The sequence below is a fragment of the Phyllobates terribilis genome, unplaced genomic scaffold (assembly GCF_046119375.1).
Source record: "Phyllobates terribilis strain yellow unplaced genomic scaffold, ASM4611937v1 Scaffold_644__1_contigs__length_891845, whole genome shotgun sequence".
NCBI classification, from domain to species: Eukaryota; Metazoa; Chordata; class Amphibia; order Anura; family Dendrobatidae; genus Phyllobates; species Phyllobates terribilis.
The window spans coordinates 392,409-536,587 of NW_027363404.1; the positions used below are offsets into that span (position 1 = coordinate 392,409).

Genomic DNA, 144,179 nt, shown 5'->3' on the forward strand with positions numbered 1-144,179 from the left:
TGGAAGGCTGAGGCTCGGTAAGTGCTCCGTTACACCCAGAGCACTCAAATGCAGCAACAGATAAAAGATATAGAGGTGTCTATGGATTTAGCTTTCCAAATCCTGCATGGTCATGAATGGGAATAGGAGGGAGGGGTATATTACTTAATCATTAGCGCTACAAAAATTTGCACTTCAAGCATCAGTAAAACAGAGGCCAAAAACGATTCCTTAGAGGCATCTGGTAACTATTAGTGATGATCGAGCGTGTTCCATCAACCCCTTCAGCGAGCACGCTCGGGTGCTCGCTGAGTATTTTGGCATGCTCGGCATTTCTTTTAAGGTCGCCGTGCCTGCAAGTGCCACGGCTGTTAGACAGCGTGCTCGCCGAAGGGGTTCATAGAACACGCTCGATCATCACTAGTCACTATACATTAGTATACCATAAAAAACAACAACATATTACATAGTGAATAACACAGACACTATTCAATGCAGCAGGGTTGAGAGGTATTTTGTGGGACAAAATTACAGCATTTTTAAAAGACACCATTCATTTTACTGTGCAAGATATAGAAAAAAAGGGCAATGAATTCTAAATAAAGTGAAATGGTGCAGAAGAAAAAAACAAAAACATTTTACTGCTTTTAAAAAATTCTAAACTTTGCAAACAAATTGGCTTGTGTTTCAACTTTCTAAGACCGTTTTTAATACTTACCATTTTGGGGAACAATTTTTTGATTGCTCCATCAAATGAATAGTCGTTACTTACCGGTAACGGGATTTTTCAGAGACCATGACGGCAACACGAGAGAGGGGATCCGCCCACCAAGGAGAGGAAACCTACAGGCTAAAAAGGGAGCCACCTCTCTCCCGCCTCAGTTTGGATTACAGAGCATTGAGAGTACCGCCAGGTTAATGAACACAGCAAACAATCACAAAATTGCCATACCACTCGACACCTATTGAGTGTGAGATAATTAATAAAAGGGGAGTGCTCCCACAAACGTGAAGGGAGGGAATGTGAGGGTGCTGTCATGGTCTCCGAAAAATACCATTACCGGTAAGTAACTTAAGATTTTATCGGTCGACCATGACAGCACCACGAGAGAATTACAGAGATGAAGTAATCTATTGAAGGACCACAGCCTGGAACACTCTTCTCCTAAAGGTGAGGTCAGCCGATATAACCATATCTAACCTATATAGTGTCTATGGAATGTAGAGGGACAGGACCAGGTAGCAGCCCTACATATGTCTTCTGTCGAGACACCTGCCTTCTCAGCCCAGGAGGTCGCCACAGCCCGGGTGGAATGAGCCTTCAGCCCTTCTGGCACTTCCTCGCCGCTAGATGTATATGCTAGAGAAATGGCCTCCCTATTCCATCTAGCTATGGTGGACTTCGTGACCTTAGACCGTTTCCTAGCCCCTTGGTAGGATATAAACAGCGAGTTATCTTTTCTAAAGCTTTTGGTAACTGAAAGGTACCTAACCACACATCTCCTCACTTCTAACGTATGTAACTCCACCTCTTTCTGGTTACTAGGATTTGGACAAAAGGAGGGTAGGAGGACTTCCTGAAGTCTGTGGAAAAGAGTGGCTACCTTAGGGAGAGAGAGTGATTTTTAGACCAGATCCTGCCTATCATCCAGAATTTGAGTAAACGGCGAGGCCATAGACAGGGCCTGGATGTCACTAATGCTCCTGGCCGAGGTTAAAGCTATTAACAAAGTGGTCTTAAGGGAGAGGGATTTAAGGGTTGCTGACTCTATTGGCTCAAACGGCGAGCTAGTCAAGGCCTTTAGAACCAAATTTAAATCCCAGGGAACCAAGCTGCTTTTAATAATAGGTCTAGATCTAAAAGCTGCCTTAATGAACCGAGAAACCCAGTAGTTACCCGCTAGATCACAGCTATATAGGGCACCCAAGGCAGAAACCTGAACTTTAAGGGTGCTGGTGGATAACCCTAGTTCATGACCTTTTTGTCAAAACTCCAAGATGTTTCCTATTGGCGCCCCCCATCAACCCCAGAACCAGAGAAAGACAAAACCTTTCTCCAAGTTCTGGCATAAATTTGGGTTGCAACAGGTTTTCTGCTGTGCATCAGGATGGTTTCTAGACCGTGGGAAAAACCTTTCCGATTTAGCAGTGTCCTTTCAAGTTCCACACCGTCAAGTGGAGGCCAGTTGCTTGAGGATGGAATATTGGACCCTGGAGAAAGAGATACGGAATCTCTGGAAGAACCCAAGGATCAGAGATGGACATGCTCCTCAGGCATGAGAACCAGGGCCTCCTGGGCCAAAAGGGTGCGATCAGCAGAACCCTGGCCTTGTCCTCCCTGATCTTTCTTATGACCATGAGAAGAAGAGCCAACCGGGGTGGGGGAGGCATACGCCAGGCTGAAATCTCAACGTATCAGGAGAGCGTCCACAGCTAGGGGATTTAGGGAACACAAGATCTTTGTCTTCCGATTTAGTTTTGTGGCAAACAGATCTACCTGACAGGAGGCTATTTGGGTAAAAATTCCTTGATTTAGTTCCCATTCCCCTTGCATCAGAGGATAGCAGCTTAGGAAATCTGCTCTGGTGTTTTCTTTTTCCCTTATATGGAGGGCCATCAGGGAAAGGAGGTGACTTTCTGTAATCTGGAAGAGATGATCTGTCCCTCTCATCAGTGATCTTGACCATGGACCCCCCTGGTAGTTCACATATGCTACCGCAACTAGATTATCCAAAAGGATCTTTACATTCTGGCCCTGAAGGAAAGGTAAGAAATTATTCACCGCCTTGTCTACCGCCAGAAGTTCTTTTGCATTGGAGGAGAGACCCTTTTCGATATCTGATCAGGTCCCCTGGGCTACCATATCTCCCAGATGGGCTCCCCACCCTCTGGGACTCGCATCTGCGGTAATTGTTCTAGTGACCCTAAGTACCCAGGGAACCCCTCGAGATAGGTTAGGCTCATCCTGCCACCACTATAAAGATTTTACTGACCGGGGTGATAAGGACATCTTCCCTTCCAAGTGCCCCTTAAGAGAAACTTCATTATGTAGCACATCCCACTGTAGAACCCTGGAATGGTAATGTGCTCACAGAACCCCTGGGAAGCACGATGTCAGGGTACCCAACAGGTACATTGCACCTCTAAGGGACATGATCGAATTTGCTATGGCTTTCTTCACCTGGCCCCTCATTTATTGTATTTTAGCTTCCGGTAGGTAGCAGTCTTGAGATTCATAATCCCCAAAAACTGCTAAACTGTCAAGTAATCTGGATTGTGTGCTCGCGATTCCGGACGAAATCCGTGACACAGTGATGGCAGGGTGAGATATTGCGTGATCTCCCCGGTGTCGTCTGAGGAATCCCTGAAGCTGCGCATTAAAAAGAATATTGCACAATGACAAGATCCTGCTGAGCAACTGAGAGTTGGAATGGACAAGCGACACATGCGCTGAGTAGCAAGGACTAGCCCAGCCCCTGAAACAGGCATCACTGATGACTCTTCATTCAGGGTGCGGAAAGAGGCAGCAGCAGTGACCGCAGCCTCTGCTCCCTGATCGCCCCCATCTTCATATCCCAGGATGCACTGGGGATTTTCAAACTAAATGTTATCAAACAGGAAGTTGGTAAAAAAAAAACAAATATATACACACACATACAAACACACCCCAGTTAGATAAATTCAGATTAACTTTTAATTAAAGTATATTAGAAAAGCAATTAGATTATTAAATTAAATAGAGATTTAGAATTAAATCAGTGTTGGTTTCAGACAACCCCTTTAAATTGTTAATTGAAATAAAAACAGTTCCCCGTTGTATTAATAAGGCAGTGATTCCAACTGTATTACCACTGGGAGACCCCCAACTCACACTCCTATTTCCCGAGTGCCTTCCATGCCAAGCTTAGTTATGGAGGCTTTGGATTACCATCCATACTGTTCAGCACAGATCATACTTCTTATGTCTTCACCGATCCCCCAGAACACAGCCCTGCATTACTGCGTCCTTCAGGCTTTGTCCAATTATTTTCTCCAAATTTGTTTGCCGATCAGTGACAAGAGGCTGTTGAGGTACTCAATCTCCTTGTTCCTTTGGAAAATTGGCACACTCTTGCATATAACAGTAGAGAGCGGCCAAATCTTACGAAGACACTGGTAGATCGCAACGAAATATGAAGAAAGCAGATGTTCATCAGTGAACTTGGAACATAACAGCTCTTTCTGCTGCTCGTAAAACTCGGCCCTTTAATCTGGGCCCATTAACTCCCTACACTATGTGTGCTGGAGCCTGCTTCTTCGGGTCCTACATCACCAAAGCTTGGTACTTTGGGGACACATACCTCCCGTCCACGACCTGTCCGGCAGCAATCTTACAGTGTGCAGCACTGAGTTAGACCAGAATTGAACCAGAAGATAACCGAGGGTAACTGCACAGCCAAAGTAAAAAATGTTTCTCTTGGTTTTCACCCCCCCCACTATAGTCCTACACGTTCTACTAACCCTTCTCATCCATACACCTAGTAATGAAGTGATCATCTCTCCCTCCATCTCACCTCCTCAGATTTGTTCCTCAACATACAATCCTCTGTCTCCAAACACAGACAGCCATCTCACACTCTCTCCTGCTCCCACTAATATCACTTTCTCTGCTCCTCCTCACTGCTGGCGATATCTCTCCAAATCATGGCCCTCCTCACCACATACCCACAGTCACTTCTACCTCTCATCCACAATCTATCAAATTTCCGCAACCTTTCTAACCCTATACCCATTGCCCATCCCCCACTTCCCCAATCCCACTAACAGGAGCTCTATGGAACGCTGGCTCCGTCTGCAACAAACTTTCCTACATCCATGACCTTTTCATTACTAACAAACTTTCCTTCCTTGGCATCAATGGTATCTGACTCACCCCCTCTGACATGGCCTCTCCAGCTGCACTTTCATATGTTGGATTCCACCTTTCCCACACCCCTCGCCCCATCGGCAAGCTTGGCAAAGGAGTTGGTTTTCTCCTGTCAGATAACTCTACTCTGCTGCCCGACTAATCCACCTGTCCCCCTGCTATTCCCTGGCCTCTACCCTCTGTCAATCCCTTCACTGGCTCCCCATTATCCAGAGACTCCAGTTGAAAACGCTAACCATGGCATACAAAGCCATCCACAACCTGTCTCCTCCATATAACTGTGACCTCGAGTCCCTGTACTTTCCTGCACGCAACCTCCGATCCTCACAAGATCTTCTCTACTTATGACGCGCCCCCTGGGCCTGTGCTGTGCAGGGGGATACCCGGAGCTGGATCGCTGGGGGTTGTAGTCCTCCGTGGCGGTGACCCGGTCCGTGCCCAGGGCGGTCAAACCAGTGGCAGTCTGAGTGTGATAACAATGTCTGACTACGCCACCCGTGGATTGCGGTCAGTGGGGACCGCCGCTGCGCTGCAGACCGCTGAGGCTGATGTAGTTTGCGCAGCCAAGTATGGAATAACTCCCCAAGGGAGAAGTATTGCCTCAGGGCAGCTAGTGTGGATGATGGGAGTGATGGTGTGAGCGTCCCAATACTGATGGTGCTGGTGCGGCGATGAAACACAGAGACATGTGGTGCAGTTCAGGGTCTTTACTGATGGTATAACGCAGACCCTCCCGGGAGTACTGGTTAGCAGTAGAGGCCTGGTCAGTCTGTGAGCAAGCAGGATCTCCCCCTGGCCAGGTGGAGTTGTAGGCCTCCCCGTCTATCTGTACTCTTTCTTGGCTACCTTGCTGTATGCGGATCAAAGTAGCCCACGTCCCTGAGTATACCATGTGGTGCTCACCCGTATGGCCGGTGACTTGAGGCCTTCTGTTAGCCTCCGCTTCACAATGGCGTTGCTGGTCCCTTGCTTGTGACCGTGCCTTCGGGTTTCTATGGCCAGAGGACATGAAATCCCCTGCCGGTTGGATTCTGCTGCTGGACCTGGATGTCCCCACTGCCTCGGACTCCGTGTCCGGTATTAGTGTCTTCAACCAGGGCGAACTCTGCTCAGCTCCAGCCCCTGGTATTCAGCTACTGTTCCTACAGAGCTCCTAGGTCTTCCTTTCCCTGTGTCTGCTGTCCTCCAGACCAGACTGCGTCTCTGTCTGGGAATTCACTCTCTACTCCCGCCCCAGACCCAGTCTATAAGGGCAGATTCCTCCCCTCCCAGGTCTGGGTGGGCCGTGTTGCATGCTTAGGGCTCCTGACCAGAGAAACCTCCCACTTACTCTCAGACATAATATTTCTATTACTGTGGCAACCAGACCCCTGGGGGTGCCACACTTACCTCTTATCTCCTCTTCCCACAATCGCACACAAGATTTCTCCAGTGCATCCCCCCTACTCTAGAACTCTCTACCCCAATATATCAGACTGTCACCTACCGTGGAAACCTTCAAAAGGAAGCTGAAGACCCACCTCTTCCGACAAGCGTACAACCTGCAGTAACCACCGCTCCACCATATTGCTGCACGACCAGCTCTACCCTCACCTACTGTATCCTCACCCATTCATTGTAGACTGTAAGCCCTCACGGGCAGGGTCCTCGCTCCTCCTGTACCAGTCGGTGATTTGATTTTGTTCAAGATTATTGTACTCGTTTTTTGCTATGTATATCCCTTTTCACATGTAAAGCTCCATGTAATAAATAGCACTATAATAAATAACTTAATAGGGGGAGGTTAATTTGCTGTTTAGACTTCAGGACTCCGAAGAAAGTCCAGCAAGTCCCTGTATCACCTCCTACATAGGATTCTGCTATGGAATTGGTTCAACACCAGTGCCGAGCTTGCTCAAGAATGGCAGCAGGCAGACGTCAGTGCTGTTAGGGGCATATGGAAGAATGAATGTCCGGAGAAGAAAAGCGGAGCGCTACTTTAAGTCCTGTGTTATGCCAACAGTAAAGCACCCCGAGAGAAGTCATGTGTGGAGTTATCCATCATCAAAAGGGAGTGGGCTCACTCACAATTTTGCCTAAGAACACAGCAGGAGCATTTTGGTGATTAACAATGCATTTACCAGCATGACGGAGAATATGTCACAAGGCAAAAGTGACAACTAAGTGTCTGGGTAGCATTGACATTTTGGGTTCATGGCCAGTAAACTCTCCAGATCTCAATTTGATTGTGGGCAATCCTCAAAAAGCGGGTGGACAAACAGAAATGTATGTAGTCAGTTCCAAGCACTGATTAGACAAAAATTGTCCGTCCTCAGTCAGGATTTGGCCCAGCAGCCGATATCCAGCTGCCAGGGCGAAGGGAACGAGTCTTGAAAAATAAGGGTCAACACTGTGAATATTGAATCTTTCCATAAACTTGATGTATTTGTCAATAAAAGTGTAAAACTTATAAAAATGCTGATAATTGTATTACAGTAACCACAGAAACATCTGACTAAAAGATCTAGAAACACTGAAGTGAACACCAAAATTTGTATCAGTCACAAGACTTTTGGCCACGACTATACATAAAGTGACACAAAACAAGATACAAGACATAGGTCAAAAAAAATTCTCCATCTTCTCCATTACGTCAATCCATGAAAAATGGGACTGCACTCAGATGTCATCTGAGTGCAGTCCGATCTTTTCCAAGAACTCATTAACTCGCATGGCCGAGCGCGATCCGTATATTAGATGAAACTCAAGCATAGTGATTTTTGTCCTTGGACAGACTGTCTATGGGGCCGTGCACATGTCCGATTTTTCTCCTTGGACAAACACTGGTCAGAGTGCGATTCAATGTTTTGTCAGATCGCACTCCGACCGAAAACACGGTTGTATGCGCCTGCCTTAACATAGCAACGCTAACAATAGTGATCTCAGCAAAGACTGCTGGGAGATTTCAGCTCAGAAGCCTGCAGATCTCTGAACGCAGCTCTAGACTATAACACTGGCTGTAACTCAGGATTAGTAATCGATACCTTTTTCGAAAGTTACACAATAAACTATAATAAATTACTCTCATGTGAACACAAATTCTAAAGGAGAACTCTAACACTAAGATATTAACTTAAGGACGAATTCACACATCCGTGGTGGGACGAGACCACCCGGCCCGGCCCTCCGGACCTGATCAATGCCTCATCTATTCCTAGGAGGTAATCACAGATCAGCACTGGTGACCCAGCGGTTGTCAGATCTGAGCTCGGTCCGTGGAGCACAGATGTGTGAATTCAGCCTTACATAAGTTTTCCCAGAGTAGAAAGCCAGAGCTGTTGGATTGTAGCGCCACCCCTGGGCACAGGCTGTGTGTGGCATTACAGCTCAGCACCTGTCACGTCACTAGACCGGAGCTGTAGTACCAGACACAACCTGTGGCCAGGACTGGCGCTCTGTGTTACTTTTCCTCCAGGACAAACACTGTGCAGAAAAATACAGAATCTGGAAACCCCCAAACATGGCAGAAATCGCTAAATTCTAACAGTGCATAATGGGCAGCGCTCCAGCCATACTGTCAGTGACTGGAAACCTGGTTTATAGTCCAACTGCTGACAGGTGAGAGGCTGCGGCTCCCTGTAATCACCGGCTCTGACTCGTCACCGACCATTGCTGCTATACAGCAGTCTATGTGCCGCTCTCTATAGTGCAGAGGACTAACCACATCCACAGGAAGCCAGGCTGCCCCCCCAGGAGCTCAGTGTGGGGTGCACAGCCATCCGCCATGTCTCCCCAGTAATCATCAGCAGCCTCACCACCCACCACGGTAAACGCTAGAATGTATAAACTCCTTCCAGGTCTGACCTCATTTCCGGGGGGCGTGTCCTGACTGCATTATGGGCGTGTTCTAGTTTAGCACCAGACTCCATAGTCTCAGGCAGAGAGACACAGCTGCCGGTGAAGCTGCAGGAGGAGGTCAGTGCTGCGGGCTCTGGAGGGATGCTGCGGGTTTGTGGGGGTTCTGTGGGGGCTAGTGGTGGCTCTGTGGGGACGTGCTGTGGGCTCTGGGTGCTCTGTGGGGATGCTGCGGGCATTCTGGGGGATGCTGCTGGTTTGTGGGGTTTCTGGTGGCATGCTGCGGGCTCTGTGGAGGCTCTGGGGGCATGCTGTGGACTCTGTGGAGGCTCTGGGGGCATGCTGCGGGCTCTGTGGAGGCTCTGGGGGCATGCTGCGGGCTCTTTGGGGCTGGTGGGGGGATGCAGCTGGCTCTGTGAGGGCATGATTCACGTGTGGGGGGGCATGCTGCTGGCTCTGGGTGCTCTGTCGAGGCCCTAGGGGCATGCTGCGTGCTCTGTAGAGGCTCTGGGGGATGCTGCAGGTTTATGGAGCATGCTGTGGGCTTGTGGCTCTGGGGGGACGCTGGGGGCATGCTGCGGGTTCTTGGGGGATGCTACAGGTTTGTCGGGGCTCTGGGGGGATGCTGCAGGTTTGTGGGGGCTCTGGGGGGATGCTGCGGGTTTGTGGGGGCATGCTGTGGGCTTGTGGCTCTGCTGGGGGCATGCTGCGGGTTTCGGCGGGCTCTGTGGAGACATTCTGTGGGGGGGGATGATGCACGCGTGGGGGGAGCAAGCTGCGGGCTCTGGGTGCTCTGTGGTGGCATGCTGCGGTGGTTGCATCTAGTTTGGAGTTGATTTTTTGTGATCCTCAAACAATCAACTCCATTCTAGCTGATTCACCATTGAGCCGTCTAGTTTGGAGTTGATTTTTTGAGGTCTCATTTTATCAACTCCACTCTAGACGGCTCACTACTGAAGTGACTGGATCGGAGTGGATATTTTGTGGTCCTCATTCGAGCATCTCCACTCTAGACGGTTCACTGGTGAGGTGACTAGATTGGAGTTGATCTTTTGATGATCTCTCTGCAGCTTCTCCATTCTAGACTGTTCAGTTTCTACAGTGACGTTCCTCAAAAACTCACCTCCAATGTCCAGAATGGAGTAGATTCCTGGTTCCTCATAGCCTGCAATGTAGTGGAATTGGAATGTACACACATTGTAGATATATATCAACTTTATAATTGTAATGATTTCATGTTTTTATTTTTTAAGTACTTGCTCAAACTGTTATATTTATTACGTATTTTCAAAGGGCAAAAATTTATTTTTTTCATGATTAATCAAACTTGCATTTTATTATCGTTTTTTGTAATATAAATAATTACAGCGCTCATTGTTCAGTTTTAACATAACATAACAGAGCGCAGCGACAGAGTCCTCATAATTTACAACATTGTATTGGAGTGGATTTTTTGAGGACCTCATTTTAGTAACTCCATTCTACCTGATTCACTAGAGAGCCGTCTAGATCGGAGTGGGCATTTTGAGGATCTCCCTGTAGCCTCCAATCTGTACAGTTTGGTGCTGAGGTGACTGGAATCGAGTTTTTCAAAGAGTGAGCTTCGCTTCGCAGGGAGAAACATAACAGAGCGCAGCAACAGAGACCTCATAATTTACAACATTGTATTGGAGTGGATTTTTGAGGACCTCATTTGAGCAACTCCATTCTACCTGATTCACTAGTGAGCCGTCTAGATCGGAGTGGATTTTTTGAGGACCTCATTTTAGTAACTCCATTCTACCTGATTCACTAGTGAGCCGTCTAGATTGGAGTGGATTTTTTGAGGACCTCATTTTAGTAACTCCATTCTACCTGATTCACTAGTGAGCCGTCTAGATCGGAGTCGGTATTTTGAGGATCTCCCTGTAGCCTCCAAACTGTACTGTTTGGTGCTGAGGTGACTGGAATCGAGTTTTTCAAAGAGCGGGTGGAGCCTCGCGGGAAGAAACGTAACAGAGTGCACCCGAGAGAGTCCTCATAATTTACAACATTGTATCGGAGTGGATTTTTTGAGAACCTCATTTGAGCAACTCCATTCTAGCTGATTCACTAGTGAGCCGTCTAGATCGGAGTGGATTTTTTGAGGATCTCATTTTAGTAACTCCATTCTACCTGATTCACTAGAGAGCCATCTAGATCGGAGTCGGTATTTTGAGGATCTCCCTGTAGCCTCCAATCTGTACAGTTTGGTGCTGAGGTGACTGGAATCAAGTTTTTCAAAGAGTGAGCTTCGCTTCGCAGGGAGAAACATAACAGAGCGCAGCAACAGAGTCCTCATAATTTACAACATTGTATTGGAGTGGATTTTTGAGGACTCATTTTAGCAACTCCATTTTAGCTGATTTACTAGTGATCTGTAAAAAGAACTGACCAGCACATCCTAATGTGAGCAGGTGCAAGCTGCAGAAACTGAATAAGATATATAAAAAGAAAGCGCAGCAGCACTCCATTATGGACAAAATACATAGACAATAAAAACGTTTGATTTAAACTGTGTTATTACTCAATGACCTTTACTTCTTTACTTACAAAATACGGAGGTTCCTAGAGCATAAATTGGCCAATTCATGTGTGCCCATCAACCGCTGCAAGGTGACCTCCCATCTAATGGGTACTACTCTGCCTACATGCCTCTCTTGGGCTACAAGCCTATAACTCTGGACAGAACATGTCACTTCTGGGCTGAAACACCTACAATTTAAATGGGCTGGTAGAGTAGAATATACATGGGGGAGGGGGGGGGGCAAGGAGGTAACTGCCTCCTGTTTGACCTTGCACTCCCCCCCATTTAACCAGCAGGTGATGTATATTCTACTCTACCAGTCCCTCTAGATCGGAGTGGATTTTTAGATGATCTCCCTGTAGCCTCTATTCTGTACAGTTCATTGCTGACCTGACTAGAATGGAGTTGCTGGAGCGATGTCCTCATAGGTTCAAATCCAATCTAGACGGCTCATGACTGAAACCTCCAGAATGGAGTGAATTCCAGGAGCTCATCATAGATTCCAATCTAGTGGCATAGGAATTATAAATGGATGGATGTATTGTCACATTTTATGACATACATAATTACACACAGCACTGATTGTTCAGTTTTGCCCGAATTTGACTTTTCCTGTATTTCCACCAGTCCCAGCCACAGCACCGACATTTCTGAACAGTGGGTGGAGCTAGACAACATTTATGTGATAATTTTTGCCACTTTTGTGATGTAAATTATGATAATGTCCACCCGCTCTTCAAAATGCTGGTGCTGACCAGGACTGGTGGACAGACAAGAAAAGTAAAATTTTGTCAAACATGAACAATCAGAGCTTTGTGTAGGTTTTTAAACTATGAAAAGTGATAATATAAAAAAAACCTAATTTTTTACAAAAAAAAAGTGGCCCAGCTTTCTACCTCTCACCTTTTATTACTACTGGCATGCAAAAAGCATGCAAAAAAGCAGATCACAGACATGGCACAAAACTAAAGTCATTTGAAATAGCAGCTTGAGGGCTTTAAGAAACACTAAAAGAAATCAAGAAAAAAAAATGTGGTACTCAGTAAGGGTAATCTTTTTCAGACCAAGCAGAGGGAAAAAATTATGGAATCACTCAATTCTGAGGAAAAAAATATGGAATCACCCTGTAAATTTTCATTTCCAAAACTAACACCTACATCAAATTAGATCTGCTCGTTAGTCTGCATCTAAAAAGGAGTGATCACACCTTGGAGAGCTGTTGCACCAAGTGGACTGACATGAATCATGACTCCAACACGAGAGATCTCAATTGAAACAAAGGAGACGATTCTAAAACTCTTAAAAGAAGGTAAATCGTTACGCAATGTTGCAAAAGATGTTGGTTGTTCACAGTCAGCTGTGTCTAAAAACTGGACCAAATACAAACAACATGGGAAGGTTGTTAAAGGCAAACATACTGGTAGACCAAGGAAGACATCAAAGCGTCAAGACCGGAAACTTAAAGCAATATGTCTCCAAAACAGGAAATGCACAACAAAACAAATGAGGAACGAATGGGAGGAAACTGGAGTCAATGTCTGTGACCGAACTGTAATAAACCGCCTAAAGGAAATGGGATTTACATACAGAAAAGCTAAACATAAGCCATCATTAACACCTAAGCAGAAAAAAACAAGGTTACAATGGGCTAAGGAAAAGAAATTGTGGACTGTGGATGACTGGATGAAAGTCACATTCAGTGATGAATCGCGAATCTGCATTGAGCAAGGTGATGATGCTGGAACTCTGTTTGGTGCCATTCCAATGAGATTTATAAAGACTGCATGAAGAGAACATGCAAATTTCCACAGTCATTGATGATATGGGGCTGCATGTCAGGTAAAGGCACTGGGGAGAAGGCTGTTATTGCATCTTCAATACATGCCCAAGTTTACATTGATATTTTGGACAGTTTTCTTATCCCATCAATTGAAAGGATGTTTGGGGATGATGACATCATTTTTCAAGATGATAATGCATCCTGCCATAGAGCAAGAACTGTGAAAACATTCCTTGAAAGAAGACACATAAGGTCAATGTCATGGCCTGCAAATATTCTGGATCTGAATCCAATTAAAAATCTTTGGTGGAAGTTGAAGAAAATGGTCCATGACAAGGCTCCAACCTGCAAAGCTGATCTGGCAACAGCAATCAGAGAAAGTTGGACCCAGATTGATGAAGAGTACTGTTTGTCACTCATTAAGTCCATGCCTCAGAGACTGCAAGCTGTTATTAAAGCCAGAGGTGGTGCAAGAAAATACTAGTGATGTATTGGAGTGTTCTTTTGTGTGTTTGTTTTTCATGATTCCATAATTTTTTCCTCAAAATTGAGTGATTTCATAATTTTTTCTCTCTGCTTGGTCTGAAAAAAATTACCCTTACTGAGTACCACATTTTTAATCTTGATTTCTTTTAGTGTTTCCTAAAGCCCTAGAGTTGCCATTTGAAATGACTTTAGTTTTGTACCATGTCTGTGATCTGCTTTTTTTCAACATTAAACAACTGAATGAACATCCTCCGAGTCCGGTGATTCCATAATTTTTGCCAGGGGTTGTATACACCTTTTGATCACTTGTTTTATAATATTTTTTGCAGATTTATTTATTTTCTGTTATGGGGTATAATAATTCTATAGCTTGGGTCATTACAGATGACCGATAACAAGTGTGCACTTTGTTGGCTTTATTTTAGTTTATTTATAAAAAAACATTTTTATTGGCACTAAAAAATTGAAGCCAAAATTTAAATTTTTGGGGGTTTTCTTTTACATTTTAGCCCTTTTTTGTAATACCATCTTACTATTAGCACCATATAGTAATTTTGGCCAATATCTTGTAGTAATGTCCCCATCATGGTCCCTATCTTGTGCTTATGTCCCCCATCATGGTCCTCATCTTTTGTTTTATTGTCCCCCATCATGGCCATCTTGTAGAAATATCCTCCAACCTGGTCCCCTTCTTGTAGCAATCTCACTATTCGGCTCCCTATCTCATAGTAATATGTCCCTTCCTGGTCCCCTTTTTGTAGTAATTTTTGTCTCTTTGCAGTAATGTCAAGATCCTGATCCTCATCATCTAGTACTGTTCCCATCCTGGTCCCCTGCAGACTTTAGCTGCTGGCCTGTGATTGACCCACAGTTGGCATTGGTAGAGCTGAGCAAAGAGCTTGTCTGTGTACGGCGCCTGCAATATGTTCCACTGAAAAAGTGCTGACGTGCCACAATCCTCAAGGTGTATGGTGCCTGCGGGCTGCATGAAGCAGCCTCTGTGGCCAAATGTTTGAGACCCCCACTCAAGTCTATAAAGCTACAGCTGCCAATCAAAATACAGGGTGCCATGATATACTGAGGGGCTGCGATTGGTTTGATTAGTTATTCTGTGATGACAGAGTCTCTTTAAGGCCCTGTCACACATAACGAGATCGCTAGCGAGATCGTTGATACGTCACGGGTTTTGTGACGCAACAGGTAGCAACGATCAGGCCTCTGCTGTGAGATCGCTGATCGTTACAAAGCTTCCTGGACCATTCCTGGGTCGTTGCACTCCCGCTGGGCAGTGTGCATCGCTGTATTTGACACCTAGCCAACGACCTCGTCAGCGATTCAGAACTGAGACACGTAGGCGGGCATAAATTGGATTTTTCCGCGCCCCTCGTCCCCGATTGGTGGTCGCTACAGCGTTCTCATTTCCGGCCGCGCATAAAGAAGGCAACAGAATAGCGATTCCGTCCTTTGTTTCTGACCTCGTGCTTGATTGCAGATCCTAGCAGAGTTCTCCGGGCTGTTAATATCCATTCATTGGACTAGTGCTGATCTTTGCGGATCATTGTAGCGTTCTCCTGCTGTGACTCCGCTTTGAACAAATCAGGCATCTTTAGTGAGGTAGGTATTGTTTGAGGTCTCAAATGCTTTTCCATTTTTATTCTTTTATCGCACATCTACCAATTATCTGTTATCTTTGCTTTTCAGGGAGGGAGGGCTTGGCTTCTATCTGTATATATATATATATATATATATATATATATATATATGCTTTTGCATGGACAGATATTTTAGGGGTCTCGTGCACACGCACCCACACAGCACGTTTTCTGTCATGCTCACTTACAGAATGGAACATGGTTTTCCATGATATTTTTTATATACAGTTTCAATACTTGTGTTAATTGTTTTGTTGAAAGTGTTCTCATCTTTTCATGTTATGTTTGCAGTTTGCACATCATGGACGACGGGCAGTGTGTTATAGTGGTTGCTGCATTGCTGGTTGAGGAAGCTCGGCGTCAAGATGAGGCACGAGAGCTACAAAGGCGTTCCAAACGAAAGCGTCGCATGTGGACCAGAGAGTGGCTGCAGAAGAGGTCTGAATTGTCCCACATGCAACTTGTAAGAGAGCTTCAGGAGAAGAATCCTCATGATTTCCGCAACTATCTGAGGATGTCAGAGGAATCTTTTAAAGAGTTACTGGAACGAGTTACGCCACGTATTCAACGGAAGGATACAGCGATGCGTGCTGCCATTCCGGCAGATGAAAGATTGGCAGTCACACTGAGATTCCTGGCCACCGGACGCTCACTCCAAGACTTGCATTTTTCTGCAGCCATTTCAAGGCCCATGCTCAGTGTTCTAATCCCGGAGACATGTAATGCAATTTACCACAGTCTACGTAGTTACATACAGTTTCCCAACACGGAGGAGGAATGGAAAAAGATTGCCTCTGATTTTGAGCAGCTGTGGCAGTTCCCTAACTGTGGTGGGGCTTTGGACGGGAAAGATGTCCGAATCACTCAGCCACCAAATAGCGAATCCTATTTTTATAATTATAAGGGCTATTTCAGCATCATCATGATGGCCCTTGTTAACGCCAATTACGAATTTATAAATGTAGATGTTGGCATGAATGGCAGGGTTTCTGATGGTGGTGTTTTAGAGCACACACTTTTTGGAGAGCGATTGGACAACTGTGACCTACACTTGCCTCCCAACTCAGAGACTACAGGTAACCTTAATTTTGTTTTTGTCGGCGATGAAGCCTTCCCACTTCATCCCAATCTTATTAAACCGTTCCCCCAAAAAAGTCTTACCCAGGAAAGAAGAATTTTCAATTATCGTTTGTCAAGGGCACGTCGTGTTGTCGAAAATGCCTTCGGTATCATGGCCAACCGCTTCAGAGTTTTTCACACGCCAATTAACATGAAGCTTACATCAATAGACTCTGTTGTTTTGGCCTGTTGCACGCTTCACAACTTTCTTCGTCGACGTGATGCAATTACGTACTGTCCGCCTGGCTTCGTGGACTCTGTGGACCTAGCCAATGGGGAAGTGGAGCTCGGAGAATGGCGTGCAAACGATCCTGCAATTGTAGGCCTTCAACCAGTGGGATATGGCAGAAACACCCATGATGCGAAGACCAGCCGCGACAACTACTGCCAGTATTTTAACGGTCCTGGTGCTGTTACTTGGCAGCATCAGAACTTATAGTGGGCAACTACTGACAATTATACACTACTTTCAGTTTTGTATTGATTTGTGTAATAAACTGTGTTTAACTTTGCAAACGCTTTGTTTCTCATTGTTTCAGTAGTAAGGGCCCGTATATACATACGTGTACTACTCCAGGGGCGTACATAGGAATCATGGGAGCCCATAGCAGAAGTTATAATTGGGAACCCCCCCACAAAAAAAAAAAAAAAGTAAATAATTGTTGGGGACACAGAAGAGCAGATCTCACAACCTTCCAGCCTTTGCATAGCAGCTTTCTTCCTTTCTGAACTCCTAGATTCCTCTTTCATAGCCCCATAAAAATGTGATGCCAACAAAAGTGTCCCCCTTAACACAGTATGATACCCCGATGGTGAATTCCTCCTTTTTAGCCTCCACATGCACAGTGTAATGACCCTAATGTATCACATGAGCCATGTATGAGGGAGTTGGAGTCGTGGAGTCGGAGTCATGGAAATTGAGGAGTCGGTTTGACTTACCGACTCCACAGCCCTGTATACCAGGATGGGAGAGCATATACATATGCATACATATACATAATGCACTCGCTGTGGTCCTCCACACAGTATAATGCAGCCCCCCATAGGGTAAAAGGCAGCCCCAGTCCTCCAGTATTATCAGTACTGACTGATTTACAAAAATATATAAATACATACTTACCACTCCTTATTCCCCGCTGCTTCAGTCTCTGCAGCCTGTCTCTCTCATCACGACAGCAGCTGGCAGCTCCAATGTCTGACACAGCGTGGTGCATCGTAGCAGCGTTGCCGCTGTTTGATTAACCGCCACCCACCGGCACTGTACTCAGTAATGGCTGCGTGTAGTGTGCTGTGCGGCTGTGTCTTGTAGTAATGCCGCAGCAGGGCCGACTCAAGCACAATTAAAGGCGCGGCCATGTCTGAACACAGTGGCAGTGGGCGGCGGCGGCAATCAAACAGCGGAGCGTGGGGTACAGAATGGGGGAGACTGCTATGGGGTCTGCCGGCTCACGGGCCCCTTACGGCCACGGGCCCCATAGCAGTTATGTGGCCTGCCACCAATGGCGGTACGCCACTGTTGTACTCATATGTATACATATACATCCATATACACATACATATTCAGATACATAAAAATCTACACCCATATCCACACTTATATACAAATAACTAGATATACACACACATACTCACAAACACAAAAGTATGCATACCTATATAAAAATATAGATACATATTTCTACTTAAAACCACCTAGACACCAGTGTTCCTGTGTGACCGTCAGACTGGAGACACTGCTGCGTTCTACAGATGACGCATTATCAATACAGCGTCTCCAGTCTGACAGAGATGCTAATAATTCAGGTCGCAGTAGCGTTCTCTAATGAACCGGCGCTTTATGGGCGACGTTGATGCGTCATGGGCGTGGTTACCGACGTTGATGCGTCGTGGGCGGGTCTTACGACGTAGTTGCGGCCTAGCTCATTAACAGCAATATGGCATCCAGGGTGAGAGCATCTCCTTGGGGTGATGCTGAGGTGCGTTATCTTGTGGAGCAGCTGGATGCACTGGATTATGAGTGCCTTGTGCACTCTGAACATCCAGTGCTCCATAAACAGGCGGTGCTGCAGAGGATCGGTCGGGGCCTGGTCCGGAGATTTGGGGTGCAGCGCTCTGCTTCCCAAATCAGAAAAAAGCTGGCGGACCTGAAGTATAGGTCTGCCGACCGTATCGTCAGCATCCGGTCACAGACTTTGCCCCATCGTGGTGAGTGGTTTTAAAATATGTTAGCACAATATATGGCAGCACATTAGTTACAGCTTCATCTTACGGTAATGCTTTCACATAGAATACGGTCCATACAACTTGGAAAGTATAGGGCTGTCATGTACTATGAAGTGTAGTGTCTTTCCCTAGCCGGTGATGCCAGGGGATCCGGGTGGTCACTCAGCTCGTCATCATCCGAGCAAACCGAAAACCGTAAGTGTTAAATACCAAACATGTACCTGATAGGCTGTGTGCCCACGATGCGTTTTTTAAGGCGTTTCTGCAGCGTTTTTGCAGCTGTGGAAATGCATTAAAAGCGCATGGTAGAAGGTCTGCCATGTTCATCAATGATAATCCGTATGTGCTGTGCACATGCTGCAGAAATTTCAGCTGCAGATTATCATTGCGAAAAAAAACGCAGCACTACCAATTATTTTGCAGAAGGGTTTTTTTGCGCCGCCATTGACCTGCATTATAATGCGCCAATTCCGCAATACTGCATCTGTACTTGCGTAATTAGCGCGTTCTAATGTGCGAATAGTACCCGGGTGTGGTGCATCGTGGGCACATAGCCTTAATTTGATGAATGTACAGAATTATTGGACTTAAGTTTAACAATTACCTCCGTAGAAATCCCAACATTACAAGATCTCCTGGCATCACAATGGAGACTGAGTGAAGAGATCCACCAGCTCGGAGTGATGCTGGCAAAATTTGTGGCAGCCCATGAGAGTCGCGGCAGCCAATAAATTTTTTTTTGTTATGTTGTTGATATTTTTTGGTTTGTTGTTATATTTTTTCTATTTTTATAAAAAAAAGTTAAAGTTTATATCCACTGTTGTCTACACTTTGTTACAAACAAACAAGATGTTTCATCACTCACACCCATTATATGTATGCATCTGTATAGATCAGAGGTCTCAAACACGCGTCCCGCGGGCCGCATGCGGACCCTCCAGCTGCTTCATGCGGCCCGCAGGCACAGACCCCGTAAGTATCGTGGCTCTCTTCAGCAGCCGCCGACATCAGCGCTGTAGTGCAGAGTATTGCTGTGCGGAGACCGGCTCTCTGCACAGCAACACCAGTGCCAGCCGCCGGCCTTTCAGAGGCCAGCAGCTGACATCTGCGCATGGCAGTGACGTCATACGCTGCTGCGCTGGGACGCAGATGTCAGCTGCTGGCCTCTGATAGGCCGGCGGCTGACACTGGTATTGCTGTGCAGAGAGCCGGTCTCCGCACAGCAATACTCTGCACTACAGCGCTGATGTCGGCGGCTGCTGGAGAGAACCGCGATACTTACGGGGTCTGTGCCTGCGGGCTAATTTAGGTTATCAGCTGATTTTGTGCGGCGGCAGGAAAGCCAACTCCGAATACTGTCTGCTGAGTTGTGTATCTAATCCTATTCTTTGTGATACTGCCTGAAGAGTTGTGTATCTAATCCTATCCTGTGTGATACTGCCTGACGAGTTGTGTATCTAATCCTATCCTGTGTGATACTGTCTGCTGAGTTGTGTATCTAATCCTATCCTGTGTGATACTGCCTGAAGAGTTGTGTATCTAATCCTATCCTGTGTGATACTGCCTGACGAGTTGTGTATCTAATCCTATCCTGTGTGATACTGTCTGCAGAGCTGTGTATCTAATCCTATCCTGTGTGATACTGCCTGACGAGTTGTGTATCTAATCCTATTCTTTGTGATACTGCCTGAAGAGCTGTGTATCTAATCCTATTCTTTGTGATACTGCCTGAAGAGTTGTGTATCTAATCCTATTCTTTGTGATACTGCCTGAAGAGTTGTGCATCTAATCCTATCCTGTGTGATACTGCCTGACGAGTTGTTTATCTAATCCTATCCTGTGTGATACTGCCTGACGAGCAGTGCAGGGGCAGGAAAGCCGACTCCAAAGTCGGCTTTCACACCCTCCTGCTTATTGATGTTATCAGCTGAAGTTGTGTGGGGGCAGGAAAGCCGCCTGAAGTCGGCTTTAATAGCCGCCTGCTAATTGATGTTATCAGCTGAAGTTGTGTGGGGGCAGGAAAGCCGCCTGAAGTCGGCTTTAATAGCCGCCTGCTAATTGATGTTATCAGCTGAAGTTGTGTGGGGGCAGGAAAGCCGTCTGAAGTCGGCTTTAATAGCCGCCTGCTAATTGATGTTATCAGCTGAAGTTGTGTGGGGGCAGGAAAGCCGTCTGAAGTCGGCTTTCATAGCCGCCTGCTAATTGAGGTTATCAGCTGATGTTGTGTGGGGGCAGGAAAGCCGTCTGAAGTCGGCTTTCACAGATGCCAGCTAATTCAAGAAGAGAGAAGAGGAAAGAATAGGAAAGAATAGGAACATAGTATGAAAAGTTGAAGGAAGACCTAACATGTTGATCCAGAGGAAGGCAAAAAAAAAACATGCTCCGTTTCGGGTAAAAAAAATTCCTTCCTGACTCCACATACGGCAATCAGACTAGTTCCCTGGATCAACGCCCTATCAAGAATCTAGTATATACAACCTATAATCAGAGTCAGACTCAGGGTGCATGGTATGGCAGATCATTGCCATACAGTGCACCATGACTATGACCCCAAAGACTAAAACAAGGGAAGTAGGAAGAGGAGGGGAAGAAGACCAGCTGTGGAGAAGACCAGAGGACACAGGGAGAAGACAGAAGACAGGTGATAAAGCCTGGAGCCGGAAGAGGAGAAGGGGAGGAGGTGATGGGAATGGGAATAGAGGGTAGGGAATGGAGGGGAGGGAACGGAGATTGGGAAGGGATCGGAGGGCAGGGGTGAGGGGTCCCACCCTCGGGAGGAGGTAAAGCAGAAAATAAGACAACAAAAACACATTTTTATTTCAATCAGGGTGAGATCAGAGGGCAGGGGTAAAGTTAAAAAAGAGGACAATAAAACATTTTTTTTATAAACAAACAAAAATGTGAAGAATTTAAATAAGTATTAAATTAACAATATTTACAAAATGATAACAAAAATTGAAATGAAACATCACTACAGTTCTTCATATCGATTGCCTGTATTTGTGTATCCATGCCTGGGGGAAACAAAAGAATCAGAACACATGGGATACTGTGGGGGGGGGGGGGAGGGGGCAAGGCTTTGTGGATGCCGGATCCTCTGCACTGGTGTGCTGCGAAGTGGGTCCGGCATATGGGTCCAAGAATGTTGTTGAAAATGGCCAGGGTCGATCAGAGTATGTACAGTAGAAGTTTCATTAAGTTCACCGGCTGCCGCTTTATTTAAAGTCTCAAACATGACCCTTTCTGCGTGCGCCCTCTGTCGGTCATCCAGCCTCTGTAGTCTCTCGCCAGCAAATGTTGCAAAGTTGTCCCGCTTGGCCTGGGTCTGCAGCAGTAGAATCTTGTTCGCCAGAGATATTAGATCTGGCGATGGCGGCAAGCTGGCCTTTCTTTTCCTTGATTTTCTTTGTCGCCGAGGCACAAGGTCTTCTCTTGTAGAAGCCATAGGGTCTTCATTCGCCGATGCCATAGGTTCCTCATTCCTTGACAGCACACTCGCCTCCTCCATACCACGTTCCGTAGCCGGGATGTCGTCATCTTGCCGATGGTGCTGTGGGAACACAAAATTAAAGTTAAGATTTGGTTACAACATCCAGCAGGTATGTTATGACCAGCATGGGTACACGTGCACTTAAAAACAAATATGAGGGGCGGCTAAACTATGGCATGTACATTGAAAGTATAAATGCTATTTACAGGGAAGCAAAGAAGGTACTTACATCTTCAACAGGGGAGTCAGTCCGGATGTCGGGGTCTTCTTCCGGGGTCGGCCGCATCGTACACGCCATTCGCCGAGGTAGCTCCTGGTCACGGGTGAAGGCAAGCAAGTCATAATACCATAATGTCAGCACATAAACCTCATCTGTGCCGGTACCCTACTTCTTTGACTTCTCCACCCGGTTGAGTTCTTTCTTATATACGGTGCGTAGACCCTGGATCTTTCTCTTCACCAGCTCTTCATCCACCTTCTCGTTGGGGCCATGCCTTTTAAAGAGGGCAATCAATTGCTGGTATGCCTCCCTCTTTTTCTCTCTATTGCAGTAGTCTGTTGATTTTATTTGCCAGAGGCACGGCAGGGAGCGGTAGAGGTCAATCATTTCCCTCACAAACTCTTCACTTTTGAAAGCCATCTGAAAAAGGATAGCATACAATGAGCATACATGAAACATTTTAAAACATATTAAAAAATACTGCACACCATTTGTTGACTCCCTTAAAAATGGCCTCCAATGCATAAGCAAATGTATACTTGTTGGGTGTGGCAAAAATCCACTAAAATAACTTACCGTGTAAACAAAGCAATATAGCTGCCTGAAGAACCCAAAAATCGATGTTGAGTCACAGCTGAAGAAAATCCACATATGAATGGAATCACAGCTGTAGAACGCTACTAGGATCCAAAAATCAGGATGCTGACAAGGCTTCAACAAATCCCAGATGGACGAATCTTGCCCGGAGAACACTGCTACGATCCGAAAGCAGAGCGCAGATAGGAACAAAGGAACGGAATTGCTGCAACGTCGCCTTATTTTAAACCTGCCGCCAATCAGAACGCAGTAGCGTCCACCAATCGGAGATGTGTGGGCGCGGAAAGGTAATTTTATGCACGCCTTTGTGACACAGTACAGTCCCTATCAAAGTGTGGATCGTTGAAATAGCTGCTGTGTGAAAGCGCCCCAGCGACCAACGAGATCGTTAGTTAGATCGTTGAGGCGGCCGAAATCGTTGGCAAGTTCTACATGTTTGACGGCTCCCCAACGATCTCTCCAGCGATCTCAAAACCGTGACGTAGTAACGATCTCGCTAGCGATCTCGTTGTGTGTGACAGGGCCTTTAGATTGCATTCAGAAGTCAGTTTTTCACGTATGTGTTCCACCTGCGATTTTCACGGATAGAAAACGTACCTATCATGGTTTAAGGGACTGTTCATATGTCAGCCTTCTTTTGCAAAAAAATAAAATAAAAACTGAGAAATATCTTTTTTTTTTTTTTAATTAGCCTCACTGATGAAAATCACCCATATAAGTCTATGGAGCCATGAAAATCACAGACAGCTCATGGATGGCATCAGTGTGAAATCCATGCGCTGTCCATGATTAACACTGCAGTGTAAAGGAGAGGCTTTGTAATTTATTTTTCCTCATGTAAAAATCACTGATGGTCAAAAAATGTTTTTTGCATACATGAAAAATCATGGATGTCTGAATGAGGCTTGACATGGAGTATCTATGGTAAAGTCAGAAATTTCAGTTTTAAGAACTGAGTCGAATAGAAAGTAGAAGTCAAAGCAAGGACTCTCACCTACTAAGTTAGCAATTCTCACATGGCATTAATACTGGGTCAATACATGTTTCGTACAGAATATATTTAGGGACAGGGTGCTTCAATGCGTTCTATACACACACTAGCACAGTATATCCAAAGCACCATGTTCACAGTGCTGGCAATTATCCTTTATCTGGCACGAGAAAAGAATGGTTAGACAAAAGCAAAGGATTCTTACCTGGGCACCTCTGACAAGTGGTCTCATAACTATCTGTGTGGATTGCTTGCCTGGTGTCTGTTGCCCACTTTTGTACTAAAGGGGGAGGAATAACAGTGCCACCAATACATGATGGTACCTGCCAGAAGAACATGCAAGTCATTACTACAGTAGAATTAGCCTAACATTTATTAGGATGTACATAAGGAGGGCTAGATTTTTCACTCAGTCATTACCAGGCAACTTTACATTTTTTACTCTGTCAAGGAACAATTTTTTTTTAATTTTTCCATTTACATAGCCATTTGATGACTTGTTTTAGACTGGTGGTGTTCAAAATTGAAACTCGTCCTAACACTACCATTTCATGTACTGAAAAACGGGGTGAGCGTGATTAAGTAAAGGGAGTTTTGTTTTGAGGCATTCATTTTGGGGTAGACATAACCTGTCAAGATGAATCTGCAGGGTTATGGTGTACCATTGTTCCTTCTACAGTACAGACCAAAAGTTTGGACACACCTTCTCATTTAAAGATTTTTCTGTATTTTCATGACTATGAAAATTGTACATTCACATTGAAGGCATCAAAAATTCTGCACAACACAACTGATGGTCCCAACCCCATTTATAAGGCAAGAAATCCCACTTATTAAACCTGACAGGACACACCTGTGAAGTGAAAACCATTTTCGGTGACTACCTCTTGAAGCTCATCAAGAGAATGCCAAGAGTGTGCAAAGCAGTCATCAAAGCAAGAGGTGGCTACTTTGAAGAACCTAGAATATGACATATTTTCAGTTGTTTCACACTTTTTTGTTAAGTATATAATTCCACATGTGTTGATTCATAGTTTTGATGCCTTCAGTGTGAATGTACAATTTCCATAGTCAAGAAAATACAGAAAAATCTTTAAATGAGAAGGTGTGTCCAAACTTTTGGTCTGTACTGTATATGAGGACTTGTTTTAAAAAATTCCATTTTTGGGTGCATACAACATTTTTAATCACTTATTGCCGTTCTTGGGGAAGTATGTGTAGAAAAATGGCAACCAACAAAAGAGCAATTCCATTTTTTTTTCTTTTTCAGTGTTACAGGCTATATAATTTTATATTATGATCTGACTTTCACAGACACTACAAACCATACAGATACACACCCATGTGTATTATATATTATATTTTTTAAAATAATTTCTTACATTTTTATTTTTTTTTAGGATTTCATTTTGCGATTGCATGATTGCTTATGGCATATACAGCAATACTAATGTATGGAATTATATAGTGTCAGCAACATTCTCCTATGACTGGGCTTCATAGGCCTCTGCCATTTGGTATTTCTATCGGGAGGCCCCAGGCTGCCATGGTAAACCATCTGCCCCCTGCAATCACGATGTAGGTGGGATTGGAAAAAGTATGAGCACATTGGCCACCAGCATATTTAAATGTCGCTGACCATAATCAATAGCTGCCTTTTAATTCAGAGAAAAAAAAACAGCAGCAATCATAGCTAATTCTCTGCTGCTATATGCAGATGTCGACTGTATAACACAGCCGGCATCTGCATGATATGGAGCGGACTGCGTTTCTGAGCCTGTTCCATACCACGATCTACCATAAAAATATGCATCACAGGTTATGGGGTTAATTCTGAATGGGATCAATTACAGATCTGACCCAATGTGGAATTTAGCTGCCCTCATCTAAGGCTGAAAATTAAATTAACCTTTCGTGGTGCAGTTTCTTTCTGGATCTGACTCTGGCGGAGCTTTTTAAGTAGCACCAGTTTAGCTTCTTCTAACCGCAATTCTTCATTAAGTTGCTTGATCAGTCGTTCTCTTTCTTCAGGGCTGCTCCTCTGTATTAACTGTGGAGAAACAAGGTAAGACGTTCTGAAGAAGAAACCGCAATGGAGAGTTTTAAAATGGGAACCCGACAGGTGACACATGCTGCCCTATACAAGGGCAGCATGTATTAGCCACTGGCTGTATGATCTCAGCCAGGTATGTTTAGCTCTGAAAGGCGTTTCAGAGAAAAAAAAACTACATTAAAAGCCACCAGGAACAATGCCGCGCTGGAGAATAGTCGGACAGGCTGGTGCCTGGTGGCTTCTCCACAACCGCTTCACTGGATTGATAGGTCTCTGCCTATACAAGCTCGCGGAGACACCTGTCAATCCAGGGCAGCGGGCGAGGTGCAACTGGCAGCTCAGTCCCCAGCAGACTTTAAAGTTTCAGAGTTAAACATACAGTTGTGCTCAAAAGTTGACATACCCCGGGAGAATTTTTGCTTTCTTGGCCTTGTTTCAGTGAATATGAATGATAAAAAAAAATTTTCTCCACTCATGGTTATTGGTTGGGTGAAGCCATTTATTGTCAAACTACTGTGTTTTCTCTCTTTTTAAATCTTAATGACAACCAAAAACATCCAAATGACCTTGATCAAAAGTTCACATACTCCAGTTCTTAATACCATGTATTGCCCCCTCTAACATCAATGACAGCTTGAAGTCTTTTGTGGTAGTTGTGGATGAGGTTCTTTATTTTCTCAGAAGGTAAAGCTGCCCATTCTTCTTGGCAAAAAGCCTCCAGTTCCTGTAATTTCCTGGGCTGTCTAGCATGAACTGCGCGCTTGAGATCTCCCCAGAGTGGCTCAATGATATTGAGGTCAGGAGACTGAGATGGCCACTCCAGAACCTTCACTTTGTTCTACTGTAGTCAATGACAGGTCGACTTGGCTTTATGTTTTGGATCATTGTCATGTTGGAACGTCCAAGTACGTCCCATGCGTAGATTCCGGGCTGATGAGTGCAATTTGCCTCCAGTATTTGCTGATTACATGCCACATTCACCTTTCCTTCAACTTTTACCAAGTTTCCTGTGACTTTGTAGCTCACACATCCCCAAAACATCAGCAATCCACCTCTGTGCTTTACAGTAGGAATGGTGTTCCTTTCATCATAGGCCTTGTTGACCTCTCTCCAAATGCAACTGACGCGCCCCTGGGCCTGTGTCGCGCTGCGTTGCGCACGCGGGAGCTTACCCGGAGCCGGATCTTTTGAGGGTTGTAGTCTCGTGGCGGTGATCCGGTCCGTGCCCAGGGAGTCAGACTAAGTGGCGCTGTATTAGCGATAGATGTTGGACGACTACGCCACCCGTTGAGTACAGCTAAGGAGCTGCTGCTGCAGGGCAGACCGCTGAGGCCGGTGGTAGGATTATGCAACGTGATAGTATAACCCCCAACGGGAGGGGTATGGCCTCAGGGCAGCCGACGTGGATGATGGGGGTAGCAGGAACCACTCGGAGACGGTACGGTGTAGTTCAGGGTCTTTACTGGTGACAAAGATAGACCCTCCCGGAGTACTGGCTAGCGATTGGGGCCTGGTCAGTCCTTGAGCAGATGGGATCTCCCCTGGCCAGGCGGAGTTGTAGGCCTCCCAAACTAACGATACTCTTCTGGCTACCTTGCTAGAGGCGGGTATAAGTAGCCCACGTCCCTGAGTGTACCGTGTGGTGCTCACTCGTATGGCCGGTGACTCGGGGCCTTCTAGTAGCTTCCGCTCCACGACGGCGGTGCTGGTCCCACGCGTGTGACCGTGCCTTCGGGTTTCTGGGCCAGAGGACCTGCAATCCCCTGCCGGTCGGTTTCTGCTGTTGGATAGGAGTTAGTCCCCACAGCCTCGGACTCCGGGTCCGGTGATAACTTCTCAGTCAGGGCGAGCTCTGCAGCTGCCAGCCACTGACTCCTTGTAGCACTGCTCCCACAGAGCTCCTGATGTTCTTTTCCTATATCTGCTTCTCTGTCTCTACTTCTTCTCTATTCACTAACCCTGCCTCAGCCCCAGGTTTATATAGGGGAAGTTCTTCCCCTCCCAGGACTGGGCAGGAGGTGTGGCATGCATAGGATTCCTGACCAAGAGACCTCCCACCTGCTCTCAGACATAACATTGCTGTTACTGTGGAAACCAGACCCCTGGGGTGCCACATTCCCCCCTAGTGAAATTTAGTACTCCGGGACTAAACATATTTTTAAACATAACAAGGTATAAACAATAACAGTACAATAAGAAAAACATATAAAGATGGTCACGGCGTGTCCGCAACCGGGTGCAGTTTTTGAAGAAAAGCAAGGTGTCCATTTCACCAAAACAGGGAGACGTAACCAGGTAGGGGTCTGTCCTGCCCCGAGTCCTTAACAGTCTTTAGTCCATTCCTAGGTTACGCTCCAACCATGTACAAGGATTCCCGGTAAATCCACCAAGGACTCCTATAAATAACTAGAAACACATAATTATACACAAGCAACAAGAAAAACAGGTAACCACAAATAAAACAATTTATACACTTCAAATCCTCCAACGTGCGGGTAACTGGCCTCTAGTGGCCCTAGTGGACCTACGGAGCTGACTGTCTAGCCCTGAACTACAGGGTGTAGGAGCTGTCAAGGGTAAACTGGGCAGCTGTCTACCGGCTCTTTGGCTCACTAGGGGTACGGCAGGCTCACTATAAGCAGAGGGTTGATCCTCCTGTTCTGCTTGTGTGGAGTCTTCTGCCTCCTGGACCGGCTGCTCTTCCAGCTCTACCTGTTGCTCCGTAGGCACTTGGGATGCTGGTTGGAGGAACGTGAGGACGGGTACCACAACTGCACCATTGACTTGAGTCCAGGACCGATGGAAGTCTCCGAGCACAGTACTAACCATATCTTCCCTTTCCTCTACGGGTCGATGGTCTTCTTGTTCCTCTTCAGGGTTCCGTAGCTGTTCAGGACACTTCTTCAGGTGATCCCGGGATACAATGGCTATGGTCTCCCCTCCGTCTTTACTGATGGTACAGACTTTCGGGTTCTCGTGGCTTGAGGGCAGTACGGTGTACGGGTCCTTCTCCCACTGGTCGTCCAACTTGTGGAGCCGTCTTTTCCTCTTCAAGACCTGCTCTCCGGGTACCAGGGGAACAGCGGGAGCATACTGGTTGTAAGTTTTCTCTTGTCTTTCCCTAGCCTGACAGAGACTTCGCTCCACGCTCTCCTGTACTTTCCGGTACTGCTGCTGCCTCTCTGTGTCCCAGTCTGCTTCTGGTGAAGTGTCCTCGGGTGTCAGGACTCCCATTTCCAGGTCAACAGGTAACTTACCAGGTCTCGCCCTCATTAGGTAAGCCGGGGTACAGTTGGTGGAACCTACCGGGATGTGGTTGTATAGGTCCACCAGATCGGGCAGCTTCTCAGGCCACAGACTGCGTTCTTCCAGGGGCAACGTTTTCAGGAGATCCATTACCACCTGGTTCATTTTCTCACAAAGTCCATTAGTTTGCGGATGATAGGGTGTCGTCCTTATCTTCCGGCAGCCATACAGATTGCAGAATTCCTGGAAGACCTCCGCTTCAAAGGCAGGTCCCTGGTCCGTCAGCACTTGGTCCGGGTACCCGTGTGGACGGCAGAAGTGCTGCTGGAAGGCTCTAGCTGCTGTTTGAGCCGTTAAGTCCTTAACGGGGACGACAACCAAGAACCGGGAGTAATGATCCACAATGGTTATCGCGTAGACGTAGCCACTTCTGCTTGGGGTCAGTTTTACATGATCCAAGGCTACCAGTTCCAACGGCTGCCGGGTGACGATGGACTGCAGGGGAGTCTTCTGGCTGGCACGGTCCTTCCTTCTTAGGTTGCACGGGCCACAGTCTCTGCACCACCTCTCGATGGTTCCCCTCATGCCTACCCAGTGGAACCGCCCACGCAGCAGGAACTCCAGCTTCTTCCATCCGAAGTGTCCAGTCCCGTCGTGGTATGCTTCCATCACCATGGCTGCGTCTCTCCGTGGCACCACTACTTGCCAGATTAGTTCATGCGTCCGGGAGTTAACCATTCTGCGGCACAACTTCCCCTTGTAAAGGAACAGTCGACTCTTCTCAGCCCACAGTTGCTTGGCTTCCTCCGGAGCGTCTGGGTCAAGGCGAGCCTCTGGCCGAGTCAGCATCTCCTTCACCAGCCGGACGGCAGGGTCACTGTCTTGCGTTTCCTCCCAGTTGTAGTGAGGCAAGGGGTTAAACGTAGCGGCTTGCTTACTCCTTAAAGGATGGGAATACTGGATAGTCCCATGACGGTGGAACGCGGGGAGTTCGACTTCTTCCAGTCCCTCTGGATCTTCTCCTACGTCCGGTAGGTTTGGCATCCTGGACAGGGCGTCCGCGTTGGTATTGGAGCGTCCTGCCCGGTATTTGATTGTGAACTCGTAGTTGGACAGACGGGCCATCCATCTCTGCTCTAGGGCACCGAGTCTTGCCGTGTCCAGGTGTGTCAACGGGTTGTTATCCGTGTACACGGTGAACCGGGAAGAAGCGAGGTAGTGCTTAAAGCGTTCGGTGACTGCCCACACCACTGCCAGGAACTCTAGCTTAAATGAGCTGTAATTCTCAGGGTTTCTTTCGGTGGGTCGCAGTTTTCGGCTGGCGTAAGCGATTACTCGTTCTTTCCCCTGCTGGATCTGGGACAGTACGGCTCCTAGCCCGATGTTACTTGCGTCGGTGTAGAGGATAAAGGGCTGGCTGTAATCAGGGTACGCCAGGATTTCATCCCCCGTGAGGGCCATCTTCAGCTGGCGGAAGGACTCTTCTTTTAACTTCTCCCATCTGAAGGGTGGCTTCTGGTTCTTGGCCTTCCGGGACTGACCTATCAGGAGGTCCTGCATAGGAGCTGCCTTTTTGGTGAAACCGGGGATGAATCTGCGGTAATAGCCTACCAACCCGAGGAACTGCCGCACTTCCTTTACACTGGAGGGACTTGGCCATTCCTTAATTGCGGTGATCTTATCAGGGTCGGGAGCCACTCCATCAGCGCTCACCACGTGTCCCAGGTACTGCACCTTTGGTTTCAGGAGGTGACACTTGGAGGGTTTCACCTTTAGGCCGTAGCTTGCCAGAGCTTCGAACACTTCCGCCAGGTGTTTCAGGTGGTCCTCATACGTCTTGGAATATACGATGACATCGTCCAGGTACAACAGGACCGTCTCGAAGTTTCTGTGGCCCAGACAGCACTCCATTAATCGTTGGAAGGTTCCTGGTGCATTGCAGAGTCCGAACGGCATGCAGGTAAACTCGCTAAGTCCCATCGGGGTGGTGAATGCGGTCTTCTCCCGGTCCGCCTCTGCTACAGGAACCTGCCAGTACCCACTAGTGAGATCCAAGGTAGAGAAGAAGTTAGCAGATCTTAAAGCAGCCAAAGACTCCTCTATCCTTGGTAAGGGGTACGCATCCTTGTGTGTGATACGGTTGATTTTCCGGTAATCTACACACATCCTCATGGTGTTGTCTTTCTTTTTGACTAAGACTAGTGGAGCTGCCCAGGGGCTACAGCTATCCCTGATTACCCCAGCCTCCTTCATGTCTCTAAGCATCCCCTTGGCGTGTTGGTAGTATGCAGGGGGTACGGGTCGATACCTCTCTTTTATGGGAGGATGGTCTCCCGTGGGGATGCGGTGTTCTACCCCCTTGACTCGCCCGAAGTCTAACGGGTGTTTACTAAACACTCTCTCGTACTCTTGAACCACCCGATAGACTCCCTGTTTCTGGTGTGAGGGAGTGGAGTCAGTACCCAAATGTAGTTGCTGACACCAGTCCTCCATTGTTTTCTGAGAGCCGTTACCTTCCTCCGGGGAAGATGGAGGCAAGGGTTCTACGGACTGTATGGAATCTTGATTGATGGTATACAATTTGGCTAGCGTGGCATACCGGGGCAGGTACACTTCCCTCTTCCCGATATTTATTATGCGAACGGGCACCCTCCCATGGCGTACATTGACCACCCCCCCGTGCTGTCAAAATGGTGGGCCTACTGTCTGAGTAAACTGGTTCTACCATTGCCTGGTAATCTCTACCTCTCAGACCAATAGCTGCCCGGCACCAAATCATCATTTCACTTTTCGGGGGCATGGCAATAGGGAAAGGGTCACACATTCGCACGCTACCAATCTCACCACCGGAGAGTTCTAGCTGTTGCCGTCGCATCAGTGCCCGGATCTCTTTCTGGAGCACTCGCTGCTGGCCGGAGCTGGCGTTCTTGGCAACCTGCTGTAAAAGGAAAATCACCTCTGCAAGACAATTTTCAATTACATTAGTTCCTAGAGTTATCTTTGGGTGACTCTCGTGTTTGTCAATGTCTACAATGATCAGTCCCTGTGCTGCCAGTTCGACTCTACCGATTTTAATGGTCACCTCTTTAAATCCAATCTGTGGCACGGGCTGACCATTGCTGGCGATGATACTCAAGTCGTCGTCAGGGTAGCGGGTGATATCCGAGTCATTCCAGTACTGCTTGAAGAGCACGTACGGGATGGTGGTGACCTGTGACCCGGTGTCCAGTAGGGCACTCATAGGAATGCCATCCAGTACCACGGGTAAGACTGGACGTCCTCCCACATATTTGTCGCGCCAGTTCGATGGGCCTGGTGATCTTTTTCCTGGGGGTTGGCCCTCTACCCCAGGTTGTGCCAGTTTAAAGGACAGTACCTTGCCATATGTCCGGGTTGATTGCAGCGGCGGCAGATGGGTCGTCCGTCCTCGTTGTATCGGTCGCTGGGTCTTCCTCTGGCCGGTGGGGTCCTCCTTGGTCGACGCCACGGGATGTCCTCCGGTCCGGATGCCAGCTGGATCTTCCCTGGAGTGGAAACCTGTAAAGACTGCACAGTTCGGGTTAGCGCAGCAACGCTTTTAGCTAGCTCTTGGACCTGATGGTGCAGGTCTGGAGCCGGGTCATTGTTCAAAGCCTGCGCATCAGCTCCCACAGGCCCTGCCGACAAGGGCGCCGCCTCCTGGTGGTAAGTGGTAGTGGGGCGTCTGGGGGTCACAACGCCACCTGGTGCCGGTTCTCGAAGCACCCGGATGGCTCTGTCCTTGAACTGTGCAAATCCCAGATGAGGGTCCTGTAAGGCCATTGCCCGCAACTGGGTTCGGTGGGCATTGCAATATAAACCCTCCATAAATTGTTCAGTCAACAGCCTGTCCTCGTCTCCCACGCCGTCAGGGTCGGTCTGCTTAATGGCTCTCAGGGCCTCTTGTAGGTTCAGGGCATAGTCCCTTATACTCTCATGTGCCCGCTGTTTGCACCCGTAGAATCTAAGCTTGATCTCGGCTGAGGTGCGGGTATCAAAGGTGTCCCTCAGCCGGGTTAGTATCCCTGCGACAGTCCTCCCCCCAGGTGGCCAGGACTTTACCTCCCTTTGGGCTGCCCCGGTTAATTGGGCCACCAGGATGCTCACTTTTTGCTCCTCTGTGAGGGGGTACACCTGGAAGAGGCTATCCAGCTTTTCTCTAAAGTCATGCAGGGTATGTGACTCCCCTGAGTACTGGGGTAGCCAGGCTGCCCCCGGGATATAGGGCATGGTGAAAGGCATGACCGCAACAGCGGTGGCGCTGGCGGGGGTTGAAGCGGTGAAGCTCTCCTCCGTATCCGGCATCCTTCTCCCCCCTAGTGGACCGTGGCCTACCTTGCGATGATCCTCTTCCGTAGGCCGCGGCTCCGCAGTGGATCGTCAGGGTTGAGGACCTTCCGTCGCGCTCCTGTGACGTCGGCATCTGCTGGGCTCCTTCCAGGACCTTACGCAACGTCCGGACGTGAGGCGGGGCTTCAGTTCTCGCGCGCTTTCGGAGTCCACGCCCCTCTTCTTCCCGCGCGGCGTCCTCAAGATGGCATCCAATGGCGGGAAAACTCCACGTATGGCGGGAAGAAGGCTGAAGATGGCGCCGGATGGCGGGAAAACTCCACCGATGGCGGGAAGGAAGCGGAAGATGGCGCCGGATGGCAGGAATCTTCACCACAGGTAAGTTTGAACAGTCTTTTTCAGGCACGCAGTACCCGGTGGTTGCGGGCATGAAATCCTGCCGACTACGCCAAAAGTTGACGCGCCCCTGGGCCTGTGTCGCACTGCGTTGCGCACGCGGGAGCTTACCCGGAGCCGGATCTTTTGAGGGTTGTAGTCTCGTGGCGGTGATCCGGTCCGTGCCCAGGGAGTCAGACTAAGTGGCGCTGTATTAGCGGTAGATGTTGGACGACTACGCCACCCGTTGAGTACAGCTAAGGAGCTGCTGCTGCAGGGCAGACCGCTGAGGCCGGTGGTAGGATTATGCAGCGTGATAGTATAACCCCCAACGGGAGGGGTATGGCCTCAGGGCAGCCGACGTGGATGATGGGGGTAGCAGGAACCACTCGGAGACGGTACGGTGTAGTTCAGGGTCTTTACTGGTGACAAAGATAGACCCTCCCGGAGTACTGGCTAGCGATTGGGGCCTGGTCAGTCCTTGAGCAGATGGGTTCTCCCCTGGCCAGGCGGAGTTGTAGGCCTCCCAAACTAACGATACTCTTCTGGCTACCTTGCTAGAGGCGGGTATAAGTAGCCCACGTCCCTGAGTGTACCGTGTGGTGCTCACCCGTATGGCCGGTGACTCGGGGCCTTCTAGTAGCTTCCGCTCCACGACGGCGGTGCTGGTCCCACGCGTGTGACCGTGCCTTCGGGTTTCTGGGCCAGAGGACCTGCAATCCCCTGCCGGTCGGTTTCTGCTGTTGGATAGGAGTTAGTCCCCACAGCCTCGGACTCCGGGTCCGGTGATAACTTCTCAGTCAGGGCGAGCTCTGCAGCTGCCAGCCCCTGACTCCTTGTAGCACTGCTCCCACAGAGCTCCTGATGTTCTTTTCCTATATCTGCTTCTCTGTCTCTACTTCTTCTCTACTCACTAACCCTGCCTCAGCCCAGGTTTATATAGGGGAAGTTCTTCCCCTCCCAGGACTGGGCAGGAGGTGTGGCATACATAGGATTCCTGACCAAGAGACCTCCCACCTGCTCTCAGACATAACATTGCTGTTACTGTGGAAACCAGACCCCTGGGGTGCCACACAACGTTTATGGTTGTGGCCAAAAAGTTCAGTTTTGGTCTCATCACTCCAAATTACCTTGTTCCAGAAGTTTTGAGGCTTGTCTCTGTGCTGTTTGGCGTATTGTAGGTGAGATACTTTGTGGCATTTGCGCAGTAATGGCTTTCTTTTGGTAATGCAGCCCATTCTTCTTCAAGTGCCTCCTTATTGTGCATCTTGAAACCACCACACCGTGAGTTTTCAGAGATTCCTGAATTTCAGCTGATGTTATTTGTGGGTTTTTCTTTGCATCCCGAAAAATTTTCCAGGCAGTTGTGGCCGAAATTTTTGTTGGTCTACCTGTCCGTGGTTTGGTTTTTACAGAGCCCCTTATTTTCCATTTGTTAATCACAGTTTGAACGCTGCTGACTGGCATTATCAATTCCTTGGATATTTTTTTGTACCATTTCCTGTGTTATACAGTTCAACTACCTTTTCCCATAGATCCGTTGACAATTCTTTTGCTTTTCCCCATGACTCAAAATCCAGAAACGTCAGTGGCTGGATTAAGGATGCAAGAGTCTGTCTGGATCCCAGAAACTCACTCAGCTTTTATGCACACACACTGATTACAAGCAAACAGGTCACAGGTGAGGATGTTACCTTTAGTAGCCATTCAAACCCATGTGTGTCAAATTCTGTGCATGTTATCAGGCCAAAATCACCAGGGTATGTGAACTTTTGATCAGGGTCATTAGGATGTTTTTGGTTGTCATTAAGAGAAAACGCAGTAGTTTGACAATAAATGGCTTCACCCAACCAATAACCATGAGTGGAGAAAAGTTTTTTTTTGTTATCATTCATATTCTCTGAAACAAGGCCAAGAAAGCAAAAATTCTGCCGGTGTATGTAAACTTTTGAGCACAACTGTATATGGCTGAAATAATACAGTCGGCCTCTGATACAGGCTGCTCGATACATGAACAGAATGCATCAGCTGTCACGTTCCCTTTAAAGAAACAGGAGCCAGAATCATGTGGTGTATAATTATTTATTAATATATGTTAGGAGAGTAGACAGGTCCCTCCACAAAAAACAAAAAAAAAAAGTAGCATAAATTGCATGAAATCACCACCAACAAACAAGGCCCAAACCATTTACAAGCATCTCAAGTACTTTTACTTAAAGAGAATCTGTCAGCAGGTTTTTGCTATGTAATCAGAGCTGCATGATGTAGAGACAAAGACCCTGATTCCAGGTGTGTCATTTACTGGATTGCTTGGTGCAGTTTTGATAGAATCCCTTTTTTCTCTGCTTTACATGTAGCAGTGCTCAGAATGCTGAGCTAAACAACACCTGCAAACCCCGATTGGCAGTTTCCTGTATACACTATACATTGTCAACAAACGGCCAATCAGTGGTGAGGGTGTGTTTACACAGATTAGCTGGACTGGTTTATGTCCGGCAGTGATAATCTCCTGCTGATAAAACACTGATTGTATTGAAACTTATTAGCGCACAGCCTAATAAGCAACACATCCAAGAATCAGGGTATCTGCTCCCATCATGCTGCTCTCAGATTAAAAAGCAAGAACCTGCAAACTGATTCCCTTTAAAAGGTACTCTTTTACCATAAAATGAATGTTTAAACCAAGTAAAAGGCACTCTGTGCTCCACGGTAGGGACAATAATTTAAATACACTTTCCCACCTGCTTGGATTTTCTCTCTTTCTGTCCTTCTCTGGTTCTATGAAGCCAGAGCTGTCAAAGAAGAGGAAGGGTGGAGATAGATGAAAAACAAGCAGGTGGGAAGGTGCATTTAAAGGATTGGCCTTCGTCATGATGCCCCTAGTGGCGGGACTTTGTCAGCACAGGATGACTGTTCAAACGAAGTCCATTTAAGGGTATGTGCGCACGATCAGGATTTGAAGCAGAAATTTCTTGAGCATTTCTGCATCTCCTTGGCAGGAAAAACGCTGGGTGTTTTTGGTGCGTTTTTGAATGCGTTTTTTAAAGCGTTTTTTGTACATCAATGAATGCTTTTTGGAGCTAAATAAAGTTATATGGTGGGACATTGCTTAAACCTTAGATTACCATCAGAACTGTGGTGAGAATATTGGTTCATTTGAATGATTAAAGAATGTGTCTGTTGTAATTCAGATAAAGTGTTTACTCTGTGTCTGCTTGTGTATTTAAACTCTTTAATTAGGTTTGGTCATGAAAAGGTCTGATTGACACCTTGTCATAACCAAACAAAAGAGCAAGGTGTCAACTAGTCCCATTCACCCAATCTACATTAGCATTTCTAATCATGTAATTTATGCGGCTGCTGTGAGCTGGTATTTTTAGCCTGGGAAGGTACCATTTGCAAACATTTTCCCTGGCCATAATTAACATCTCACAGCTGGTTCGTTAGTCACTACTTCCCCATGAAGAGCAACAAATAGCACTTTGGACACAGCTTATTTTTGTTGTTGGTAAATGTGAATCCACCGCATATGACACTTCAATCAGTCAAAATCTGCAGCGGAGACTAGCGTGTCGGCTACAGAAATTGATGTGCTGTGGGCGAGTTTGGGTACGTGGCAACGGTCAGGAGCCACTGCAGGTTTGACGCTGCGTGGTTATACGGCGTCAAACCCGCAGTGTCCAGATGTTACAGTATAGTGGATGGAATCTCTAGAAATCCCATGTCCACTATGAATGCATCTGAGGCTGTGGATTACCCGTGGACACTGACATGCAGCACGTCTTTCTGGACCGCAGCATGTCAAATTCTCTTGTGGAGTCGCTAGTCTCCGAAACAGAAATTTGACAACTAGAAAGTATAGAATGCGGTAAATCCGCATTGTTCAGTGAACACATGTGGATTTACCTGCGTTCAATAGAATGCAAAGTTTTGGATGCAGCAAAAAAATATGAGTCCAAAGCGCTGCTACATCTGGATCGTGGGCACAGAGCCAAAATAAAAAAATAAAAAAAAAAAAAGGCGTGTGCTCTCACGTCAATTTTATAACCAGCAGAGGGTAAGCCGACTGCTGGGGACTGATATTAGTAGCCAGGGAAGGGGCCATTAGCCAACAATGTTTACTGGCTATTAATATCAGCCCGCAGCTGTTTGTTTAGCCTTTACTGACTAAATTACAGGGGGACCCCAGAAAAAAATTGACGTGGGGTCCCCCTATAAAATCTAACCAGCAAAGGCTAAACTAGACAGCTGCGGGCTGATATTAATAGCCAGAGAAGGGGCCATGGATACTAGCCCCCTTCGTGGCTATTAATATCACCCCTCAGTAGTCCCAGAATTGGTGTCGCTGTACAGGGGAGTATAGAGGTTTATTTATTTTTTCTTTGATTTTTTACAGTGGGCACGTGGGCTGGGGAAGCAGACCACTGTTCCTCCCATCCACTCCGCTCTCGTTATCAGCGAGAGCGGCGATCGGATGAGAGGAGTTGTAGTCCTCCTCTCCCGACCCGGGTACCACCCGTAGCGCATTTCCAGCGCGAATTTGCGCCCATTGACTTACATTGAAACGCAGCATATTCGCATGTATAGATATTATACCTGCGGGTTTGCTGCAATTCAATGCAAGTCAATGGGCGCGAATTCGCGACGGAAACACCCAAACAACGATCATGCTGAGGTTTTTACTGCAATGTGAATCCGTAGAGGAAATTTCCGCATCATGTGCACAGCACATCCAGATTCACATTGCTATATCTGGCAGACCTATTAAGCATCAAAAATGCATGGTGTGAACTTAACCTAAAAGGGAACCTGTCAGCAAGAAACACATTGTTTACCTGCCATATAGGGAAAACAGATGGTAAATACGGTGTTAAAAAGGAATCTATCAACAGGTTATTGCTATATAATCTGATAGCAGAATGGTATAGGAACATAGACCCAGATTCCAGCAATGTGTCACTTACAGGGCTGCTGGTTTTATAAAAATCAGTTTTCTCTGCTGCAGATTTAGCATTGCTCAAAATGCTAAGCTCTGTAAAACCCTGTCCACACCACTGATTGGCAGCAAACTGTCAGTCAGTAGTGGGGGCAGGGTTACACAGAGCAATTGACTAGGAGGCATGAGGCAGCAGTCCTATAGTGATACTTTCCTGATTTTATTAACACACCACACAAGTGACATTGTGGAATCCGGGTCTTAGCCCCTACGTCATGTTGCTCTCAAATTACATAAGAAAACCTGCTGACAGATTCCCTTTAAATATATACCTTTTTAACTGGAAGTGCAACTTCAGAGAGAAAATTAAGTTATGTTCTCTCTGCAGCCGCTTGCTTCCAGCCTTCGAGGCGGCGCTGGAATGTGAACAGTTAGTGAGCGCACTGTAGTCACTGCTCCTGCTCACACGCTACAGAACAGTAGATCAGTCAAGGGGTATGGGGGAGTGATTACAGTGTGATCACTGTGTACTGAGCACTGACTTTACAGCCCTTATGATAGGAAGTGAGCTGTTTCAAGGAGAATAGATATTTCATTTTCTCCCTGCAACAGCACTTGCAATTACACTGCTACAGGTATTAAAAAAAACAAAACCAATACCTGTAGATTATCACTATGGCTGTAGGTAAATACATTTTGTTATATTAGTTAAACAAGCTCCCTTTAAATCCACTTGTATTTTTATCTATAATGTTGAAGATTTCCTGTCATTAGGTGAAAAGTAAACAGTTTTTGCTCTAATTTTATTCCCACTGCTCCCCTGAAGTATTCAGGGTTTTGTTTTTAATCCGTAGTACGGTTGCAAAGAAATAGGCTTTTATTTTATTTACGGTCTTTACAAGGAGTGTTTCCCACACGATTTTCAGGGACTTGCTTTAGCTTGCTTTGCATAATTCACTCAGCAGCGCCCCCCTTGTAAAGATGATAAAATCAGTACTAAATAATAAGCAGCATCTCTCTGGAACCACATAGCGCTTTTTAAAATAAAAATGCAATGAACCCGGAATCAAATCAGAGCAAAAATTGGAAACTTTGGTGACAGGTCCTCTTTAAGCTACAGTGAATTAAAAACTATGATCCCATATCAAAATAATTACATAAAAGCAAGAGTAGTGGAAACTGGAGAATATAAAATGTTCTTACCAAAAAAGTTTCAGAATTGAGCTCCTGTGCCTTTGTTAAGCCATTCATCCGTGGACTTGAGGGTTCATTATCAGACAAAACTATAGCATCTGGAGAGGGAACACTCTTTTATCTCTTCACTTCACTAAGATTAAGAAAATAACTAAACATTAGCATTTCCACCCAAAAACATTTAAAGTGATGATTCAGCATTGGCATCATAAGCTGCACTTTTAGGCAGTGAAACTTATTCCCTTTGCAATACATACAGTGTGAGCACAAGGGTCTGGAGTCTCAAACTGCTGAATTACCGGTTAAAGCAATAACAGATTCTATCAAATATCACGTAGGCAACGTTCACTTATACAGTGCTCTATGATGAGCACTACATCAAGGTCTTCATCTAAAGTACGGTCTACAACGCTTCTGTGTCCACCTAAATAAAGACGGACCCCGCCACCACTGGAGAGGAGGCCAAAGAGTAAAATGTGACTTCATCTGCTCAATTATCCTGAAGGTTTCTGCTAGGGTTTCATGTTATTGTAACCAATATAATCAGCTCTATTCTATTTATTTTTATACCGTTATACACATACATTTGTAGATGATCCTAAAGCTTTTCAGAGCTAAAGGTGTACAACCTGTATAGAGTCCAATAAAATTCCTGACCCCCATGAGTGCTAATCTCATTGAAAGAGAATGCAGAGTCAAATTCTCCCCAGCCTGGAGTGGCTGGAAAAAGATAATAGTTTATATTAAAAACAACAAAAAAAAAAATGGTGTCACCATTTATTGAGGTCCATAACTTAAATTTTCCTGTCAATGGAGTAGTGTGTTCGCACCTGTGCACATTTTTTATTGATATATGACATTTTGATCATTTTTAGTGTGGTGTGGAGGGGGGAGTGCAACGATCTGAAAAATGCAAATTCTGGGGCTTTGTTTTTTCATTTAGTTGTTTATTTGGGTATGGGATAGATATTTGGTAATGCCGCATGGTTACTCGTCCACACAATAAATATATATAAGTTTTGCTTTGTGCACTTCTACCAGTTACACTTGGGGAAGAGAGGTTAGGGGGGCAGGTGATTTCAAAACTAACATACACTGCTCAAAAAAATAAAGGGAACACTAAAATACCACATCATAGATATCACTGAATGAAATATTCCAGTTGCAAATCTTTATTCATTACATAGTGGAATGCGTTGTGAATAATAAAAATAAAAATGCTCAATGTAGATCAAAATTAATATCCCATAGAGGTCTGGATTTGGAATGATACTCAAAATCAAAGTGCAAAATCAAATTACAGGCTGATCCCACTTCAGTGGAAATGTCTCAAGACAAGGAAATGCTGCTCAGTATTGTGTGTGGCCTCCACGTGCCTGTATGACCTCCCTACAATGCCTGGGCATGCTCCTGATGAGACGGCAGATGTTCTCCTGAGCTATCTCCTCCCAGACCTGGATTAAAGCATCAGTCAACTCCTGTGGTGCAACATGGCGTTGGTGGATGGAACGAGACATGATGTCCCCAGATGATCTCGATTGGATTCAGGTCTGGGGAACAGCCAGGCCAGTCCAAAGCATAAATGCCTTCATCATGCAGGAACCGCTGACACTCCAGTCACATGAGGTCTGGCATTGTTCTGCATCAGAAGGAACTCAGGGCCCACTACACCTGCATATTGTCTCACAATGGGTCTGAGGATCTCATCCCAGTACCTAATCGCAGTCAGACTACCTCTGGCTAGCACATGTAGGGCTGTGCGGCCCTCCAAAGAAATGCCACCCCACACCATTACTCACCCACCGCCAAACCAGTCATGCTGAAGGATGTTGCAGGCAGAGGAATGTTCTCCACGGCATCTCCAGACTGTCTCACGTGCTCAGTGTGAACCTGCTCTCATCCGTTAAGAGCACAGGGCGCCAATGCTGAATCTGCCAATCTTGGTGTTTTCTGGCAAATGCCAATCACCCTGCACAGTATTGGGCTGTAAGCACCCATTTGTGGATGTCGGGCCCTCATACAACCCTCATGGAGTCTGTTCCTGACAGTTTGAGCAGACTCATGGATGTTAGTGGCCTTCTCTAGGTCATTTTGCAGGGCTCTGGCACAGCTACTTCTTGCACAAAGTTTCTGCTGCTGGGTTGTTGCCCTCCTACGGCCCCCTCCACATCTCCTGGGGTCTGCTCCGTGCTCTGGACACGGTGCTGACAGACACAGAAACGGTCTGTGGTCACCACCTGCAGAACCACTCCTTTAAAGGGATTGTCCTGCTAATTGCCTATCATTTCTACTTGTTGTCTGTTCCATTTGTACAACAGCAGGAGAAATTGATTAACAATCAGTGTTGCTTCATAACTGGACAGGTAGATTTCACAGAAGTATGATTGACTTGGAGTTACATTGTGTTGTTTAAGTTTTCCTTTATTTTTTGAGCAGTGCATATACATATATTTAAAAGTGTTTTCTTATTGCATGTTTTACTAGTCCAGGATCTTGAAATCGGCAATCTCTTGATCACTTAGGATTTTCACAATAGAAAAAAAAATAAAATACACTGATGTGTGAAACCGGCCTTTACTCAGGTGCCCGCTATGTAATGTAGCATGTGAGCCCACTTCATATAGTGATAGCACCTTCGCTAAGGGGTTAAATCACATCTAATACTCTACAGATAATAAATCAATAGGTCCAAAATCAATATGGTCATAAATAATCTATAAATCAAAAGAATGACACCCCTCTCCTAATCATAAGGGGGGCAATCAAACCAAGACCACAACCATTATCATTAAAATAAATATTTATTAATACAGAAAATTCATTTGTAAACAACGTTTAAAAAATATATATATGCAGTACCTCAAAAGTGAGGGATAGCGGATAGCACTGCCCAATAGCCACTGTATACTCAGAAAATCAAATTATGTCTAATTTGGAGAAGTTCAATATTGTAAAAAATGGTCTCAACCAGAAATCCATAATACAATAATCCAATAATTAGTACATAAAAAAGAAAACAAAATCACATATAAGGTAAAGAAATAATTATCAAACTCATAACAGGATCTGTGTCTTGGATAAAGTAAAGTGCCATGTGTGTGTGCTGCTAGTATAAAATGGAAAGCAATTCTAAGAATTAAAAAGGCTCTAATAATATGCAGCACACCAGGATAAAGTAACCTATCAAGATCTACCAGTATCCATGAATAATAAAGTGCAGTGTATGAGTGCTGCTAATATAAATTATGGAGCAATTCTCAAAATTAATAAGGCTCTAATAATATACAGCACTCCAAGATTAAGTAATCAAGATCTACCAGTATCCATAATAAGTAAATTGCAGTGTATGCGTGCTGCTATTAATTACCTGAAGTTGTGAAGGAGCTCTGTGTAGGGCATGCACGCGTCCCTCAACCCCAACGCGCGTTTCGTCAACACTTCCTCAGGGGGCATGGAGTAGAAGGAGACTTTCATTACTGTTGCCCCTTACTTCCTCCGTGCTGATAGGAAATGCCATGCTGTTTGCTTGTGTCCTGTGATTACAGCAGCCTGCAACAGTTTTCAAGCGTGCACTCCCCGGCTCAGGCATCAAGCAGTAAATGATAAAATTAAAACGCTACTATCCCTTTGTTAGTCACTTTTTTTATCTCCTTCCCCCTTCTACAAATGCTATAGTCCGTTATTCTAGAACTGCTCTGAAAATGGTTCTCTCTGAAGTGTTGGGATTTGGGTTTAGGGTGGGTTATGGGAATTGAAGTTCAGATACTTTGTTCATGTTTTATACTATGGAATTACTATGCCATGTATGTTATTTGAAAGATGGAAAATTTGTATTTGGAGTTTTTCAATAAAAATTATTTGATTAAAAAAAATTATGAAATTAAAATTCCTCTGTTCTTGAGAAAGAATAGGATTTTTACTAAGAGGTAAATTGCAAGTTCCTTGTGTTACAGGCACTTTACATTTTTGCTAGTTTTGTACGATTATACAACCCCTTTTAAAGGCCAGTGCCAGTTGTACATCTCTCCCTAAACTCTTGTTCAGCACTATATTTTATGCCAGTTTTATTATATGGTTTCTAGATGTTGTCTACCTTTGATAAATAATTAGTATTTATACTTTTGCTTTCAGATAGACTTGAAGAATGCAGATCCGGAGAGGGTGGAGAAACAAATTGAGAAGATGTTTGACATTCCCGCTAGTGACTGTGACGCGCCCCCTGGGCCGCGGTGTACCCGGATCCGGGCCTGTAGACGCTGGGGGTTGTAGTCACCGTGGCGGCGACCCGGTCCATGACCCAGGGCGGTCAAATCAAAGGTAGTCTATGTGTAAAGGTGTTTAATGTCCGACTACGCCACTTGTGGAATGCGGTCAATAGGAACCGCCGCTGCGGAACAGTCCTCTGAAGCTGGTGGTATAGCAGCTAAGGTAGTGTAACTCCCCACAGGAAGAGTGTATCTCCAGGGCAGCGAGTGTAGATGATGGTGGTTATGGTGCAGGTAGTCAGTAATGACACGGAGTCAGATAGTGCAGTCCCAGGGTCTTTACTCGTGGCAATTATACAGGCCCCAACGGGAGTACTGGCTAGTAATAAGGGTCCGGTCGGTCTGGGAGCAAGCATAGAGTCCCCCTGGGCAGGTGGAGTTGTAGGCCTGCCGTTCTCACTATACTCTTTTGGCTATTCTGCTTGAAGCTGTGTTGTAGCCCACGTCCCTGAGTGTAACGTGCTGTGCTCACCCATATGGCTAGCAACTCGGGCCTTGTGGATGTGTGGCACCCCAGGGGTCTGGTTGCCACAGTAATAGAAATATTATGTCTGAGAGCAAGTGGGAGGTTTCTCTGGTCAGGAGCCCTAAGCATGCAACACTGCCCGCCCAGACCTGGGAGGGGAGGAATCTGCCCTTATAAACTGGGTCTGGGGCGGGATTAGGTCAGACAGAGTCTGAGAGTCAGAGTCTGGAAAGGGAGAGTTACAACAGGAGCTCTGTAGGAGCAGGAGCGAGTGCCAGAGGCTGGAAGCTAGATAGCTCGCCTTGGCTGAAGACACTAAACCCGGACACGGAGTCCGAGGCTGTGGGGACATCCAGGTCCAGCAGCAGAATCCAACCGGCAGGGGATTCCATGTCCTCTGGCCATAGAAGCCCGGAGGCACGGTCACAAGCAAGGGACCAGCACTGCCATCGTGAAGCGGAGGCTAACGGAAGGCCCCAAGTCACCGGCCATACGGGTGAGCACCACACGGTATACTCAGGGACGTGGGCTACTTCTACCCGCACACAGCAAGGTAGCCAGGAAAGAGTGCAGAGAGACGGGGAGGACTACAACTCCACCTGGCCAGGGGGAGATCCTGCTAGCTCTCAGACTGACCAGGCCCCTACTGCTAACCAGTACTCCCGGGAGGGTCTGCCTTATACCTTCAGTAAAGACCCTGAACTGCACCACACGTCTCTGTGTTTCATCGCCGCACCAGCACCATCAGCACTGGGACGCTCACACCATCACTCCCATCATCCACACTAGCTGCCCTGAGGCAATACTTCTCCCGTGGGGAGTTATCCCATACTTGGCTGCGCATACAACATCAGCCTCAGCGGTCTGCAGCGCAGCGGCGGTCCCCACTGACCGCAATCCACGGGTGGCGTAGTCGGACATTTGTCACATTACTCAGACTGCCACTGGTTTGACCGCCCTGGGCACGGACCGGGTCACCGCCACGGAGGACTACAACTCCCAGCGATCTGGCTCCGGGTATCCCCTGAACAGCACTGGCCCAGGGGGCGCGTCAGATGCCTCGCTCCTCCGTGGCGGTGCTGGTCCCTCGGTGCTGCTGAGCCTCCGGGCGTCTGATGGGGCCAGGAGACCTGCAATCTCCTGCCCTGCGGTATCTGCTGCTGGGCCTGAAGGGTCCCACAGCCTCGGACTCCGGTGTCTGGTTCCTTGTGTAGTCCAGCTAGGACGAGCTATCTCCAGCTCCAGTCCCTAGCTCCTCTCTCTTCAGTGTCCTAAACTCGACTCCTCACACTGAACTCTACTAACCCCGCCTCCAGATCCAGTTGCCAAGGGGAGGAGCTCCCCTTGCTGGCCTGGAGCCAGGAAAGTGTTGCATGTATAGTGTTCCTGACCAGGAAACCCCCACTTGCCTCCAGACATGGTATTACCTCTTTTAAGGGAAGCAACACCACTGTGGTAACCAGACCCTCTGGGGTGCCACACTCCCCCCTAGTTAATCTCAGTACTCCGGGACTGAGCATATTTTACAAGGAATACAACAGGTAACAATAAAAATAACAAGGTACATTAGAATATTTACAAGGATTACAGTCTTTTACAGGTCACAGTATAGTCTGCAACCAGGTGTCCATTCCACTGAAACAAGGTGTACTTCTTGAGGGACCCGTCTCAAACCCTCCACGGAGGCCCTGGGGTGGCTGCAGGGCATTGATGATCCGGATGTTGGACCACGTCTTCAGCCACCTCCACAGGTTTTTGTTCTGTGGTCTGGCACAAAGGGGCACTTTTATAGGTGCAACTATTCACAGGCAAAGTTTTTGGTTATTCACTGTCCATAACCTAAAAGTCTTTTGGGCCCTTTTTTGGGTAACCGGAAAAAAAACAGGTTAAATGCACCCATATAAAACATATCAAATTTTCTATACTTTAAATTTCTGCAATTTTAAATTCTCCAACGGGCAGGGGGCTGACCTTTTGTATCTCTGGTAGATCTACGGAGTACACTATCTGTCAGTGTTCTATCCTGGTCCCTTGTGTCTACCCCTGGTGTGGTGGGTTCAGTGTGAACTGCATTTTGAGGTGACACTGGTAGGTTGGGCAACTTCCTACGGATTCTCTGGGTTACCGTGGGTAAGACAGGTTCGCTACTAGCAGAGGGTTGATTCTCCTGGTCTGCTGTTGATGAAACTTCTGCCTCCCGGGCCAATTGTTCTTACAACTCTTCTGGGACTTCTGCAGCTTCCTGAGGGGCTGGTTGGAGAAAGGTGAGGACTGGCACAACAATTGCATTGTTCACTTGGGTCCACGACCGGGGAAATTCTCCGAGTACCATTTTGACCATTTCTTCCACTTCCTCTGTGGGTTGAGGGCTATCTTGGTCTTCTTTAGGGTGTTGTAATTGCTCGGGACATTTCTTCAAGTGATCTCTTGCAACTGTTGCTAATGTTTCTCCTCCATCCTTACTAATGAGACACACTTTGGTGTTATCATGACTCGAGGGTAGGATGGTGTACGGCTCTATCTCCCACTGGTCATCCAATTTGTGGAGTTGTCTCTTTCTCTTAAGGACTAGCTCTCCAGGTGACAATGGAACAGCAGGTGCGTGTTGATTGTAAGTCTTCTCTTGCCTTTGTCTTGCTTGGGACAGACTTCTTTCAACACTCTCCTGCACTTTGCGGAACTGTAGCTGCCGCTCAGTGTCCCAGTCTGCATCTGGTGAGGCCGTCTCTGTTGTTAGGACTCCCATGTCCAGGTCGATGGGCAGCTTACCAGGTCTTGCTCTCATCAGGTAAGCAGGCGTGCAGTTGGTAGAGTTCACTGGGATATGGTTGTATAGGTCCACCAGATCCGGTAGCTTTTCTGGCCACAGGCTGCGTTCTTCCAGGGGCAACGTCTTCAACAGGTCTATCACCACCTGGTTCATCTTCTCACACAACCCGTTGGTCTGGGGGTGATAAGGCGTTGTCCTGATTTTCTTGCAGCCGTACAGGTTGCAGAATTCCTGGAACACCTCCGCTTCGAAGGCTGGACCTTGGTCAGTTAGCACACGTTCTGGGTAACCATGCAGGCGGCAGAAGTGCTGCTGGAAAGCTCTGGCTGCTGTCTGAGCCGTCTGGTCCTTTACTGGCACTACTATCAGGAACCGGGAGTAGTGGTCTACGATGGTGAGAGCGTAGACATAGCCTGACCTGCTTGGGGCTAGCTTCACGTGGTCCAAGGCTACCAGTTCAAGTGGCTGTTTGGTGATGATGGGCTGCAGAGGAGCCCTCTGGCTGTCACGGTCTATTCTTCTCAGGTTGCATGGTCCGCATTCTCGACACCACCTCTCGATTGCTTTCCTCATGCCAGCCCAATAGAACCGTTCACGTAGCAGGACTTCCAGCTTCTTCCATCCGAAGTGTCCTGCTCTATCGTGGTACGCTTCGAAGACCATTGACGCATCCCACCTCGGGACTACCACCTGCCAGACCAATTCATGTGTCCGGGAGTTGATGGCTCTTCGACACAGCTTCCCTTCATAGATGAAGAGCTTGCCCTTCTCCTTCCACAGCTGTTTGGTCTCCTCTGGAGCATCTGGATCAGGGTACGAGTCAGCTCGTGTCAGCAACTCCTTGACTAGGCGGACAGCTGGGTCACTATCTTGTGTTTCTGCCCATCCATGGTGGGGCAATGCATTAAATGTGGCCTCCCTGTTGGCAGAGCACCTGTTCTTCACACAATGTGAGCGCTGAGTTATCCCATGGCGGTGGAAAGCGGGGATCTCTATCTCTTCCAGCTCCTCCGGGTCTTCTCCCCCATCTGGCAAGTTAGGCATCCTGGACAGCGCATCAGCATTTGCATTCTTGCGCCCAGCCCGGTACTTGATGGTGAACTCATAATTAGACAGTCGGGCCATCCATCTTTGTTCCAGCGCACCAAGTTTTGCAGTGTCCAGGTGCGTCAGCGGGTTATTATCCGTGAAGACGGTGAATTTGGAGGAGGCGAGATAATGCTTGAAGCGCTCTGTCACAGCCCAAACTACGGCGAGGAACTCCAACTTGAAGGAGCTGTAGTTTTCGGGGTTCCTTTCTGTGGGGCGGAGCTTCCTGCTAGCATAGGCAATCACTCTTTCTCTGCCTTGCTGTATCTGGGACAGCACCGCTCCTAGCCCCACATTACTTGCGTCTTTATGGAGTATGAAGGGTTGGCCATAGTCAGGGTAGGCCAGTATCTCGTCTCCCGTGAGAGACATTTTCAGCCTGCTGAAGGATTCGTCTTCCAGCTTATCCCATTTGAATGGAGGCTTCGGGTTTTTGGCCTTCCTGGACTGGCCTACTAGGAGGTCCTGCATGGGTGCCGCCATCTTGGTGAAGCCTTGGATAAATCTTCGGTAGTAGCCCACCAACCCGAGGAACTGCTGCACTTCCTTGATAGTGGAGGGTCTTGGCCAGTCCTTGATTACTGTGACCTTGTCAGGGTCTGGTGCTACACCTTCAGCGCTTACCACATGACCTAGGTACTGCACCTTGGGCTTCAACAGGTGGCACTTTGACGGCTTCACCTTTAGGCCAAAACCAGCTAGGGCTTCAAACACCTCTGCCAGGTGCTTCAGGTGATCTTCATAGGACTTGGAGTATACGATGACGTCATCCAGGTAAAGCAGGACTATCTCGAAGTTCTTATGTCCTAGACAGCACTCCATCAACCGCTGGAAGGTTCCTGGGGCGTTGCAGAGCCCGAATGGTATGCAGTTGAACTCGCTGAGGCCCATCGGGGTTGTGAATGCGGTCTTTTCTTTATCCGCTTCTGCCACAGGAACCTGCCAATACCCACTAGTGAGATCCAAAGTAGAGAAATAATTAGCAGATCTTAATGCAGCTAGTGACTCCTCAATCCTGGGTAATGGGTATTCATCTTTGTGTGTGATGCGGTTAATTTGCCTGTAGTCTACACACATTCTCATTGTGCCATACTTTTTCTTTACAAGAACTAATGGAGCTGCCCAGGGGCTACAACTGTCTCTTGTCACCCCAGCCTCTTTCATCTCTCGTAACATCCCTTTGGTATTTTGGTAGTGTGCAGGGGGTACAGGCCGGTACCCCTCTTTAATGGGTGGGTGGTTTTCCGTGGGGATATGGTGTTGAACCCCTTTCACCTGCCCGAAGTCGAGCGGGTGTTTGCTGAAGACCCTTTCATACTCCTGCACCACCCGGTATACTCCATGTTTTTGGTGTTGAGGGGTTGAGTCAGTGCCCACATGCAGCTTCTGACACCAGTTCTCCATCTGTCCCTTGGAGCCATTATCCTCCGCCTGTTTGGATGGAGGCAAGGGTTCCACTGTCTTTATAGAATTGTGGCTGACAGTGAATAGTTTGGCCAGGGTAGCATACCGGGGCAAATGGACTTCTTTTTCCCCAATATTCAGGATGTGGACGGGCACCCTCCCATGGCGAACATCAACCACCCCCCTGGCTGTCAAAATGGTGGGCCTACTGTTGGAGTAGATGGGCTCTACCAGGGCCTGGTAATCTCTACACCGGAGACCGATTGCTGCCCGGCACCATATCAGCATTTCACTTCTTGGGGGCATGGCAATAGGGAATGGGTCACTCATCCTGACACTGCCAATTTCACCACCAGACAGTTCTACCTGTTGTCGTCTCATCAGGGCTCTGATCTCTCTCTGCAGAACCCGCTGCTGACTGGAACTGGAGGTTTCCGCAACCTTCTGTAACAAGACAATAATTTCTGAAAGACAATTTTCAATGACATTAGTGCCTAAGGTTATCATGGGATGACTTTCTCGGCGATCAATGTCAACAATTATCATTCCTTGCGCCGGCAATTCCACTTTGCCAACCTTTATGGTCACTTCTTTAAACCCCACTTGAGGTACGGGCTGACCATTGCTGGCATAGATGCTTAACCGTTCATCTGGATGGCGGGTAATGTCCGAATCAGTCCAGTATCATTTGTAAAGAATGTAGGTGATAGTGGTCACCTGGGATCCAGTGTCCAGCAACGCGCTCATTGGAATGCCATCGAGCACGACAGGTAGGACCGGTCGTCCCCCCACATACTTGTCTCGCCAGCTGTGTGGGCCTGGTGGTCTTACGCCTGGGGGTTGGCCCTCTGCCCCAGGTTTTGCTCGTTTAAATGACAGTACCTTGCATAATGTCCTGGCTGGTGACAGCGGCGGCAGATGGGTTGTCCGTCCTGGTCATAGCGGTCACTGTTCCTCCCTCTGGTTGGTGGAATCCTCCTCTGTTCCCGCCACGGGACGTCCTCCAGACTGGAAGCCAGCTGGATCTTCTCTTTGGGGGACACCTGCAAGGACTGCACAGTTTTTGTTAGCGCAGCTACACTTTTAGTCAGTTCTTGGACCTGAAGGTGCAGGTCTGTAGACGGGGCATTGTCCAGAGTCTGTGCATCAGCTCCTACAGGCTCTGGGGAAAAGGGTACCACCTCCTGGTGGTAGGTGATTGCTGGGTGCCGGTGAGATGTAGCGCCACCTGGTGTTGACTCTCGCAGCACCCGGATGGCTCTGTCTTTAAATTGTGCAAAGTCCAGATCAGGATTTTGCAGAGCCATTATGCGTAGCTGGGTTCGGTGGGCACTGAACAGTAGACCCTCAATAAACTGCTCAGTTAACAGTCTGTTCTCATCTCGCACACTGCCGGGGTCTACCTGTTTGATGGCCCTCAGCGCCTCCTGTAGGTTTAAAGCATAGTCCCGTACACTGTCCTGCGCCCGTTGTTTGCACCCATAAAACTTCATTTTTATCTCTTCTGTAGTACGGGTGTCAAAAGTGTCCTTTAGGCGGGCCAGTATCTCTTTCACAGTCCCTTTGTCTCTGGCTGACCAGGACTTCACTTCTCTCTGGGCTGCGCCAATTAACTGACCTATGAGGATGCTCACTTTCTGCTCCTCGGACAGGGGATACACTTTAAATAAGCTGCTCAGTCTATCTTTAAAGTCACTCAAGGTGTGTGACTCTCCTGAGCACTGGGGCAACCACGCCGCCACCGGCATAGAGATTGGCATTACCGCGGCAGCGGCCGCGCCTGCGGCTGAAGTTCCCTCCATATTGGGCGTCTTCCTCCTCCCTAGTGAACCATGGCCTACCTTCTTTCACTTTGCTTCCGTAGGCCGCAGTTCCGCAGGCGATGGTCTCCTTTGAGGACCTGGCGTCGCTTGATTCTGACGTCAGTGCTCGCTGGGGCTCCTTCCAGGACCTGGCGCTGCGTCAGTGCGTGAGGCGTGGCTTGGGCTTCGCGCGCTTCCAGCGGTTATGCCCCTCTTCTTCCCGCGTGGCGATCCGGAAATGGCGGCCAATGGCGGGAAACAGCGGTAATTGGCGGGAAAACTTCACCACGGTATGCAACACAGTACGTGAAGGGGCACAGTACCCGATGGTAACGGGCACGTAATCCTGCCGACTGCGCCAAAGTTGACTCGCCCCCTGGGCCATGGGGTACCCGGATCCGGGTCTGTAGACGCTGAGGGTTGTAGTCACCGTGGCGACGACCCGGTCCGTGACCCAGGGCGGTCAAACCAAGGGTAGTCTATGTGTAAAGGTGTTTAATGTTCGACTACGCCACCTGTGGAATGCGGTCAATAGGAACTGCCGCTGCGGAACACTCCTCTGAAGCTGGTGGTATAGCAGCTAAGGTAGTGTAACTCCCCACAGGAAGAGTGTAGCTCCAGGGCAGCGAGTGTAGATGAAGGTAGCTATGGTGCAGGTAGTCAGTAATGACACGGAGTCAGATAGTGCAGTCCCAGGGTCTTTACTCGTGGCAATTATACAGGCCCCAACGGGAGTACTGGCTAGTAATAAGGGTCCGGTCGGTCTGGGAGCAAGCATAGAGTCCCCTTGGCCAGGTGGAGTTGTAGGCCTGCCGTTCTCACTATACTCTTTTGGCTATTCTGCTTGAAGCTGTGTTGTAGCCCACGTCCCTGAGTGTAACGTGCTGTGCTCACCCGTATGGCTGGCAGCTCAGGCCTTGTGGATGCCTCGCTCCTCCGTGGCGGTGCTGGTCCCTCGGTGCTGCTGAGCCTCTGGGCGTCTGATGGGGCCAGGAGACCTGCAATCTCCTGCCCCGCGGTATCTGCTGCTGGGCCTGAAGGGTCCCACAGCCGCGGACTCTGGTGTCTGGTTCCTTGTGTAGTCCAGCTAGGACGAGCTATCTCCAGCTCCAGTCCCTAGCTCCTCTCTCTTCAGTGTCCTAAACTCGACTCCTCACACTGAACTCTACTAACCCCGCCTCCAGATCCAGTTGCCAAGGGGAGGAGCTCCCCTTGCTGGCCTGGAGCCAGGAAAGTGTTGCATGTATAGTGTTCCTGACCAGGAAACCCCCACTTGCCTCCAGACATGGTATTACCTCTTTTAAGGGAAGCAACACCACTGTGGCAACCAGACCCTCTGGGGTGCCACAACTGTATCTGGGTACGATGCGCTCCAGATCAATATCATTCCTGTAGGCAAATTTAACTCCGCTGTCTGTACCTTGTCTTTTATTTTTTTTCTACAAAATTTGGCTGGAAAAGGGGCAATGTAGCAAGGAACTTACATCAATTTTTGGTGTTAAAAAAACAAAAACAAAACTATTTTGTGACGCATCATTTTTGCGCAAAAAAATGTGCAGCTTCCTATTTTACACCACTCTTGCAACTTTTAGAAATTGGGCTTGGTAAGCTACATAGGTCTAAGAACGACGGGTGACGTTAAAAGTGGATAAAGATACACGGTGGCTCAGTGGTTAGCATTGTTGCTAACTGGGTTCAAATCCCACCAAGAACAACATCTGCAAGGAGTTTGTATGTTCTCCCCGTGTTTGTGTGGGTTTCCTCTGGGTTCTCCGTTTTTCTCCCACACTCTAAAGACATACTGATAGGGAATGTAGATTGTGAGCCCCGATGGGGACAGTGATGATAATTCCTCAGTGCTTTACAGACATTAATGGCGCTATATAAGTGAGTAAAATAAATAAATAAAGATAGATAGAAGTGCTACATAAACATTTATCAAACAACACTTTGATACATTTGGCACAAATAATGGTAACACAACCACAAGCAAAACTGACCTGAGAAAGTCCCTTTATGATACAATTTTCGGAAAGAATTTGAAAGATTTAAAGCATTAGAAATGAACAAGATTATCCAATATCACAGAAAAAGGAAAAGTCTCCAGATGTCTTTATGCCGGATGCCGGTCTGTGTCCACACCTAAAGAAGAGCTGTCAAAAGAATGGGAAAGGAATCCTTTAGTAACCATAAATATCCATAGGGGTTTTGAGTGTTAAAAAAAAATGATCATATGATCAGAGAGGAGTAGAGAAGGAGATCTTGTGAGGATTGGAGGTTGCGTGCGGGTATGTAGCGAGAGACTAGGTCAGAGATATATGGAGGAGACAGGTTGTGAATGGCTTTGTATGTCATGGCTAGGGTTTTGAACTGGAGTCTCTGGGCAATGGGGAGCCAGTGAAGAGACTGACAGAGAGGAGAGACGGGGAATAGCGGGGGGACAGGTGGATTAGTCGGGCAGCAGAGTTTAGGATGGATTGGAGGGGTGCGAGAGTGTTGGAAGGGAGGCCACAGAGCAGGAGGTTGCAGTAGTCGAGGCGGGAGATGATGAGGGCGTGCACTAGTGTTTTTGCAGATTCATGGTTGAGGAATGTGCGGATCCGGGAGATATTTTTGAGTTGGAGTCGGCAGGAAGTGGAAAGGGCTTGTATATGTGGTTTGAAGGAGAGTTCAGAGTCCATGGTTACGCCAAGGCAGCGAGCCTGAGGGACTGGGGAGAGTGGGCAGCCATTGACGTTGATAGATAGGTCAGTTGGGGGGGGGTTGAATGAGATGGCGGAAAGATGATGAATTCTGTTTTGTTCATGTTAAGTTTTAGAAATCTAGCAGAGAAGAAGGATGAAATAGCCGACAGACATTGTGGGATTTTGGTTAGTAAGGAGGTGATATCAGGTCCAGAGAGGTAGATCTGTGTGTCATCAGCATAGAGGTGATAATGAAAGCCATGAGACTCTGAGCTGTCCCAGGCCTAAGGTGTAGATGGAGAAGAGCAGGGGTCCTAGAACTGAACCTTGGGGGACACCGACAGATAGGGGGCAAGATGAGGAGGTGGTGTGTGAGTGGGAGACACTGAATCTTCTGTCTGTTAGGTATGAGGAGATCCAGGATAGGGCCAAGTCTGTGATACCGAGAGATGAGAGAGTTTGTAGTAAGAGGGATTAGTCCACTGTGTCGAAGGTAGATGACAGGTCAAGGAGGAGGAGGACAGAGTAGTGTCACTTAGATTTGGCGGTTAGTAGGTCGTTGGTGACTTTAGTCAGTGCAGTTTCAGTAGAATGGTGCGGTCAGAGACCAGATTGTAGGCGGTCGAAGAGGGAGCAGGAGGAGAGGTGGGAGGACAGCTCAGAATGGACGTGTTGATCCAGTAGTTTTGAGGCATAGGGGAGAAGTGATATGGGGTGATAGCTAGACAGAGAGGATGGGTCAAGGGAGGGCTTTTTGAGGATGAGTGTGTTTGAGGCATGTTTGAAGCATGAGAGGAAGACACCAGTTGTTAGTGACAGGTTGAAGAGGTGGGCTAGGGGTGGGATGAAGATAATGGTAAGGTTTGGGATGAGGTGGGACGGGATTGGGTCAAGTTTACAGGTGGTGAGGTGTGATTTGGAGAGTAAAGAGGAAAGTTGATCTTCCGTAATGGTGGAGAAGGTAGTTTTGGAGGAGGAGGGTTGAGTAGGTGTGGGGAGGGGCAGTGGGGGCTTTAGGCAAAAGCTTTGTCTGATGGTGTCAATCTTCTGCTTGAAGAACGAGGCAAAGTCTTCTGCTGAAATAAGAGGAGAGGGAGAAGGCACTGGGGGACGGAGGAGAGAATTGAAGGTGTTGAATAGTTGTTTGGGGTTGTGAGACAGGGAGGATATGAGAGATGAGAAGTATGTTTGTATTGCTGCCGTGAGTGTGGACTTGAAGGTAGTGAGGGACTGTTTGAATGCGATGAAGTGCTCATTGGAGTGGGACCTTTTCCATCTACGCTCAGCAACCCTGGAGGCCCGTCGCAGTTCTTTAGTTAGGCCGGTGTGCCAGGGTTGCCTGTTGATTGTGCGAGCTTTGGTATGTGTGAGGGGGGCGACTGAATCGAGAGCTGCAGCTGTTGTGGTGTTGTATAAAGTGGCAGCAACATCTGCATCATGTAAGGAACTAATGTCTGTAAGAGGGAGAAAGGATTCAGAGAGTGAGTGTAGGTCAAGGTGTTTGAGATTTCTGCAAGGGTATGCAAGTTTGTGGAGTGGGGATTGTTGCCCTGGAGAGGAGAGGGTAGAGAATGTAAGTAGGTTGTGGTCAGAGAGAGGGAGAGGTGAGTTAGAGAGGTTAGATAGGGAACAGAGGCGGGTGAAGATGAGGTCCACTGTGTGGCCGTCTTTGTCGGTGGGTGTGGAAGACCACTGAGTAAGACCGAAGGAGGAAGTGAGGGATAGAAGCTTAGAGGCAGCTGAGAGGGAAGTGTCAATGGGGATGTTGAAGTCGCCCATGAGGATAGTGGGGATGTCAACGGAGAGGAAATGAAATAGCCAAGTGGTGAAGAGGTCAAAGAAAGTGGTGGTTGATCCTGGGGGGCGGTAGAGGACAGACAGTTGGAGGATGGAGGGGGAGTAGATGCGCACGCAGTGCACTTCAAAAGAGGGGAGAGTAATTGAGGGTGGCAGTGGGATATGCGTGAAGGAGCAGCTATCTGAGAGGAGGAAACCTATTCCTCCACCGTGTTTGCCGGTGGGGCGGGGGGTGTGGGAGAGGTGGAATCCGCCGTATGAAACTGCAGCAGGAGAGGCCGTGTCGGAGGGGGTGAGCCAGGTTTCAATGATGCTCTATCCATCTTCTCTTTATTAAAGTGAACCTGTCACCTTGGAAAATGTTATGTACCTGCAGGTATAGGGTTAATCTGCAGATAAATATTGTTACAATGTTGCCCGGCCGCCTTATTGATAGTGCAGGTACTGGGAGAAAATTAACCTCACTATATCACTATATATGGGGCGACGGCTGTAAACCCGGCCCGGATTTTGATTGACAGCTTGCTCTGCACAGATGCGCTGCAGAGCCACTTAGAATCTGAGTGAAGGAGAGTAGTATGTTCACAGATAGAGAATAGGGCTCATCCACGTGCAGATCCTCTCCACGTCCGATTATATATTTGTGGGAGAAACCCTAGTGACAGCCTCATATTTCTGACATGGATCCTCTAGCACTATTTGTGAAACTGCGGCTCCCAGCATAACTTGATGAGAGACCGTCAGCCTGCTGGGACCTGTAGTTTCTCTACAGCAGGAGTGTCACAAGCTGCAGACCTCTACTCACTCCAGCATTGGTCGGCATTTTCAGCACGTGAATGTATGCTATGCTTTCCGGAGACACAAGGGTGTAGATAATTTTATCAAACTCTTGACTGTAAGTTTGCTGAACCCTAAGTGGATTCTATTGTTCCCACAGTTTCAGTTTTGGACCATTTAAGGGGAATTTAAAGGGTTCTGGCCACTGATTTTCCTTAAAGGGGATCAGTATCCCTGTATGTCTTTGTATATACTTGATAAAGACCTATAACAGGTCGAAACGTTATGTCATGGCGGAATAAACTTTGTCTTTTTGAATTCATCACCCTGGACTGAACGTGGTTTACTTACCTTTATACCCCTTAACAGGATGTCTTATTTTTGTGTTTTAGTGCCAAGATTGAAAAGGGCAGCCCTCTTAAAGCCCTGCTGTTTGACTCAACGTTTGATCAGTACAGAGGCGTCGTAGCCAGCATCGCCCTGTGTGGAGGCGACGTGTGTAAAGGCAATTCAATCGTGTCTGCCCACTCTGGCAAGTGCTATGAAGTCAATGAGGTTGGCATATTGACCCAAGGCGAAAAACTAAGTTTTTTTTTTATAATTTTATTAGCCTTTCCCTCTGTCTTCACCAATCAGCCCTCTGTATTGATGATAAGATCAAAGATCTAGACAGGGATTGTCTCACGCTGCATCTCCTTCCTGATTGTATCACTGAGAAGACAGAAGCTGCCCCATCCCATTCTCCAAGAAATGCAGAACCCAATGCATCTGCTGTCCGTGATCTGCTTATTGTCAGAGGACATCATTAGGGACTGCATTTTCTCATTGCTTAAGAAATTGTTGGGGGATCCTGCTAATCGCTGAATAATAAAACTGCAGCAACGCTCCATTTAAAGCAGTGTTTCCCAAACTCCAGTCCTCATGGCCCCCAACAGGTCAGGTTTTCCCCCCAACAGGTCATGTTTTCAGGATTTCCTCAGTATTACACATGTGATGAAAGTATCATCAAGAAATCAGGAATTCTCTCACCTGTGCAATACTATGGAAATCCTGAAAACATGACCTGTGGGGGGCCGTGAGGACTGGAGTTTGGGAAACACTGATTTTAAAGGGACTGTCAGCACAGACTGGCTGTTGAAACCAAGCACAAGCGCTCCGTGGATCACGGCGTTGGCCAATCATTTATATACACCTTCCCACCTGCTTGTTTTACCTCTGTCTCCTTCCTTCTCTGGTTCTATGAAGCCAGAGCTGTCAATCAAAGAAGAGGAGGGTGTGGATAGAGGGAAAACAAGCAGGTGGGAAGGTGTATATAAATGATTGGCGCCGCCATGAAGCAACTAGAGTTGGGACTTAGTTTGAACAGTCATTCTGTGCTGACAGTCCCTTTAGGTGGACGAGATCCAGATGCAGCTCATTTCACCGCGTAAGGCTGTGTGCCCACTGTGCGTTTTTAAGCTTTTCCGCAGCCGCAATTCCGCCGCAGAAACGCTTAAAAAACGCTTGGTAGAAGGTCTGCAATGTTCCCCAATGATGATCCGCATGTGCTGTGCACATGCTGCGGAAATTTCTGCTGCGGATTATCATTTCGGAAAAATCCGCAGCACTACCAATTATTTTGCGTAAGCGCGGCGTTTTTGCCGCCATTGACGTGCATTGAATCGCTTAATATCCGCATGACTACATGTGCACATGCGGATATTAAGCGATTCAATGTGTGGATGGTACCCGGGTCTGGTGAAGAGGAGACTCTCCTCCAGACCCGGGTACCATTAGTACCTGTAAAAAAAGAAAAAAGAATTTAAAATAAAAAATAAACCTTATACTCACCTTCTGATGGCCCCCGGTCTCCTTATTGATGCGTCTTGGCTCCCCAGCGGCTCGCGATGGTCTAAAAGGACCTTCCATGACGTCATTTAGTGATGTAACGGGTCACATCGGATAAGGAGACCGGGGGCCATCGGAAGGTAAGTATAATGTGTTTTTTTATTTTTTACCATTTTTATTCTTTTTTTTTAAACTAACTTGGTCACACTATAATAAAAGCCGGTTGCATGGATTTATATAGTGTGACCAAGTTGTCAAGCACTTTTCCAAGTGATGTTAAAATCGCTTGGAAAGCGCTTGATAACCCGCATGCGAAATCACATGTGCAAAACGCGTGAAAAACTCTTGTCCCTGGCCGAAAAAAACGTATGTAAAATCCGCGTGTGTTTTTTCTGCCAGGGAGATGCAGAAACGCTCAGGAAAAATCCGGAGCATTTCTGCATCGTGGGCACATAGCCTTAGAGTGCCGCTGTGCAGGCAAAGAAAGCATCCCCCTCTTTCTGAGAATAAGTGGGGTACGGCTCCCCATCAGTTATAAAGCCATGTCATATCATCAATCATATGAGTGTTATGTGGCAATGGCATTGTCTTGACAGCCAAGGATCCTACTGAAGGCCTCCATGTCTTCCATGATTGTACAATTATGAAGCCCATTCCATATCCGGATTTAATATCAGATTGGTAATTTTACTCTACACTGTAGCGGTAAAGCGATTGTATGTTTTCGGCGACCTGAGCCTGCAAAGTTAAATTCTCCCGTTACATCATTTTTGGCTTCTCCACATCTGTTTGTGTTAAAAGTAAAAAAAATATCTTGTATAAATCCAATCGTGTGGGTGATGGAATGAAAAAGATGAAACGGCAGAATCTCTGGATTTTTTTTTGTTCACTTTGCCTCACCAAGAAAAGTAATAAAAAGAGATCAGAAAATACTTATAAAAACTACAGCTCTAACTGCAAAAAAAAGCCCAGATACAGCAAATCTACTGGAAAAAAAAGAGATTAAAAAAATTGTAAAAGTGACGATTATCCCACATGCACTTTGTCACCCAAGGATCTGCATAAACTGCAGCCGGCCCATCTCAGCACCACTTCTTCTCTTTGTTCTTTTTTCTTATGGCATTCTGTGCCTTTTTAAAAGGGTTTTTTCATCATTTTTTTAAAGTAATTTTTTCCAAAGCATTTCAAATTGTGTATGACCCTGTGCAGGATATAATAGACATTTTAGCACACTAGGAATATTCTTTTAGTGCCACTAGATGGCACTCTAATCCTGCGTCCAGTAGTGACGCTCCTGTTGGTGCTGCTTTCTATGAAAATACATGTATGTTTGGTGCCCAGGAGAGTGCAGAGCAAAAAGGGGATTCTGTTATTAAAGCAAATAAAATGTCAATATTGTGTTATGGAAAGTTCTGAAAATTAAAATACAATTTTGTGTTTTTATTGCCATTCAATACAAATCTGTTGTGGCCGCACGATGGTTCTCAGCTTGTTACAGTGCGATTAGTAGAGCTCTCTGATGTGGTATTTAGGCTCTGGGAAGTTATCAACAAATATGTTGCTGGATCCAAATTAGTTTTAGATCCAAAATTCAGTGTTGACTAATCTCACAGCATTTCTGACTTAAATGAATGTAACTTGATGAAATACTATTTTGCTGCATGCAGCCACCACCAGGGGGAGCTGTTGACATGTGATTATGTACAGCTAATATTGGACCCAACCGCAGCAGTAGAAGTCTGTCTCCAGTGAGCGCCCTCTAGTGCCAGCTGTATATAGCTGTAGTGAACACATGCAGTGCTGGGTCCCAGAGCCGTTGCTACCTTCTTTTATGGTAGATTTGTACCTGATATTCAATGTAGAATTTGAATCTGCACTAATTGTGATGTTATATTACTCTCATTGTTTCCTAGATATGCTGAGCAAGTAGGTTATCTAATCGCTGGGATGAATGACGTACAGGAAGCACAAATAAGAGACACTGTGCATTTACTGAAGCAGCCAGTGGAGCCTCTGCCTGGCTTTAAGCCTGCGAAACCCATGGTGTTTGCAGGTGAGTTGAACCCTAATACAAATTAAATGGTCGCTGTACTTGATCTTATTCGATAGATAATGTGCAAAATCCCTTTATGAAGTTCAATTAAGTTGGAGTTACTTTTCAGGGGTTAGATAACATAAGTGTCGGCCGCTAGGGTCTCCCTTCTGTCCAAGTGTAATTTGTCTCTAGCAGCAGAAACCCCCCTATATGGATTACCGGAAGTGGGGCTTGGCCTTTGTCTCTCTGCTCCTCCCTGTCAAACTGTATATGCAGGCATAACAGAGATGCAGCCTTTCAGTTAATTGTAGGCATCTCATTAAGCAATGGCAGAAGCAATGCATGCTGAGTAATGAGAGAAAGGATGTCCCAGGACCTATAGTGCTGACAGAATGCTGATAATGAGGAATCGTCCACTCCAAAAGAGTGGATGGCTAGTTACAGAGCATGTGTATTGGTACTGTTCCAGGACCTACTGTTTTATCTACAGTCCATTTAGAATCAAAACTCTGTTCTACATAATATTGTACATGGAACAAAGTATTATGCCAATGTAACGGCAACACACATCGAAGTCAAAATCTAAGCAGAATTACACCTATAGCCCCCTCAGACTATGCAAAACACCAATTGAGCTTGAAGAACTTCAGCTCAAGTGCTCAAAAACTGTGTAACGGGGTCATAAAGCTATTGTACAGTATACAGTATATATTTTATTAGCGTAGTATTAAACCCTGTATTACAAGAGCACTTAGTTCAAGATTCAGCCTCCAGATGGAGTGACATCAGAGATTAGACACATCTGCAAGAGCGTCCTCAACAATGAATGTATAGTCAATCACATGGACTATACGTGTAATCTATTAGTACAACAGTATAATGAGTGTTGTGTAGAGATGAGCGAACCCGAACTGTAAAGTTTGGGATTCATACCGGACACCTAGTGTCCAATGCTGAACTCCGAACACTCACAAGTTCATTTTAAGAAAGAGAGACCCCTAGCTCTTACTACGACCATTTTACAGCAGCAAAGTTTGTGTCTCCATTGACTTCTATGGGGTTCGGGTTCAAGTTCTGGTACCCGAACCGAACTTTGGACTAAAGTTTGGTTGAAAACGAAAATCCACGGGGTTTGCTCATCCCTAGTGTAGTGTGAATTCTACATATTTTGTGCCTGAGTGCCAGTATTGAGGAGAGCCTTACCCATTATGTGCCTGCCACTCTCCTAAACACGCGTTTCACTTTTATAGCTTCTTCAGAGGGACACAGAGTATACCAAACACTGCCCCCCAGGCACCAGATGTAACCCACAGTATCAATTCCTTTAAGGCTAAAGTTACAGCTATAGAATAGATTGACCTTGACAATTCAAGTGCTTTCTCGTGGGAAGTATGTGCACCTCCCGATCATTTCAGTGGAGAGCGACCATTCCCAGCCACCTCTATTGAGAATCCATGACAGGCACAGGCGCTGTACCCTCGCCTATCACACTTTAGTAATGCTTCTAATTCCTTGTAACGGCCAGGAACGCCTCCACGATTGGATTAGGAACGGTGATCACAGAGTAGATAAATGCCAGAGAACATTTATTCTGCAGCCGCATTTTTCATCCCATTAGACTCAGCCTATTTTACAGAAGCCGAGATAATTGAGGAGAGATGTAAGGAAGGAACCTCACGATACACCAGGACTAGTCAGCTCAGAGCCGTGACGTGTGGGCAAGGTTTTTGCTACATTGTCGGGAATTTAGGGAGTGCTGCAGCAAGGGGGTTGGTAATGACACGCCACCGTGATACATAATGCATGGACTGTCTCCTCTCATTTGTTCTTTGAAGCTTGTTTTCCTCGTGAGTGATGCTCGGCGCATGAAAAAAGCCCAAACAATTAACATCAAATGGGTTTTCTGCGATTTGTAATAAATATAGCAGAGAGATGGGAATCTAGGAATGATTACATATGGAATAAAAAAATAAAAGACCTTCTCAATCTCTGCCCTTTGAAAATTGCGGCTCTCACGGTCCCTGCTCACTTCCTGCAGTGACCACATCCAGTATATCATTCATATGGACACTTAACCCCTTTCTGACCCAGGGCATATTAGTACGTATCTGTGCCCTGGGCCTTATGGGCCTGATACGTATTAATACTCCCTGGCGATTTCGCCCGCACACAAGCGGTGCGGGCGAGATTGCCGCCGGGGGTCAGCTGATTGTTACAGCTGACACCCTGTGCTATGTTATCCCAAAAAGGTCAAAAAGATTATTACCTCCAATCAAAATTTATCAACACAAAAACCTCAGGCTATAAACCCACGGTTATAAGGAAGCAAAAAGAGAAAAGACTCGTAAAATAAATAATTTATTTCAATATTTTTTAAAAATACTAGTAGAAGTTAAAAAACAGGAACCTTCAAAACAGCCCACAACAAACATACATCCCTCTTGGCTATTACAAAAAATTCAATCAACACCCTATTTAAAATAATAGTATATTACATCTGTAACTAATATTGCACATGCCTTTTTAGTAAAGTGCTATAGTTGCTGAACAAAGTGTGTATACACATTTAAGGAAGCCTTCAATAATTAAAGTGCCAATGTGCACATATACACATTTAGTAAGCAGAAAAAGTGCAAAAAAGTGTACATATAAGTAGAATTCAAGGCAGTGCAGACAAATACAATAATATATATACTCTATGCAGCCTATTCACTCAAGTAGTGAAGTTAAACCTGTAAGGCGGATGCATTAGAGTAGAGACTTTTTTTTTTTTTTTCCAAGGGTTACTTACATAATGTTTGCAAAAGAAAGAAATAGCCTGGGGGGATATGCCGTTGTAAACCCCGACGACGCCCTTTCGCCTTCAGCTGACACCCTGTGCTATGTGCAGGGAGTAGTCCCGCACCGCTCCCGGCACATTAACCCCCGAAATGCTGTGATCAAAATCGATCGAAGCATTCCGGTGACAAGAGGAGGTAAGCGCTATACTTGCCTTCTCTGCTGGCGTCCAGGGGCGTCTGAGTCCAGTGCCGGATGTTGCCATGGTGACCCGACGTCATCATGACAACATCCGGGTCACCAGGAGGCAGGAAGTTGCTTTGGTCATGCGCAGTGCACGACCAAAGTAACTTCTCCCTGTGCAGCGCTGACAGGCTGCATGGTATAGGGAGCTGCTGCTCTCTATGCCATGCAGGCGATCAGGCTACAAAAAGTGAAAGTCCCATAGTGGGACAATGTGAAACAATAAAAATGTCAGAAAGTAAAAAAAAAAAATTGTAAAAATATTTTTTTAAAAAATGAAAAAAATAATAAAATAAAAATAAAAATATATTGTACCCATAAATAAATAATCTTATGGGAAAAAAAAATAAACCAATAAAAGTACACATATTTGGTATTGCCGCGTCCGGAACGACCTGAGCTGTCCTGCTAGTTAACCCCTTTAGTGAACATGGTAAAAAAACCCAAAAAAACGAAACATAAAGCGATGTTTTATCATCATACCGCCAAACAAAAAATGGAATCAAAAAGACGAATGTAAATAAAAATTGTACCACTGAAAACGTCATCTTGTCCCGCAAAAAACAAGCTGCCATACAGCTCCAACAACCGAAAAATAAAAAAGTTATAGCTCTCAGAATAAAGCTATGCAAAAACAATTATTTTTTTCTATAAAATAGCTTTTATTGTGTAAAAGCGCCAAAATCTAAAAAAAATATATAAATGCAGTACCGCTGTAAATGTACTGACCCGAAGAATAAAGCTGCCTTATCAATTTTACCAGATGCAGAACGACATTAAAAACAAAAAACAAAAAATAATTCCTGAATTGTTGGTTTTTATTTATTCTGCCTTCTAAAAATCGGAATAGAAAGCGATCAAAAAATGTCACATGCCCGAAAATGGTACCAATAAAAACGTCAACTTGTCCCACAAAAAACAAGCCATCACATGACTCTGTCAGCCGAAATATGGAAAAATTATAGCTCTCAAAATATGGCGATGCAAAAACTAGTCTTTGCAAAAAAATGCGTCTTTTATTGTGTGACAGCTGTCAATCATAAGAACCCGATATGAATCTTGCATCGCTGTAATCGCACCGACCCAAAGAATAAAGACGTCTAATCACTTATACTGCACGAGGAACGGCGTAAAAAATAAACTTTAGGGTTAGGGTTGTGCTAGGGTTAGGGTTGTGCTAGGGTTAGGGTTGTGCTAGGGTTTGGGTTGGGGTTGGGATTTTTTCAGAAATAAAGAAAAAAAAATGATGACGATATGGCGACTAGTGAGTGCAAGTGCTCGCTACTTGAGTTTGCATCGGGTGCTTGCTTATGCACCGAGTATGGCGGGTGCGCGAGTGTCATGCTTGAGTCTCCGCCCCAAATGTTTTGCAGCTGTTATACAGCTAAAAAAACCTCGCGGGGATTGCCCGAGCATGATGCACGAGCTATCCCCGCATGTTTTTTTTTTGGGTGTCTAATAACCGTGAAACATGCGGGGCAGGGACTCGAGCATGTCACTTGAGCACCCGCGATACTTGGTGCATACCCGAGTACCTGATGAAAACTCAAGTAGCAAGCACTTGCACTCAAGACTTATGACAACTTATTCAATATGATGACCTAATGTTATCAAATTCTGTGTCGTACTTCTGGGTTCAAAATGTTCACTATACCCCTTGATAAAATCCTGGAGGGGTATAGTTTCCAAAAGGGAGTCACTGGGGAAAGGGAGGGGGTGGTTTCCACTATTTAGGCACATCAGGGACTCCACAAACGCAAATTTTACAAATCAAAAAGTCAAATGGCGCTCCTTCCCCTCTGAGCCCTGCCGTGCACCCAAACAGTGGTTTTCCCCCACATATTGGGTATCAGCTTACTCAGGAGAAATTGCACAACAAATTGCATGGTGCAATTTCTCCTGTTACCCTTATGAAAATGCAAAATTGGGGGATGAAAAACATTTTTGTTGGAAAAATGTGAAAATTTTATTTTTACTGCTCAATGTTATAAACTTCTGTAAAGCACCTGAGGGTTCAGGGTGCTCATCACACATCTAGATAAGTTCCCTAAGGGGTCTAGTTTCCAAAATGGGATCACTTGTGGGGGGTTTCCACTGTTTAGGCACATCAGGGGCTCTGCAAACGTAACATGGTGTCCGCTAATTATTCAAGCAAATTTTACATTCAAAAAGTCAAATGGCGCTCCTTCCCTTCCGAACCCTGCCGTGCGCCCAAACAGTGTTTTTTCCTCAGATATGGGGTATCTGCGTGCTCATGGGAAATTGCACAACAAATTTTGGGGTCCATTTTTTCCTGTTACCCCTGCAAAAATAAAAAAATTTGGGTCTAAGGCTGTGTGCCCACAATGCGTTTTTTAAGCGTTTCCGCAGCGGCAAAAATGCTGCAGAAACACATAAAAAACGCATGGTAGAAGGCCTGCCATGTTCCCCAATGATAATCCGCATGTGCTGTGCACATGCTGCGGACATTTCCGCTGCGGATTATCATTGCGGAAAAAAACGCAGCACTACCAATTATTTTGTGGAAGTGCTGCGTTTTCGCCGCCATTGACTTGCATTAGAACGCATGCATTCCGCTTCACTAGATAAGGACATGCGGAATGCATGCGTTCTAATGTGCGGATGGTACCCAGGTCTAGAGGAGAGGTGACTCTCCTCCGGACCCGGGTATCATAGAAACTGTAAAAAAAAGAATAAAATAAAAAATAAAGATTATATTTACTTTCTGACGGCCCCAGCTGCACTCCTCCTCTCATGCCGACAGATCGCGGTACACTGAAGGACCTGCGCTGACGTCATAGTCATGTGACGGGTCACGCGACGCTGATGTCGACAGGTCCTTCAGTGTACCGCTGCCGGCAGCCAGGATGAGCGCAGCAAGACACCGGGGGCCATCAGAGGGTAAGTATAGATTTATTTTTTATTTTTTACCATTCTTTCGGTCACAGTATATAAATCCATGCCGTTTGCGTGGGTTTATATACTGTGACCAAGATGACAAGCACTTTCCAAGTGATGCTAAAATCGCTTGGAAAGCGCTTGTCAACCCGCATACGGAAATGCAAGTGAAGAACGCTTTACTTCCGCATGTCCCTGGCAGGAAAACGCAAGTGCAATCCGCATGCGTTTTTTTCTGCCAGGGAGATGCAGAAACGCTCAGGAAAAATCCTGAGCATTTCTGCATCGTGGGCGCATAGCCAAAGTAACATTTTTGTGAAAAAAAGTTAAATATTGATTTTTTTCTTCCAATTTCCAAAAATTCCTGTGAAGCACCTGAAGGGTTAATAAACTTCTTGAATGTGGTTTTGATGACCCTGAGGGGTGCAGTTTTTAAAATGGTGTCACTTTTGGGTCTTTTCTGTCATAAAGGCCCCTCAAGGTCACGTCAAATGTGATGTGGTCTCTAAAAAAAATGGTTTTGTAAATTTTGTTGTTAAAATGAGAAATCACTGGTCAACTTTTAACCCTTATATCTCCCTACTAAAAAAAAAATTTTGTTTCAAAATTGTGCTGATGTAAAGTAGACATGTGAGAAATGTTATTTATTAACTATTTTGTGTAACATATCTCTCTGATTTAAGTGCATAAAAATTAAAATTTGGAAAATTGCAAAATTTTCAAAATTTTCACCAAATTTCCGATTTTTTCACAAATAAACGCAAGTGATATCGAAGAAATTTTACCACTATCATGAAGTACAATATGTCACGAGAAAACAATCTCAGAATCAGCGGGATCCGTTGAAGCGTTCCAGAGAAATTACCTCATAAAGTGACAGTGGTCAGAATTGTAAAAATTGGCCTGGTCATTAACGTGCAAACCACCCTCGGGGGTAAAGTGGTTAAAGTGTATCCATCGTTTTAATTTTTATTTCATAAATCAATAGTTTACATGAAAATAAGAAACTTTGTAATATATCTTATCAAAGAAATTTGCTTCTATATTTGCTAAAATTGATCAGTCATCATCAAGTCTCAATTCTGAGGATTTAAATTTGTATTCAGTGAAGACAGACTTTCCCATTACTGAGATAGGAGATGGCAGCTGCTTCTGATAAGGGGGAAAAGCTGTCTCAAGCTCCTCCCTCTTCCTGCCCACATAGAATTGTATCAGTAGCAGCTGCCATCTCCTATCTCAGTAATGGGAAAGTGTCTTCACTGAATACAGATTTTACCTCAGAGTTTCATAATGAATGATACATTTTGGCAGAGAATGAAGAAAATTACAATGTTGTTTAATTTCATGTGTACTATTGATTCATGAAATAACAATTAAAACGAGGGTTACTCTTTAAGATAATCGGGAGCCTTAAAGGTCATGTGCTGGAGATGTCGGCTTCACTGCTGAAGCCAGTACCTTAGTCACATGAATGATGTACGGAAAGTCTGCAGGAAGTAAGCGGAGACCAGTGCGGACTACCGGAGCAATAGTGATGGAGCCATGGGGGGAACAAAGAGGAGAGAATAGGGATTTTGAATTGAACACCTTTCCTGCTGTTTCCTGACTTTTTGGAAAACCATTTTAAGCTATGTGCACACGGCGTCTCTTAGATTTCGGCACCGCCACATAGATTTCCCAGACAAAAACGCTTCAGGAAGACCGCGACGGTCGTTTTCCTGAGGTGTCTTTTCCAGCGGCTTTGCAGCTTTTTCACTTTATACTGGTAACTATAGAGAGCAGGCGGCTTCCTAGCGAAAGACGCTCAAAGAATGAACCTGTTCCTTATTTTAACCACTTCAGTTTCCGAATCCTAAAGTGGTTAAAAGACATAAGACAGAAGATGTGCACAGCAATGTTGCTTTGACATTGCTGTGCATTATGTTCATATTATGGGGTGCTTTATCTGGCAGATTCTAGGCTGAAAAAGACGCCATGTGCACACACCCTTGGGGTAAGTTCACACACAGTATTTTGATGTGGATTTTTTTATGTGCATTTATTGAGTGGCCATACCCACTCCCAGTTGAGTTCTGACCACTTTTCAAAAACTTGGCAAAGTGGTCCTAGACGGGCGAAAAAACACACAAAATTTTAAGCAATTTTACACTAGAAAACAAACGTAAACTGCTGGATGAATCGGCCCCTTCTTTTTCTGAAGCAGTCAAAAAACTCAGTGTGAACATCCCCTAAATGTGGTTTTTGGAGCAGAATCCACTTCAGAATATTGTGGGAACATACCCTACTGGTTTCTTTTAGCTTTCTGTTCCAGGAGTGTTTCCAGTTGACCAATCCGAATACAGCAATTTGAAGAGTGCGCTGGAAAAGCTGACCTTGGACGATTCAAGTGGGTCTGTTAGTTGGGACAGCAGTGCAGCTCTGGGTGCTGGCTGGAGGTGCGTCTACTACTGCCATTATCTGACTTATTTTATATCACTATATATTTTATTTCAGTCATTTCCTATACTTATGATGAAAATATACCATGCGGGCATTAATGTGTCCTACAGTGATCATAAGAGCACAGTTATCACCTACTGGCCGATTAATTGAGCATTAGATAGACATTTCAATAACTTTAATTTCTGAAAAGGGGTCATTTGTGAAAGGTAATTATTGATTTAGTGTGTAAGGCTGAAAAAAACCATCTTCAGCTCAGAAAATTCTTCTGTAACAATGATCAGGAGGAAAGCAAAAAAACGTTACAAGGTAAAGGCCAATTTTTGGCAGAACAAACCACTGGCTCAACAATTCATCTTGGTAATGTGTTAACCACTTGTATATTATACTCACGAATGGTATCTAGTCCCCTAGTGAATTCAGCATTGTATCACGCAGAGAGTTGCACAGTCTCACGCTCTTACAGTAAAGAATCCTGGTCTTGGCCCTTTTGTTATAGATACGGTACTGAATATATTACACTAGGTCACTCCTTAGCATTTCTTTTTAACTAATAATTTAATAATAATTAATAATTTTAACTAATAATTAATTGTATTACTCTTTCCTTGTATTGCAGTCCACCTATTCCATCTTTACTTTAATTTCCCACCTTGTACTTGCTAGACTTCGGCTTTGTCTTTCTTGCACACTGGTGGCCAAATCTGTGCACCATGTTCCATATGGAGTCTGACTAGTGAAAATGTATTTTTCATTGTTAAATCACATTTGTCACTTCTCGGCCCAAACCTCCAGCTTATCCAGATATGTTTGTGACATATTATCCTGCAATTCCATAGGTAGGATTGTCATCAGTACAGTATTGTGTAGATCTGAATCCTCATATCCTCATCAATACACATGTACATGTACACATGAGCCTGCTGGACTTCCCATAGAGAAGTCAGAAATGGTTTATTATCACCTCTGCCTTCCTGATTGTTTCCTAAACAAGTGCTATAGTTTAGGAAGCTATGACGGTGATCATGTGAGTACCGGTTGCTGGCAGCATGCGTTGCTTGGTTAGCCCCAGATTGACTCAGCAGTTTGCAGGAAGTTGAATTTTGTCATGTTTTATTACTGAATTCCCCTGTAACTGGGCCTGGCATATAAGCCCCAGTTACAGGGGAATTCAGTAATGACAAAATGAAGACAAAAGTTATTTGGATGACTGAACCAGAGACATTTTTAGAGATCTTAAAATCCCATGTACGAAAAAGAAAAATTATGCCTGGTGATGATCAGAAATGATCTGGTCTTGAACTGGTTTGTAGTCCATTCTACGACCTGCCTTGTGTATAGTAGGCAGTGCAAATAGCCTGGTGTTTCTCTGTTATGATGGACACCGCGTTACTGGTATTTTCCAGACCAATTTCTATTAGAGTGGTGGATCCCTATCGAGCACTAAGTAGTTTCCCATTTTATTAACACTTTTGGTATATTTGCCTCTCTATATAAATTATAACTAACGTTCATGTCCTGCACAGGTTGGGCTTCCTGGGGCTTTTACACATGGAGGTGTTTAACCAGAGACTGGAACAGGAATACAATGCATCTGTCATAATGACGTCCCCTACAGTCCCATACAAGGCTGTGCTGTCCTCTCCAAAGCTGATTAAGGTACTTTCTGTCTATGGCTTCCATGATGCAGTAATGCCTTATACATGGATCTGGTGGATCATAGGCTGCAAAACGTAACCACTCTGCGCTGTATTGTGGGCCACTCTGATTTGTTGTGCCATACGCCAAAACTAACTATCAGGGTGTTTCATTACTTCTGGGGGAAACAAAATCAGTAAAATTGGACTTTGATGTTGAGATGTTGACATTTTTTGTTCAGTATTTGCAGTTAAAGTGGTTTTCTGCTACTGTAACATTAATGACCTAATCCCAGCACTGGTTATCAATGTCAGATCGGTGGAAGTCCCAACAACTGGCATCACCAACAATCTGCTGTGTGCAGCGGTGGCCAGATGGATCCACACCGCTCCAGCACGCTGGTCACTAGTCACTGCCGGGTTCTGCAGATCGGCTCCAATTGTATGATCCCATCTAATTTTCCACATTATTCCTTTAGGAATATGGAGAATCGGAGATTACTATTGTAAATCCATCTGAATTTCCTGACAAATCTGTAGTAAAGGAATATCTTGAAGCTATGATTTTGGGTACAATTATTTCACCAGATGACTATCTTGGAAAGATCATGTCACTGTGTCAGGTCAGTGACCATTGGATCACAAAGATTTGAGGTGATATTATTGGGAAATTATATCATAAACATTAATTTTGCAAACACATTATATGTGTTATCTTAAACTCTCCATATGTTAAAGGGGTTGTCCAAGACTTAGATATTGATGACTTAACCTTTGGATGGGTGGAGGTCCGCAGCAGCTCCCCCGGCAGCTGGGTGTGCACAGTATACGGAGGTGGAACACCTAAGCTCTGTACATTGTGTAGAGACCGTTATCAGGTTCTGCAGCTCTGCTCTTATTTACTTCAATGGGAGCTGAGCTGTAGTACCTGAGAATGTCCACTACGTGGTGTCCTGACTCCATACACTGTTCACTTTTGGGTGCCATGTGAGCTGCAAACAATGGATCAGTGGGGTGCCGAGTGTAAGAAGCCCCCTGATCTATCAAAGTCCTAGATAACCCCGTATTATACAAGGACGGCAGATTATAGGAAATGTCACCCTATTTTGGAGTAGATGTAGCAAAACTAATGTAGGAGCCAAGTGGAGCAGAGACACGTAGCAGGCAATTTGGTTTCTGACACCCTCCATTATATCAGGTTTCCACTCCCTTTTAATGTAGCGGTCAGTGGCGTACCGCCAATGGCGGCAGACCACGCGACTGCTATGGGGCCCGTGAGCCGGGGGGGCCCCATAGCAGTCCAGGGGTGGACATACCACCGCCAGTGCAGCTGCACCGGGTCCCCACCATGCAGCTGCACCAAGGGGCCCGCAAGGTCCTGCTGCTCCCTGCACGTGGCAGTCAGTGAGCGATCCTTGCAGCTCCGCTGCTGTCAGGAGGAGAATAGCAGCGGAGCTGGAGGGTTCATCCTCTGCTTCCTCCCTGACCCAGGTGCATGCAGCTTGATGACGTCATCATGCAGCGCGCCTAGGTCAGGAAGAAAGCTGCCGGCAACCAGGAGGATGCTGGAGGGGAGCGAGCTGAAGTAAGTTGTTTTTTTTTTCGTTTTTTTTTACTGAAATGCTGGGGAGGGGAGGTGGGGGAGAGCAATGATGGGATGGTGGGGCTGGGGAGAGCAATAATGGGGCTGATGGGGCTGGGGAGAGGAATGATGGGGCTGGGAAGAGCAATAATGGGGCTGATGGGACTGGGGAGAGGAATGATGGGGCTGGGGAGAGAAATATTGGGGCTGGGGAGAGGGCTGATGGGGCTGGGGAGAGCAATAATGGGGCTGATGGGGCTGGGGAGAGGAATGATGGGGCTGGGGAGAGGAATAATGGGACTGATGGGGCTGGGAAGAGCAATAATGGGACTGGGGAGAGGAATAATGGGGTTGATGGGGCTGGGGAGAGGAATAATGGTATGGTGGGGCTAGGGAGAGCAATGATGGGGCTGGGGAGAGGAATGATGGGGTTGGGGAGAGCAATGATGGGGATGGTAGGGCTGGGGAGAGCAATTATGGGATGGTGGGGCTGGGGTGAGCAATAATGGGGCTGATGGGGCTGGGGAGAGGAATAATGGAGTTGTTGGGGCTGGGGAGAGGAATGATGGGATGATGAGGCTGGGGAGAGCAATGATGGGGCTGGGGAGAGCAATGATGGGGCTGGGGAGAACAATGATGGGGCTGGGGAGAGCAATAATGGGCCTGGGGAGAGCAATAATGGGGCTGGGGAGAGGAATGATGGGGCTGGGGAGAGGAATGATGGGGCTGGGGAGAGCAATAAGGGGGCTGATGGGGCCAGGGAGAGGAATGATGGGGCTGATAGGTTTGAGAAGAGGAATGATGGGGCCGGGAAGAGCAATAATGGCGCTGATGGGGCTGGGAAGAGGAATAATGGGATGGTGGGGCTGGGGACAGCAATATTGGGGCTGATGGGGCTGGAGAGAGCAATGATAGGGCTGGGGAGAGCAATGATGGGGCTGATGGGGCTGGGGAGAGGAATAATGGCGTTGATGGGGCTGGGGAGAGGAATGATGGGATGATGGAGCTGGGGAGAGCAATAATGGGGCTGATGGGGCTGGGGAGAGGAATAATGGGGCTGGGGAGAGCAATAATAGGGCTGATGTGGCCGGGGAGAGGAATGATGGGGCTGATATGGCCGGGAAGAGGAATGATGGGGCGGATGGGGTTGGGGAGAGCAATAAAGGGGCTGATGGGGCTGGGGAGAGCAATAATGGGGCTGATGGGGCTGGGAAGAGCAATAATGGGGCTGATGGGGCTGGGGAGAGCAATGATGGGGCTGATGGGGCTTGGGAGAGCAATGATGGGACTGGGGAGAAGAATTATGGGGCTGATGGGTCTGGGAAGAGCAATAATGGGGCTGATGGGGCTAGGAAGAGGAATGATGGGGCTGGGAAGACCAATAATGAGGCTGATGGGGCTGGGGAGAGCAATGATGGGGCTGGGGAGAGGAATGATGGGGCTGGGGAGAGGAATGATGGGGCTGGGAAGAGCAATAATGGGGCTGATAGGGCTGGGGAGAGCAATGATGGGGATGGTGTGGAAGGGGAGAGCAATGACGGGGGTTCTGGGAGAGAGCAATGACGGGGGTGCTGGGAGAGAGCAATGATGGGGTGGTGGGAGAGAGCAATGATGGGGGTGCTGGGAGAGAGCAATGATGGGGGTGGTGGGAGAGAGCAATGATGGGGGTGCTGGGAGAAAGCAATGATGGGCGTGCTGGGAGAGAGCAATGATGGGGTGGGGAGAGAGCAATGATGGGGGCCTGGGAGAGAGCAATGATGGGGGGCTGGGAGAGAGCAATGATGTGGGTGCTGGGACAGAGTAATGATGGGGGTGCTGAGAGGAAATGATGGGGGTGCTGGGAGAGAGCAATGATGGGGGTGCTGGGAGAGAGCAACGATGAGGGTGCTGGGACAGAGCAACGATGGGGGTGCTGGGACAGAGCAATGATGGGGTGCTGGGAGAGAGCAATGTCAGGGGTGCTGGGAGAGAGCAATGATGGGGGTTCTGGGACAGAGCAATGATGGGGGTGCTGGGAGAGAGCAACGATGAGGGTGCTGGGACAGAGCAATGACGCGGGTGCTGGGACAGAGCAATGACAGGGGTGCTGGGAGAGAGTAATGATGGGGGTGCTGCGAGAGAGCAATGATGGAGGTGGTGGGAGAGAGCAATGATGGGGGTGCTGGGAGAGAGCAATTATGGGGGTTTCACTTTGCTTGTACTGTGAAGCCTTGTATGTTTTCTGTGTGCACATAGCCTTACAGTTAATTGGGGAGAGTCACAGAGACTGAAAAATTTATATTATTGGCTGGTGAAGATTATAGTTAATGGGGGGCACAGTGCTGCTTATCACTTAATATTTTGATTACTAAGTGGCTAATAGTATATTAATGGGGGGGGTACATATCTGTATTCAGGGGCGCAGAGCAGGGGAGACACATGTATGCATACAATATGTGACCTTGTTATTTTCTAGGCTGGAGATCATCGTGACAAGATGAGTCGTGGCTGGGGGATGTCGACATGAAGGTCTGACCAGATGGAGAAGAAGCAGCAGAAACCGACTCTGATCAGATGAGACGTCAGCGGTAAGTGCCTGGATGTAAATATTATTCTGTATCTGCACTGTGTGACTTGGAGTGATAATGTTCTCTGTAAAATCCCTTAGGCTGCATTCTCACATTTGTGTGAAATGCCTGTGTGCTGCCAGATTTTTTATCGGCTGGTCCACGGACTCGTACAGTTTTATAGATCCATTCACACATCCATGAAAATCATGGATCTGAGAATGAGATCTGTGAGGGTCAGAGAATGTCCTGTTCTGATCCGATTTTGAGGATTAGAATAGGACATGCTCAATGCGTCGGTAAAACAGGGCAGCACACCGACACTGCACACTGATACAGGAATGTAGTCTTATTATGTATAGCACAGTCCCTTAGTATATAGTGTATTCACTTATTATGTATAGCGCCATCCTTAGTTATATAGTTTCCCCTTTTATTATGTATAACACCCTCCCTTATTATGTACCATCCTCTCTAGCGGCTCACAGTTGGGGGATAATACTGTGTTGGGTTCAGCATAATTTACCCTGGGAGTTGAGGTGGGGTACAGTAGGGTCATTATACTGTGCATGTGGAGGAATTCACCATGGGGGTTTCATACTGTGTTTGGGGGGCCCTTTTATTGGCACCACACTTTATGGGGCAATGAAAGAGAGATCTAGGACTTCAGCTGGAGGAAAATCACTATGTAAAGGATGGAAAGTTGTGAGATCTGATCTTTGGTGACCCCGACAATTATTTAAATTTTTTTTTTGGGGGGGGGGCCCAATTAGAGCTTCTGCTATGGGGCCCCATGATTCCTATGTACCCCCTTGGTAGTGGTAATGTATGTAGAAATAACGAAGACCGGATATACCAATTATAAGTCATTGGGACCCACAAGGATTCATTTTGTTTCATTTAGAAGACTGATCTCTTGGTTTATGGCTCCATGAGGAATGGCAGTCGTGATGCCAATGTGAACTACGTTCCAATAAAGCCAATTGCTTGTTTCCGCAGACCCGGTGAGCAGAGCAGAAGAGCTTTCTTTACATAGACGAACACCAGATCATGATGAAATATTTGTTCCCATTGAAGGAAGTTGTGGTTGATTTTTATGACAACTTAAAATCCTTATCTTCAGGATATGCAAGGCGAGACCTACAAAACCATGCAAAGCCTTCACCCCTTCCGCCCGGCCTTTGCTGTTCCCAAAACAAGATATATCTATATAGTCGAAAGATGGTACGATTGTTCTACATTTTCTTCTTACTCAACTCCAACTCCAAGAGACTGACAGTCTATTTGGTCAAGTTTGAGGCACATTATCACAAAAAGATCAGAATGCCCCATAAGGTAATCTCCTAGGGCCTCCTCTAGTGGTCTCGGACTCTTCGAGGAATAAGGGGCTTATGAGGTTTACCTTCTCCAGCAGCAATAAATGAGAGTACATAAAACCGTACACCATAGCAGGGTGTACATAATCGGGAAAGGAGAGCAAGAAACCAAATCCGTTCCAAGGTCTCAATCTTGACAGCGTTTAGCAACCTAAACCTTGTGAATCTCAGTGGTGCTAGGCCAGGAGTATCGAGCCAAGAAGCCCATAGGTCTTCACGTTTTTGCAGAGAGCCTGGAAGCTTTTGTTGATACGGAGATCACATGCACTGTGTTCATCATAAAATATTAAACTTTACAATTTACAAGATATAAAAGGAAATTGTATTTTCTACCAGCTTTACATAACTCAATAGAACAGGAGATTGTTAAAAAACAAAGCAAAACACCTTGTAATATATCTGATCAGAGAAATCTGCTTACTTATCCACTCCCCCTACCTCCTGAACTTGTCATAAAAAAAAAAATAACTCAAATCTAACTTGCTGAGAGAAGACGGACAGCAGGCTCACTGTGGTGTCGTGACGCTGCCCGTTATACTCTATGGAGAGTGGAAGGAGGAGTGAGACACAGACTGAGGAAAATGAGGACTGAGCTTCCTCTTAAGTGTTTTACCTTACATAAGAGCTGGATGCACAGCTACACAGCTCCGTACTGCTGTATAATGTTCTTCTGTCAACTTCCCCATTGCCCTGTATTTTATAAGCCCTTGAGGGCGGGGTCCTCTTCTCTGTACCAGTCTACTTGTTATATGTATATAACCCTGTTCACAAGTCCAGCACCCACAAATTAATGGTGCTTTAAAAAGAAATAATAATAATGTCCTCCATGCCTTTGCTTTGTCATCTATGTGCTAACTAGTGTTGAGCCACCCCCGTAGTGTTCGAGTTCGGTTCGGTTCGTCGAACACCCGTATGTTCGACGAACTGTTCATCGAACTGTTCGACGAACACCTTCGAACACCGTTAAAACCAATGGCAGGCAAACAAAAACACATAGCAACACATAGAAAACACATAGAAAACACTTCAAAGGTGTCCAAAAGCTGACAAACTGTTCAGAAGACACAACTAACACATGGAAAAGTGACAAGTACATATAGTCATGCGAAAAGAAAAGAGGTGGAGGAGTAAAAGGAGGGGAGACACAGATATAGGCATGTCATGCCCTTCTAAAACCAAAAAAGTGCGAAGCCGACATGGCCAGTCCGTTCCTGCCTGTGCGACCTCCGTGTCGCCGTGTTTGTGCCAGAGCTGCGTTGGACCCTGACGGCCAGCCCCCCTCTCCCAATACTGGTGCCTGTCCGCTGGTGGGTTGAGCGAGCCCCCCTGCGGTGGAGGCAGGTCTAAGCTTTTTCATTTAAATTGTCTCTCTAATTTGAATGAGTACACTTTAAATCCTTTTACAAGGATCTATTGGAGGGCAAGTCTGATGCCAGCAGCTGCTGGAATTCCAGCTCCAATAGCGTCCACTAAAGCTTCTGCAGTTAAAAAGCTTTTATAAGGATCGAGCTTGGCGGTCCACCGCAAGGCATCCTACCGTCAGTCCCAGCCCCTGTGCCTTGGGGTGCCTCCCGATGCTCTTCACTGAGTATCCTGGGGGCCCGAAGCATTTCCTTTGAAAAAATTAAGTGTCCAAACTACAGGTAGTGTAGCTTGCTTAACAGCTGGGATAATCCGCTGACTAGCAGACACTGCTACTAGGCACAAAGTATTTCCTGGGCTAGATGCAGTTAAAAATTTGTAATTAGATACTCTCGTTGGATGCTGAGAAAGCATTCCATAGAGTCTTCTGGCACGCCATATATTATTCTCTTAAAAAGCTTGGGGTAGGGGTCTAGGGGACCTTTTTATAGCCAAAATCACAGCCCTGTATCGCAATACATCACCTAGGCTGAAGATAAATGGAACTGTAGCACCCCGAGGGCTCGGTTGCTACAGAGGTATTGCACCTCACCCAGAGGTGTGATATCTCACTCTCAGGTAAGGATGGAGTGTGGATCAGGACCCCGACACCTGCATGCATTACACCACATTGCCGTGGGGCAGGGCGACCAATATGCCCCTGAGATGGGCACGACAGTCCCTGTCCCTGGCTGGAGTGGGGGGAGGGAACACCGAGGAAGGGGAACCCTGTAGTGCAGGAGCAGGGAGTAAGCAGTTCCTGGGTGCATTGAGAAGGGAGTATAAAAGGTGGGCACCATCTTAGTTCAGTGCAGAGAAGTCTGAGCAGAAGTGACAGGGAGCAGGGGCTCTGCATGAGCTCTGCTCCGGAGGCTGGCCTAGTAACAGAGGCCCAGGCCTGGAAGAGGGAGAAGGAAGGAAGAGGAGCGGAGAAAGCTCCAGGAACGAGGAACGAGGGGATCCCAGGGGTGCGGACTGGCGAGTCGCCACCGCACGCCCGAATCCACCTGCGTGGAGGGGTCAGGCCAAAGGGGGAGACCGGTCCCAGAAAGTAGTGGAGGCGGGAAACGACCCTCAGCTAGAAACTGGAGGCTGTGACATTTTATGTGGCGCAACCCCTCGCTACACCCGCTAGGAAGGCACCACATAGGGTCAGGGAAACTGGCGCCAATTTTACCAAGAGGAAGCCCAAGGCAGCCGGACAGAAGCGTGGTCACTGGTGGGGTAAGAAAGGCCAGAGAAAGCACACACAAAGGGGGTCCTGTGAAGCGCTCCAAAGTTATCTGGGAGTTGGCCGAGCCCCTCACTTGGTGAGCACAGTACGACGTGGGCAGCCGTTACCTGCAGATGTGGTCTGGATAATAAAAACTGTGAGTAAAGGCCCTGGACTGCATCACTGACTCTGTGTCGTTACTGCTGCTGCCCTGCACCATCACCCCCATCCTCCGCATACACTGCCCTGAGGCTATACTCCTCCCGTGGGGAGTTATACTATGCTCTGCTGCACCCACAACACCAGCCTCAGCGGTCTGCCCTGCAGCGGCGATTCACTCTGACCGCAATCCACGGGTGGCGTAGTCGGACATTTAAACATCAAGACCACATAAATAGTTCCGCCACTGGTTTGACCGCCCTGAGCAACGGAACCGGGTCGCAGCCACGGAGACTACAACCCCCAGCATCCACCAAAAAGGGTCCGGCTCCGGGTGTCCCAAGGCCCAGGGGGCGCGTCAGAACATTTTCATCACCTTTCATAATCACCAATGGGACAAGGCAGGGATGTCCTCTGTCCCCTCTCTTATACATCCTAGTGACGGAGCACCTGCTCTCATCAATTCGCCATAACCCCAATATTAGGTGGATTGAGGTGGGAGGCACCGAGTACAAGTGCTCTGCATTTGCTGATGATGTTCTAGTATATATCACTCAATCACATATATCCATCCCTGCTGTTATGGCTGAAATAGATCACTTTGTTACATGGTCAAATTTTAAAATCAATGCAGCGAAGTCTGAGGCCCTCGATCCCTCCCCAAATCCATACAGGATTCCATCCAGTCCAACTTTCCCTTTGCCTGGCCCTCACAGGGTATCAAATACTTAGGAATTCGTATTCATAGAGACCTCTACCGTCTATGTTATCTTAATTTTGGGCCCTTTATTGAACAACTCCATACAGACCATGGTTGGCAAGTTAGAACTGTAAGATTCACTACATGAACCACTGGTGTTTTGTGGAAAAGCACATGAACACTGTGTTCCAAATTATTATGCAAAAAGTGTTTAGGAGTGATAAGGGAAGAATTTTTTTGTTTGTCAGTTAAACTTATTGATGGTGATGTGTGTCAGGGCTCTTTATATCACTGTAAGCAATTGCAGACACCTGTGCTAATTAGTTTGGCAGGTGTGTCCAATGAAAGGCAAGACTACTTAAGAAGGCTGTCCCACATTATTAAGCAGCCTACATTTTCTGCCAAAATGGGAAAGAAAAAGGATGTGTCGGCTGCTGAGAAGCAACAAATTGTGGAGTGTTTAGGTCAAGTACAAACAACATTGCCAAGACACTTCATCATGATCATCGCACAATCAAGAAGTATGTAGCTGATTTACAGTACACACGTGTGCGTGCTGATAAGGGAAAATTGAGGACTCTTTCCTACAGGCAATTACGTCAGGTTAAAAGAGCGGCGGCAAAAAAGCCTTGTCATAGCAGCAGACAAGTTTTTGAAGCTGCTGGTGCCTCCAACGTCCCCCGAACAACAAGATGCAGGGTCCTTCAGAGGTTTGCAGCTGTGCGTAAGCCACCCTGTCGACCTCCTCTATCCACTGTATACAAGCAGAAACGGCTCCAGTGGGCCAAACAATACATGAAGACTGACTTCAAAACTGTTTTGTTCACCGATGAGTGCCGTGCAACGCTCGATGGTCCAGATGGATGGAGTGGAGGATGGCTGATTGATGGACACCCCATGCAAACACGGCTACGGTGCCAACAAGGAGGAGGTGGAGTAATCTTTTGGGCTGGAATCATGGGGAGAGAGATTGTCGGCCCCTTAAGGATCCCTGAAGGGGTAAAGATGAACTCCATAATGTATGTGGAGTTTCTCAAACAGCACTTCCTGCCAAGGTTCAAGAAGAAGAACCGTGTGTTCCGCAGCAAGATCATTTTCATGCATGATAATGCACCGTCTCATGCTGCTCATAACACATCTGCATCTCTGACTGATATGGGCATAAAAGGGGACAAACTTATGGTGTGACCCCAATGCTCCCCTGACCTCAACCCCATTGAGAACCTTTGGAGCATCGTGAAAAGGAGTGTCTATGATGGCAGGAGGCAGTTCACATCTAAGCAACAGCTCTGGGAGGGTATTCTGTCCTCATGCAAAACAATTGAAGCCGAAACCATCCAAAACCTGACAAATTCAATGGAAGAGAGAGTTCAGAAGCTCCTTTCGAACAAGGGGTCCTATGTGCAAATGTAACATCACCTAGAATAAAGTTTTGAGTTGAAAACTGTTTGATTTCAGTTTCTAATAACCTGCTAATGCTTATAATTTCAAAAATGACCATTTTTTTGTTCTTTATTAAAATGAAAAGGTTGATCGAAGAGTGTGGGGGATCTAAGAGTGTGGCAACCCAGTAGTCAGGATTATTTCGAATTTTGACAATCTGAGGGTCATGTTGCAGGTAGTGCAGCAAGAAGGCACTCATGTGTCTTGCACATCTAGGAGCCCCAAAATTATTTTCCAGGCTAGATGCAGCTAAAAATTATTATTAATTTGAAAGCTGGTGGAGCTTAGTATAGATGGCCTAATAGAATCAGTACTGCAAACTGCTACAAGGCCCAAATTATTTTCCAGCCAAGATACAGATAAACATGGTTAGTAATTTTAAATCTGGTGGAGTTTAGTATAGATTGCCTAATAGAATCAGTACTGCACACTGCTACAAGGCCCAAATTATACTCCAGCCAAGATACAGATAAACATGATTAGTAATTTGAAAGCTTAAAACGGTTGGTGAGGTGATTTTAACAAATCATCAAGCTTTTACTCTCCCCAGGATGACACAGTGGTAGAAAAGTCGTTTTGGATCCATGATTTGTTCATCTTTATGAACGTGAGTCTGTCTACATTATCAGTGGAGAGCCGCGTGCGCTTATCTGTCAGCACACCACCAGCAGCGCTGAACATACGTTCAGACAGAACTCTGGCTGCGGGGCATGACAAGATCTCCAAGGCGTAAGTGGCGAGCTCCGGCCATTTATCCAGATTGAAAGCCCAAAAAGAGCAAGGGTCCAGTGACACAGTCATGGCTTCAATGTTTACTTGGAGATACTCCTGTACCATCGTCTCTAGGCGTTGACTATGTGTCAGACTTCTTGTCTCCTGTGGCCTTGCAAAGGATGGGCTAAAAAAGTGGTGAATTGATTCCGCAAAATTGATGTTACCAGCAGATACTGTGTTTCTGTTACGGTTTGAGTGCTGAACACTCGACGGTCTCATGGTTGGCAAGTTGGAACTGTGAGATTCACTACGTGCACCACTGGTGTTTTGTGGAAAAGCACATGTAAGATTCTGCAACAGTCTCTGCTGATACTCCTGCATGCGTGCATCCCTTTCTATGGCAGGAATAATTTCTGCAAATTTACTTTTGTACCGGGGATCTAACAGTGTGGCAACCCAGTAGTCAGGATTATTTCTAATTCTCACAATTCGAGGGTCATGTTGCAGGTAGTGCAGCAAGAAGGCACTCATGTGTCTTGCGCATCCAGGAGCACCAAGTCCCTGTTGTGTTGGTGGCGAGGTAACAATCATGCTTCCTTCCTCTGTCCTCTCCCCCCAACCTCGCACAACAGAAATGTGATCAAGGTCTCCCTCATCTGATGAGTCTTCCATCAGTTCATCCTCCACTTCTTCCTGGGCTCCTGCACCTTCCTCACTAGTTTGGCTGCTACCATGCGCCCTGGTAAAACCTTCTCCCCCACCCTCACATGCCTGCCGCCTTGGTGCTGCCGATCGTCTGGACCTTGCAGATGTTAGCCCTTCCACATACAACTCCTCCTCCTCTACTTCCTCCACCTCTTCTTGTGCCACCACCTGACTCTGAATTCTGTTTAACATGTGCTCCAGCATGTAAATCACCGGAATAGTCATGCTGATAATGGCATCGTCAGCACTAAACATCTTCGTCGCCATTTCAAAACTGTGCAGAAGGGTGCATAGGTCCCTGATCTGAGACCACTCCTCCAGCGTGATTTGCCCCACTTCTGGATCTCGTTGTCCCAGGCTATACGTCAGAACGTATTGCACCAGGGCTTGTCGGTGCTGTCACAGTCGCTGCAACATGTGCAGAGTTGAATTTCACCAGGTAGGCACATCGCATTTTAGCCGTTGAAGTGGCAGGCCCAACGACTTCTGTAGAGATGTAAGTCGCTGAGCTGCGGGATGCGAACGGCGGAAGTGAGCACACAGCGACCGTGCCCTCTGCAGAAGGCCATCTAGTCCGGGATAGTGGCCTAAAAATTGCTGGACAACCAGGTTCAACACGTGAGCCATACAAGGCACGTGTGTGACATTGCCCCGGTGAAGGGCCGCACCCAGGTTGCAGCATTGTCGCACACGGCCTTCCCTGGTTTCAGGTCCAGTGGAGACAACCATTTATGAAACTGGTTCTCCAGAGCTGACCACAACTCCTCAGCTGTGTGACTCACATTTCCCAGACATTTCAAAGTAAAAACCACCTGATGACGTTGAGCCCTGCTGCCAGCATAGTAAGGAGGTGTGCAGTATCACTTCTGCGCAGTTAGAAAGCTTGTGACATGACCAGACAGGCTTTGGTTGCAGGTGGAGGACCGAGAGGAGGTTGAGGAGGCAGAAGCAGTGGAGGAACTTTGAGATAAAGAGGATTGACGCACAACTCGTGGGGACGGCAAGACTTGGACAGCAGCCCCTTGTCCTGCTGTCACTATAGTTACCCAGTGCCCAGTCAGCAACATGTAACGCCCCTGTCCATGCCTACTCGTCCTAGTGTCTGTGGTGAAATGCACCCTGTCACACACAGAGTTTCTCAAAGAAGCGGTGATGTTGTGTGCGACATGCTGGTGGAGCTCAGGAACACCTTTCTTTGAGAAGTAGTGCCGACTGGGCATCTGGTACTGGGGCACTGCGACGGACATAAGGTCTCGAAAATCCTCTGTGTCCACAAGGCAGAAAGGCAGCATTTCTGTAGCCAAGAGCTTGCAGATGGTGAAATTCAACCTCTTAGCTTTCTCATGGCTAGGAGGAAATGGTCTTTTACTTGTCCACATCTGAGGGACCGAGGGCTGGCTGTTGTGCTTAGACGGGGTTGAAAAGGGTGTCCCCAGCAAACTACCGGTCTGTGAGGAAGATGCAGGCGGACATATTAGGTTGCCTTGATCCAAAGGTGGTGCTATCGATGTCGGACGGCGCTGAACACCAGCTGGTGTTTCCACCTCCATAGAAAATGATGACCTGCCAATCACGCTGGCTGTTGCGGGTAAAGAGGTAGAATCATAGAATCATAGAATCATAGAATGGTAGAGTTGGAAGGGACCTCCTGGGTCATCTGGTCCAACCCCCTGCTCAAAGCAGGATTCACTAAATCATCTCAGACAGATGTCTGTCCAGCCTCTGTTTGAAGGCGTCCATTGAAGGGGAACTCACCACCTCTCGTGGCAGCCTGTTCCACTCATTAATCACCCTAACTGTCAAAAAGTTTTTTCTAATATCTAATCTGTGTCTCCTCCCATTTAGTTTCATCCCATTGCTTCTAGTCTTTCCTTGTGCAAATGAGAATAAAGATGATCCTTCTACAATGTGACAGCCCTTGACATATTTGTAGACAGCTATTAAGTCTGGCAGGTCTGCGTCCCAAAACAGGTGTGACTGCTGTCCCCCCAGTCACAGAGGATGAAGAGGCCGCGGATGCACAAGATGTGGCAGACGGTGGTTGGCCCGGCCGGCTAGGCCGCATTTTAGCACAGTGAGCTTCCCACTGCAACTTATGCTTCATATCCATGTGCCGTTTCATGCATGAAGTACTCAAACTATGTATTTTTTGGCCTCTACTTAGCTTTTGCTGACAAATGTTACAGATAACACGAGTTGGGTCATCTTTATCGATCTGAAAAAATGCCCAGGCTATGTAAGGCTTAGCACCCATGCGACCTGAAGAGCCACCCCGACTTGTGGTCAGAGGCAGAGTTTTGTTTGAGGATGCAGTTGTTGACGTGCTTCCAGTACTACATCTCTGTCCAGGAAGGCGCAACCTGACCTTGTCGTCACTAGCATCCTCCTCCACCTCCTCTGCTGACCTCATCGACTGGCTGACTGTGGGTTGACAGTAAGTGGGATCTCCAACCTCGTCATCATCACCCTGTGTGTTATCACACCCGTCGTCCTCAGAGCCAACCTCTTCCTGCCCTGACAAAAAACTAAAGTTGTCGCTACAATCAGGTATTTGAGTCTCATCATCGTCTTCCTCATTGTCTCCACCAACAGGAGTTACAGTTTGGGAACTTGGGTCGACATTATGGTCAGAACCTTCTGCATCTGGTCCTGGATCCGACTCATAAAGATTCTGGGCATCAGTGCAGATCATTTCCTCGTCTGGATTCACAGAAGCTCTGGAGCCAACCTCTGATTCCCAGGCTATAGTATGAGTAAACAGCTCTGCAGACTCAACCATCTGTTCTACCCCATACTCAGATGGGCAGCTGGAGACTTGGGAGCTGTGAGGAAGCAAGTGCGATTGGGGTGACACCTCTGAGGACTGGAGTATTTGTGATGTTGAAGTTGAGGTGGAGGAGAGCCCACTTAAAGGAGCACTTGATATCCGTTGAAGCACCTGCTGTTTTTGTGCCTCATCTGGAATTTGTAGCGATTGGCGTGGCCGTAAGAAAGGGATCTTATCACATTGTCCGCTAAAAGAAGTAGACATCTTAGTTTGGCTGGAACATGGTCTTTCTTCTGCAGATGTTACTGTTGCTTTAACACCTACCCCACGGACACAACCTTTTTTTCCCTTCCCAACATGCCTATTCCCCTTTCCACCAGCAGCAGGCCTTTTTCCACTCATTTTGGTGGTTAACTAATTCACAACTCTGGAGTTGTTAGCACAAAAAACAATGGATGGGAACCGAGCAGAGCTGAGTGGCCAAACTGAGATATTAGCCCAAAAGTATTGGCTGGGTTAGATGTAGATAAAAATTATTTTGAATTTGCAACCTGGTGGAGGTTAGTATAGATGGACTAATAGAACAAGTCCCACACACTGCTACAAGCCGAAATATTTTTTCAGAGCTAGATGCAGATAAAAATTATATTGAATTTGCAACCTGGTGGCGGTTAGTATAGATGGACTAATAGAACAAGTCCCACACACTGCTACAAGTCGAACTATTTTTTCAGAGCTAGATGCAGAAAAAAATTATATTGAATTTGCAACCTGGTGGAGGTTAGTATAGATGGACTAATAGAACAAGTCCCACACACTGCTACAAGCCGAAATATTTTTTCAGAGCTAGATGCAGACAAAAATTATATTGAATTTGCAACCTGGTGGAGGTTAGTATAGATGGACTAATAGAACAAGTCCCACACACTGCTACAAGCCGAAATATTTTTTCAGAGCTAGATGCAGAAAAAAATTATATTGAATTTGCAACCTGGTGGAGGTTAGTATAGATGGACTAATAGAACAAGTCCCACACACTGCTACAAGCCGAAATATTTTTTCAGAGCTAGATGCAGATAAAAATGATATTGAATTTGCAACCTGGTGGAAGTTAGTATAGATGGACAAATAGAACAAGTCCCACACACTGCTACAAGCCGAAATATTTTTTCAGAGCTAGATGCAGAAAAAAATTATATTGAATTTGCAACCTGGTGGAGGTCAGTATAGCTGGACTAATAGAACAAGTCCCACACACTGCTACAAGCCGAAATATTTTTTCAGAGCTAGATGCAGATAAAAATTATATTGAATTTGCAACCTGGTGGAGGTTAGTATAGATGGACTAATAGAACAAGTCCCACACACTGCTACAAGCCGAAATATTTTTTCAGAGCTAGATGCAGAAAAAAATTATATTGAATTTGCAACCTGATGGAGGATAGTATAGATGGACTAATAGAACAAGTCCCACACACTGCTACAAGCCGAAATATTTTTTCAGAGCTAGATGCAGATAAAAATTATATTGAATTTGCAACCTGGTGGAGGTTAGTATAGATGGACTAATAGAATGATGCTATGCCCAAAAGGTTTTAGTTCACTAGGTGCAGTAATAAAATTCGTATTCTATACACAGGTGGTGTAGCTTGCAACACAGATAGACTACTCCACTGACTAACACACACTGCAAGAGGCCAAAAAGGATTTGCTTTGGTAGATTTAGCCAAATGCTGTGAAAAAAGCTTGCACAGCACTGGCACAGACCTGCCTGGCAAAAACTGATAGGAACTGATGTAACTTAGACCTGAAATGGACTGCAATTACAATTAGTCTTTACTCCCAACCTATCTATTTAAGAGCACAGACCTGCCTGATAAAAGTCATAGGAAATGATGTAACCTAGTCCTTAAAAGGACTGCAATCACAACTATTCCCTACTCCCAAGCTATCTGTAGATTTGTGCGAAAATTGGCTTGAAATTAACAAAGTATAGCGCACACAGCAACAGCGGTGCCGTCTAACACACAGCTGCAGCAGTGAGAAAATGGTGGCGACGGGGAAAATGGCTGGACATGTGACATACACTGCCAATGGCACATGCCATTGCTTGTGTGAAAAAAAGCACTTCGCTCCGTGTGTGCGCTGCTGATAGGCTGACAGATTGCACCTCCCCACTGTAAATGCGGGAAAGAGAAAAAAAATGGAGATCTTCATTATTTCTGCAGAGATCCATCCCCTGCCCCGCTGTACACTCAAACTGCGCATTAACATTAATTTTCAGCATTACTGAGAAAAAATCCAGTTATGATTTTGGTGCACGAACAGTTATCGAACATAGCCTCGAACAGCCGAATTTTTTTCAAATCGTTCGTGTTCGCCGAACAGTTCGATTCGAACACCGCTCATCTCTAGTGCTAACTAAGGAATAAAGAGCAAGAATCCCTCTGTAGCTGCCAGGAGTCTCCTCCCTCCAGCTCAGCATCTGTTGAAAATTAAGAGATAAAGCCTGCAGAGGGGAAAACTGGTGACTATCCAGAAAAACAAGTCCTATAATGGCCAGAAAGTGTTATACCTTACGCACAAACACAAGACTGGTTATTCGTAAACGTTACTTGAAAGTACAACTACAAAAAAAAAAAAAATTGAAGTTAAGTATTGCACCACCTGGTGTTCAAAGTGTGTTTCAATTTGCATGTCCATCTAATAAGCTGAATGCTAATGGACCTATGTCCCCCCATCCTGTCCTCTGCACAGTTATCCTCTGTTCACTGTGAAGGACCAATGGGAATAGCTTTCTGTGCACAGACACAGAGATCTGGCTGTGCGGAGACTGAGCATGTGTGTCCTCTAGCACTTAGCTCAGTAGACGGACCTGACGTTGCTGTACAAATTAAACAACAGGTGGCGCCATATTATGTAAATGTCAGAACTCCTTCCTGGATTGTTTTTTTTTTTTTTCACGTAAATGTCAAATATTGCTTAATTTTCATGATCTACACCATGGATGTAATGGCAGAACCATCCGATTTATATGTTAATATATCTGTTTGGGTCTACCTACTTTCCATGGACTTGATGTATTAGAACATCTGCAATTTTTGATTAGTGTAAGAACATTTCTAATGGACGAATACATATGTTATTATGATATATAGCTTTGACTATGAAGACGCGGGATACTAACCTGCTGATCTGGTGAAAATGAATATTTTATTGAATGGTTGGCCGGTGGAAGAACTAGTGACTATTGCACATAAGTAAGTGTTGTGGCCATGAAACCTAATGAATTATTTTAAGGGGAAAATGGAAGATTACATATGTAATAGTAAATTGTATGTAGCCCCTAGAGCTGGAATTTAAGGGAGGGGTGACTGGTTGGGGTCCCTAGAAAGGTTCTCCTTTGATTCGGAGGGCTGGTCTATTATTGGGTGACATGCCACTTTCTCCTGTCCTGAATGTTAAATCTGCCTATTTATGTGCTTCTTCCCCATGTTTGAGGGAAACTGGGTAATAACATCTATGGCAGGTTGATGGGTGCCTATATAGACTGGAAGCCACTATATAGAAATTATTGGTACTTGGTAGATGAGGACTTGTTAAAGGGCTTCTTTATACTCGTTATTGTAGAGGATATGTTCTTCGTTAGAGATGGGCTTTACAAAGGTGAATAAACCCCAATTAACAAGAAATTGAGTTACATGTGATTTTTAATGAGCTCACGCTTTAACTTAGGGAAAAGGCGTATGAAGTGGGTAAAGCAATGTGTGAACGGTTACGTGACTCCATACCAAGAGAGCTGTTTGAGATAGCAGTTCCATCGGTAGCAGGATAATTGCTCGAGAAACGTAAGTATTAATTACTACCTTTGTCTGGTGTGTCCAATGTAGTGAATAAAGGAGGATCTAGGCCAGGAAACCTGGATGTTCGTCTCCTTCCATTAAAATAAAGTAGAAAAGCATGGCATTCTTTAAAAAAAAAACGATCCGTGTTAAACTACCCTCATGTGGTTTTTCACACTATAATTTTCAGTGTTTTTTTATATTTATGCTATAAAATCCTATGCTACTGGAAAGTGAAAAGGGTATCCCAACAAGAGACGCAGTCTATAGATTTGTCATGTATGACACTTTATGGGATATTCCTATTAAAGGAAACCTGTCATGTCCTCCAAGTCTCCCAAACTGCTATTATCCTTCATTATGATGCAGGAATCAAAAGTTGATTGCTATGTGCAGTAAAAACATTTCTTACATCGCTGCTAGCAATAGGCAAATTGGCTGGGACTAGTCCGGGGGGGGTCTATTGGCTGGGACTAGTTCAGAGGGGGGGATCTATTGGCTGGGACTAGTCCAGAGGGGGGGGATCTATTGGCTGGGACTAGTCTGGAGGGGGGAGCTGCGGCATCTATTGTCTGGGACTAGTCCAGAGGGGGAAGTGGGGGTGCGCAATGTATTGGCCGCCAATACTAGTCCAGAGGGGGGTGGGCATCTATTGTCCGGGACTAGTTCGGAGGGGGGCGGCTTTATCTATTGGCCAGGACTAGTCCGGCCTCATGTGCTATAATCATGCCCCCTCTTTGTGACTGAAGAAGAGATCAATGTCCCTGTCATAGTTTTAGTGTAGGACGTCACTCACTTCCCAAAATTTCCTGCACCGAGGCTGTGATGGGAACAATAAGGAAACATCCGATTCTAGTCACCTGAGCGCTGCTGCCAATCACAGGCTTGAGCAGTTGGGTCCTCCAAACGGAGCAGGCAGCACAGACCTCAGAGCGAACTGCGTTGGATTTATTTTTTTAAATATATATTTTTTAAGAGCATCCATGTCTTAAAAGAAATTCTCAAATCTGCACAGATATTTTTCCTTTATAAACACAAATTCTGTACTGAACTTTATTGCAGATATTGATGGTGAATCCTCAATAATTACACCACATGTAAACTTATTGTAGTCTTACAATAGTGAGAGCATTAAAAGGTGTTGGAGCAAGTAACTGTTCTTCTTGTGCTTATTACCCTTAAGATCATTCAATACAGAATAGAATATTAAGTCTTTACAGCAGACGGCAACTTGGGGCCCATATTTCCAGGTCATAACCTAATTCATTGGGTTACACTGTAAGGCTGAGTTCACACGATGCGTTTTTCATGCGTTTCCGCGGCGTTTTTGCAGTTGCGTAAACGCTGCGGAAGCGCATGAAAAACGCATGGTAGAAGGGCAGCAATGTTCCCCAATTGAAATCCGCATGCATGTCAATTAATTTTGCGGAAACGCTGCTCTTTTGCCGCCATTGACTTGCATTAGACCGCATGGAATCCGCATCACTGTATATGTTGATGTGCTTTTCATGCGGTCTAATGTGCGGATGGTACCCGGGTGTGGATGAGAGGACTCTCATCCAGACCCAGGTACCATTAAAAAAAAAAGAATAAAATAAAAAATATATATATTCTCACCTCCTGACGGCCCGTGCAGCCCTCCTGCTTGATTCCCCGCACTTCGCGGTTGAATGAAGAAGGACCTTCGCTGACGTCAGAGTCATGTGACCGGTCACGTGACGCTGACGTCAGAGTCATGTGACCGGTCACGTGACGCTGACGTCGGAAGGTTCTAAAGTCTTCACTGCCGGCAGCCGGGACCGAGCGAAGCAGGACACCGGGGGCCATCAGAGGGTAAAGTATATATTTATTTTTTATTTTTTGACATTCACACACTATATAAATCCATGCCGGTTGCATGTGTGACACCCCAGGGGTCTGGTTGCCACAGTAATAGAGATATTATGTCTGAGAGCAAGTGGGAGGTTTCTCTGGTCAGGAGCCCTAAGCATGCAACACTGCCCACCCAGACCTGGGAGGGGAGGAATCTGCCCTTATAAGCTGGGTCTGGGGCGGGATTAGGTTAGACAGAGACAGAGCCTGCAGAACAAGCAGAGCAGTCAGAGCCTGGAGAGGGAAAGTGAGAACAGGAGCTCTGTAGGAGCAGCAGCTGAAGGCCAGGGGCTGTGAGCAGAGATATAGCTCGACCTGGCTGAAGTTACTAAAACCGGACACAGGAGTCCGAGGCTGTGGGACTGATATATACCCAGCAGCAGAAACCAACCGGCAGGGGATTCCAGGTCCTCTGGCCATAGAAGCCCGGAGGCTCAGTCACAAAGAAGGGACCAGCGCCGCCATCCAGGAGCGGAGGCTAACAGAAGGCCCCAAGTCACCAGCCATATGGGTGAGCACCACACGGTATACTCAGGGATGTGGGTTACTTGTAACCACTGACAGCAAGGTAGCCAGGAAGAGTGCAGATAAACGGGGAGGCCTACAACTCCACCTGGCCAGGGGAACTCCTGCTTGCTTGCAGACTGACCAGGCCCCTTATACTAGCCAGTACTCCCGGGAGGGTCTGCCTTGTACCATCAGTAAAGACCCTGAACTGCACCTCACGTCTCTGTGATTCCTTGCCGCACCAGCACCATTAGCACTGGGACCCTCACACCATCACTCCCATCATCTCTCGCATTAGCTGCCCTGAGGCATTACTTCTCCCGTGGGGAGTTATCCCATACTCGGCTGCGCAATCAACATCAGCCTCAGCGGTCGGCAGCGCAGCGGCGGTCCCCACTGACCGCAATCCACGGGTGGCGTAGTCGGACATTTGCTATACATTAAGACTGCCACTGGTTTGACCACCCTGGGCACGGACCGGGTCACCGCCACACGGAGACTACAACCCCCAGCATTCTACAACAGGCCCGGTTCCGGGTTCCCCTGCACAACACAGGCCCAGGGGGCGCGTCAACTTTGGCGTAGTCGGCAGGATTTCGTGCCCGCAACCACCGGGTACTGCGTGCCTGAAAAAGAGACTTTTATACTTACCTGTGGTGAAGTTTCCCGCCGTCCGGAGTCGTTTCCCGCCATCCGGAGCCGATTCCCGCCATCAGACGCCATCTTGGACCGTTTCCCGCCGTCTTCTGCCTTCTTCCCGCCATCCGCAGCTGCTTCCCGCCTTCGGATGCCATCTTCGGGACGCCGCACGGGAAGAAGAGGGGCGTGGACGCCAAAAGCGCGCGAGATCCGAAGCTCCGCCCCACGCTCCGCCCCACGCTCTGACGCTGCGCAAGGTCCTGGAAGGGAGGAAGAGCAACGCTGACGTCATCGGAGCGCGACGCCAGGTCCTCAACCCCGACGATCGACTGCGGAGCCGCGGCCTACGGAAGAAGAGCATCGCAAGGTAGGCCACGGTCCACTAGGGGGGAGGAGGATGCCGGATACCGAGGGGAGCTCCACTGCCACAGCCACCGCCAGCGCAACCGCTGCAGCAGTCATGCCATTCACCATGCCCTATATCCCGGGGGCAACCTGGCTACCCCAGTACTCAGGGGAGTCACATACTCTAAATGACTTTAGAGAAAGACTGGATAGCCTCTTCCAGGTGTACCCCCTCACAGAAGAGCAAAAAGTGAGCATCCTGGTGGCCCAATTAATCGGGGCAGCCCAAAGGGAGGTAAAGTCCTGGCCACCTAGGAGGAAGAGGACTGTCAGAGAAATACTAGCCCGCTGAAAGACACATTTGATACCCGCACCTCAGGCGAAATAAAGCTCAGATTTTACCGGTGTAATCAGCGGGCACATGAGAGTATAAGAGACTATGCTCTAAACCTACAAGAGGCCCTGAGAGCCATTAAGCAGGCAGACCCTGACAGCGTGGGAAATGAAGATAAGCTGTTGACTGAACAATTTATTGAGGGTCTATTGTGCAATGCCCACCGAACCCAGTTGCGGGCAATGGCCTTACAGGACCCTGACCTGGACTTTGCACAGTTCAAGGACAGAGCCATCCAGGTGCTCCGAGAACCGGCACCAGGTGGCGCTGTGACCCACAGGCCCCCTGCTATCACTTACCACCAGGAGACGGCGCCCTTGTCTGCAGGGCCTGTGGGAGCTGATGCGCAGGCTTTAAACAGTGACCCGGCTACAGACCTGCACCATCAGGTCCAAGAGCTGACTAAGAGCGTTGCCGCGCTAACCAGAACTGTGCAGTCTTTACAGGTCTCTTCTCCAGGAAAGATCCAGCTGGCATCCGGACCGGAGGACGTCCCGTGGCACCGACTGAGGAGGACCCCACCGGCCAGAGGAAGACCCAGCGACAGATACAACGAGGACGGACGACCCATCTGCCGCCGCTGCAATCAACCCGGACATGTGGCAAGGTACTGTCATTTAAACGGGCACAACCTGGGGTAGAGGGCCAACCCCCAGGCATAAGACCATCAGGCCCATCAAACTGGCGTGATAAATAGTAGGGGGACGTCCAATCTTGCCTGTGGTACTGGATGGCATTCCTATGAGTGCCCTACTAGACACTGGGTCACAGGTGACCACCATCCCGTACGTGCTCTTTAAACAGTACTGGAATGACTCGGACATAACCCGCTACCCAGATGACGACCTGAGTATCATCGCCAGCAATGGTCAGCCCGTGCCGCAGGTGGGATTCAAAGAGGTGACCATTAAGATCGGTAAAGTCGAACTGGCGGCACAAGGACTGATTATAGTGGACATAGACCGTCATGAGAGTCACCCTAGAATAACCTTGGGAACTAATGTGATTGAAAATTGTCTTGCAGAGGTGATTCTTATTTTGCAACAGGTTGCCAAGAACGCCAGTTCCAGCCAGCAGCGTGTGCTCCAAAAAGAGATCCGGGCACTGATGAAACGGCAACAGGTGGAACTATCTGGTGGCGAGATAGGTAGCGTGAGAATGTGTGACCAGTTCCCTATTGCCATGCCCCCAAAAAGTGAGATGATGATTTGGTGCCGGGCAGCTATTGGTCTAAGAGGTAGAGACTACCAAGCAATGGTAGAACCCGTCTACTCAGACAGTAGGCCCACCATTTTGACAGCACGGGGGGTGGTCGATGTACGCCATGGGAGGGTGCCCGTTCGCATCATAAATATCGGGGAGAGAGAAGTACACCTGCCCCGGTATGCCACGCTAGCCAAATTGTTCACCATCAACCAGAACTCTGTACAGGCCGTGGAACCCTTGCCTCCATCTCAACCAGAGGAAGGTAACGGCTCTAAGAAACCAATGGAGGACTGGTGTCAGCAACTGCATTTGGGTACTGACTCCACTCCCTCACACCAGAAACAGGGAGTCTATCGGGTGGTTCGAGAGTACGAGAGAGTGTTTAGTAAACACCCGCTAGACTTCAGGCTAGTAAAGGGGTAGAACATCACATCCCCACGGGAGACCATCCTCCCATAAAGGAGAGATACCGACCCGTACCCCCGGCACACTACCAACACGCCAAGGGGATGCTTAGAGACATGAAGGAGGCTGGGGTAATCAGGGACAGCTGTAGCCCCTGGGCAGCTCCACTAGTCTTAGTGAAAAAGAAAGACAACACCATGAGAATGTGTGTAGACTACAGGAAGGTCAACCGTATCACACACAAAGATGCGTACCCGTTACCAAGGATAGAAGAGTCCTTAGCTGCATTAAAATCTGCTAACTTCTTCTCTACTTTGGATCTCACTAGCGGGTACTGGCAGGTTCCTGTAGCAGAGGCGGACCGGGAGAAGACCGCATTCACCACCCCGATGGGTCTCAGCGAATTTAACTGTATGCCGTTCGGGCTCTGCAACGCACCAGGAACCTTCCAACGGTTGATGGAATGCTGTTTGGGACACCGGAACTTCGAGACGGTCCTGTTATACCTGGACGATGTCATCGTCTATTCCAAGACCTACGAGGACCACCTGAAACACCTGGCAGAAGTGTTCGAAGCTCTGGCAAACTACGGCCTAAAGGTGAAACCCTCCAAGTGTCACCTCCTGAAACCAAAGGTGCAATACCTGGGACACGTGGTGAGTGCTGACGGAGTGGCTCCTGACCCTGATAAGATCACCGTGATTAAGGACTGGCCAAGACCCTCCAGCATAAAGGAAGTGCGGCAGTTCCTCGGGTTGGTAGGCTACTACCGAAGATTCATTCCCGGTTTCACCAAAATGGCAGCCCCTATGCAGGACCTCCTGATAGGTCAATCTCGGAAAGCCAAAAACCAGAAGCCGCCCTTTAGGTGGGAAAAGCTGGAAGAGGAGTCCTTCTGCCAGCTGAAGATGGCCCTCACGGGGGATGAAATCCTGGCATATCCAGACTACAGCCAGCCCTTTATCCTCCACACGGACGCAAGCAACATCGGGCTAGGAGCCGTACTGTCCCAGATCCAGCAAGGGAAAAAACGGATAATCGCTTACGCCAGCCGAAAGCTACTGCCCACGGAGAGGAACCCTGAGAATTATAGCTCATTCAAGCTGGAGTTCCTGGCAGTAGTGTGGGCAGTGACCGAACGTTTCAAGCATTACCTTGCCTCCTCCAAATTCACCGTGTTCACGGATAACAACCCGTTGACACACCTGGACACTGCAAGGCTCGGTGCCCTGGAACAGAGATGGATGGCCCGCCTGTCCAACTTTGAATTCACCATCAGATACCGGGCAGGACGCTCAAATGCCAACGCGGATGCCCTGTCTAGAATGCCGAACTTACCGGACGTAGGGGAAGATCCAGAAGATCTGGAAGAAGTTGAGCTCCCTGCGTTCCACCGTCATGGGATTACCCTGTATTCCCACCGTGTGAAGGACAGGCGCTCCATGACATTCAATCCCTTGCCCCACTACAACTGGGCGGAGACGCAAGACAGTGATCCCGCAGTCCATTTGGTGAAGGAAATGCTGACCCAGGCCGATGCCCGTCTTGACCCAGATGCTCCGGAGGAGACCAAGCAACTGTGGAAGGAGAAAAGTAAGCTGTTCCTCTACAGGGAGAAGCTGTGCCGGAGAATGGTTAACTCTCGAACACATGAGTTGACCTGGCAGGTAGTGGTCCCAAGACGAGACGCGGCTATGGTTCTGGAGGCATACCACAACGGAGCAGGGCATTTCGGATGGAAGAAGCTGGAGTTCTTGTTGCGTGAACGGTTCTACTGGGTAGGCATGAGAGGAGTCATCGAGAGGTGGTGCAGAGACTGTGGCCCGTGCCACCTGAGAAGAAAAGACCGAGCCAGCCAGAAGACTCCCCTGCAGCCCATCATCACCAGACAGCCACTGGAACTGGTAGCCCTGGACCATGTGAAACTGGCTCCAAGCAGATCTGGGTATGTCTACGCCCTCACAATCGTAGATCATTACTCCCGGTTCCTGGTTGTAGTCCCGGTCAAGGACTTAACGGCTCAAACAGCACCTAGAGCCTTCCAGCAGCACTTCTGCCGTCCACACGGGTACCCGGACCAAGTGTTGACAGACCAAGGACCAGCCTTCGAAGCCGAGGTCTTCCAGGAGTTCTGCAACCTCTATGGCTGCAAGAAGATAAGAACAACGCCCTATCACCCTCAAACCAATGGACTCTGCGAGAAGATGAACCAGGTGATGATAGATCTGCTAAAAACATTGCCCCTGGAAGAATGCAATCTGTGGCCTGAGAAACTGCCCGATCTGGTGGACCTGTATAACCACATCCCTGTAGGTTCAACCAACTGTACCCCGGCTTACCTAATGAGAGCAAGACCTGGTAAGCTGCCTATTGACCTGGATATGGGAGTCCTGACGCCTGAGGACACCTCGCCAGAGGCAGACTGGGATACAGAACGGCAGCAGCAGTATCGGAAAGTACAGGAGAGCGTCGAGCGAAGTCTGTCTCAAGCTAGAGAAAGGCAAGAGAAGGCTTATAACCAGTATGCTCCCGCTGTTCTCCTGGTACCTGGAGAGCAGGTCTTGAAGAGGAAGAGGCGGCTCCACAAGTTGGACGACCAGTGGGAGAAGGACCCGTACACCGTACTGCCATCAAGCCATGAGAACCCAAAAATCTGCATAATCAGTAAGGATGGAGGAGAAACCACAGCCATTGTCTCCAGAGACCACCTGAAGAAGTGTCCCGAGCAGCTGCAAAGCCCTGAAGAAGATCAAGAAAACCCTCAACCCGCAGAGGAAAGGGAAGAAATGATCAGTACCGTACTCGGAGACTTCCCCCGGTCTTGGACACAAGTAAACGGCGCTGTCGTGGTACCCGTCCTCACCTTTCTCCAGCCAGCCCCGCAAGTGCCTACAGAGGAACCGGTAGAGCTGGAAGAGCAGCCGGCCCAAGAGGCAGAAGAGTCCACACCAGCAGTACAGGAGGATCAACCCTCTGCTAGTAGTAAGCCTGCCGTGCCCCTAGTGAGCCAAAGAGTGCGCAGACAGCTGCCCAGCTTACCCATAACACCTCCTACACCCTGTAGTGCAGAACCAGTTAGTGAGCTCCGTAGGTCCACTAGAGGTCAGATGCCCGCTCGCTGGAGAATCTAAACTAATGCACTGTGAATTTATCTGTTAACTGTTTATGGTTTATGTTTGTTGCCTGTTATTAATTATGTTTCTCAGTTACCCTGCAGATTTTTATGGACTAACAGGTTATGAACGCTGGATAACCGGAACAGTTTTGTAGATAGTTGCACCTTGGTGCCTCTTGTGAAGACGGCCGCGGAAGAGAAAACCTGTCTGGCGTGGCCTACTTGCGGCCCAAAGTAGCTAGCTCCAGCCTTGCAGCCACGCCCAAGGACAACGCAAGGGGTTTGCTTTGGACAGGTCCCCTACTTCCCTTAAAACTTCACCTTGGGTGATATGGACACCCGTGACCTTTAAAGAACTACAGCTTCTTGTAAATATGTTATCGAATTATTGTTATACCCTGTTATTATGTTTTAAAAATGTGTTTAGTCCCGGAGTACTAAAATTTACTAGGGGGGAATGTGACACCCCAGGGGTCTGGTTGCCACAGTAATAGAGATATTATGTCTGAGAGCAAGTGGGAGGTTTCTCTGGTCAGGAGCCCTAAGCATGCAACACTGCCCACCCAGACCTGGGAGGGGAGGAATCTGCCCTTATAAACTGGGTCTGGGGCGGGATTAGGTTAGACAGAGACAGAGCCTGCAGAACAAGCAGAGCAGTCAGAGTCTGGAGAGGGAAAGTGAGAACAGGAGCTCTGTAGGAGCAGCAGCTGAAGGCCAGGGGCTGTGAGCAGAGATATAGCTCGCCCTGGCTGAAGTTACTAAAACCGGACACAGGAGTCCGAGGCTGTGGGGACTGATATATACCCAGCAGCAGAAACCAACCGGCAGGGGATTCCAGGTCCTCTGGCCATAGAAACCCGGAGGCTCAGTCACAAAGAAGGGACCAGCGCCGCCATCCAGGAGTGGAGGCTAACAGAAGGCCCCAAGTCACCAGCCATACGGGTGAGCACCACACGGTATGCTCAGAGACGTGGGCTACTTGTAACCGCTGACAGCAAGGTAGCCAGGAAGAGTGCAGATAAACGGGGAGGCCTACAACTCCACCTGGCCAGGGGAACTCCTGCTTGCTCGCAGACTGACCAGGCCCCTTATACTAGCCAGTACTCCCGGGAGGGTCTGCCTTGTACCATCAGTAAAGACCCTGAACTGCACCTCACGTCTCCTTGCCGCACCAGCACCATTAGCACTGGGACCCTCACACCATCACTCCCATCATCTCTCACATTAGCTGCCCTGAGGCAATACTTCTCCCGTGGGGAGTTATCCCATACTCGGCTGCGCAAACAACATCAGCCTCAGCGGTTGGCAGCGCAGCGGCGGTCCCCACTGACCGCAATCCACGGGTGGCGTAGTCGGACATTTGCTATACATTAAGACTGCCACTGGTTTGACCACCCTGGGCACGGACCAGGTCACCGCCACACGGAGACTACAACCCCCAGCATTCTACAACAGGCCCGGTTCCGGGTTCCCTGCACAACACAGGCCCAGGGGGCGCGTCACATGGATTTATGTAGTGTGAAGTTGACAAGCACTTTCCAAGTGATGCTAAAATCGCTTGGGAAGCGCTTGTCAACCCGCATGCGGAAATGAAAGTGAAGACCGCTTCATTTCCGCATGCCCCTGGCAGGAAACCACATGTACAATCCTGAGCATTTCTGCATCGTGTGCACATACCCTAACAGCATGCTTATTTCTGTGTGTCCTGTTATATTATACCTCTTCTTTTTCAGAATTAAAGCCTACAGAAAGAACGTCTTGGCAAAATGTGTATGTATTGTATGTCTTATATATATAGTGCTTTTGCTGCTTTGATTTAAAAAAAAAATATATATATATTAACGCCCATTCAAAGATTATGATTTTCTCAATTTACAGCTCAGCCGGAAGATCAAGCAATGTCTCTAAGGTTATAAAGTATTGAAGCCTTGTGTGGCAGGGTTGAAGAATATATTAACTTGTCAAACACTTTCTCTATTTAAACAAACTTTTAGATTTAACACCTTTTGTGTTTTTGTTAAATTCTAGTCAGTATTAAAAAAAAAGTAAAGCACGTGTATTTTTTATAAATCCATCTTTCTAGTTTTCAATGGATGTAAAGGAAAACTCTGAAAATAGCTAATTTTTTCTGCCATGTGCTAATTGACTATTGTAGAAAAGGCAGTACACGGTGTAATACAGCGACTTGCTGGCATTACGGTAATCGTCCAGGATGTGTTTTACCTGACCATGTACCTTCCCCCTCAGGTGACTGGTCACATGACTGTGACATAGCACAGGTCCTGCACGCACCGAATGTCTGTCTGATCACATGACTGTGACATCAGCAAGGTCCTGTCAGTGTGTGTGTGTGTGCACGGGATGCATATATAAACTCTGCTTGATGGGAGACAGGTGTGTTCGGTGTGTTCTGTGAGAGAGGCGTAAGGCCTGTTCCCGTGTGTGTGGGACACCGACCGTGTGAGGCCTAGTGAGGCCGAGTGAAGCCTGGTGCCTGAAAGGCAGAGCCTGGATCCTGTGTGGATGCTAGTGGCCTTGGAAGGCAGAGGCTTGAGTAAGAGTCCTGAAAGGCAGAGCCTGGATCCTGTGTGGATGTCAGTGGCCTTTGAGGGAACGACGGCTGGAGACCCCTACCTGGGAAGCCGCAAAGCCACAGTGGTGGCGGAGTAATGGACTGAGACAGCTAAACCCGGCAAAGGTAATACCCTGTGTTATATGGACATTAATATGGACATTGCTATTTTATTACCTTGCTGAAGGCTGTTACTTGGGCCACTTGGGCCTGTCTGCTACTTGAGAGACTCCCGGATGTTAAGTGTGGAAACATGCCGGTGGCGGACTAAGATGGACTGTGTGAACTGTGGTTTATGAAGTAATAAACTGCTGAGCATTGTTTAAAAACGGAAAGACATCGCACGTGTGCATTGATTGTCGCAGCAAAACGAGTATTCCCCATTATGATGACTAGTGCTGCCTTACATATGGTTCGAGAGTGCGGGCAGCTGCAGCCCGGTTGCTAGGGGCAACGGCACAGGACGAGTGTGGATTAAAGCATCTGGCTGCAACTCGGCGGGGTTGCGAAGATTGGCGTCGCACTCAAACCTGGTTTGCCGTGGCTCGGCGGGGCTCACGAAGTTTAAAGCATCTGGCTGCAACTCGGCGGGGTTGCGAAGGTTGTCGTCGCACTCAAATCCGGTTTTGCTGTGGTTCGGCGGGGCCACGAAAATTTTCCGGGGAGAGCGGTGAAGTTCTGGTGTGAACAGTGCACCGCGATGGCTGTGAACGGAGCAGCAAATGGGTCTGATGAGTCGGACCGCATATATGAGAAACGTCTACTGGACATGAAACTGGACATGGTGCAGCAACCACAGGAGCTGTGGGCACCATATGGAATGGCGGCAGTGGACCATTCTATGAACTCTCCGGGGGCGCCAGTGTTGTCCCAGAGTGCCCGGGGAAGTGGTAAGAGCTGTTGTGAACTAAGTCCTAAGACTATTGCTGATTTTTTTTCTAAAAATTACCCTGTAGGTGTGTTTGTTAAAAAGGGGGCGGAGTCTAAAAGGGGCAGATTTTCAAAACAGCGTAGAGTGCAGAAAACTGGAAATTGTTACTGGTTGTGGGTTGGTACCTCCTAAAAATGACAATGTGACCGTTGATAACGGGGGAACTCCAGTAGAAGGGGGTGACGTCAAAGTGGGAGGTGACCTGTTAGTCCACAACACCATGGGGAGTGACACAGACCCCGTAGCTGACTGTGACACTATGAAAGTAAAAAGTGAGTTCAGTCAGGAGGGGCTAGACGAGGGGAGAGAGTCCCCCTCTCGTCGTCGACGGCGCAAGGGCCACAAAAAGGTTGCTCCGGTAGTCCTCGCTGAAAATGAAAATAAAGAGAATGTAGTACTGTGTGCCTTTGCTTCAAGTGTGGATCCTCCATTAGAGATAGAAAAGGAGGTGATGTTGCCAGTAGCAACCTCCGGTACGGTACCGAGTCAGAAGGATCTGACAGCCCTGAAAGAGGAGGCGGCCAGTCATGACCAAGAGCTGGAGCCTATCAGGCAGCAGTATCAGAGTGACGTGCAGCAACTAAGGGAAAACCTGGGGAACGTGTCCTCATACCAGCTGAACCTGGAATCTGAACAGCAGAAAATATACCAGGTTATGAGGAACTGGCAGCGAGATGTGGAGGGAAGCAACGCGGAAATTAACCATTGGAAGGAAATGTTCTATGGAATTAAGGAGGACCGCCGCAAAATCAAGGAGGAGGTTTTTCAATTAGAGATTGACAGAGCGGTGTGTGAAGATGAGTTATGCGAGGTGAAAGATCGCTTCTCCCTGGTACAGTTAGAGCTGTCTGTCCTCAAAGAGGCGCTGCAGCATGAAGTTGCTGGGCGTGAACAAACCCTAGAATGACTGCGCAAACAGCTCAACCAGGAGCTGTGTGACTCCAAGAAGGAGTGTGGTGAACGCAGTAGGGAACTGCAACAGAGTAAGAGAGATTATGAGGATCTCCTCAAGGTGAAGAAAAAACTAGAGGAGGATAAGGCAGGTGCAGGGCAAGTGCGCCAAGTGGTTGAGACCACTCTGCAAGACACCCGTGAGGAGAATGATGATCTTCGGGGAAAGACCCTAGATCTGGAAGCTCAGGTGAAGGAGCTACAGATGTCCTGTGATACTCTCCAGAAGGCGGAGACGTACCTTAAGGAAACAGTCAGCAAGATGGAAGCTGAGCGAGAGAGGATGGAGGAGTCCATCGGAAAAGCCACAGACCAGGGCCAGGAGTTGACCGCTGGTCATGGGAGGTATGAAGCAGATACCTCCTCGAGTGATGTGGGCTCGGAGGGTTCGGTGGATGTCGGAGCCGAGATCAAGCAGCTCAAGGAGTTGCTACAAACCCAGTGGACGCAAGAGAGGCGTGAGAGACTGGCTATTGAGAGCCGAGTGGGCACATTGGAGACGGAGAGGTCTGAGAGAGCTCTGCTGCTGGAAGAGCTGTTGAAGCAGGAAGAGCTTCAGAGACGGGCCGCTGAGAGGCGAGTGGCGGAGCTAGAGGAAGAAGTTTCCGGGCTCAAAAGTCGCCTGACAAAGTATCACTCAGTGAACGAGGCCTTCTTGGAGAAGGAAAAGGGCGAACACGTTGCACTCACTCCCTTATACCATGAGAAGGTGGACCTGAGGAGAGCTAAGAGAGTGTTAACCACACATAAATATGAGATGGAAGTGGTCAAGACGAAAATTCGTGAATTTGTAGCTGTGAGTCAGCTCAGGGGAAGCATACAGGGTGAAGAAGCTTGAGGTCAATTGCCCCTGAAACCTGAGCTGGTTGATCGTCTGGAAACCACTGGTGAGACCGAAACGTCTCGGTACAAGTGCCTTGTAGATGTACCCGAGGATTTGAGGGAAGAATGCACCAGTGAGTCCGTGCATGAGGAGTTTAAGAAGGCCGTGGGAGCCTGTAAGGTGTACTTGACCTCAGAAGCTAAACAGCTGGTGGTCCTGTCCACGACCGAAGTCACAGTGAAGAGGGTGGCTATCCTAAGTGACATGCACTGGCGATGTATTCGCACAAAGCGGTTTCTCCGGTTGAAGACGGAACAAGCCGTTAGACAACTGGAGTTGATGAGGAAAGCTCACAGTATGCGTGAAGAGGTCATCCGGGTGCCTCATGTTCTGGTGAGGAAGCTCGTTGGGAGAAATGGTCGAGCCATGCAGATGATGGTCAAGAAGTCTGGGGTGGTGAAAGTAAGCAGTCCACATGATCGTCAGGACTGGATACCCGACGAAGACGGCATGGTATCATTCTCCGCTGTAGGAACAGAAGAAAGCCTGGGATATATGCGCATGCTGTTGGAGTACCGAGTGACCTACCTGCGAGAGGTAGAACAGTTGAATCTCGCTAGACTGCGAGTGGATAGACAGCATCATCTGAGCAGCAGAAGATGGCAGCCGTCTAGAAATTGTGAGACCCGACAGAGAAAGGGCCCCCTAAATAACAGAACAGCTACAGCTGAAGTTAGGGACCTTTCAAGATGTCTTGAGAGTAGTGGGCGTGGGTTTAGAGGTAGTGAGACCTCCAGTAACTCAGGTTTGAGCAGCCCATACAAACGACCCAATAGAGGACGGGACATTACGGAGTCGAACCAGACCTTAGATACCAGGGCATGTGAGTCACACCGCTGTATGACTGACCGCTGGGAGCGGGGGAGACCTGACGAGGTTACGACTGACCGCTGGGAGCGGGGGAGGTCTGACAAGATTATGACTGACCGCTGGGAGCGGGGGAGACCTGACAAGGTTACAACTGACCGCTGGGAGCGGGGGAGCTCTGACAAGGTTACAACCCGGAAAGGTGACCTGACGAAGTCAGTGACAGTGACAAATGGTAGGTCCCTAAGGAATGGGCTAATGTCATTGACTAATGTTCCAGGGGCTGAGTAGCACAATTGTAAAGTACATGGTCTCTATGTGAGCTGGGGGTTATAGTGATTGTGTATATTATGTGTTCAACCCCACAAGTTTGAACAGAAGGGGGGGTATGTAATGCAGCGACTTGCTGGCATTACGGTAATGGTCCAGGATGTGTTTTACCTGACTATGTACCTTCCCCCTCAGGTGACTGGTCACATGACTGTGACATAGCACAGGTCCTGCACGCACAGAATGTCTGTCTGATCACATGACTGTGACATCAGCAAGGTCCTGTCAGTGTGTGTGTGTGTGTACGGGATGCATATATAAACCCTGCTTGATGGGAGACAGGTGTGTTCGGTGTGTTCTGTGAGAGAGGCGTAAGGCCTGTTTCCGTGTGTGTGGGACACCGACCGTGTGAGGCCTAGTGAGGCCGAGTGAAGCCTGGTGCCTGAAAGGCAGAGCCTGGATCCTGTGTGGATGCTAGTGGCCTTGGAAGGCAGAGGCTCGAGTAAGAGTCCTGAAAGGCAGAGCCTGGATCCTGTGTGGATGTCAGTGGCCTTTGAGGGAACGACGGCTGGAGACCCCTACCTGGGAAGCCGCAAAGCCACAGTGGTGGCGGAGTAATGGACTGAGACAGCTAAACCCGGCAAAGGTAATACCCTGTGTTATATGGACATTAATATGGACATTGCTATTTTATTACCTTGCTGAAGGCTGTTACTGGAGCCACTTGGGCCTGTCTGCTACTTGAGAGACTCCCGGATGTTAAGTGTGTAAACATGCCGGTGGCGGACTAAGATGGACTGTGTGAACTGTGGTTTAAGAAGTAATAAACTGCTGAGCATTGTTTAAAAATGGAAAGACATTGCCCGTGTGCATTGATTGTCGCAGCGAAGCGAGTATTCCCCATTATGATGACTAGTGCTGCCTTACAACGGATACAGCACCTATGTCAGTGAAAGGTGCCAGACCAATATAATCTGTATATGACCTCCTGTTCATCTATCTGCATTTCATTCCGTGAATCATGCACACATCCGTCCATCTCTGCCGAGGACTGGCAGCCATCTTTCCTAGCACCTTCATTGATGGCTAGTGTTGAGCGATACCTTCCGATATCGGGAAATATCGGATCGGATTGGATCGGACCAATATCCAAAAAATATCGGATATCGCCGATTCCGATACCGGAAACCAATGCAAGTCAATGTGACACAAATATCGGAATGAAAATAAACCCTTTCTTTCCTTGTAGGTTAATTCTACATGAAGGAAAACAACTAAGAATAATGTAGAATGTATTACATGAAAAGCCAGCAATTCAGCAGCGGCATACACCGGTACCCGACAATTTAGAACAGAAAGAATAGAGCATCACACATAGATTAGATAGATAGAAACATGTCAGTCACATATATAATAAGTACAGTGATAGTGTTGATTACTGTACTTGTCATTTAGTGTTAAAGGATTTATTTAAAAAAATAATAGTGTTTTCATGCACCGTCTCTTTAAAAAAGCCGGCCGGCAATTCAGCTTCGGTACCCGACAATTTAGAACAGAAAGAATAAAGCATCACACATAGATTAGATAGATAGAAACATGTCAGTCACATATATAAGAAGTACAGTGATAGTGTTGATTACTGTACTTGTCATTTAGTGCTAAAATAAAGGATTTCTTAAAAAAAAAATTGGTGTGGGGTTCCCCGTAATTTTAGTCTCTAGCGGAGGTTAAGCAGATGGCTGGGGCAGATGTTTGAAGCCTGGGAAGGGGGTAATACCCACTGAGCTTCCCAGGCTACTAATATCAGCCCCCAGCTGAATACCTAGCCTTTACTAGCTATTAAAATGGGGGACCCCCCAAAAAATTATGTGGGGTCCCCCCTATTTTAATAGCTAGCAAAGGCTAGGCAGACAGCTGGGGGCTGATATTAATAGCCCAGGAAGGGTGCCATGAATATTGGCCCCCTCCCAGGCTAGAAACACCAGCCGTCAGCCGCCCCAGAAATGGTGCATCCATAGGATGCGCCAATTCTGGCACTTAGCCTCGCTCTTCCCACTTCCCTGTAGCGATGGCAGTGGGGTAATAGGGCTGGGGTTGATGTCAGCTTATAATGCCAGCTGACATCAAGCCCAGGTTAGTAATGGAGAGGCGTCTAAAAGACACCCCCCATTACTAACCCCATAGTTAAAGTTAAAAAAAAACACAAACACCCAGAATAAAGTCCTTTAATTGAAATAAACACACAATTCTTTATTGTTCTAAATTAAACTATACTTACCATCACGCCCATTCCAGCTGAAGCCATTGTCTTCTGCAATAAAAGTAAAATAATAAACCAACATCATCCTTACCTTTCCATGATTCCCAGGACGGCTCCAGCTCTGCTACATTCTCTCATGCTCACTGCAAGCACAGGAGAATTTTCCCACGCTGTCAGTGACGTGCATGAGGTGAGCCGAGTTCATTGGACATGACCTCGGCTCATCTGGATGCCGTCACAGGCAGACACTGAGGAGCGCAAGCATGCCTGCGCTTCTCAGTGTCTGCGGCATAGCAAGCTGGATGGCAACTTTCGGCTGCGATCCAGCCTGTCATGTGAATGTAGCAGAGCTGGAGCCATCCTGGGAACCATGGAAAGGTAAGGATGATGTTGGTTTATTATTTTACTTTTATTGCAGAAGACATTGGCTTCAGCTGGAATGGGCGTGATGGTAAGTATGGTTTAATTTAGAACATTAAAAAATTGTGTGTTTATTTCAATTAAAGGACTTTATTCTGGGTGTTGTGTTTTTTTTAATTACTTTACTAGAAATTCATGGCGGTCATGTCTAATATTGGCGTGACCCCATGAACTTTGGGCTTAGGCCAGCTGATAATACCAAGCTGGCCCTAACCCCTTTATTACCCAGTGAGCCACCGCACTGTTAGAGATGTTAGTCCCGAACAACCCTCCTCCTTTTCAGCTTTTTGCTTAAAAGCAATTGCAAGAAGGGACCCACAATGGTAATATTAGTTGTAAGTAATTCTAGGATTATTTGTGATCATAACAGAACATGAGCACATGAGGCCTGCAAGATAACAAGATTTTAGTGAATGCTTTAGGAATAGTTCATGTGGCTGGGGTAACATATAGAAGCAATATTGGATCCAGCTCACCGTAGGGAACATCTTGAAAGTGTTCAGAGCACGGAAACATCACGTTGTGGCATAGCACAGTCATAAAATGAAGGTAATTCAGATCAACGTACCGTGAATAGGCTTTTATTCACAAAGTGCATAACAGAGGCAGGATCAGCAGTAGTTAGGAGAAATGTGACAAACGCATTTCGGGTGACAGCCCACCCTTATTGACTGGTGGTGGGCTGTCACCCGAAAACAGTTGACGCATTTCTCCTAGCTGTACTGCTGATCCTGTCCTTTGTTATGCAATTTGTGTGAATAAAAGCATTCACAGTTCGTTGAGCTGGATTACCTTCATATCATGCGGTAAAGAATACCTCTAAGGCTGCGTGCCCACTATGCGTTTTTCAAGCGTTTCTGCCGCGGAATTTCCGCAGCGAAACCGCTTAAAAAGCGCTAGGTAATCCGTCCCCCATGGTCCCCAATGACAAGCCACAATGTCAATGCCCATGCTGCTGATTTTTCCACAGCGTTTGTGCTGCGCTCAAAAATCCGCAGCATGTCCATTAAGCATGTCCATGACTCAGTGACATCATGGTAGGTCCTTCACAACGCCGAGAGCAGTGCAAGAGACCGGACGGAGCAGCGAAAACACTGGGAGGACATCGGAAGGTGAGTATAAACTTTTTTTTTTTTTTAACTAACTTGGTCACACTGTATAAAATCCATGCCGGTTGCATGGATTTATATAGTGTGAACAAGTTGTCAAGCACTTTTCCAAGTGATGCTAAAATCGCTTGGAAAAGCGCTTGATAACCCGCATGCAGAAATGCATGCAAAGAAGCTTGACAAACGCTTCTACCTGCCGGGAAAAATGATGTAAAAACCGCATGCATTTTTCCCGCCAGGGAGAAGCGTAAAAAATATGCTGCATTTCTGCATCGTGGGCACATAGCCTTAATGCAGCTAACAAATGTTCAGTTAAGATGGTTACCTCCATAATCATGTAAAAAATCTGTTTTGTAATTATTAAAATATTATAAGTGATACATTTTGCTTTAAAGGGAACGTGACAGCAGACATGGACATCATGCATCAGGCACTGGCTGTATATTCTCAGCCAGGTATGTTTGACTTTCAAACACCGCAGCGTTTTAGAGAAAAACAGTCTAAAAGCCGCCGGGGACCGAGACGCGCTATAGACTAGTCAAAAAGACCAGTCCCCAGCAAATTCTCCCGCCCGCTACCAGCGACTCACAGGTCCCTCCGTGTACGCGAGTGCAGGGAGAAGCTGCCGGGACCTTCCTGTCCGACTAGTCTTACATGCAACTTTTTGACCGGCAGCTTTTAAATTGTTATTTTCCAAAACGTCACAGCATTTCCGAGTCATACAGTCAGTGCCTGATACTCGCTGCCCGATTCCCCTTAGGCCTCATTGACCCGTCCATGTTTAAACACGTATATGAAAAAAAGGTACCAGTATCTTCAGTGTGTCTGTTTTTACCATTGGGGATTTTCACGGATGAATTAAGAAAATAAATGACAAAGTTCCTCCTATACAATGCAGTCTTATATACGGATAGTACACAGACACAATCCATGTGCTGTATGTGTTTTTCATGAACCCAAAGACTTATATTCATCCATGCTGCCATAAAAAACTTGGACAGGTGAAAAGCATCATAGAACACGTACCCAATATAGCCTATCCATGAAAAACACACACACGTACGTGTAACATGGACGTCTGAATGAGGCTTAACAGTACTTAGTCTGTTATTTCCACTGTTATTGACTCTGCCGTTACTACATCTTACGGCAGAGGCACTCCACCAACCATGCAGAAGCTCTCCGGTTTATTAATGATGCCCCCGAAGTACTAAACCTTAGAATATTTTAAAATCTTCATACACCAATCTTTTCATAGAATATTGATATCTTGTATCACTCGTATTTTGGCAGTATGGCGGCGATATCACAAGGAAGATGAAGCTGCTGAAAAGACAAGCTGAAGGCAAGAAAAAAATGAGGAAAATCGGCAGTGTCGATGTGCCTAAAGATGCATTCAATAGTGTATTAAAGAGATGGTTGGACAAGTGACACCGTAGAACTAACACTACCTCCTCAGCAGACTATGGATGTAGAAAAGCAGAAATGCAAGTCTGGTTGGGACAAAGATTTCCCAACGTGCTGCAATTCCTGAGATTAGGAAACCTAATAAAACCTGATCTTTAAGGGTTTTTTGCTAATGTTGCAGAGCATAATAAATGCCAAGTACATTAATAAGGCTCTGTTCACATGTCCGTTTATCTTTTCATTTTAGAACCAACAAACCCCAGATAAATGGCATTAGCATCCTGTGCATTCCTGGTTCAAATGCAAGTGGGGGGATCATTAATTTATAAGGAGGCCATCTGGTTACTTGTAGTTTATTTTTAGAATGGTAGAGTTCTGCATTCAGGGCTAATTTTTTTTCTCAGTTCTAAAAATTATACAGTACACGGACCCCCGTATAAATCAATGGGGCCCCTCTACTTCTGTTTGAAACAAGATGTTAATTTAGTTTATCTGCAAGAAGTTTGTGTGTTCTCCCTGTGAGTTTCCGCCCACACTCCAAAGAGAGTGACAGGGGATCTAGATTGTGAGCCCCAGTGGGGACAGCGATGATTGTAAAGCGCTGCAAAATATGATGGCTCTATATGCGCAAAGCATAATAAATCTCTTCCATTTGTCTGTTCTATATGGTATAGACAAAAAAAAGATAAGCGGACATGTAACAATTCTGGGGGGAGGATTTGTAACTTTTGTCTTTTGTAGTGTAAATCTATGTAATGATACTGTTTTATGGTTTTTTTTTTATAAACAAACGCAGTTCTCACATCAATATGAATAATCATATTGGCATTTTTTATGGGTTATTGAAAAGTTTATCATTTTCTTGGAATGGGTGGGGGTTGGGTAAGGATTGCACAAAGCTACAACCCCTGGCAAAAATTATGGAATCACCGGGCTCTGAGGATGTTCTTTCAGTTGTTTAATGTTGTTGAAAAAAAGCAGATCACAGACATGGCACAAAACTAAAGTCATTTCATATGGCAACTTTAGGGCTTTAAGAAACACTGAAAGAAATCAAGATTAAAAATGTGGTACTCAGTAAGGGTAATTTTTTTCAGATCAAGCAGAGGGAAAAAATTATGGAATCACTCAATTCTGAGGAAAAAATTATGGAATCGCCCTGTAAATTTTCATTTCCAAAATTAACACCTGCGTCAAATTAGATCTGCTCGTTAGTCTGCATCTAAAAAGGAATGATCACACCTTGGAGAGCTGTTGCACCAAGTGGACTGACATTAATCATGGCTCCAACACGAGGGATGTCAATTGAAACAAAGGAGAGGATTATCAAACTCTTAAAAGAAGGTAAATCATCACGCAATGTTGCAAAAGCTGTTGGTTGTTCACAGTCAGCTGTGTCTAAAATCTGGACCAAATACAAACAACATGGGAAGGTTGTTAAAGGCAAACATACTGGTAGACCAAGGAAGACATCAATCTTCAAGACCGGAAACTTAAAGCAATATGTCTCCGAAACAGGAAATGCACAAAAAAACAAATGATGAATGAATGGGAGGAAACTGGAGTCAATGTCTGTGACCGAACTGTAAGAAACCGCCTAAAGGAAATGGGATTTACATACAGAAAAGCTAAACATAAGCCATCATTAACACCTAAACCGAAAAAAAGAAGGTTACAATGGGCTAAGGAAAAGCAATCGTGGACTGTGGATGACTGGATGAAAGTCATATTCAGTGATGAATCGCGAATCTGCATTGCGCAAGGTGATGATGCTGGAACTTTTGTTTGGTGCCGTTCCAATGAGATTTATAAAGATGACTGCATGAAGAGAACATGCAAATTTCCTCAGTCATTGATGATATGGGGCTGCATGTCAGGTAAAGGCACTGGGGAGATGGCTGTCATTACATCTTCAATAAATGCCCAAGTTTACATTGATATTTTGGACAGTTTTCTTATCCCATCAGTTGAAAGGATGTTTGGGGATGATGACATCATTTTTCAAGATGATAATGCATCCTGCCATAGAGCAAAAACTGTGAAAACATTCCTTGGAAGAAGACACATAAGGTCAATGTCATGGCCTGCAAATAGTCTGGATCTCAATCCAATTGAAAATCTTTGGTGGAAGTTGAAGAAAATGGTCCATAACAAGGCTCCAACCTGCAAAGCTGATCTGGCAGCAGCAATCAGAGAAAGTTGGAGCCAGATTGATGAAGAGTACTGTTTGTCACTCATTAAATCCATGCCTGAGATGCTGTAAGCTGTTATTAAAGCCAGAGGTGGTGCAACAAAATACTAGTGATGTATTGGAGTGTTCTTTTGTGTGTTTGTTTTTCATGATTCCATAATTTTTTCCATCTGCTTGGTCTGAAAAAAATTACCCTTACTGAGTACCACATTTTTAATCTTGATTTATTTTAGTGTTTCTTAAAGCCCTAAAGTTGTCATTTGAAATGACTTTAGTTTTGTGCCATGTCTGTGATCTGCTTTTGTTCAGCAACATTAAACAACTGAATGAACATCTTCCGAGCCCGGTGATTCCATAATTTTTGCCAGGGGTTGTATTAATATAAATTTTTTTCATAGAAAATAAAAGTCTATCTCTGTATGCAGTCATGAAAAAATTTAAGTACATCCCTTTGAATGCTATTATTCTACATATCAGTCCATTTCGAAAGTCTTAATTAGGTAAATACAACCTCAGATGAACATAAGTCACACTGTCATATTTTACAGAATCTAGGACAAAATGCAACAGACTCTGACAAATTAAGTACACCCTTACTACTTCTGACGGTAGGCATTAACTGCTTAACGACCTGATACGTACATTTATATCATAGCTCACTAAAGTAAGTATCACGCTGGCTCAGGAGCTGAGCCAGCTTTGTAGGAGGCAGATGCAAAGTGGTGTTACATAGCCGACCTCTGCCTGTAGCTGCAGCAGTCGCTGATGTTTTACCATGTAATGCCTGAAGGGAAAAAAACTAACTACAAAAAGCCATGCTTACCAATCCCTAATACTAATGTATTGCAGGATATAAAAGGAAAGATTAGAACAGAGTATTAAGTTACCTAATATGATCAAATATAATGCACATCTATCATCCATATTGCAACCTACTCTTTTAGGATATATATATCCGGCCATTCGTATGAACTACAATATTTTGGGGAGTGCCGAAGCAGAAAAAAACGAACATATGGCCCATTTTATAGAGAATTAGAAAAAATATGTTATTAACAAAATCTTATTGTACAGAGTTGAAAGTGACGCAGCATGTGTCAAAAAATACATACAGAGTTTAAAACATACTTAAAAACAAGCAGGTGTCACAAGAGTGTAAGTATCACATCCCACAGGTATCATTATTCATAATTATTGCATCACTGAAGAAACTGAATTGATGGATAGGGGTAGTATGGACAACCAATCCATGTACAAACAGTATTCGGTCTAAAAGACTATGGATATATGTATATATATATATAACTCTCCCTACCCCTGTTCATCAAAAATCACTAATGTCCTTCATAATTACCTTTGTGGAGTGAAGCCCACACGCTGTGTGGTTCCCCGACGCGCGTTTCAGCGCTATTGCCTTCCTCAAGGGGATGTATTGCAGGATGCAGCAGCAGCACCCCATGGTAAAAGGCGGAGGCAGCGCAGGTGTGAAATACTGAATAGACACTCGCCACCTCCTCACCATGGATGGCCGGTGTATAAGTAGTAATAATGCACACAGATAAGATCTGTATAAGGTGTGTGGAAGAAATTATTAAAATTAGGGGGAAGACAATTGAATTATATCACCTTGGCACATCAGAAATTGAGCATCTGCTTAGAAGGAAAATTCTATCTTGGCTTTTGTATGAACATTTGCTAAAGAAGAACTGCGCCCAGCGGAGCCAAGCTGAAGGAAGAGAATGGACTTGATCTGACTTCACAGACATTTTTCAAGTTGCCCCTCAGGAGGGGGCCAGTTCACTTTTTAGCTGGGTTAAAATACACTGCTCAAAAAAATAAAGGGAACACTCAAATAACACATCCTAGATCTGAATTAATGAAATATTCTCTTTGAATACTTTGTTCTGTACAAAGTTGAATGTGCTGACAACAAAATCACACAAAAATCATCAATGGAAATCAAATTTATTAACCAATGGAGGCCTGGAGTTGGAGTCAACCCCAAAATTAAAGTGGAAAAACACACTACAGGCTGATCCAACTTTGATGTAATGTCCTTAAAGCAAGTCAAAATGAGGCTCCGTATTGTGTGTGGCCTTCACGTGCCTGTATGACCTCCCTACAATGCCTGGGCATGCTCCTGATGAGGTTGCGGATGGTCTCCTGTGGGATCTCCTCCCAGACCTGGACTAAAGCATCCGCCAACTCCTGGACAGTCTGTGGTGCAACGTGATGTTGGTGGATGGAGCGAGATATGATGTCCCAGATGTTCTTAATCGGACTCAGGTCTGGGGAACGGGTGGGCTAGTCCATAGCTTCAATGCCTTCATCTTGCAGGAACTGCTGACACACTCCAGCCACATGAGGTCTGGCATTGTCCTGCATTAGGAGGAACCCAGGGCCCAGTGCACCAGCATATGATCTCAAGGGGTCTGAGGATCTCATTTCGGTACCTAATGGCAGTCAGGCTACCTCTGGCGAGCACATGGAGGGCTGTGCGGCCCTCCAAAGAAATGCCACCCCATACCATTACTGACCTACTGCCAAATCAGTCATGCTGAAGGATGTTGCAGGCAGCAGATCGCTCTCCACGGCGTCTCCAGACTCTGTCACGTCTGTCACATGTGCTCAGTGTGAACCTGCTTTCATCTGTGAAGAGCACAGGGCGCCAGTGGCGACTTTGCCAATCCTGGTGTTCTGTGGCAAATGCCAAGTGTCTTTCACGATGTTGGGCTGTGAGCACAACCCCCATCTGTGGATGTTGGGCCCTCTTACCACTCTCATGGAGTTGGTTTCTAACCGTTTGAGCAGACACATGCACATTTGTGGCCTGCTGGAGATCATTTTGCAGGGCTCTGGCAGTGCTCCTCCTGCTCCTCCTTTTTCAAAGGCGGAGGTAGCGGACCTGCTGCTGGGTTGTTGCCGTCCTACGGCCCCCTCCACATCTCCTGGTGTACTGGCCTGTCTCCTGGTAGCGCCTCCAGCCTCGGGACACTACGCTGGCAGACACAGCAACCCTTCTTGCCACAGCTCGTATTGATGTGCCATCCTGGATGAGCTGCACTACCTGAGCAACTTCTGTGGGTTGTAGAGTCCATCTCATGCTATTACGAGTGTGAAAGCACAACCAACATTCAAAAGTGACCAAAACATCAGCCAGAAAGCATTGGTACTGAGATGTGGTCTGTGGTCCCCACCAGCAGAACCACTCCTTTATTGAGGGTGTCTTGATAATTGCCAATAATTTCCATCTATTGTCTATTCCATTTGCACAACAGCATGTGAAATTGATTGTCAATCAGTGTTGCTTCCTAAGTGGACAGTTTGATTTCACAGAAGTTTGATTTACTTGGAGTTATATTCTGTTGCTTAAGTGTTCCTTTTATTTTTTTGAGCAGTGTATATAATAATATAGAGGACTTGACCCCTATAAAAATGATACTAAATCTCTACCTGTTACTGGTACAGTGCTTTTGAAAATTGACTTTTAATCCATAAGCAAATGAGGGGTTTTCAGTGCACCCATGGCCATGAGCTGGGTGCGCTGTTATGCCCCCACAATTATCGCTGTCCTTCACAAGCTAGGGCAGTCTCTAAGAGACAAATAGAGGGGGCATTACCATGAGCTGGGTGCACCGAAACCCCCTCATTTGCTTTTGGATTAAAAGTTATTTTCACAATCTCAACAAGAGGTTTGACTTGCTCCAAAGCTCAATAACGAAATTAAAATGAATGCTGAAGCAACAGAAAAAAAAGTGAATACAATTTCAACCAGACAAGACAACCTAGAAGAATCTAATACTGCCCTAAAATCTGAAATCAAATTTCTCCAGACAAAAATAATCGAGCAAGAAGATAGAAATAGATGCAATAATTTGAAATTCAGGGGGATCCCAGAACAGGTTTCACCATCTGACCTCGCTCCATACATTAAGGGTATTATTCAAAAAATGTTTCCAACTATATCCAGTCTTGAACTTGTTCTAGACCGAGCACATAGAGTACAAAAGCCAAAGTCCATTCCCAAGATTTACCAAGAGACACAATAACTAGATTTCATTTTTACGAGACTAAAGAAAATCTTCTTAAATATTTGAGAGACCACAAGACCCTCCCTTCCCCATTTGAAAAAATTAAGATTTTCCCTGATTTCTCTAGGGAAACCTTAAGTTTTAGAAAGTCCCTAGGAGACATAACCCTAATCCTGAGACAAAATGACATTTCCTATAAATGGGGCTTCCCCATGAAACTCCTGGTTTTCTTTAAGCGGAAAACTTACACCATCACAAACATTGAAGAAGGACAGTCTTTTATAAAAGACAAAAACCTCATGAGAGAAGGTGACGATCAAACTTGACTTTTCAACATCTCTGACTTGGCCCTTGTTTTCTTTTAAGGAGGAATCTAATACATCATACACAAAGCGCATATATTTTAACTAGTTGTGTACTATGGATGCGAATTTGACTATTATAATTTTTCCTCAAGGCTTTATCCGAAAGCTCATATCTACAATCCAGGTTTCCATCGCAGAGCAATGATGAACTTTTCTTTCCCCTTTTTTGTTGAGGTTAGAAGTTGGGATTTTGTTTTCTTATTCATCCCGCTCTAACCCCTCAGTCAGTTCTGAGAATTTATCAAATGTCTATTTGTTTTTTTTAATCTTTCTTGTTGTTACTTTTTGTCTCTCATGGTTATATTTTAGGCTAAGATTTGACAAAGTTGTCATTAATGTTTTTGTAATAATATATTTTATTAAGGTTCTGATGGTGGTAAGTCTATTATCTCATTTCTTGTACTATGGCTTTAACATTTTTATCTTTAAATGTAAAGGGACTTAATAGTCCCATTAAAAGACACTCTGCTTGGAGAAAAGCCGTTCAGTCAAGAGCAGACCTAGTTACTTTTCAAGAAACTAAATTTAAAAATAAAAACCCACATAAATTCAACCACAAACAATTCTCGTTTACCTTCAGATCTTCTTCTCCAGTAAAGAAAGCTGGTGTTCTCACAGCTATAAGAGATACTATTTCATTTCATTTTGTAAAAGAAATAATAGATTTAAATGGCAGTTTTCACATATTAATATGTGAACTAGACTCAGTATTACATACAATAGTTAATATCTACACTCCCAATATTAGCCAAATAAATTTTGGGCGATTTCAACATCATTCCGAATAAAAATCTTGACTCTACAGCTACAAATAGGATTAAAATGCCTTCATTAGAAAATTGGCTAGCAAAAGAACAACTCTATGATGTGTTTCGAAGCTTGAACTCTTCCTCAAGGGAATATACCTTTTACTCAAACCACCACAAATCATACTCAAGGATTGATTTAATCCTTACAAATCTCTCGTCTATTCAGAAATTCACAGAAGCCTCTATCGGACAAATTACTTGGTCCGATCACGCCCCTATATTAGTTAAATTAAAATTGACGTCACCCAAATTTCCAACTAAGGAATGGAAGGGAAATTCCTTTTTCTTTAAACATCCAAAGTATAAGAAAATAATAGATAATGCACTGTCTCTTTATTTTAAAGAAAATAATTCTTCTGATACTTCTCCATTCAATCTCTGGAACGCCCATAAGGCTGTTATCTGTGGAATTCTTATACAATTAAATGCGGCTCATCAAAAAAAAAACAAAGAACAAATTAAAGAAATTACAAAGCAAATAATGATTGAAGAAAAAATCCAACAGGAAAACCCATCCATTACAACCCACACTAACTTACTAAAACTTAGATCAGAATTTAAAGCTCTACTTTTAAAAGATTGTGACAAAATAATTAAATTTTCTAGACAAAATTTTTATTTATCTTTTAACAAGATGTCCAAACTCACTGCAAATAGAGTAAAAAGTCAGCGTCTTAAAACTAGAATAAAATCAATAAAGATTGGAGACTCTTGTTTTCATACTCCACAAAATATTGCGAAACAATTTCAAAAATATTATTACAACTTATATAACCTTAAAGATGACCCCATTAACCAACACCCCAATCTAGAAGATATTCAAAAATTTCTATCCAAAATCTCTCTTCCCAAATAAAACTTAAATCAACTCAATTTCCTAAATGATTTATTTACTAAAGAAGAAATTATTGCAGCTTTTTCTAATTTAAAAGATAACAAAGCCCCTGGCCCGGATGGATACCCCAACGAATATTATAAGACCTTCCAACATCATTTATGTCAACCCCTCCTATCCTTTTTTCATCTGCATCTGCCTACGGCTCATTCCCAAAAGAATCTCTCCATGCAAATATTAGTTATTCCCAAACCTAATAGTGACCCGGAAGTAATTCAGAATTATCGACTCATTTCTCTCCTCAATGTAGATGTGAAATTATATGCAAAAATTATAGCTGAAAGATTAAAAAATATCATACCAGACTTCATACACTCCGACCAGGTCGGTTTTGTTAAAAACAGACAAGCTCTTGTCTGTACTAGGAAAATTATTAATTTAATATCTTTAATTGAAAATAATAAAATTCCTTCAATTCTCCTTTCAATAGACGCCGAAAAAGCATTTGATCGTTTAAATTGGGAATATATGACAGCAGCTCTTATGAAATTCGGTTTTGAAGGTAGAATATTAAATTCAATTTTAGCTCTTTATTTTTCTCCGTCAGTCAAAACTTCTGTTAATAATCACAATTCTAAAATTGTATCCCTTATGAACGGTACACGTCAAGGATACCCCCTCTCCCCTTTATTATTTATTTTATCTATAGAACCATTCGCCAAACTAATTCGTCTAAATAATAATATTAAAGGCATCCCTTTGAAAATAAGGCAATATAAGTTGAGCTTATATGCAGATGACATTTTACTAACCATTACAGATCCGCTAAACTCCATTAGAGAATTACTAAAATTAATTGAAAATTTCTCTCTCATTTCATATTAGAAAATAAACCAAAAAAAGTAAAAATTTCTTAGCTTTAATCTAGACCTAAAACTACAAAATATTATTAAAAGTGAATTTCCCTTTTCATGTGAAGAGTTCAAGCTAGATTTTTTGGATATTAAAGTTACGAATCCTTTCATGCGGATGATGGATACAAACCTTATGGAGATTTTTAAAGAAATTCAGAAATCCCTAGATAATTATGGAAAAACTGAAACCTCCTGGATGGGTAAGATAATATATAAAATGATGATCCTCCCTAAACTTTTATATATCTTTAGAACTATTCCTCTTACTATAACACCGACATGGATTCAAAAATTCCAAAAACAGATTTCAGATTATATCTGGAATAAGAAACATCCAAGAATTAATAGAAATCTTCTTTTCAAAAGCAGGGATAAGGGAGGAATGGATCTTCCCAATCTACAAGCTTACTATGAAGCCAGTATTATCTTACAGATTAAAAAATGGTTTCATAGAAATAATCCATGTAACTGGGTCTCATTGGAAGAGGAATCTAATGGAGGTTATCCTCTTTCATCTTTAATTTTAATTAATTTATTTACTTCAGACCTTCCTCTTCCAATGCATCCACTGCTTAAAGCCACAATTTTACAGTGGAGAAAACTCTGTAAGCTTACATCAGACAAAATATGCCCATATTCTCCTGATAAGATTCCATTATCCATTTTTAATTTGGTTATCTCAACAATTTCTTTTGTGAAATGGTTTAAGTTATGTATTAAAAATTGCTCCTCTTTTCTCACAGGCCATAATAAAAATGTCCTTTTACATTTTCAATCTTTAAAAGTCCTTTATGGCCTCCCAGAAGAGGAGCTCTTTAATCTTTCTTCCATAAGCAATGACAGCCCGTCCAACATCAGCTCACACTTCTTGGTGGTGCTTCAACACACAAAGATGTTTCTTTGCGCCTTGAATTTCATGACTACAGAGTTGGGCTATGGCCTGATCTACAATGTGTTTTCAGAAATAACATGCAGAAGCAAAGCCACTGAAGGTCATCATTAAGCGAAACTCATACAGCTTTCCCACAGAATGAAAGAGGGGTATTAAGACTTCCAAGAAAGCCAAGACTTCCCTGTCCTCACTAAGAGGACGACTGTCCATGTTCTCCTCCTCCTCATTATCACCCAATCCGCCTTGAGATAAGATGAGGCTGGGCTGTGTAGCATCACCCTGTATAGTTCCTTGCTCTGCTTGCATGGCCTTGTCTTTGTGAGCTGCAAGCATTTCAGTAGACAGAGAAGCGGGATGGTGATGCTAATTATGGCATCATCGCCGCTCACCATCTTGGTGGAATCCTCAAAGTTTTGGAGACAACACAGATGTCAAGCATCCATCCCCAATCATCAGCTGTTATGTGCGGAGGCTGACCTGAATTCCAACGAGCATGTTGAAGCTGGTACTCAACAACTGCCCTCTGCTGCTCACAAATCCTTCCCAACATCTGCAACGTTGATTTCCAACGTATGGTCACATCGCACACCAGTCGGTGAGCTGGAAGCTGCAAACGCTGCTGAAGCACTGCCAGGGTGGTGAAAGCTGTAGCTGACTTTCTAAAATGAGCACACACGCGGCATTTTCATGAGCAGCTCTGGCAGATCTGGGTAATTTTTGAGAAACTGCTGAATCACTAAGTTGAGCACATTTAGTGCTTGCTCAACACTAATGGGTACCCCTGTCTGGAGAACAATATCATCACCAAAGAATTAAAAGATGAAATGTAGCCTGCTTTATATACCACAGTACTAAGAAAACCAATTTTGATTATATCATGTGTACTCCTGTGACAATATCTGTACCAAAGAATTATTTTCACTAGATATAGAACTAGTATAATGGGGACCGACACCCACTACAGCAAATCCAGCAGATGAAGACCCAACCAGGAGTGTTCACATTTCAAAAAATTAGGGCCTGACACCACCATTTCCGTGGCCAACAGATTGGAGATGGTGGAGTTCAGTCTCTTAGTTTTGTTATGTGTAGGAGGAAACAATCTTTTGCTGGCTGCAGTGCTGAGAGAGGGCAGAGTACGGTGGACCGGACAAACAGCTGAACCGTGAGTGAGATGCAGTCGGAAATGTTATGATGGATAAGGTTGTTGTGTGCTCGTTCTCGGAGATCGGTCAAAAACAGGCATGTCCTCTTCCATTACAGGTGATGGGATCTCACTCAGCCTGACTGAAGCGGGTAAAGAACCGGAGGTTCTGCAGCTGGAAACCTGCTTGACAATACTTGGCATGGTAACAAAAGAGGAGGAAGAAGCAGCAGATGCATTTGATGGGCTGGCTGATGGTTGTTTATTGAAAATCAATTTTAAGTTTAACATGTTTGTGTACCCCTGTGTGGAGATCAATATCTGCACCAAAAAAATAAATTTCACTAAAGTATAACTATTATAATAGAGACCAAAACCTCTTCTACTACAGCCAACCCAGCAGATGGAGACTCAATCAGGAGTGCACCATCCTCTCCAGTCGTTCATGTGTCAGACTTGTACTCTGTTGTGCTGGTGAATGAGCTGGTCTAAAAAATGTGTGAAAGGACTCACAGAAATTGCTTCTGCCACTTACACTACTGCTGCTACTAATATTTTTGAGTTGATAAATTGACGTGCCAGAGATTGGAAGTGTAGAGCTGCAATGCACTCTGTGTGCCTCATTGGTGTCTTGGGAAAAACCTCTCTTAAGGTTGTGTAAAAACGTGTTTCGATACTCCAGCATTCGCGGGTCCCTTTCCAGGGCGGGAAGCATGTGGCAAAATTTACTCTTATAACATGGATCGAACAGAATTGCAAGCCAGTAGTCAGCATTATTTAGAATCATAACTATACGGGGATCATGTTGCAGATAGTGCAACAAGAAGGCACTCATATGTTGGGCTCTTCCAAGAGGTTCAAGATCATGCTGTGTTGGTTGCTGGGTAATTCTGAGGCTACGTGCCCACAATGCTTTTTTCAATCGTTTCTGCAGCGGCAATTCCGCTGCAGAAACGCTGAAAAACGTTATGTAGAAGGCCTGCCATGTTCCCCAACGACAATCCGCATGTGCTGTGCACATGCTGCGGAAATTTCCACTGCAGATTATCATTGCGGAAAAAAACGCAGCACTACCAATTATTTTGAGGAAGCGCTGCGTTTTCGCCGCCATTGACTTGCATTGGAACGCATGGAATCCGCATCCCTGTATCTGTAGATGCGCATTCCATGCATTTCAATGTGCAAATGGTACCCGGGTCTGGAGAGGAGGAGACTCTCCTCCGGACCCAGGTACCATAGAACCTGTAAAAAAAAGAATAAAATAAAAAATAAATATTATACTTACCTTCTGATGGCCCGCGGTGTGCTTGTCTTGCTGGCAGATCGCGGTAGACTAAAGGACCTGCGCTGACGTCATTTAGTCATGTGACTGGTCACGCAATCGTTGACGTCGGCAAGTCCTTCAGTGTTTTCCCGCGAGCTGCCGGCAAGCCAGGACGCATCGGATAAAGACTCCGGGGGCCATCAGAAGGTAAGTATGATAATTATTATTTAATTTTTACCATTCTTTCGGTCACACTATATAAATCCATGCGTTTGCGTGGATTTATATAGTGTGACCAAGTTGTCAAGCACTTTCCAAGTCATGCTAAAATCGCTTGGAAAGTGCTTGACAACCTGCATACGGAAATGCATGTGAAGAACGCTTCACATATGCTTGTCCCTGGCAGGAAAAACGCATGTACAATCCGCATGCGTTTTTTCTGCCAGGGAGATGCAGAAATGCTCAGGAAAAAATCAAGAGCATTTCTGCTTTGTGGGCACATAGCCTGAAGCTAGTTTCCTCTGTCCCCTCCCACCAAACACGAACAGAGAGGGGATGATTATCCTCTTCATGCTCTGAATGTTGCTCGCCCCCATCACCTCTTCCTCTTCCATTTGTTCCTCACCTCTCGCACCTTCACTAACAATTTGTCTGGTATCACCAACCCCCCTTCAATCGCAGTGAACCACCCTCCCTTGGCACCCTGAGATGTCCCCCAGTGTATGACCTTAGTAACAGAAGAAAGTATTTTAGTGTGGATGAGGCCTCTATAACATAGCAGATATGCTCTAAACTACACTGCTCAAAAAAATAAAGGGAACACTTTAACAACAGAATAGAACTCCAAATAAATCAAACTTCTGTGAAATCAAACTGTCCACTTAGGAAGCAATCAATTTCACATGCTGTTGCGCAAATGGAATAGAAAATAGATGAAAATTATTGGCAATTATCAAGACACACTCAATAAAGGAGTGGTTCTGCAGGTGGGGACCACAGACCACATCTCAATACCAATGCTTTCTGGCTGATATTTTGGTCACTTTTGAATGTTGGTTGTGCTTTCACACTCGTGGTAGCACGAGACGGACTCTACAACCCACAGAAGTTGCTCAAGTAGTGCAGCTCATCCAGGATGGCACATCAATGCGAGCTGTGGCAAGAAGGTTTGCTGTATCTGCCAGCGTAGTGTCCAGAGGCTGGAGGCGCTACCAGTATACAGGCCAGTACACCAGGAGACATGAAGGGGGCCGTAGGAGGGCAACAACCCAGCAGCAGGATCGCTACCTCCGCCTTTGTGCAAGGAGGAGCACTGTCAGAGCCCTGCAAAATGACCTCCAGCAGGCCACAAATGTGCATGTGTCTGCACAAACGGTTAGAAACCGACTCCACGAGGGTTGTATGAGGGCCCAACATCCACAGATGGGGGTTGTGATCACAGCCCAACACCATGCAGGACGCTTGGCATTTGCCACAGAACACCAGGATTGGCAAAGTCGCCACTGGTGCCCTGTGCTCTTCACAGATGAAAGCAGGTTCACACTGAGCACATGTGACAGACGTAACAGAGACTGGAGACGCCGTGGAGAGTGATCTGTTGCCTGCAACATCCTTCAGCATGACCGGTTTGGCAGTGGGTCAGTAATGGTGTGGGGTGGCATTTCTTTGGAGGGCCGCACTGCCCTCCATGTGCTCGCCAGAGGTAGCCTGACTGCCATTAGGTACCGAGATGAGATCCTCAGGCCCCTTGTGAGACCATATGCTGGTGCGGTTGGTCCTGTGTTCCTCCTAATGCAGGACAATGCCAGATCTCATGTGGCTGGAGTGTGTCAGCAGTTCCTGCAAGATGAAGGCATTGAAGCTATGGACTGGCCCGCCCATTCCCCAGACCTGAATCCGATTGAGCACATCTGTCCAGGAGTTGGCGGATTCTTTAGTCCAGGTGTAAGAGGAGATCACACAGGAGACCATCAGCAACCTCATCAGGAGCATGCCCCAGGCGTTGTAGGGAGGTCATACAGGCACGTCGAGGCCACACACAATACTGAGCCTCATTTTGATTTGTTTTAAGGACATTACATCAAAGTTGGATCAGCGTGTAGTGTGTTTTTCCACTTTAATTTTGGGGGTGACTCCCATTCGAAGGCTTCGATTGGTTAATACATTTGATTTCCATTGATGATTTTTGTGTGATTTTGTCGTCAGCACATTCAACTTTGTACAGAACAAAGTATACAATGAGAATATTTCATTCATTCAGATCTAGGATGTGTTATTTCAGTGTTCCCTTTATATTTTTGAGCAGTGTATTTCAAACTCAGACACGCATCTGAGGTTATATCATAGATAACACCCTTTCTGCTCTGTTGCTCGGCAGGCACAATCTAGCAACCTTCCTCACGTGTGGTTTGGGGCACAGCAGGCACCATCTAGTCCCGTCCTCACGTGTGGTCTAGGGCACGGCAGGCACAATCTAGTACCGTCCTCCCGTGTGGTCTGGGGCACGGCAGGCACTATCTAGTCCCTTCCTCCCGTGTGGTCTGGGGCACGGCCGGCACTATCTAGCACCGTCCTCCCGTATGGTCTGGGGCACGGCAGGCACTATCTAGTACCGTCCTCCCGTGTGGTGTGAGGCACGGACGGCATAGTACCGTCCTCCCGTGTGGTCTGGGGCACGGCAGGCACCATCTAGCACCGTCCTCATGTGTGGTCTGGGGCACGGCAGGCACTATATAGTACCGTCCTCCCTTGTGGTCTGGGGCACGGCCGGCACTATCTAGTACCGTCCTCACGTGTGGTGTGGGGCACGGACGGCACTATCTAGTACCGTCCTCCCGTGTGATCTGGGGCACGGCAGGCACCATCTAGCACCGTCCTCACGTGTGGTCTGGGGCACGGCAGGCACTATATAGTACCGTCCTCCCATGTGGTCTGGGGCACGGCCGGCACTATCTAGTACCGTCCTCACGTGTGGTCTGGGGCACGGCAGGAACCATCTAGCACCATTCTCACGTGTGGTCTGGGGCACGGCAGGCATAATCTAGTAACGTTCAGTCCTATGGATGTTGCTGGTCTTCATCTGACATTGTCCTCCTTCTCTGCTTCATGTGGATTACACTTCCAACGTCAGCCACACAGCCTCTGCCATCACGCTCCTGCGCAGGCACGCAATGAAATACACTGGATGATGTAGGACATGTCATCCACTTGAAGAAAGAAGGACGGCAATCTTAGGAAGAGGAGGCTCTGGATTAACACTAGAGAAACCCATTGGAGGGGACCACCCTGTAGGTGAGTCTAATATAAGGATTTTTTTTGGTTATGCAGATCGGCTTGGGGACTTATATACAGCATTCTAGGGCATACAGGTGGTGGTCATACTTTATATGGGGAAAACCAGGTGACAGGTTCCCTTTAAGCAGGTTTTCATCTATGCAGCTTGTACAAGTGAACTTCATTGTTTCAAAAGTGGGTTACCTATCTAAGCCATGTTATTATAGTACCTTTTACATGGTTTACACAGATGCATCATGGGCTTTTCCTGCCCTATGAGTAAAATGAAAGGCTAAAATACAATGTGGAAACTTAATCAGAGAAATGTTTTATTTACATTCAGAACAGATTTAAAAGAAAGAAATAACAATTACCACAGAAATCTCAAGCTTTTAATTGCAGAAATATTGTATAAATAACATTTTAACATTATGTATAGAAATAATTCTAATTTTATAAAAGTGCATTTATGGGAGGATTGTGGTAAGGTTTTTGGCTTTGCCCCAACCCCTCAGCCTGCCTCCGGTGTCCGATGTTTCAGCGTCCTGGAACTGAGATCATGATGCCTGCTTTGGATAGCAAATCAATAGCCTTGAAAAACCCGGGAATAAGTGTAGGGGGTCTTTGGGAAATTGGTCTCGAAAACAAGGCAGCATGGAAAATTCTATTTTGTGACTGTAGTCGACAACATCTCAGACCCAAGCGCTGTTGACTACTGAGAGCCACTCATCCCGAAACCAAAGGAGACGGCCATCCTCCCTCAGAAACATCCCGGGTGGGAACACCGCGTCATACCGAAGAGAATCTGCTAGATCCTGACCGGCGCTGGTGAGGTCGTTGATGCCAGGTGGGGGCTAGCCTAAAGGAAGGTCTCCTCTTTTCCTGGCAGGCCGGAGAGTTGTCCTTTTGGTTGCTGTTCTACACTGAAAATCTCCAAAAGGACCAAAACTGGACTGTGCGTCTCTTCGGAGGAGGGCATTTGGCTCACTGTTGCGGAAGCAAAATACTCTTACCCCCCATGGCATTAGAGATCATCTTATCTAGGTCTTCGAAAAGGCGGGACCCTTGGAAGGTGAGGCTGGTGGACTTTTTGGAAGCTGAATCCACGTTCCATGATTTCAGCTATGAGGCCATGTTGATGGTGATGTTGCCAGCTGCTAGAGGGCTGAATAGGTGGCTGCAGGGGGGGCACACTCTCATTATAGGTAGTGAGGAGCTCCTGGGGAGGTGACATTGTGGGCGGACTGCAGTCCTGGCAGAGGGACCAGGTCTGACTAGAGGGAAACCTTTTGTTAGAGGAGAAACCTGCAAAATGCAGGACAATGGGAGTGAGACTCCCTGGGGTTAGGTATAGAGAGAAGAGAAAGAAACAGGTGCTAGAGGGGAGCTAGGCTGTGGATAAAGAGCTGCCCCCGGTGGCAGAGCTTACTCAGACACTGCATCCTGAGGACCTTGAGAGGCTGAAGGTGGCGGTGATCCGGCAGAACCAGGCGATGAGGCAGCAGAGTTCAGGTGAGCAGCGGCAGTATTATAAACTGGCAACAGAAAGATGGGGCCCAGCAGAAAAAGGAGGAGAAAGAGGCAGCGTCAGGAAAAACACGTGTAGGGATCTTGAGCACCAGAATGCAAAGTGTGCCCTGATAGGTGGAGGGCGGATAGCGCTGGAGAGCCGGCGTGCGTGATCGTTTAGGCTGCTAGGGGTGTGGCCCGGCCACTGGAGAAAGTCTGGACTGAAGTCTGGATTTTTTAAGAGAGGGGCCGCAGGAGCCTCTTGAAAACGTGGAGGTGGCGAATCGAGCACCCTCACTGCCTGGTAGGATATACAGTTAGGTCCATATATATTTGGACAGAGACAACATTTTTCTAATTTTGGTTCTAAACATTACCACAATGAATTTTAAACAAAACAATTTAGATGCAGTTGAAGTTCAGACTTTCAGCTTTCATTTGAGGGTATCCACATTAAAATTGGATGAAGGGTTTAGGAGTTTCAGCTCCTTAACATGTGCCACCCTGTTTTTAAAGGGACCAAAAGTAATTGGACAGATTAAATAATTGTAAATAAAATGTTCATTTCTAGTACTTGGTTGAAAACCCTTTGTTGGCAATGACTGCCTGAAGTCTTGAACTCATGGACATCACCAGACGCTGTGTTTCCTCCTTTTTGATGCTCTGCAGGGCCTTCACTGCGGTGGTTTTCAGTTTCTGTTTGTTTGTGGGCTTTTCTGTCTGAAGTTTAGTCTTTAACAAGTGAAATGCATGCTCAATTGGGTTGAGATCAGGTGACTGACTTGGCCATTCAAGAATATTCCACTTCTTTGCTTTAATAAACTCCTGGATTGCTTTGGCTTTATGTTTTGGGTCATTGTCCATCTGCAGTATGAAATGACGACCAATCAGTTTGGCTGCATTTGGCAGGATCTGAGCACACAGTATGGCTCTGAATACATCAGAATTCATTCGGCTGCTTCTGTCCTGTGTCACATCATCAATAAACACTAGTGACCCAGTGCCACTGGCAGCCATGCATGCCCAAGCCATCACACTGCCTCCGCCGTGTTTTACAGATGATGTGGTATACTTTGGATCATGAGCTGTACCACGCCTTCACCATACTTTTCTCTTTCCATCATTCTGGTAGAGGTTGATCTTGGTTTCATCTGTCCAAAGAATGTTCTTCCAGAACTGTGCTGGCTTTTTAGATGTTTTTTAGCAAAGTCCAGTCTAGCCTTTTTATTCTTGATGCTTATGAGTGGCTTGCACCGTGCAGTGAACCCTCTGTATTTACTTTCATGCCGTCTTCTCTTTATGGTAGATTTGGATATTGATACGCCTACCTCCTGGAGAGTGTTGTTCACTTGGTTGGCTGTTGTGAAGGGGTTTCTCTTCACCATGGAGATTATTCTGCGATCATCCACCACTGTTGTCTTCCGTGGGAGCCCAGGTCTTTTTGCATTGATGAGTTCACCAGTGCTTTCTTTCTTTCTTAGGATGTACCAAACTGTAGATTTTGCCACTCCTAATATTGTAGCAATTTCTCGGATGGGTTTTTTCTGTTTTTGCAGCTTAAGGATGGCTTGTTTCACCTGCATGGAGAGCTCCTTTGACCGCATGTTTACTTCACAGCAAAACCTTCCAATTGCAAGCACCACACCTCAAATCAACTCCAGGCCTTTTATCTGCTTAATTGAGAATGACATAATGAAGGGATTGCCCACATCTGTCCATGAAATAGCCTTGGAGTCAATTGTCCAATTACTTTTGGTCCCTTTAAAAACAGGGTGGCACATGTTAAGGAGCTGAAACTCTTAAACCCTTCATCCAATTTTAATGTGAATACCCTCAAATGAAAGCTGAAAGTCTGAACTTCAACTGTATCTGAATTGTTTTGTTTAAAATTCATTGTGGTAATGTCTAGAAACAAAATTAGAAAAATGTTGTCTCTGTCCAAATATATATGGACTTAACTGTATCTATAGTGAAGAACCTGAATCCTTCTTCGCAGACCGATGATGAAGCTGGGCATGAGATAACCTGAACAAAGACCTTCGAGAGGCTAGCAGGGGACGGATCAGTCTTCCCTCCCTGCACCTTCTGGATCTGGGGGGGGAGCGGGCAGGGGATTAGTGCAAAAGACAGTCTGCCAGGGAATCCCAAACACTCTTGTTTTGTTAGGGTCCTGCCTCGTAGACCACAGAGGATACAGTAGTGAAACAATGCCACTGTCGCCCTCACAAACCGTATCTGAAAGAAAAAGGGGAATCAATAATAAAAAAAAAAAACAAACCTAAGGCTACATGCAAATTGCATTCTGTGTCCCAGTCGGGGTATACGTCCGAAATCTCCAGCAAAACGGGGTCTGATGTATGCGCTGATGGGGGCCATAGACTGCAATGGTGATGGCAGAGCGAACATGCACTCTTTTTGAGAGTGTATGCCTACAGGAGGTGGACTCTTAGACACAGTAGCCTATGTCTGAGTGTCCGCCTCCTGTGGGCGTACACTCCGGAAAGCACACGTTCGCTTTGCCATCACCATTGCAGTCTATGGTCACCTTCAGCGCATAAGTCCCAACCCCGTTTTGCTGGGGATTTCAGACGTATGCCCCAGAACGCAATGTGGAAACACCCTAAGGTAGAGATGGGCCGAGGTCCAGACTCGTGTCTGCCTCCTATTGACACTAAGCTAAAACGGATTAGCTTCATGCCAGTTGATGAAGCACCCTTCTGGGGAAGAGCTAACTTTTCTTTTGCATAGTGTCATCAGCATACACCCATGTTTTTTTGTGTCCCCCAATGAAACATTAACCCCCCACCCCAAATCCCCCCCAGCATTAACCCCCCCACTCCAAATCTCCCTCAGCATTAACCCCCCCACAGAGGATCCCCAGGATTAATCCCCCTACATCAACCAGAGGGCCCCAAAGCATAAACCCCCCAAATCCCACCAGTCCCCCTCCCTTCAAGCATAAACCCACACCAGCCGCCTCCCCAAGCATAAAGCCCCACCCCAAATTCCAGCAGACTGCCCTCTACAAACATTATCCTCCCCTTCCCCAGAGCCCCCACAAGCCCCCACAAGCCGGCAGCATGCCCCCAGAGCCACCACAAACTGGCAGCGTGCCCCCAAAGCCACCACAAACCCGCGGCATCCCCCCAGAGCCCACAGCATATCCCCCCAGAGCCACCAACAGCTCCCACAGCGCCCCAAGCGTGCATCACCCCCCCTCAGAACCCGCAGCATGCCCCCCCAGAGCCCCCACAAACCCTCAGCATCCCACAGAGCCCGCAGCATGTCCCCACAGAGCCACCACCAGCCCCCACAGAGCCCCAAGCATGCATCATCCCCCCCCTCCAGAACCCACAGCATGCCTCCACAGAGCCCGCAGCATCCCCCACAGAGCCTCCACAAATCTGCAGCATGCCCCCAGAGCCCGCAGCATGCCCCACAGCATCCCCACAGAGCCCGCAGCATGCCCCCACAGAGCCCCAAGTGTGCATCATCCCCCCCCGAACCCACACAAACTTGCAGCATCCCCCAGAGCCCGCAGCATGTCCCCACAGAGCCACCACCAGCCCCCACAGCCTCAAGCATGCATCATCCACCCCCTCCAGAACCCGCAGAATTCCTCCACAGAGCCCGCAGCATCCCCCACAGAACCCCCACAAACCCGCAGCATGCCCCCACAAGCCCCGCAGCATCCCCCCAGAGCCCCCACAAGTCCCACAGCATCTCCCCAGAGCCCTGCAGCATCCTCCAAAGCCCCCACAATCCCTCCATAGCCACCACCAGCCCACAGCATGCCCCCACAAACCCGCAGTATCCCCAAAGAGCCCCCACAAACCCGCAGCGTGCCCCCACAAGCACGCAGTGTGCCCCCCAGAGCCACCACCAGCCTGCAGCATGTCCCCCAGAGCCACCACCAGCCCGCAGCATCCCCCCAGAGCACGCACAAACCTGCAGCATCCCACCAGAGGACGCACAAACCTCGCAGCATGCCCCCAGAGCCCCCACAAACCTTGCAGCATGCCCCCAGAGCCCCCACAAGCCCGCAGCATGCCCCCCAGCATCCCCCCAGAGCCACCACCAGCACGCAGCATCCCCCCGAGCCCCCACAAACAAGCAGCATGCCTCCAGAGCCCCCACAAACCTCGCAACGTTCCCCTAGAGTGCCCACAGTCCAGCAGCATGCGTCCCCCTAGAGTGCATGCAAACCTTGCAGCATCCCCCTAGAGTGCCCACAGTCCCCCCCCAGAGCCCCCACAAGCCCCGCAGCGTCCCCCCAGGGCCCCAAGCGTGCACCCCCCCTCCTCCTGTCAGGTATATATTATTGGAGGCAGCAGAATGTATGGGCTCCTGTCAGGTATATATTATTGGAGGCAGCAGAATGTATGGGCTCCAGTCAGGTATATATTATTGGAGGCAGGAGAATGTATGGGCTCCTGTCAGGTATATATTAATGGAGAAAAACAGACAGCATAGCCAGAACAATAGACAGAATTTTTAGAAAATAGCAAAAGGCAATGGTACTCACCAGCCAAGGTTTCAAGAAAAAATGCACACCAGGACACGGCCGGCCCCCTTTTTGTTAGAAGGAGGTAACACAGGTGCAGAATGCTAATGAACAATCGCCCTCACTCACTCTCACTGGAGGGGCGACTGCCCAGCATTAAAACTGCACACAGATGAAACTTGCAGTAGGGTGCAAGTTTCCCCCACTCACAGTAATGGTGACCTTGTGAGTGGGGGCTTCACAACTCTGCGATGCACGGATAGGGTGCCGAGCATCCCGCCTAGTCGAATAGTAGGGGCGTGTAATAGGATGCTGGCTAGGCACAGTGCCGCGAGTGTGTGAATTGCACCCTACTGCAAGTTTCATCTGTGTGCAGTTTTAATGCTGGGTAGTCGCCCCTCCAGTGAGAGTGAGTGAGGGCGATTGTTCATTAGCATTCTGCACCTGTGTTACCTCCTTCTAACAAAAAGGGGGCCGGCCGTGTCCTGGTGTGCATTTTTTCTTGAATCCTTGGCTGGTGAGTACCATTGCCTTTTGCTATTTTCTATATATTAATGGAGGCAGCAGAATGTATGGGCTCCTGTCAGGTATATATTATTGGAGGCAGGAGAATGTATGGGCTCCTGTCAAGTATATATTATTGGAGACAGGAGAATGTATGGGCTCCTGTCAGGCATATATTATTGGAGGCAGCAGAATGTATGGGCTCCTGTCAGGTATATATTATTGAAGGCAGGAGAATGTATGGGCTCCTGTCAGGTATATATTATTGGAGGCAGCAGAATCTATGGGCTCCTGTCAGGTATATATTATTGGAGGCAGGAGCATGTATGGGCTCCTGTCAGGTATATATTATTGGAGGCAGGAGCATGTATGGGCTCCTGTCAAGTATATATTATTGGAGGCAGCAGAATGTATGGGCTCCTGTCAGGTATATATTATTGGAGGCAGCAGAATGTATGGGCTCCTGTCAGGTATATATTATTGGAGGCAGCAGAATGTATGGGCTCCTGTCAGGTATATATTATTGGAGGCAGCAGAATGTATGGGCTCCTGTCAGGTATATATTATTGGAGGCAGGAGAATGTATGGGCTCCTGACAGGTATATATTATTGGAGGCAGGAGAATGTATGGGCTCCTGTCAGGTATATATTATTGGAGGCAGGAGCATGTATGGGCTCCTGTCAAGTATATATTATTGGAGGCAGCAGAATGTATGGGCTCCTGTCAGGTATATATTATTGGAGGCGAGAGAATGTATGGGCTCCTGCTAGATATATATTATTGGAGGCGGGAGAATGTATGGGCTCCTGCTAGATATATATTATTGGAGGCAGGAGAATGTATGGGCTCCTGTCAGGTATATATTATTGGAGGCAGCAGAATCTATGGGCTCCTGTCAGGTATATATTATTGGAGGCAGGAGCATGTATGGGCTCCTGTCAGGTATATATTATTGGAGGCAGGAGCATGTATGGGCTCCTGTCAAGTATATATTATTGGAGGCAGCAGAATGTATGGGCTCCTGTCAGGTATATATTATTGGAGGCAGCAGAATGTATGGGCTCCTGTCAGGTATATATTATTGGAGGCAGCAGAATGTATGGGCTCCTGTCAGGTATATATTATTGGAGGCAGCAGAATGTATGGGCTCCTGTCAGGTATATATTATTGGAGGCAGGAGAATGTATGGGCTCCTGACAGGTATATATTATTGGAGGCAGGAGAATGTATGGGCTCCTGTCAGGTATATATTATTGGAGGCAGGAGCATGTATGGGCTCCTGTCAAGTATATATTATTGGAGGCAGCAGAATGTATGGGCTCCTGTCAGGTATATATTATTGGAGGCGAGAGAATGTATGGGCTCCTGCTAGATATATATTATTGGAGGCGGGAGAATGTATGGGCTCCTGCTAGATATATATTATTGGAGGCAGGAGAATGTATGGGCTCCTGTCAGGTATATATTATTGGAGGCAGCAGAATCTATGGGCTCCTGTCAGGTATATATTATTGGAGGCAGCAGAATCTATGGGCTCCTGTCAGGTATATATTATTGGAGGCAGGAGCATGTATGGGCTCCTGTCAGGTATATATTATTGGAGGCAGGAGCATGTATGGGCTCCTGTCAAGTATATATTATTGGAGGCAGCAGAATGTATGGGCTCCTGTCAGGTATATATTATTGGAGGCAGCAGAATGTATGGGCTCCTGTCAAGTATATATTATTGGAGGCAGCAGAATGTATGGGCTCCTGTCAGGTATATATTATTGGAGGCGGGAGAATGTATGGGCTCCTGCTAGGTATATATTATTGGAGCCAGCAGAATCTATGATCTCTTCACAGTTATACACTAGTGAAGCTAGCTGAATGTAGCCTACAATGTATGGTCTCCTTCCAGGTCTTGACTGCAGCCCATACATTCTAGCCATTTAACTGTTAAAACCACTATAATGTAAGGGCTCCTGGTGGTATATAATAGTGAAGGCATCACAATATTGGCTCCTGCCAGGTATACAATAGAACATCAGAATCAGGGCAGTAACGTACCCAGCGGACAAGGGGCCCACCGGCGCCAGCCCCTATTTCAGCTGAATATGCATCCTTGAACACACATTCAGCTGAAGCGTATTGCAGAGCAAAAACTTGCCAGATCCATACTCCGCAATACATGCTGCTGGCCAATCAGAGGCGGCCGGGAGCGCATAGCAGTGACGTTATGTGCTCCTGTCAAAATCAACCAAAATCAGCTGCCAGCTTCAGATGTGGACGCCGCACACCATGGTGAGTGTTAGGTAGGTGAGTAGGAGCGTTTATTGTTTTTTTCTGTGTAGTGACCAACAGCGGGGCCATATATTAGGATGGGGGACATATACCAGGATGAGGCCCAGGAAGAAGGCCATATTCTAGGATGGGGCCATATACCAGGATGAGGGCCATACACCAGGATGGGGAATATATACCAGGATGAGGGCCATATACCAGGATGGGGTCCTGGATGAGGGCCACATACCAGGATGGGGAACATATTTTAGAATGGGCTGTGCATTATACTATACAGAGGACTATAGGCTGTGCATTATACTACATGCATGACTATAGGGTGTGCACTATACTGTATGGTGGATTATTGAGGGTGCATTATACTATATGGAGGAGTATGTGGAGTGCATTATACAATAGGGAGGACTATGGGCTGTGCATTATACTGTATGGAGTACTATGGGGTTCATTATAGTGTATGGAGGAGTATGGGGAGTGCATTAAACTATAAGTAGGAGCATAATACTGTAGGGGGACTATGGGGCACTATGACTTCTGTGTTCACCCCTGGGGAGTGTAATGCTTTACTATTTTTTTCTATACAGTAAAGAACAGCACCAGAATGGGGGATATATACCGTATATACCAGTATGGGGCTCTAAGATAAGGGACCATGATGAGGGACATATATAGGTGCTTTTTTCTTGCCATAATACAAATTCTAACAGTTTATTCAGTAGGAATATCAGCTGTGTATCCACCAGACTTCTGCACAACACAACTGATGGTCCCAACCCCATTTATAAGGCAAGAAATCCCACTTATTAAACCTGACAGGGCACACCTGTGAAGTGAAAACCATTTCCGGTGACTACCTCTTGAAGCTCATCAAGAGAATGCCAAGAGTGTGCAAAGCAGTCATCAAAGCAAAAGGTGGCTACTTTGAAGAACCTAGAATATAAGACATATTTTCAGTTGTTTCACACTTTTTTGTTAAGTATATAATTCCACATGTGTTAATTCATAGTTTTGATGCCTTCAGTGTGAATGTACAATTTTCATAGTCATGAAAATACAGAAAAATCTTTAAATGAGAAGGTGTGTCCAAACTTTTGGTCTGTACTGTATATACACTGCTCAAAAAAAATAAAGGGAACACTCAAATAACACCTCCTAGATCTGAATGAATGAAATATTCTCATTGAATCCTTTGTTCTGTACAAAGTTGAATGTGCTGACAACAAAATCACACAAAAATCATCAATGGAAATCAAATGTATTAACCAATGGAGGCCTGGATTTGGAGTCACCCCCAAAATTAAAGTGGAAAAACACACTACAGGCTGATCCAACTTTGATGTAATGTCCTTAAAACAAGTCAAAATGAGGCTCCGTATTGTGTGTGGCCTCCACGTGCCTGTACGACCTCCCTACAACGCCTGGGCATGCTCCTGATGCGGTTGCGGATGGTCTGTGGGATCTCTTCGAAGCCCTGGACTAAAGCATCCGCCAACTCCTGGACAGTCTGTGGTGCAACGTGACGTTGGTGGATGGAGCGAGACATGATGTCCCAGACATGCTCAATCGGATTCAGGTCTGGGGAACGGACAGGCCAGTCCATAGCTTCAATGCCTTCATCTTGCAGGAACATCTGACACACTCCAGCCACATGAGGTCTGGCATTGTCCTGCATTAGAAGGAATCCAGGGCCAACCGCACCAGCATATGGCCTCACAAGGGGTCTGAGGATCTCATCTCGGTACCTAATGGCAGTCAGGCTACCTCTGGCGAGCACATGGAGGGCTGTGTGGCACTCCAAAGAAATGCCACCCCACACCATTACTGACCCACTGCCAAAACGGTCATGCTGAAGGATGTTGCAGGCAGCAGATCGCTCTCCACGGCTTCTCCAGACTCTGTCACGTCAGTCACATGTGCTCAGTGTGAACCTGCTTTCATCTATGAAGAGCACAGGGCTCCAGTGGCGACTTTGACATTCCTGGTATTCTGTGGCAAAGTCAAGCGTCCTGCACGGTGTTGGGCTCTGAGCACAACCCCCATCTGTGAATGTCGGGCCCCCATACCACCCTCATGGAGTCGGTTTCTAACCGTTTGTGCAGACACATGCACATTTGTGGCCTGCTGGAGGTCATTTTGCAGGGCTCTGGCAGTGCTCCTCCTGTTCCTCCTTGCACAAAGGCAGAGGTAGCTGTCCTGCTGCTGGGTTGTTGCCCTCCTACGGCCCCCTCCACGACTCCTGGTGTACTGGCCTGTCTCCTGGAAGCGCCTCCAGCCTCGGGACACTACGCTGAAAGACACAGCAAACCTTCTTGCCACACCTTGCATTGATATGCCATCCTGGATGAGCTGCACTACCTGAGCAACTTCTGTGGGTTGTAGAGTCCGTCTCATGCTACCATGAGTGTGAAAGCACAACCAACATTCAAAAGTGACCAAAACATCAGCCAGAAAGCATTGGTACTGAGATGTGGTCTGTGGTCCCCACCTGCAGAACCACTCCTTTATTGAGGGTGTCTTGATAATTGCCAATAATTTCCATCTATTGTCTATTCCATTTGCACAACAGCACGTGAAATTGATTGTCAATCAGTGTTGCTTCCTAAGTGGACAGTTTGATTTCACAGAAGTTTCATTTACTTTGAGTTATATTCTGTTGTTTAAGTGTTCCCTTTATTTTTTTGAGCAGTGTATATATTTTTTTTCCTGGGTGGGGGATGGTCCAAATCTTGCACCAGGCCCATCAGACTTTACTTACGCCTCTGATCAGAATGTATGGGTTCCTGTTCGGGATTTGTTAGTGAGCAGAGATGAGCGAATGTTTCAATGCTCGGGTCAGATTACTATTGTCAAATTTGCACAATTCGCCGAACATTGACGAACGTCATAGGATTCAATGAGGGGCAACAACAAACGCATACACAACACCTTCAAACTGGTCCAAAAGCTGCCAAAACGCATCAAATTAGGGGCAGACACCAGGAAAGTGCCATCAATTAACCCAGAGTACAAGTACTATAATTATTATTATTACAGCGACATTTATTCCGTGGCGCTTTACATGTGAAAAGGAGTCACTGACTGGTACAAGAGGAGAGAGAACCCTGCCTGCGAAGGCACACAAACAATCTACAAGGGATGGATGAGGATACAGTAGGTCAGGGTACAGCTAGTCGTGCAGCGGTATGCTGGAACGAGGGTTACTGTAGATTGTACGCTTGTCAGAAGAAGGGGGTCTTCAGCTTTCTTTTCAAGGTTTCCAGGGTAGGCGAGAGTCTGATGTGTTGGGGTACAGAGTTACACAGTAGGGGAGAAGTACGGGACAAATCTTGTATGCGATTGTGGCAAGAAGAGATAAGAGGGAAGTAGAGAAGGATGGGCGGTTGTGTGCAGCGAGACTAGGTCATACATGTATGGAGGAGACAGGTTTTCGATGGCTTGGTATGCCAAACTTAGGCTTTTCAACTGGAGTCTCTGGGCAATGGGGACCAGCGCAGGGATTGACAGAGAGAGGAGAGAAGCCGGGGAATAGCGGGATGACATGTGGATTAGCTAGCTAGCACAGTTTAGGATAGATTGGAGGGGTGCGAGAGTGGTAGAAGGGAGGCCACAGAGTAGGAGCTTGCAGTAATTGAGGCGTGAGAGGATGAGGTCATGCACTGGTGTTTTTGTAGATTCATGGTTGAGGAATGTGTGGATACCGGAGATATTTTGGAGTTGTAGTCGGCAGAAAGTGGAAAGGGCTTGGATCTGACGTTTGAAGGACAGATCAGAGTGGGCGGCCATTGACTTTGATGGATAGGTCAGTTGGGGGGGTGAATGAGATGGTGGAAAGATGATGAATTTTGGTTTTATCCATGTAAAGTTTTATGAATCTAGCAGAGAAGAAAGCTGAAATAGCAGACAGACATTGTGGGATTCTGGTTAGTATGGAGGAGATATCAGGTTCAGAGAGGTAGTGTGTCATCAACCTAGAGGTGATACTAAAAGCCTTGAGACTGTAAGAGCTGTCCCAGGCCGAAGGCATAGATGGAGAAGAGCAGGGGTCCTAGAACTGAATCTTGGGGGACACCGACAAGAGGAAGAGGTGGTGTGTGAGTGGGAGACACTGAATGTCCGGTCGGTTAGGTATGAAGAGATCCAAGCTAGGGCCAAGTCGGTGATACAGAGACAGCGGTACGCTTTGTAGATGAGGGCCAGAAAGAATATGTGCTCCAGTGGATGACAAGTGTGGCATCAAGTGGCCTCTGCTTCTTTTCCTCCACCTTAATATCACACACAGTACAGTCCTCAGAGGTGGCCCCCAATTACCGTTGTTTTCCCCCGCGTCACATCTCTAACTGCTCAACTGACTGTGGGGAACTACAAATGGACAAGTCTGGAGAGCTGTTCACACATTCTATTCCGGGGAATCAGAGGTGTGATACAAAGCTTCACAGACTCAAGAGAGGGGGAAAGCATGTGTATCAATGCCCAAATTTTTTTTCAGTTGATCCGGGCCCGGACGAAGCAGGATCTGAACAGAATCCAAACCCTCGTCATCAGACTTTAACCCCTGGGGGTGGGCATGGATGGGTTGGAGAACGAAACAAATACACACCAGAACATAGACAACTAAACTAATATACAGCAGGGGTTGGAAAACTAAACTACTAAACAGCTAGGGTTGGAGAACTAAAGTACTATACACCAGGGGATGGATAGCAAAACCACTAGACATCAGAAGATGGAGAACTAAACTAATAGACAACAGGGATTGGAGAACTAAACTACTAAACAGCTAAGGTTGGAGAATGAAACAAATTCACACCAGAACATGAAGAACTAAACTAATAGACAACAGGGGTTGGAAAACTAAACTACTAAACAGCTAGGTTTGGAGAACTAAACTACTACACACTAGGGGATGGAGAACTGGACCACTAGACATCAAGGTGTCACTAGACAGCAAGTGTTGGAATCCTCAAGGCTTGTGGGACAAACCTCTATATCTAACACTTCGTCCGATGCCTGCGCCTCCTCTAGGGCCTCCACCTGTGCCCTCAACCTTTGCCTTAATGAGACACATGTTCCAACAGTGCAGAAAGAATCCCCCCACCTCCGTACTGCGCAGCCATGGTTCACCGCAATCAGGCAGTGTTAAAATGAATATGCCTTGGAGATCACAGTCATACAGCTGAAGAGTTGTGGACAGCCCTCCAGGCCGAGTTTGAGCAATGGCTATCTCCACTGAACCTTGAGCAAGGGAAGGACGTGTGCAATAACGGTGCAAACCTGGTGGCGACCCTACGCCGGGGCAACCTCACACACCGGGGCAACCTCACACACGTGCCTTGCATGTCTTGCATCCTTTACCTGATGGTACAGCAATTTCTCCGCCACTATCCCGGCCTGGATGCGCTGCTGCAGAAACCATGGTCGGTGTGTGCTCATTTAAAACTATAAAACTATAAAAAACAGTAGGATCTTTAGTATAAAAAAACAGACTCTCGAATGTAACCTCTTAATCCTCGCAAGCTTCAACACAATGTTCACAAGGTAGACAGCAGCAGTGATCAGTAACCCAGACAACGAACAAACTCCTTCATGATGACAGAGGCCACTATCTCCTTAGCTTGCTGCTGGTACTGACTCACCCCCTGGGCCGTGGGGCACCCGGAACCGGGCTTCTGTGCGATGCTGGGGGTAGTAGTGGCAACCCGATCCCGTGGCTTAGGGTGGTCAGGCCAAATGCTGTGGTAGTCTATTTATAGATTTGGGAATGTCCGACTACGCCACCCGTGGATTGCGGTCAGAGATAACCGCCACTGCGAGGCAGACCACTGAGGCTGGTGTTGGTGTGCAGCACAGGGGTAGGACAACTCCCCACGGGAAGAGTGTAGCCTCAGGGCAGTGTAGGTGGATGCTGGGGGTGATAGTGCAGGCCACAATAGTAAGAGTTCAGAGTCCGCTTCAAACAGTCCAGGGTCTTTATTGCAGGTGTTATTACTGACCCAACAGGAGTACCAGTTAGGAATGGGCCTGGGTATCTGAAAGCATTCGGGCGAGCCCCACTGGACAGGGTGAGTGTGTAGGCCTCTCTCTCTATGCTCTTGCTGACTATCCCCCTTTTCGTGGTGTAATATGGTGTAATAGCCCACGTCCCTGAGCTGGCCGTGTACTTTGCCTGTATGGCGACTCGGGCCTTGGGTACCTTTTGCTTCTCCTTGCTGTACTGGTCCCTCTGTGTGGCGGAGCCTCCAGGCTTCTTAGGCCAAGGGACCTGAAATCCCTCGCGAGTTGGTTCTCTGCTGCTGGGCTTGCAACCCTGACAGCCTCGGACCCCAATGTCCGGTTGTGTGCTTCTCTCAGCCAGGACCGGCTCTCGTCGCCTCTGTCCCTAGCCTGCAGTTCCTCCTCTGCCTCACGGACTCCTCAGCTGCTGCTGACCTGTCCCTTCCTCTAAGGAACCCTTCTGGACACTTCAGAAGTGGGTTCTGGTCTCTCTAACCCTGCCCCAGTTCCAGCTTTTATAGGGGCAGCCTGCTCCCCCTACTGGCCTGGGACAGGAGGTGCTGCATGCTAATGGTCCCTGACCAGGGAACCTCCCTCCTGCTCTCAGACACAGCCTTTAATATTTGTGGCATCCAGGCCTGGGGTGACACATTCCCCCCTAGTAAAATTTAGTACTCCGGGACTAAACAGGAAACACAAATACAGGGTATAAATGATAACATAACATATTTACAACTATATTTTGTCCTTAAGGTCACGGCGCTTCCGTGACCGGGTGTCCATATCACCCAACTAGGTGAAGTTTTCCACAATGTGGGGACCTGTCCCTATAAACCCCAAGTTCCTGGCCTTGGGCGTAGCGGCAAGGTAAAAGCTAACTACTTTGGACCACAAGGAGGCCATGCCGGACAGGTTTTTCTTCTGTGGCCATCTTCACAAGAGGGCACCAAGTGCAACTATCTACATGGTAGTTCCGGTCATCCAGTGTTCATGACCTGTCAGTCCATTGTACTAGGAAAAAACGGAAAACAGTATTAATACTCGGATAACAAACATAAAACATTAACTATATACTTTACATTCAGATTTTCCAGCGAGCTGGTACTTGACCCCTAGTGCTCCGGGTTGACCTGCGTAACCCACTGTCTGGTGGTGGTCTAACCTGGCTTTCCCCACTATCATTTAGGGTACAGCTACTAGCTGGGTTTACAGGCAGGGCAGGCGCTGTCTGCGGGTCCTTTGGCTTACCGCAGGCATGGCAGGCTCACTATCAGCAGAGGGTTGACTCTCCTGGGCTGCTGGCATGGGTTCTTCTGCCTCCGGGGCTGCTTGTTCTTCTTCTTCTTCCTGCTCTCCTGTAGGCTCCTGCTGGGTAGGTTGAAGGAAGTGTAGGACGGGTACCACTATGGCATTGTTTATCCGAGTCCAGGACTGGGGGAACTCTCAGAGAACGGTGCTGACTATTTCTTCCTTGTCCTCTGCGGGTTCAAGGTCATCTTGATCTTCTCATGGACTCTGCAGTTGTTCGGGGCACCTTTTTAGGTGGTCTCTGGAGACAGTGCTAGTGGTTTCTCCTCCATCCTTGGTAATTACACATACCTTCGGGTTGTCGTGGTTGGACGGCAGTACTGTGTACGGGTCGCTCTCCCACTGGTCATCTAGCTTGTGAAGCCTTCTCTTCCGCTTCAGGACCTGCTCACCAGGTTCCAGGGGACCAGCAGGGGCGTGTTGGTTCAAGAGCCTCACTTGTTTTTCTCTCGCTTGAGCCAGACTCCTCTCTACACTCTCCTGCACCTTCTTGTACTGTAGCCGCCGTTCCGTATCCCAGTCCGCGTCTGGGGAGGTGTCCTCGGGTGTCAGGACTCCCATCTCCAGGTCCATAGGCAGCTTACCTGGTCTTGCTCGCATCAGGTAAGCCGGGGTGCAGTTGGTAGCATTCACCGGGATATGGTTGTACAAGTCTATTAGGTCTGGCAGCTTCTCCGGCCACAGGCTGCGTTCTTCCAGGGGCAACGTCTTGAGGAGATCAATGACGATATTATTCATTTTCTCACACAGCCCGTTGGTTTGCGGGTGGTACGGCGTTGTCCGAATCTTCCTACAGCCGTCGAGGTTGCAGAACTCCTGGAAGACTTCTGCCTCAAACGCTGGACCTTGATCTGTCAAGACCTGTTCCGGATACCCGTGTGGACGGCAGAAGTGTTGTTGGAAGGCTCTGGCTGCTGTTTGGGCTGTCAAGTCTTTAACCGGGACCACCACGAAGAACCGGGAGTAATGGTCCACAATCGTGAGGGCATAGATGTAGCCGGACCGGCTTGGAGCCAACTTCACATGGTCCAGAGCTACCAGCTCAAGAGGCTGCCTGGTGACGATGGGCCTCAAGGGTGTCTTCTGGCTGGTACGGTCGTTCCTTCTGAGGTGACATGGGCCGCAATCCCTGCACCACTTCTCGATGGCCTCTCTCATACCGATCCAGTAGAACCGCTCTCTCAGTAGGAACTCCAGTTTCTTCCACCCGAAGTGTCCCGCTCTGTCATGGTAGGCCTCCAGGACCATTGCTGCATCCCGTCTCGGGACCACTACCTGCCAGGTCAGCTCGTGCATCCGATGGTTGACAAGCCTTCTGCACAGCTTACCTTCGTAGAGGAATAGCGTGCTTTTCTCCTTCCATAACTGCTTGGCTTCCTCTGGAGAGTCCAGGCCAGGGCTAGCCTCTGCCTGGGTAAACAGGTCTTTCACCAGGCGAACTGCAGGGTCAGTATCTTGCGATTCAGCCCAGCCGTGGTGGGGTAAGGGGTTGAACATGACGGTGGTTAGGTCTTTGTCTCTTACCCGGTGAGAATACTGAGTGGCCCCATACCGGTGGAACGCAGGGAGCTCTACTTCCTCCAGCTCTTCCGAGTCTTCTTCTCCTTCGGGTAGGTGGGTCATTCTTGATAGGGCGTCTGCGTTGGCGTTGGTTCTGCCTGCCCGGTATTTGATTGTAAAGTCATAATTTGATAGCCGGGCCATCCACCGCTGTTCTAGGGCACCAAGTTGCATTGTCTAGGTGTGTCAACGGGTTGTTGTCCGTGTACACAGTGAACTTTGCGGAGGCCAGGTAATGCTTAAACCGTTCTGTGACGGCCCACACCACTGCCAAGAATTCTAGCTTGAAGGAGCTGTAATTCTCCGGGTTCCTTTCAGTGGGCCTCAGCTTCCGGCTGGCGTACGCGATCACCCTTTCTCTGCCCTGTTGGTTTTGGGACAGTACGGCTTCTAACCCCACATTACTGGCGTCTGTGTGGAGGATAAAAGGCTGGCCATAATCAGGGTAGGCCAGGATCTCATCCCCCGTGAGGGCCATCTTCAACTGGCGGAAGGACTCGTCTTCCGGCTTGTCCCACTTGAAGGGTGGCTTTTGACTTCTGGATTTAGACTGACCTATCAGGAGGTCCTGCATTGGAGCCGCCATCATTGTGAACCCGGGGATGAACCTTCGGTAGTAGCCTACCAACCCGAGGAACTGCCTCACTTCTTTGATGTTTGAGGGGCTTGGCCAGCTTTTGATTACTGTGACCTTGTCGGGGTCGGGGGCTACTCCTTCTGCACTCACCACGTGCCCCAGGTACTGTACCTTCGGCTTTAACAGATGACACTTGGAGGGTTTCACTTTCATGCCATAGCCTTCCAGGGCTTTGAACACCTCTGCCAGGTGTTTTAGATGGTCCTCGTAGGTCTTTGAATAGACGATCACATCGTCCAGGTAAAGTAGGACCGTCTCGAAGTTTCGGTGCCCTAGACAGCATTCCATCAGCCTCTGGAAGGTCCCGGGTGCATTGCAGAGCCCGAATGGCATACAGTTGAATTCACTTAATCCCATCGGGGTGGTGAAGGCGGTCTTCTCCTTGTCAGCCTCTGCCACAGGAACCTGCCAGTACCCGCTAGTAAGGTCCAAAGTAGAGAAGAAATTAGCTGATTTTAGTGCGGCTAAAGACTCCTCTATCCTAGGTAACAGGTACGCATCTTTATGGGTGATACGATTGATTTGTCTATAGTCCACGCACATTCTCATGGTACCATCTTTCTTTTTTACCAGAACCAAGGGGGCTGCCCAGGGGCTACAGCTGTCTCTAATAACCCCACCTTCTTTCATTTCTCTCAGCATGCCCTTTGCGCTCTGATAATGTGTGGGGGGTACAGGTCTGTATCTCTCTTTTATTGGTGGGTGGCTTCCCGTGGGGATGTGGTGTTCTACCCCTTTCACCCTGCCGAAGTCTAGCGGGTGCTTACTAAAGATTTTC

At 46.7% G+C, this 144,179-nt stretch overlaps 1 pseudogene; it reads left to right on the forward strand.

Moving 5' to 3' along the window:
* Positions 1-25,914: 25,914 nt before the first annotated feature.
* LOC141234832 (translation factor GUF1, mitochondrial-like) lies at positions 25,915-109,410 on the forward strand (annotated as a pseudogene).
* The last annotated feature ends 34,769 nt before the right edge of the window (positions 109,411-144,179 follow it).